General features: G+C 44.2%; 1 protein-coding gene across 12 annotated transcripts; it reads right to left on the reverse strand.

Annotated features, from left to right (window-relative positions):
• Positions 1 to 9,167: 9,167 nt before the first annotated feature.
• LOC135552802 (pleckstrin homology-like domain family B member 1) lies at positions 9,168 to 116,254 on the reverse strand. Of its 12 annotated transcripts, none has more exons than XM_064984655.1 (23): positions 115,961 to 116,254; positions 95,499 to 95,600; positions 92,332 to 92,455; positions 84,302 to 84,472; positions 73,170 to 73,295; positions 62,921 to 64,446; positions 35,985 to 36,296; positions 34,336 to 34,482; positions 33,907 to 34,044; positions 33,370 to 33,429; positions 30,723 to 30,851; positions 28,034 to 28,189; positions 26,161 to 26,271; positions 25,647 to 25,736; positions 18,520 to 18,636; positions 17,643 to 17,745; positions 17,179 to 17,271; positions 16,186 to 16,480; positions 14,565 to 14,655; positions 14,136 to 14,282; positions 13,783 to 14,002; positions 12,750 to 12,835; positions 9,168 to 11,262 (listed from the first exon to the last, which is right to left on the reverse strand). In XM_064984655.1, exons 2-23 carry the CDS (start codon positions 95,577 to 95,579, stop codon positions 11,122 to 11,124), a joined length of 4,464 nt encoding a protein of 1,487 aa, XP_064840727.1. In that variant the 5' UTR covers positions 95,580 to 95,600; positions 115,961 to 116,254; the 3' UTR covers positions 9,168 to 11,121. The 12 variants fall into 12 exon arrangements, with proteins under 12 accessions (XP_064840727.1, XP_064840726.1, XP_064840725.1 ...); XM_064984654.1 differs by lacking the exon at positions 115,961 to 116,254 and adding an exon at positions 115,869 to 115,953; XM_064984653.1 differs by lacking the exon at positions 115,961 to 116,254 and adding an exon at positions 98,375 to 98,528 and having other exon boundaries at positions 36,036 to 36,296.
• Positions 116,255 to 144,179: the final 27,925 nt, after the last annotated feature.

Here is a 144,179-nt window from a genome sequence, read left to right on the forward strand (position 1 = left end):
TCAACTACCTGGCTGGGCTTCCTCTCAGTGCTGGGCTTCCTCTCAGTGTTGGGCTTCCTCTCAGTGCTGGGCTTCCTCTGTCCCGAGCTGCCCCTCTGTCCCGAGCTGCCTCTCTGTCCCGAGCTGCCTCTCTGTCCCGATCTGCCCCTCTGTCCCGAGCTGCCCCTCTGTCCCGAGCTGCCCCTCAGTCCAGTGGGGTTCTGGGCGAGGACTACTAGGCCATGGTCGGTGGCGAGGGTGGAAAATCCTAGGACGCGAGGAGGGGGGACTAAGACATTCATAGAGTGGGTTCCACGTCCCGAGCCGGAGCCGCCACCATGGACAGACGCCCACCCGGACCCTCCCTATTGTTTTTGTTGTGAGTCCGGGAGTCCGCACCTTAGGGGGGGAGGGGGTTCTGTCACGCCCTGGTCTATATTTATTATGTTATCTTCATGTATTGGGTCAGGCCAGGGTGTGACATGGGTTTATTTGTAGTGTGTTTCGTCTTGGGGTTGTGTGGGGTGTATAGATTAGTCTATGGCTGCCTGAGGCGGTTCTCAATCAGAGTCAGGTGATTATCGTTGTCTCTGATTGGGAACCATATTTAGGTAGCCTGGGTTTCACTGTGTGTTTGTGGGTGATTGTTCCTGTTTCTGTGCTTGTTGCACCAGTCAGGGCTGTTTCGGTTTTCGTTGAAAACCGTTACATTCTCCGTATTCTTCAGGCAATGCACCTGCAGATGTAGGCTAGCCCACTGAGCAATATAATGATTTTAGTAAAAAACATTATTTTGCATATAAAAATATAATCGTTTTATATGCTTACTGCACTGCTATAGCTGAATATCTGCTTGCAATTGTCTCCATTTGTGAATAATAATAATACATAAAAGATAAAAGTGGTAAGGCCACAGGACAACACTATTATACATCATGAAAAGTTCCATTCTCTCTCTTTCTCTCTGCGCGTGAGGGGCTTATCATATATTTGAGACATGCTGACAAATAGGCCTGTAGATTTTTGGGTTACAAATCCAATTTCTGATAGTCCTTGATATGTGCACCTGAAAGATGTTGACAGACACAGACCCTAAATTAGTGTGCTTTCCTCCAATGTCCATCTGTACAATCATCCCCAAAAGGGGTGTCATGCACCCCCAAAATCTGAGGGGATGGCTTGGGGGTGGTCCATAAGGGGTTTAGCAATGCCCCCCTGTCCCAAAGTTGAATTTCAAACGCATGTTAGGTATTTTTCCTGCAATCTAGAGCCATAATCATTACACTTAATTCTATGTCAACAATCTTTTTCAACTTTTTAAAATATCTAAGCATACCTTTTGAGCTCTCTTTATCATCCTGACTGGAGTTTTTTTAAATAAACATTTAAGCAGCAATCTGCAGTTGAAACGATAACAAAGCGTTTCCTGCTTAACAAAGCGTTTCTCCTCTCCTTTTTCGGTTAAAAGCTGATGGACGGGGCTGGAGAAATGAACCACTACCAAATGTATAGACAGAGCTATGGATGCAAAGACTGACCATCCATTAAATCAAAGTTATAGTTTTAACTATGTTTTTAGGCTATATAGTGTTCATTTACATTTGACTTTGTTTACAAACAATTGTGTTTTTTTGTTTGTTTGTGTCGTTTGTAACTTATTTTTTTTACTTATTTTGTTCATAATGTTGCTGCTACTGTCTCTTATGACCAAAAATAACTTCTGGACATCAGAACTGCGATTACTCACCACGAACTGGCAGAATCCTTTTTTTCCTTTAACAAGCCCGACGTGAAGGACATACTGCTTTCCCGGGAACAGGCCCAGATCCCCGTCATTTGCGTGAAGAGAAGGTTGGAGAAAAAGGGTCCAGAGAGCAGGTTTCCTTCTGAGAATTTGTAGGCAATCAAATAAATCTCCACTAACTTCCATTTCCTAACCACCGTGCTTCTACACCTGCATTGCTTGCTGTTTGGGGTTTTAGGCTGGGTTTCTGTACAGCACTTTGAGATATCAGCTGATGTACGAAGGGCTATATAAACATTTGATTTGACTTTAATAATGGGAATTGATGTAAAATATATCACTAGCCACTTTAAACAATGCTACTTAATATAATGTTTACATACCCAACATTATTCATCTCATATGTATACATATATACTGTACTCTATATCATCTGCTGCATCTTTATGTAATACATGTATCACTAGCCACTTTAAACTATGCCACTTTGTTTGCATACTCATCTCATATGTATATACTGTACTCGATACCATCTACTGCATCTTGCCTTTGCCACTCTGTACCATCACTCATTCATATATCTTTATGTACATATTCTTTATCCCTTTACGCTTGTGTGTATAAGGTAGTAGTTTTGGAATTGTTAGCTAGATTACTCATTGGTTATTACTGCATTGTCGGAACTAGAAGCACAAGCATTTCGCTACACTCACATTAACATCTGCTAACCATGTGTATGTGACAAATAAAATTTGATTTGATTTGATTTGACATACCCCAACCAGAAGCCATGGATTACAGGCAACATCCGCACTGAGCTAAAGGCTAGAGCTGGATCCTGGACTTCCTGACGGGCTGCCCCCAGGTGGTGAGGGTAGGTAGCAACACCTCTGCCACGCTGATCCGCAACACAGGAGCCCCTCAGGAGTGCATGCTCAGTGTCCTCCTGTACTCCCTGTTCACCCACGACTGCGAGGCCAGGCACGACTCAAACACCATCATTAAGTTTGCATACGACACAACGGTGTCACCGAGAATGACTAGACAGCCTATAGAGGAGGTTAGAGACCTGGCCGGTTGGTGCCGGAATAATAACCTATCCCTCAACGTAACCAAGATTAAGGAGATGATTTGTGGACTATAGGAAAATTAGGATCGAGCACGCCCCCATTCTCATCGATGGGACTGTAGTGGAGCAGGTTGAGAGCTTCACGGTCCTTGGTGTCCACATCACCAACAAACTATAATGGTTCAAACACACCAAGACAGTCATGTAGAAGGCACGACAAAGCCTATTCCCCCTCAGGAAACTGAAAAGATTTGGCATGGGTCCTTACATCCTTACAGGGTTCTTCAGCTGCAACATCGAGAGCAAAAAGGCTTCTCAACAGCTTTTATCCCCAAGCCAGAAGACTCCTGAACAGGTAATCTAATAGCTACCTGGACTATGCATCCATCCAAACAATCCATGTTATTTAATTATTGCACCAACGAGCGTCTGTGTTGCCAAGGGCTAAAATTGAAGTCATTCCTATTTCTGATGCAGATCACGCTGCAAGTCCTGCCTCTCCCATCTCCTCATTGGTTTATAGAAGCAGGTACCCACTTGCCATCTTCTCATTGGTTATACACACGTGGGTGATTGAAATACTAAATGTTTTGCCTGTTGTCGTGGTAATACTATGAAAGTGTAGATGCCAATCACCATATAAGTTCAAAGATGAAATAGCCTGGAAGGAGGAGAGAAGACTAGAAACGATTTGGTTGGCCGTTTTATGTGTGGATTAATTGTTGGACCTTGTGCATTTCAGGTAAAATAACAACTCAATGTTTATATCCCAGGACATATTAGCTAGCAACAGCAAGCTAGATAAATAGGACAAATTAGCTAGCAACAGCAAGCTAGCTAAATAGGACAAATTAGCCAGCAAGTGCAAGCTAACTAAATTGCCATACAGGTTTAATGCTTTCGACCTGTCCCCAAATTAATGTCATTGGTTCAGAGTTTGTTTTGATATTTTAACCTGCGTGTCGGGATCGCGTTTCGTGTCGGGGGACAAGATAAATTTATGTACGATAATACCTTTTTTTTTCTTTAAAAAAAATGTTACCCCGTTTTATCCCCAATTTCATGGTATCCATTTGTTTAGTAGCTACTACCTTGTCTCATCGCTACAACTCCCGTACGGGCTCAGGAGAGACGAAGGTTGAAAGTCATGCGTCCTCCGATACACAACCCAACCGCACTGCTTCTTAACACAGCGCCATCCAACCCGGAAGCCAGCCGCACCAATGTGTCGGAGGAAACACCGTTCCCCTGGCAACCTTGGTTAGGGCACACTGCGCCTGGCCCGCCACAGGAGTCACTGGTGCACGATGAGACAAGGATTTCCCTACCGGCCAAACCCTCCCTAACCTGGACAATGCTAGGCCAATTGTGCGTCGCCCCAAAAATATCTATATTATTTTTACTTAGAAATTGCACTGTTGGTTAGTAAGCATTTCACTGTTGTATTCGGCGCACATGAGAAATAATTTGATTTGATGTAATACATTTGAGATTCTTCAAAGTCGCCAACCTTCGCCTTGACTGCTTTGCACACTCTTGGCATTCTCTCAACCAATATTCAAGAACTTTGTAAGTTTCTTCAAGTGCAGTTGCAAAAACCATCAAGCGCTATGATGAAACTGGCTCTCATGAGGACCACCACAGGAAAGGCAGAACCAGAGTTACCTCTGCTGCAGAGGATATGTTCATTAGAGTTACCAGCCTCAGAAATTGCAGCACAAATAAGGGCTTCAGAGTTAAACAGACACATCTCAATATCAACTTTTCGGAGGAGAATCATGCATTCATGGTGGAATTGTTGCAGTGAAACCACATCTAAAGGACAACATTAAGAAGAAGAGACTTGCTTCAGCCAAGAAACATGAGCAATGTTAGACTGGTGGAAATCTGTCCTTTGGTCTGATTCCAAATTTGAAATTCTTTGTTCCAACCGCTGTGTCTTTGTGAGATGTGGAGTAGGTGAACGGAGGATCTCCGCATGTGTAGTTCCCACCGTGAAGCACGGAGGAGGAGGTGTGGGGGTTCTCTGCTGGTGACACTGTCAGTGATTTATTTAGAATTCAAGGCACACTAAACCAGCATGGCTACCACAGCATTCTGCAGTGATACGCCATCCCATCTGGTTTGCGCTTCGTGGGACGATCATTTGTTTTTCAACAGGACAATGACCCAACACACCTCCAGGCTGTGTACGGGTATTTGACCAAGACGGAGAGTGATGGAGTGCTGCATCAGATGACCTGGCCTCCAGAATCACATCACCTCAACCCAATTGAGATGTTTTGGGATGAGTTGGACCGCAGAGTGAAGGAAAAGCAGCCAACAAGTGCTCAGCATATGTAGGAACTCCTTCAAGTAGTTGGAAAAGCATTCCAGGTGAAGCTGGTTGAGAAAATGCTAATATTGTGCAAAGCTTTTTCAAGGCGAAGAAAGAACCTCAAATATATGAAGAAAATAGTAAAAAATCTAGGAAAAACCTTTGAATGAGTAGGTGTCCAAAGATTTGCCTGGTACTGTGCATGCATACACTTAATTTATTTGTATTGCTAACATTATTCAGTACTCATACTCATATTAAAGACCTGATAAAAGATCTTGGTTCTATTAAATAGGGAACGTAGTGGAAAACCCATAGACATTTTGCAACTGAATTAGAATTTATTATTGGTCCAGGTATTCCCTCATAGTTTCAATCAGTGTTCCTCTGTCTGGTGCCTAATGAACACAACACTGTTGTATTTGTATGTGGGTGTGTCAGGACCCCATGGTGGAGAAGAGTCTGGCGTGTCTGAAGGCAGCAGTGTCTGACAAGCTGGACAACACCCACACCAAAGCCCTGATGTCCTACACATTCGCCCTGGCACAAAACCAGGACATGAGGGCCAAGCTCATCACCCACCTGCACAAGATTGCTGATACCTCAGGTATGTGTCTTGCCTCTTTGTGAAAATGTCGTTGTCTTTACCTGTCTGTCTGACTGCCGTGAAACAGTCACTGTCGACAACTGACAACAAAAATGACCACAGGTGGCAATCGTCACTGGGAGAGAGCAGAGGCTTCTGGGTGGAAGACAGACTCTCTGGAGGTGGAAATGACATCCTACGTGCTGCTGGCGCTGCTCTCAGGCTCCTCCATTCCAGGCTTTGGGCTGGACTACTCCACCGCCATCGTCCGCTGGCTGGCCCAGCAGCAGAACCCCATACGGAGGTTTTGCTTCCACACAGGTACTTTTTTGGTCTGGTAGACATTCATTCACTAGCACCTCATCTGCCTGTCGCTCCTACTGTTAGTACATGGTTAAACATTGATCACACCAAATACTTATTTTATATGAAATGTAGCATATTGTACATTTTATTTAAGCCTTACTTCATAACACATTGTATGAATTTCCTTGAATTGTTGTGATTCATTTTAGATTCTCAATCTTTGTTATATTGATTCTCTCCATCTTTACCCAAGCTACAGTCATCCAGATTTGTTTTTGCAACAGTATCTCCCACTTCTTTCCCTGTCACCAGGACACAGTGGTAGCACTGCAGGCTCTGGCCAAGTACGGTGCTGCCACCTTCAGTCCAGAGGGCGCCAGTACAGTCAGTGTGAGCTCAGCCGGAGGCCTGAATATGGAGTTCACTGTGAAGAACAACAGGCTTCTCTATCAGGAGGAGCAGCTGAAGGAGGTCCCTGGGGACTACAACATCAAGGCACAGGGCAAAAGCTGTGTGTTTGTGCAGGTCAGGCTCCAGTCATTAGCCCTTTGCTGCCTCTACATGCAGTACTGAGTGTCTGCTTTGTGTTCAGTAGGGCACACTGTTGAACAAAAACTAACGTTTCAACCCTAGAGTGTCAGCATTAATGGAAATGCCTGTGTACTGTAAATTGAAATGTGAATGTTGATTTCATGCATCTCAATGATATTGTCTCTGTTTTCTTTTCAGATCGCCATGCACTACAATATTCCCCCTCCTCCTGATTTCTCTGCTTTTAACATCTCAACAGAGACGCTGGGGAAATGCAACGGCACCAAGAAATCTCTGATTGTGTCTGTGGATGTAAGGTACAGTGGTATTCCTTTTAACCTTGAAATAGCACCTGACTGATTGTGGTAGGACAAGTGAACGAAGTGACTGAACCACCAGTGTGTAGATGTTAATATCGTTAAATCTGCTATATGTAACTTTTTGGGCAACCCAACCAAATTCACATAGAAATGTGAGTTATAGATCTGTCATTCTCATTGACAGCAAGTCTAAGAAGCGGTAGATCTGTTTTTATGTGTGCTATTTTTATGATTCCCATTCTTACGTTTAGTTTTTACATCTTTTACTTTCAGTTTTGTACACCAGCTTCAAACAGCAGAAAATACAATATTTGTTTTTATTGAAGATATATTTCAGAGGTTTAGATGGTACAATGATTCTCGACACCATAGAGCCCCACAATGGAGGTGTCATAATACCCAGAAAACCTTGCGGTCAAGCAGGGAAATGGTTCAGGTCGTTTTTTAAATTTATGTTAGAAACACAAACACTTTTTGGGGGGATAAATACAGGCGAATATATATTGACAAGTCAACTTGTCCTAGAGATATTTACGTTTGACCTCTAGGTTTTATGGGTATTATGACTCCTACTGTGGAACTCCTTGTTTTGTCACATAAACATAAATTAGGCAAACTAGTAGAATTGTAGCAACCATGAAATGGCGAGATTTCTGCATATTTGCAACTTTTTAAGGTAACACAGTATGTTACCTTCATCTGACCTGGTGTGACTGACAGGTACAACGGTCGACGAGAGGAGACCAACATGGTGATCATCAATGTCAAACTTCTCTCAGGCTTCGTCCTGGACAAGTCCTCCCTCAGGCCTGTGAGTCAATAAGAGAGCCTTAGTTGAGGGGAACGCATATACAGTTTAATCAGGGCCAGGGGTTTTACCAGGTTGGTGAACACTCCTGGCCCTAAGTATAATCCCCTCCTGGATTAGTTAATGTATATTAATGATAATGGCATCTGTTCTAATTGTAAGTATTGTAAATTCCAGTGGTTGTCCTTTGGACTAATCAGTTCTACTGTCTATGACAATGTTAACCTGTGTTCGGTTCTTCCAGTTGAAAAATGACCCCACTGTCAAACGAGTTGACCTGGAGGAAGGACATGTCATCATCTACCTAGATGGGGTAGGAACATGAATAATGAATGTTGCTTCTAAACAGGCTGCTGTCTTTATCGGTAACAGAAAACCTGGTTGGATACAGGAACACTATATGAATCTATAATATTGAACTGCAGTGTCAAATGTATTATTTCCTTTTCTTCCAGCTTATTCAGAAGGAAACTAAGACGTACAGCCTGGCCATAGAGGAGGTTGTGCCTGTGAGGAATCTGAAACCAGCTGTGGTGAAAGTGTATGACTACGACCAGACAAGTAGGAATTCCATTTAACACTGACAGTAAAAATGTGTTCTCATGCACCGAAAACATTGTTCCCCATAGTCTATATTAGTCCTTTGAAATAGCGCACCATGAATTGAAAATAACAACATATACAGTAGTTGTTTGGATGTTGCTTTTTTTGTTGTCTATTAATGGAGACTACACGTTTCTATTAACCCATTTCCAAACCACCCATTTCTCTCTGAAATATTTGGTGGCACTGGCATACCTGTCTGGGTTACATACATATCTCTTGTTCCCTAAAGAAGGAAACAAGACCTCACCAGTGGGCCCATTGGTTCACCCCTGAAGTGGGAGTTTAATGATGTTGACTGACAGAAAGGGAAGTAAAGTTAGCATTAGAAAGAAATTGACCTCTGCATTATCTATTCTGTTCTCAGGTGATGAAGCTGTGAGTGAATACAGCTCCCCATGTGCAGAGAGTAAGTACATAACCTTTTTATAACCAAACCTACTCGTCTCATACTTCTGTTTGTGAAATTAGCCTAAATGACAAATGTAGATATTAATGTGTATGTTCACTGTTTTATAGAGTAAAATCCTAGGACAAGCAGGGAATGCTCTATTGATGTTTGAAATTTTCACAGGTGATGAAATCAATGAAGTGTGAAAGACAGAAAGCCAATCACAAGCTGACTGGACCATGGCTCAACCAATTGCTTTCCTATCAAGGAAGTCATGTTTTTAGGTAGAGCTCATAAAACCTCTACAGTTCATGGTACCACATTGACCAACTTGTGATCCGTTTTTAACATAAGTGAATTTTTAAAATGTGTTTAATAGATGGGCATTAGAATGTACCTTCTGGTTTTTTTTTGTAACTTTGATTTGTGCTACCACGTCACAACCTGCTGTTGTAACCCTAAAACGATTATGTGAGATCGTTATTTCAAAAGTAATATCAGTGTTTCTACTGCGACGATGAGAATGAAATGTTTTAATAAAACCATGGCCATGTTGCTATGATTTCAAACCAGACTCACAGTAACATTTCTGTTTTAATAGATCTGACAATATCCATATAATCCATACATGAAAGTGCTGTATAAAACAGTGTACCGTCAACATAATATAGTCTGAAGATGGTGTGAGAGATGTTCTACACAGTGTTGAGGGAGTGTAGACAGTTATATGACCCTGTGAGTGTTCTTTTAAGTATACCGAAGTGTATTCTGACCATTCTTTTGAAATGACAAAAACAAGTAAATAGCTTTTTATACAATACGGGTTGAATGATGAGTAAATTACATTTTCATACAACACTATAATATACCTCTGGCCAATGCTGAATATTTGGTTGCACCCATTTCGGTGTGTGGAAAAAAATAAACAGGAAAATATATTAAGGTCTTTTCTCACTAGTCTCTTTTCCTCTACTTGACAGTGACATAGTTTACAGTACTACTGTATCTCAGGCAGGTTAACCATAAATAGAAAAAGAGAACTACATTTCACAAGGCTTCTCAATAAACCTAAACACCCAGGTTTACATGTTCAAAATCACAGCATAGTCTTCTTTAAAAAGATATTCAGATGGTGATTTATAAATGTTGTTGTGATCGTGTCGCCTGTCTGAGTCCTTTACAATGATTATGTCAAGCTACCAGATCATTTGACGTTCTATTAAAGCTGAAATGCACCCTGAGCCTGAAAACAAGCCCATATACCATGTGCACTTGTGTAGATCTGTGTAAGCAATAGTATATGGCGACAATTCCACATTGCGTATCAGAGAGCGATATGTAGCTGCCACCTCTTTACCAATCATCTCAGATCAACACAAGAGCGTAGGATGTAGTGGGGGCTGGAACTTGGAATTCAGGGGAGGTTACTGTTCACATGTACTTGTGTATTGCTGCATCAAAACAGCAGACTCCCCTCTCTCTTCCCCATGCAAGTCTGTTGAATTCTGATACTGTTAACAAAGATTGTAAACCAGCACGATCAACAGTTACAGACTAGGAGTATTACGACACATCAAGGCACAGAATGATTAGCATTATTATAATGACATGTACTGTTGTCTCGTTTATGTAGTCCCTAGAGCTCCTGGTGTTGTAGGCTGGCAGTGATGGACTGGCTGCTTCCGCAAGGGGTCAAGTTATCAGGACTTGGCAAACAGACTGTGTGTGTCTTTAGGAGTAGTATAAGACGGACACAGTGGAATCTAGTTCAGTAAAGTAAGATCACAGAGATGGATCAAGATCTAGTTTCATCTGTGGAACTTAAATTAAGTATGGACTCCTGAGTTGGTGTGTTGTGTCATGGTCTTACTGATTTCAATTTGGTTTATTCTCCATTTTCAATAGAATTTCTTTTAAGCATTCCTTAAATGATTACATCTTTCACTTACTGATAAACTTAAGTAGATTTGGGCAAATGCCTTTGTATTCTATTTGAAACATTCCATAAAAACGACCATCTGTTTGAAACCATTGTTATGTCATTTGGCAATATTCCACGTGTGTAAAAAAAAAAAGAAAACTATCAAAGACATTTACTGATACACAAAATAGGTCTCACGTAAGAGACTAACTAAAACAAGATCTCCATTTGGCAATATAGAAAGGCTTTTCAGCAGAAAGTCTGACAGTTATGTTGTTTGGTTAAATACAGTGTGTGTGTGTCTCTTCCAGGGCTCCCTTTTTTAATGAGTGGGCAGAAGCAAGTAGAAAAACCAGTGGAGAAAAAATGTATATTGTAAAGTGAGAGATGTGAGATTTAAAAATAGATATAATGAACTTAACAAAATAAAAAGGCAATTTCCCAATATTGGGAGAGGCGCTAGAAGGAAAGGCCTGAATCTCTTGAAGTGTTCCTGCCGAAACAGTCTCCTTATGACCTTATGTCAACGTACGCAAGTCTCCAGTATTAGTTCATGAACTGCGTGTAGCCCTCGGCTCCAGTTACTATAACGTCCATCCATATCCTCATGGCCTCCGGGGCAGGGGCCACCATGTAGTAGAGTCTGTCATGAGTCTTCACACAGAAGGTCAACGAGGGATTGGGGCTCTGGGATTGGAGGAGAGAAAGGTCAAAGGTCAGTAATATGGAGCTGAAGTATAATTTAATGACTCCGATTTAGCACTCGATGTTAAGGGGTGTGAAAGTGGAGAAGCTACCCATATCCTTTTTGGGGATCATTGGAGGCTAGATCGAATGCAGAATGTGGGTGGATAGGTTTTTTTCTACGTGCTACCCTCGGATATTGTCTCTGATTCAAATAAAATAACCAATATCATGCTCTGTCCCTATATATTTTTCCTAAATTAATTGGTCATGATGGTTAGTACAATGGGTGTGCTACAATAATCAAATATAAACGACAACCCAAAAACCACAGGCAAAGGTTAGTTGCTACACATTTGCCCATATAGATTTTTTTCAACTGATTGTCTTGTTGCCGGACAGTGGGGCTTCTCCTAGGCCAAGTCACACGTCTGTCTTTTGAACAAGTAAAAATAAAAGCCCTACGCTGCGCTACCACGTGTTTATCCACAACACACAGTTAATCAGGGCGTGGCTGGCACACACACCTCTCTTCGAAACTGAGGAGGCAGGAGCTCAGAAAAGTGCTGAAGGAGACAGAGTCAAAACAGGATATAAGAAATACAGCAGGACAGTACACACGCACACAAAACATGACATTCTCCACACAAACTATAAGACGCATATGCCCATCGCACATATTTTACAGTTGCACACATGCACATCTTAGGAGTTCATAAGCTATATACAGTGTATGGAATACAACGCTGATACACAGACACACGCAAACACACACCTAGATAATCCACCCTTATTTAGTCTGTTTCAATTGTATTAATTGAAGTGACAGATTCAAACACAACCAATTCCACAGAGGAGCAGACAAGTGAATTATCACTAAGAAGGCTTGCTTTGGCAAACAAATCCAATGCAGGCACTTCAGACAAATATGAAACTAAGGGGGGAAGGGAAATGTGAGGATCCAGAGATGCACTGTTCTGTAATGGCTGTGTTTTGTTGTATTAATCATGCACGATTACGCCCCTGGTGGGTATTCAACTGAAAGTTGCAGATAGCAATGGAATATGTAGAGCTGACACAAATCCTTATTCTACATGACAGACAATCCTATCTATTCTACATGACACATTTCTATCTGAACATTCTGTGTAAACAAACAACCAAACCAACCAACAAACACATACACTGGGGTAAGGCGGGCAGAACAAGCAATGGGTGGGTCTGTGAGCTCACAGACAAAAAGTGATACATACATTGGCCAAATTGAGGTTGAAAAATCCTTTCTGTGAAACCAGCCAGTCAAAGCAAAAGAGTGAGAAGAGAAATGAAAGCGTAGAAGAAGCAAAACGTGTATAAAACTAAAGATCTTCAAGATAAATATTTAATCAGTACAGTGAAAGCGTAAAAAGAAAAAGTGATTAAAGGAGGATTTCATTGTGTTCTGCCTAAAGATTGTTTTCCGATTGTTGGGTAGATAACACAGAAAGTACCTTCGTGGCGATACGCAAGTGATCGTAGTAGACCTCTTCAATGGCCTGGAAGTAGATGACTCCTTTCAGTTTGGTCTCGTGCTTGTCTGCAGGGGAGATAAACATTATATTATATATTATAAACATTATATTATATATTATATATAATAAATCACATTATTATTTTTGATTCCTACAGTACAGTTTCCTTGATGACAGAGGGAAAGACAGTCATGGAATATATGTAGATACAGACAATCCTTTTCATTGTTTATCACAATTCTATTCTATTCTTGTCCTGGCTAAATTCCCAATCTGGCTATCAAACCATCACAGTCACCTAATAATCCCCAGTTTACAATTGACTCATTCATCCCCCTCCTCTCCCCTGTAACTATTCCCCAGGTTGTTGCTGCAAATGAGAACGGGTTCTCAGTCAACTTACCTGGTAAAATAACGGATAAATAAATAAAATAGTGGAGACTGCATTCACAGTAAACGCTGCATGTTGACTCAATCGGAAATGACTTTTAATCTATATTGTGGAATCTGTAACGCTTGAACAGAGCCCCTGATGTCTACATTCTTACACCCTTATGGTACAATATTGCAGATTATTTCATCAACCACTGCAAAAACACAAGAGGGATCGGGGGTAACTTTATGCCCCTTTTTACCTTCAGGCATAAACTGATCCCTGCTACATAAAAATAATAATAAAAGCATAATTTTCTAGGAAAGTAGTTGCAATTTTATATAAAGTAATTATTTCATAATTAGCAGTTTTATCATTCAAATCGCCAAGCATTTGCATATTACTGTATCTCAAGCCTGCTACCAAACTGCTAACTACAAATGTGCATTACCCTTGTGTATCCTAATGTTTATCTCCACTGACTTCATTTACACCATCTTTCACAAATACGGTCTACATTAAGGTCAAGGGGTATGAATATGCCATGTACTGTATCTCCCATTGGCTCGATCAGAGCAATAAGAGCACACAAATATGTCTGTATATAAACATGGATATAAATGGCAGCATTTTCCTTACCAACGTAATAGGAGAAGGTCCTTTTGAGGCGGTCGAAGACAAACCAGCGTTTCTTCCACGACTTGATCTTGCCGCCCATCTTGACCAGGTAACCCTTACACATCTTCTCTGAGAGGATCACGTGGTGAGAGGTCTCCACGTTGTGGCCGGATGACTCGATGTGGGAGCGCAGGTCAAACTCCTCCTTGCGGATGGGCAGGTAACGAGTCATAGGACGGGCCTGAGGAAAGAAGGAAACAGACGTGTAACCAGTCTTTCTGTACGACTAACAGAGGATCAGAGAGACAGATCTCAAACTGCATATTCTTTTTGATTGGATTTTGTAGGTTGTTGTTGTCGGGCCTGAGGCTCACCTGGGAGAAGTTCTTGCTTCTCATCTTCACCTCCTTGTCCACTAGCTGCTGCCTGTGCACCGTCTCTTCCTGCAGCCTCTTCTCAGCCTCCTCGCGCCGCCTCCTCTCCTCCTCCAGCATCTGCCTACGGGCATGGCTCTCACGCTCCTGGAGAGAAGGACGGAGGTAGAGTGAAGATCATGAACATAAAGCCCTTTTTACATCAGCAGTTGTCACAAAGTTCTTCACAGATATCCAGCCTAAAACCCCAAAGAGAAAGCAATGCAGAGGTAGAAGAGTGGCTAGGAAAAACTCCCTAGAAGGCAGGGACCTGGGAAGAAACCAGGCTCGGAGGGGTGGCCAGTCCTCTTCTGGCTGTAAACACCGAAGTAAGACGTTAGTATGGGATCTGATAGGAAGCTAGACATGGTGTGTGAGGTGGTGTCTTACTCTGGATTCTATGAGCCTGGCCTTCTCTAGGTGGGCTTCTTTCAGCATCTTCTCCATCTCCTCGATCTTCAGCGCGTCCATCCCACTAGCACTGCAAACCGGACAGTCAGACTTACATCTCAACTACCAATGACATCCATCATTCAATATATTTATAGGTAACAGTTTATTAATACTTTTTAAGTCCTAAAACTGTGGCCCGTCATGGAAAACCACGCCCAAAATGGATAAAGATCGGCAAGCTTCTTACATAGGAACAAAGAGGATTACGTAAGTAAGTAAGTCCTAAAAACATCTGTCATCATTGGTCATAAAAACAGTAACTTACTATGTGGACACTAACTAACACAAACAGTTATTAACTATCCCAGACAGTTATAAAATGGGTCATGACATAACTGTTTAGAGGTCCAATACACTGGAAATGTCCCGTACAGCCAGGTGGTACCTAGCGGACAGTGAGTGCAAGGTTGTGTTCATTAAGGCATGTGAAGATCAACATTCTAAAACGCTTTGCAACAGAAGACAAATTACTGTTTCTCATTGGACATGTCCAGATAGTAGCCTTCCCTCTTCGGACAGTTTTTTTCTCTCAATTTCCTACCCACTGAACAAAACCCAAATGAGTGCTTGGGCCTGATAAGTACATGCAATCTTTGATTACCTGTTTAAAGTGGAGAAACAGCTGTGCTTTCACCAGATCCAAAAGGGGATGGTCACATCTGCCTAATCTGTGTGACCACACACACACCATACCTTTCAGACCAACTGGCTCAAGGAAACCCCTCTATCTGTGCAGTGTCTTTCACTAGTCTTAAAAGACTATATTTAACTAGTCTTTTGACTATATTTCAGCAGTCACTCATGTGTTTATGGAAGAGCGTTTCCCTGTTGACATTTGTGTAGGCCTCATTATGGCTGGTGATAACTCATGCATGACAACAAACCAACAAACTTGACGAGTTCTGTACGGACTGGGATTTCCTTTCAGTGTCACAAAGATGACCTGTTCACATTTGAATTCTAAGTTGTAGAATGTTTGAACTGGATTTAGAGAAATATAGATTTTTCACACTATCGTGCCGACTGAAACCCAACTGTGCTGGCTCGGATACTTTACACATCGTCCTTTTTGGCATTGTTCCAGCACACCATCTCAGGACAGACAACCTGGTTAGGTTCCAGCACACCATCTCAGGACAGACAACCTGGTTAGGTTCCAGCACACCATCTCAGGACAGACAACCTGGTTAGGTTCCAGCACACCATCTCAGGACAGACAACCTGGTTAGGTTCCAGCAGACCAGTTCAGGACAGACAACCTGGTTTGTTTCGGCTCAGTAGCGTACATTAATTATCCCCCAGAATACTGACAACAGCTGAACAGACACATAGGCTTCTTTTGTCACTGTTAGACAGACAATAATGAATAATGAGCTGATACAAGACACAGCTTGACACCTGTGGTTACTTATCAGAGATTCCTTGGCATAAATTAGTCAGTATGTGTGTGTACTTTGTGGATCATGTAAGGCTGAGTGTTCCTCGCTCTGACCTGGACATGTCGGTGAAGTGTGTGTGTGTGTTCGAGGATATGCGTGCGGGTGTACGTTTCTCTGACCTGGACATGTTGTCGGGGGAGCAGGCTGAGTTGTTGCCGGTGGAGACGCTGGTGTCCATGCTGTCAGAGCTCTCCAGACTCAGTGTGTCGTATGGCTGCTCGCCCGCCGGTGGTGGCTGGTGGTGCAGGATGGAGTGGTGCACCATGGGAGGGCCTTGGGCATGGGAAGGGGCATACTGGGTGTTGAGGTGGGTCTGAGAGCCGTGGAGCGCATCCCACTGGCACTGGGCCTCCACTGCAGCCCGCTGCTTCAGCTCAGCCAATCGACGCCGCTGGTCCTCGATCACCTGGTGGCCTGGGGGTGGAGGAAGTAGGAAGTCACAGCTGATCTGGGGGGTGGTTTCATCACGTCCAGGGATACCCCATTATGTCCCATGATGACAGTTCCAGGATGCATGGCAACACCCTCAGCATGCAGACACACATACTCACCCACTAACCAACTCAAACACACTCACATCCACTTGCCAGGAAAAAGGTCCTGATGATCAGCGTCACCCGGCTATGAAGAGAGAATACCTAAAGATTGTCTGTGAGTCCATGTAATGTATTCACCACAGGTCAGCGACAGATGAAACCAGGCCTCACACATACATCAAACATACATGTATAGTATGTGCTCTGTATTATCAAAAGCCCAAGCATAATTCAACCGGCAACACGTTTCCTCATCACCAAAGCCTCCTAAATACATTAGCAGCAGAAATACTAATACAAAACTATCCAGTAACCCAAGGAAGTCACCTTCAAGTTCAAACCCATGCTCGCTATCCATCATATAGCTGACAGATACCTCTTTTAAAAACAGGCGCAAAGTTAAAGAGGAACAACGGTGGCCCGACAGATGAAGAGCACTGCTTCTACCAAATGCATGCATTGTTGATTCTCAGCAGGGGGATGGAGACAGACAAGAACATGGAGAAGAAGAAGGATGGAGAGTTTATATGAGACGAACATCAGACTTTTAGGAAATTAACACGAGACCAAACCCACTCCCAGGCTCAGAGGTCTGTCTGTCTATCTGTCGGTCTGTGGGATTGTCCATGGTGGAGCAGGGAGACTCAGGCGTGGAAGGCAAGGAGGACTCTGTGACATGGAGAGTGGAGGACAGTAATGGAGAGAGGGATGGTTGGATGGAGGGATGGAAGGACAGGGTGACAGACAGGAGGACAACATGGTGGTTAAATCCGAGCTAGAGGAGGGAAGCGTGGGAGGGGTCGTAACCGTGGAAGCAGAGACTGGGTGAGAGGGAAGTGGGGTGATGAAGACAGGGACGGGGTGTGGTTTCTCTGAAGCATGACAGGAAATCTTGAAAATGACAGACAAATCTTGGAGAGGACCATCTTAAACACATTCTAACTATATTTATTCCATTTTGATATTTACTGCTGAAACTCTCACGTCAGACCAGAACATGGGACAGAGTAGCCTGGTGAAAACCCCCAAAAGGTGGTTACCTTTCTGCTGTAAGGCTAGCGCTCTCTTGGTCTCTATGTCCTGCATGGTGGCAGCCAAGTTCCGTGGCAAACTGCCGGTACTGTTGGGGACCATCAGTGGGCTCTAGAAGGACACAAAAGGAGGAGTGTGATTGATTGATTAAATTAATTCAATTCAATCAACAATGAAAAACATATACAGCAACATATCAATGCAATGGATGTACACAAGTGACAAGCCATCAAGGTTTACACCAAAATATTGATTTCCAATGTGGTTGTCATTGACTGGCAGGCAAGGCCAAGAGCCAATAAGATATCCAGTGAATGGGACAGTATATAAACCATCATATGCTATGCATTTAAACTCTCGGTCTTGTGAGCAATGTCTTCTAATACTATCAAATGTAATCTGATACTATCATGTAACACACAACACACAACAACCTGCCGTTGTTTAGCAGTATGTAACCATATGCTGGGTCAAATCAATCACCAGGTGACCTGAGCAGGATACATGCACTACATTCAAATTGATTGTGTATAAAAGGGCATTATGTACTTTAGTCTTCCTCATAGAAACTTAACACAAACTATTATGATGACGCTAGCTAGATTGCAAGTGTACAGCAAATGGCTGCCTCAGAAGACATCTACACAAGCTACAAAATCCAGCCACAAACGTGACCTCCCTCCTACACCAGTACCTTCTCTTTAGTATTTTCATTTGGTTGTAGGCTTGTGTAGGCTGCAATTCGGCTTTTAGCTGCAAATGTGTGCTATTCAAATGAACCTTACACAAACCTCACATTATAATAATAGTTGATTGCTACATGATCCGCTGAGGAGCCTACTACTAGCCAACCAATAGAGATGGAGCGGAGGTGGCGAGGTTTACCTTGGAGATTGTGTTGCGTCCCAGTGTGGCAGCTCCACACTGCAGATGGGATCCGGAGCCTGCTTTGGGTTGATGTACCGTCTGTCCAGCATCACTGTCCAGCTTGGAGCGGAACACCTGGGAGGAGTGAAGATGGACCAGGATCAGCTATCAAACACAGTAAACTAATTGTTCGAGGTTACCCCACACATAGTAAAACATGTATTACATTAAATGGAATGAGGAATATAAACTGTGATGCTTACTCAAAACTAGTCTGGTGGGAGATGCTATGAGAAGTAGAGTAGGGTACAAATACAAAAAATGTTGGCTTTTTTAGAGTTTCAAAGGAATTTCAATTCGACCAATATACTGACATTGATTGATATCTTTGAAATGTTAAAGCAGCCTACTTTTGGTGAGTGAACTTTAAATCACTACAGCTACTACTGAGATTTCAGACAGACAGACAGTGATTATTATGGCAGCACCAACAACATGTCACGACTTCCGCCAGAGTCGGTCCCTCTTCTTGTTCGGGCGGCGTTCTAGCCATCGCCGATCCACTTTTCATTTTCCATTTGTTTTGTCTTTGTTTTCTACACACCTGGTTTCAATTCCCCCATTACATGTTCATGATTTAACCCTCGTGGTACCGGTATTGTTCCCGCACCATAGTATTGTGTTTATATTGGTGTTATCTTGTATTAAATACCTTGTCCACGCATCTCAGCTCTCCTGCGCCTGACTCCTTTCATCAGTTACCCACAGCCTTGACAGAAACATGCACCCACTCGGAATGGAGTCAGCAGGAGCAGGTGCCCCTGCAGCAGGGGTTGAGGAGCGAGTCCAGCAGCACGCTGCCATGCTACAGCATCTCGGCAGCACCATAGATCGGGTTCTACAAACCACAGAGCGCTGGGAGAGAAGAGTTCCTCCAGCGTCTCCACCAGCACCACCAGTCTCACCATCACTCACCCCTCCTTCACCCGGGCCCAGTGGGATTCGGTTCTCCCTCCCGACAGAGTATGATGGAACGGCGGCGGGTTGTCAGGGGTTCTTGCTCAAGCTAGAGCTCTACCTGGCAACCGTCCACCCGGCTCCTTTGGGCCGTGAGAGCGTGGCCGCCCTCGTCTCCTGACTCTCAGGGAAAGCCCAGGAGTGGGCCAACGCAGTATGGGGGGAAGAAGCGGTGTTGGACCACTTCGAGGATTTCACCCGCCGCTTCCGGGCAGTCTTTTACCACCCGCCTGAGGGTAGAGCAGCGGGTGAACGTCTAGTCCACCTGAGGCAGGGGACGAGGAGAGCATAGGTGTTTGCGTTGGAAATCCAGACCCTGGCTGCCGGCGTGGGATGGAACGACAGGGCCCTGATCGATCACTACCGGTGCAGTCTGCGTGAGGACGTCCGTCGGGAGTTGGCCTGCAGGGACACAACTCTTACATTCGACCAGCTGGTGGACCTGTCCATCTGGCTGGATAACCTTCTGGCTATCCGCAGACGTCCAGATCGGGGTCTGTTGGTTCCATCCCCAAGCACCACCGCTCCGACGCCCATGGAGCTGGGAGGTGCTGCACTTAGGCGACCGGAGGAGGGGCCGTTCCATGCACTATCTGTGGCCGCAGAAGGCACACTGCCGGTCGGTGCTGGGGAGGTTCCTCTGGGAGTCGAGGCAGCAGGCAGGGCACTCTCGTGTCACCCCAGGTGAGTCGGCACCAGGCTCACCCAGAGCCCCCTGTTTATCACATGGTTTTGTTCATTAATGAATTTTCCCTGCATTCCCAGCATAAGGCGCTTGTAAATTCAGGCACAGCTGGGAATTTTATTGACAGATCATTTGCCCATAGTTTAGGGATCCCCATATTTCCTGTGGATATGCCCTTCCCTGTGCACACCCTAGATAGTCAACCATTAGGGTCAGGGCTAATTAGGGGGGCCACCGCTCCACTGGGCATGGTTACGCAGGAGGGTCACAAGGAGAGAATCAGTATTTTCCTTATTGATTCTCCTGCGTTTCCCGTGGTGCTGGGCCTACCCTGGTTGGCCTGTCATGACCCCACTATTTTGTGGCAACAGAGGGCTCTCACAGGGTGGTCACGAAAGTGCTCAGGGAGGTGTTTAGGGGTTTCCGTCGGTGCTACTACGGTGGAAAGTCCAGACCAGGTCTCCACCGTGCGCATCCCCTCTGAATATGCCGATTTGGCTCTCGCCTTCTGTAAAAAGAAGGCTACTCAATTACCGCAAGAGGGGGTAGTGTGCAGGGTAGTGTGCAGACCTCACTACCCTCTGGATAGCCTTACGGTTGCGCACTATGTCTCCGGTGCGTCTGCACAGCCCAGTGCGTCCTGTGACTGCGCCCCGCATCTGCAGGGTGAAAATAACCATCCTGCCAGGACGGGTTGTGCAGGCTCTACGCTCAAGACCTCCAGTGCGCCTCCACGGCCTAGTGTATCCGGTGCCTCTGCCTAGGACAGGGCCTCCTGTATGTCTCTCCAGCCTGGTGAGCCCTGTGGCAGCTCAATGTACCAGGCTGCCCATACGTCTCCTCCCTCCAGTGATGATCCATGCACAAAACCTCCAGTGATGATCCAAGGCACGAAGCCTCCAGTGATGATCCATGGCGTGACTTCCTCCAGTCCGGAGCCTCCAGAAACTGTCTCCAGTCCGGAGCCTCCAGAGATGGCCTCCAGTCTGTGGCCCGCAACGCGGGTGCCCAGTCCGGGACCCGCAACGAGGGTGCCCAGTCCGGGGCCCGCAGCGAGGGTGCCCAGTCCGGGGCCCGCAGCGAGGGTGCACAGTCCGGGGCCCACTACGAGGGTGCCCAGTCCGGGGCCCGCTATGAGGGTCCCCAGTCCTGGGCCCCCAACGAGGGACCCCAGTCCAGGGTCGGCGATGAGGGTCCCCGCACCAGAGGTGCCACCAAAGTGGGGTGAGCCAGTGGTGGAGCGGGGTCTGCGTTCTGCACCTGAGCCGCCACCGTGGATAGATGCCCACCCAGACACTCACCTATAGGTTTAGGAGTCCGCACCTTTGGGGGTACTGTCACGCCCTGACCTTAGATATCCTATTTATGTCTCTATTTTTGGTTTGGTCAGGGTGTGAGTTGGGGTGGGTATTCTATACTCTATTAATTGTATTTCTATGTTTTGGCCGGGTAGGGTTCTCAATCAGGGACAGCTGTCTATCGTTGTCTCTGATTGAGAACAATACTTAGGTAGCCCTTTTTCCTCCTGTCTTTGTGGGAAGTTGACTTTGTTTAGGGCACATAGCCTTTGAGCTTCACGGTTTGTTTTTGTAGTGTTTATTGTTTTGTTCGGCGTCTTTTTTCAAATAAAGAGAAAATGTACGCTCACCACGCTGCACCTTGGTCCTCTCCTTTCAACAGCCGTGACAGGTAAACTAAATGCATGAGTGGCAGCAAGCCCAGGCAGACCATCGATGAACAATTAGCTCAATCAACAAAGCACACTGCACTTGAAAAGGCATTTTCATCGGAAGTGAGAACATGAAGACAGAACAGAAACAATGGAAGAGTAAAACATGGGGAGGAATAGAAAAGAGGAGGAGAAGGCAGCACCTCTGAGAATTACCTGCATAGGCCTGCGAGGGGAGAGAGATTTAGCTGGGAGAGGGGGGCAGAGATGGCTGCTCACCCCAGCAGCCATCACCTCCTGGTACCACTGCTCTAAATCGAGAGTGGGGATTTGAGGCCTACTGCGCTCAGGCTGGTACTGGAGGGCCGCAGTGAAGAGTCCACAGTAAGAGAGGCAAATGACAGGATGGACAGCAGAGAGGCAAAGGACAGGATGGACAGAGCAAGGGAGTGGAGGAGGAAGAGAAATAAGAAAACAAAGCATTAATGAGCAAATAAGAGGATCTGGTAGTTTTCAAAATGTTATGTTTTTTTATGTTAATTCTCATCTTCTTGAAACATCAGCAAATGCTGACAAAAAGGTCTCTCAACGGAAAAAACCCGTTGAAATGAATGATGTCATTTCAACTAGCTTTGTCCACTGGGGTAAAGGAGTCATTTGGGCATCTTCACAGAAACGAGAGATGAAGGAGAGATGGGTGAGAAGGAATAGAGAGAGAGAGACCAGGCACACACCTCAACAGAGAGAGAGAGGGAGGAACCGTGAGGAACGGAGAGGCAGGAGAAGGCAGGGTCTCCCGCTCCTGACTGGAGGGGCCGGAGAGGAGAGGTAGGGGAGGACTCGACCTTCGGCATCCCAAAGATCTGAGTTAACTGGCCCACAGTCAAATACTCCTTTCATTCAGGGAGCCACATATAAACAGGCAGACAGGATGTCAAAGGGCAAACAGGGAAAGATAAAGAAACACAGGCAGAGAAGGACACACGTCAACAGGGAGGAAAACAGAAGCTACAAGGACAGCATGTGAAATACATGTCAGTAAACCTGACTCTCATATGGATAGTCTTTCAATAATATCAACCCATTGTACCGTCCAGACCTGGGTCAAATACATACAGTATGTCAAATACTTGAGCTGTGTTTGATTCAGTTTGCCTGGTACAATGGAACCAATGAAACAGTTCCAAAAGTGCAAGCTCCAAGCTAAATCAAGCTCACCTAAAATACACTGGCAAGTATTTCAATGTATATGACATATGTAGAGCATTTCATCCAGGTCTGGTACCATTATCCTCAAAATTCTCATTCTCAAATCAGTAATGCAGAGGTTAGTTGAGCTGATTATAACAAGGACAGGGCCATCTAGCAGAAAGCCAATACACCAGTATGTAAGTACAGTAAGCTACCTACAGGAGGACAGCTAGAGAGAAGAGCAACAGGTAAAGAATGAAAAGATGGAGTGATAAGGAGAGAATAGAGTGAGACAGAGACAGGGAGAGAGAGAGAGAGAGAGAGAGAGGTAGGAAGTGACGGAGAGAGGGATAGAAAGAGAGAGCAGTGGTACCTCGCAGGGGACAGCTGTGTCTAGGATGAGCGAGAGGCCGTGCTGAGCAGTGGTGGTGAGTTGGGTGTCATGGCAATCTCTCCCATACATCCTATAGACATCCGAGAGCTTCATGTACTCCTGAGAGCCAACGCAACGCAAACCAAACAGGACAAGAGGCCATGAGCTCACTCCATGACACGTCCATTTCATAATATGCATACTCATAGACACATGGATGTGAACCCATTTCACACACAGGCATATAATATACGCACACTTTACAACCACCTAAGACAAGCTGCTGCTTTATCTTGTGTTTTTAAAACATAAAACACATATGTTTGTGTGAAAAACATGAACAACTACATGAACGGAATACATAAGGAGCACAGCATCTCTCTACCCTGTAATTTCCCACAATTCCCCAAGCCTCACATCGGGCTGGAGAACTGCAAACACGCTGCGAAAGAATAGAATAACAGTGACGTCAACAAGCTCTCGCCAGCTTCAAAGGATAGCAAAACGCTAATTGAGAGAAGTGTACTACACAAACCAAACAGAATAGTACACTTCAATGAGAGACAAAGCACCATGCATGTGAGCCTCTGGCTAAACCATCACACAAACACAGCATCCTCACACCCCAGTTGTAGCATGAGTTGTTTGTGCTTTTGCCCATTCTAAAAGTTGAAGAGACACATCAATTAAAATGGCAACAGGTAATCCAGCAGACCAAGTACTTCATAAAGACAAACAATGACGACATTCAAATCAGTACTGTACTTCAAGGGCCTCACAGGATGACCAAATGTGTTTTAAGCTACATATGGGGGGCAGGGTGCAATTTGCTGGGAGTCATTGGGGGTAACAAGACATAACTCACGCAGACCTCTTAAAGGCCCACGCCTTAATTAAAAAACAACAACAAAATGGCAACCTCGCACCTTGGTTTCCTATAAAGCTGTAAATATCACAGAGTGGGCCTTTAAGTGTTGGACGAAGACACACTGTGCATAGGGTGGTTACAGTGAGTGAGCTCAGGTGTCATGCGGAACAGTTACACTGACAGTTAGTCTGGTTACCTCTGTCGGGCTGCCCCCTGGGTATAACTGAAAGGAGGAGCTTAAAGAGAAAGCAGCGGGTCGGCAGAGAGGATGCTGGGAGTGGGAGTCCTCTAACAGGTCAATCTCGCTGATATGGAGCACTTCCTGTTTCAACAGGGACAGTCAGGGACACTGGTCTCAACTCCAGTTGCTGTAGTGTACAGTTACTGTTTATGTCCCTCTAAACTACACAAGTGTCAATACAGTATTGGGGTAAAAACTGTCAATCACAAAAGGGTCAAACATAGGTGTTACTGCACATCGAGTGCCCTTGTATGGGTTATATTCAGTTTAATAGGTCTAGTTTACAGTGGTATAAATGAATATCATTGTTGAATATCCAATTGAATGAATGAATGAAACTGATAGCCATCTCATGTAATGAACGTGGTCTAAATGCATAAGAATGCTGGTTGATAGGATATGTTAGAATTGGACGAGAGCTTAGCACCAGACTAATCGGTTCATGTTTTCAGACTAAACCACACAGCCCACGGATTCAGTATCTCGCTGGCCTGAGTTGAGATATGTACAATCCATCATCAAATTGCAGATGTTTCCAATCCTCAAAAATATGTCAGTCGGATCTGAATTATCAGATCAAACCGGTCTTACTGATGTGATCAGCTGCATCTAACTATCCGAACGCAATGTAAATAAGGCCATACTTCACAAGCGGACACCACATTGTGTTAAATACAGTAAATAAATGGTTAATCTGGCACGCCGGTGGTAGAACAAGCACACACTAGACCTACACCGCATGTAAAAACAGAGAGATACCAAGTTCTATTCACCAGTCAAACATTCTACCATCTCAACTATGAAAACCATCAAATTCCCCTTAAAGCCACAGTCTAATTGTGTAACTTGAAATAATTCATTGAGAACAACAGATGTATCATAGAAATCCAGTATCCTAAGCCTACTATTTGCATGTGAAAATGTAATGGAGGCCATTTTCTCCATTGTTAACATCTTTAGTGGTGGTCTTTGTTAGTCTTTGCCAGTATACACAAATTAAGGAGTGTGGCTTTAGACAAGTGATCAGAGCGGAGGTCCGTTCATATATCTGCGTCATGGTAGATAACTGTCCTTGGCGGTGTGACCCCTGACCCCCCTCACCTCTTTCATGGTGCTGGAACTCTTAGGGAAAGTCTTTCCTCCAGTAAGGCTGAGGTACCTCTTCTCCAGGGCCGATAGTCTCTCTTTCTCCTAGAACACAGAGACACCAGAACACATAAGTATCGGACTCTGTCCTGATTATGGATTGCCATAGTTTCTTCACCAAATTAAAAAATGTGCCACTTGCAGAAAAGCTGGGGACAAGGCAGCACATGCGCCGAGATTGAAAGTGAAATGTCGACAAATGGGAAAAACGCCAACAAGCTCTTAGTTAATAGACTTAATCTGAGGCGGCTGGCATGGCACAATGCCCTTCATTTGGTGATGACTTTGTGTGCAATTCTCACATTGTCAGGCAAGACCAGAGAGTGATAATGATTAGATTCTAATTATATTAATTTTCAAAGGGGTTCCATGGGAATCACCAGTCCATTTACAAAAAACAGAGTAATAACCAACAATGTGTAGATTGTAGTGGCTGCTGGGCCAGATATAGACTGTATAGTAATGTTACCTTATGGAGCATCTGCAGGGTAAGGTTCCTGTCCTTAGCCAGCTTGTCACACTCCTGAGACGCCTGCTGTCCCAGCTGACTGGCCTGGACTTCCAGAGCTGCCACCTTGTCCTGGAAGAAAACATGTTTAAAGAGTTATTGATGAATTAAAGGGGTACTCAACAAGATAACTTTAAATTGAGAAAATATACACAACCATTCAAAAGTTTGGGTTCACTTAGAAATGTCCTTGTTTTTGTCCATTAAAATAACATCAAATTGATCAGAAATACAGTGTAGACATTGTTAATGTTGTAAATGTCTATTGTAGCTGGAAACTGCACATTTTTTATGGAATATCTACATAGGCGTACAGAGGCCCATTATCAGCAACCATCACTCCTGTGTTCCAATGGCACATTGTGCTAGCTAATCCAAGTTGATCATTTCAAAAGGCCAATTGATCATTAGAAAACCCTTTTGCAATTATGTTAGCACAGCTGAAAACTGTTGTTCTGATTAAAGAAGCAAAACAACTGGCCTTCTTTAGACTAGTTGAGTATCTGGAGCGTCAGCATTTGTGGGTTCGATTACAGGCTCAAAATGGCCAGAAACAAAGAACTTTCTTCTGAAACTCGTCAGTCTATTCTTGTTCTGAGAAATGAAGGCTATTCCATGCGAGAAATTGCCAAGAAACGGAAGATCTCGTACAACCAGAATAGAAAAAGGAGTGGGAGGCCCCGGTGCACAACTGAGCAAGAGGACAAGTACATTAGATTGTCTAGTTTGAGAAACGCCTCACAAGTCCTCAACTGGCAGCTTAATTAAATAGTACACGCAAAACATCAGTTTCAATGTCAACAGTGAAGAGGCGACTCCGAGTTGCAAAGAAAAAGCCATATCTCAGACTGGCCAATAAAAATAAAATTTTAAGATGTGCAAAAGAATGAAGACACTGAACAGAGGAAGATTGGAAAAAAGACAAATCCAAGTTTGAGGTGTTCGGATCACAAAGAAGAACATTCGTGAGACGCAGAAAAAAATGAAAAGATGCTGGAGGAGTGCTTGACGCCATCTGTCAAGCATGGTGGTGGCAATGTGATGGTCTGGGGGTGCTTTGGTGGTGGTGAAGTGGGAGATTTGTACAGGGTAAAAGGGATTTTGAAGAAGGAAGGCTATCACTCCATTTTGCAATTCCATGCCATACCCTGTGGACGGCGTTTAATTGGAGCCAATTTCCTCCTACAACAAGACAATGACCCAAAGCACAGCTCCAAACTATACAATAACTTTTTAGGGAAGAAGCAGTCAGCTGGTATTCTGTCTATAATGGAGTGGCCAGCACAGTCACCGGATCTCAACCCTATTGAGCTGTTGTGGGAGCAGCTTGACCGTATGGTACGTAAGAAGTGCCCATCAAGCCAATCCAACTTGTGGGAGGTGCTTCAGGAAGCATGGGGTGAAATCTCTTCAGATTACCTCAACAAATTGACAACTAGAATGCCAAAGATCTGCAAATGGAGGATTCTTTGACAACAACAAAAACTTTATAAGTTGTCAATGTCTTGGCTATATTTCCTATTCATTTTGCAACTCATTTCATGTATGTTTTCTTGGAAAACAAGGATATTTCTAAGTGAGCCCAAACGTTTGAATGGGAGTGTACACTACACTCAAAACAACAGAGTGATCATGTATCATGTCTTTGTCAGGTATCCCCACCAACACCATTCTTGATGTGAATGATCATACTATTTACACTCAACCTGTAAAGGCATTTGGCCATCATCAGAAATGAGCTAGTTTCTCTGACGGACATTCATATTCACAGCTCCAGATATGATGAAGGGTTGCCAGAATTGATAGGAGCAGCCATTGTGGACCAGTCCATTACCTTCCTCTTGGCCATGCTGGTGTGGTACTCGGCCCTCTCCTGCAACAGCTGCTGGCTGATGGTCTCCCTCTCCTCCTCCAGGCTGCTTTCCCTCTCCAGCTGCTGGAACTCCAGGTCCTCAAACTGTTTTGTCTCCGACTCCAGTGTCTCGCCCTCCTGTTGAACCCCACACAGAGCCCATCACAATGGGTCACAACCACACCAGGCCTCAGCCTCCTATAATATACAGTTTTCACACTGCTGAGCCGAGCCGAGCTGTATTTGGCCTGCCTGTTCACGCATTCATCATAGAAAGCACAATGTGTTTAGAAAATACCTGAGCCAGCAGAGTCTGGTGTGGGTTGGCACAATAGTGTGAAAAGGTTTCTAAAGTACCAACAACTACCAACCCCAAGAGACAGACAGCCCCACCACATCCCACAAGGTCACCACAGGGTCAGGCCAACCCCCTCCGCCCCCTTGACACTCTCCAATGACCATGCTTCTCAGCCACGGCGGTCAAGGCCCAAGCCAAGCCAGCACAACCAGGGGTGATAGGCCACGGAATTAATGTGCTTCAAGTCCAGAGTAAACTGCATGGAGGTTCTATCTAACGATTGGTGGAGTTCTGTTTAACACGATGACTACGTTGATCATGCTTTGATAGATTTGAATATTATGTTATTTGGGTTAACTTTGCCATTAGACTCTCTCTTCATTGTATCCTAGGTTCCTAACTATGCCAACAATGGAGAAGCACCATAACATTATGAAAATGTTGTGGTATACAGCAGCAACAACAATCAATATTACATGCATATCTGGAGAAAACTGCCTCATTGCAAATCTAATTGGTTGAAAGATTTTATAGCCCAGTAGGTTGATTGAATGGTGACAAGCAGTCTTCTCTTCTGAACTATCTTTCTATATGTTACAAAAGGTAATACTGTGCTTTTACTGTAGTAATACTAAAGTACTTATACAGTACTATCTTCTATACTGAATTTTATAGCTGATTTGCATGTGAAAACCCAACTGAATGCCTTGATCATTTACCATAAACCGAAGAAACCCACACAGAGATGTGAGGACTTTGCAGGGGGAAAGACAAGGGCCTGCCCTTGCTGTCAGTTCATCGGAGCGTTACTGACATTGACGAGTGAAGGCTCATGTCAACCCTGACATCTTCAGGCCCTCTGTGTTTGGAGAGTAGGCCACTCAAGAGCCTCTGTCACACTTCTGAAGAATGTCTACAGCAAATCAGGGTCGTGTTCATCAGTGTACGCAACGGAAAGTGTTTTGTTTATTTTTGTCCAGGTGGACCCCCTCCCATTTCAGTTAATTTTCCTCCATTCGGTGCCTAATGAACATGACCCAATGAGACGTACAAGGCGGCATTTGCAAATGTAGAAGTATACAAAATGTATTATATCTGCTTTTTGTCCTGTAACGAAGGGAAATTGTATAGCAATTGTTCTTATGTCAAGTCAATTAGCCAATATGTCATGCTACTTTACGTGGATAGGACAGCAAAGTGAATAGCGCTAACATGCAAAATGTAATTGGCTGATAAACAGTTGCACTGCCTGACAAAATGTAAAATACATTTTCTATGGACTGACTTTTTAGAGAGCTGACGATATAAAACATTATTCAGACACAAAACAAACCCATTTCCATTTAGAGGAAAGACATGAAAAGAGAGTAGGACAGGGAGTGGAAAGTGTCTACATTAATAGATTAGTAAGCAGTTATTAAGGGGTAATAAGCCATCACTAATCAAGAAGAGAGGGAGGGATGCTTCCAGATGCAGAGACTGTATCAACCAGACAGACAACACACACACCTCTGTGTGAAACGCCAGCAACGCACATACGGCCCAGAAATCACCACAATGCAGCACCTCGCCCCAAAGTCATCGGGAGCCATATTGACACTCCTTCTGATTGCTCAGAGGCATAGCACATCGTTGTGGCGGAGAGAGGAGAGGGGAAATTCCAGCAGCTTGTGGCATTAGCACATAGGCGAAGGGCATAAGACAGGGTTTTCATACGTGCAGAGTGCAACAGGTCCCGGCTAAAGGGGTAAAGGTCCCAGTAACAGTATCTGAAGAGGTATGCACCAGGTCTTAAGATACCAAGATAGTGTTTTGCATACTATGCAGAAATCACCGACCGGCATCTGGCATAAACATTACAGGCAGGTTTCCCAGACACAGATTAAGCCTATTCTAGTCCATGTAGAATCTACATTGAGCATACTTTCTAGTCCAGGTCTAGGATTAATCTGTGTCCAGGAAACCTACCCTAGATCTGTATGCCATCTTCTTGGATGTTACGAACATTTTCAGTGTTTATCATAGAATTTGAATTCCAATTCCGTTTCTTTGGCCGTCAAGTGCAGCCTTCTACTTTATCCAGGAGATCAGTAGACATTACACTTGTAAATTCGTCAGTACACCACTTCAGCTTTTCCTGAAAATGCTATTCTCTTACTGGGTACTTCAATAATCTGTAGTTAAGTATACGCTAACTGTGATGTGGCTCTGCTGGAATTTCCCTTCAAAATGTTGGATTGGTGTAGCTCAGAGACGAGGGTGGAGGAAATGGGTGGGTGTGTGGAGGGGTACAAGGGCTGGGGGGACACTGCCTGTCTCTGGGTCTCAGGGGTGGTTGGGGGTGATGGTCTTGGTGGTAGATTGACGACTGACCCTTTTGAGCTGTTCGTGTAACTGCTCCCTCAGTGACTCGGGGCAGTTATGAAGCTGGTTCTTCAGCTCACTGTAGCCCTCCTGGAGGCTCGCCAGGGCTCGGCGCTCTGCGTCAACATTTGCTCTCTCCTAGAAAGAGAACACACCGTCCGGGTGGGAGGGAGGAGAGGAAGGGGGGGGGGGTGGACGGACAACAGAGAGAGAAAGCAAAAAAAAAAAAAAACACTTGCTCAAATCCACGCCATGCAAAAAGCTTCCGATGTTAGAGGTCACAACAGTGGATAAGCCAGAGGACGAGGGACATGGGGCATCTGTGGAGTTTATAATACTGTGAATTCACTCCCCAGTGACTAACTTTAAAAGTGCTGGACTGCAGGGCACAACACTGAAAACATAAAAAAAAATTGCAATGGAAAGCAAAAATGTCCGTTTCTTATTGGACAAGTCCAGGTACATTCTCCTTGTTTAAGTCAGTTTTTTCCCCTTTTGGTGCCTAATGAACACGACCCAGGCCTCAAACAGGTCTGAACAGACTTCTTGTTCCCAGACATTTCCAAGCTGCAGGGTTCGATGCTCATGATAACACTGGTCTGCGATGGAACGGGAGATTTTGCTATTTGATCAAACATGAAATAGTTTCTGTTTTGGCTAAGCTGTGGTTGTTTTTTCACGTCACAGTGCTCTACTTTGAGTGGTGCCTCTCTTTATCATGTGGCTTGAATTTTAATAATAATAATAAAAATAATAATTGGCCTATCCAGATTTTCATGTGACTTTGTTATTAATACTTTAGGTCAGTCCAGTTAGTTTTAAACCGGATGAGTAGGCATGCTAGAATGATCAGAAGTCACATTCATGCTTCTTCGGGCTTCCCAAAATGAACCATGAGCAGCATATCGTTACTAATTAGTGTGTTGCTTTAGTTATCATGGTTGACTACCATTGTGTTTGAAATGTTTTTAAAACAGTTGTATTATAAAACAGCAGAAAATATCAATCCGTTATTTTCCAGGCACTTTGTGGGTTTCGCTCATACCAAATTAGACAAAACAGTAGATCATAGTAAGGCCCACTGCTAAAGCATGAATTACAGAAGGTCAAGGGTAGCAGGGTTGGGTATCCTCTGGGCATCTGGTTAAAAGCTTATGGAACGATCAATAACAACAGATCTTTGTTGTTATTGCAGCATGTGAGTGCAGGCGGTGTAAGCATGGGTAACGTGCTCTGCACTACTGCCCTACTGGCACCCAGGCTGTGATATCAAAACCCCCGGAGGGAATAAAAGCTTTCCCTGGTACAGTATGGAGCTCTTTCGCAATAGGCCCTCCTCAATTCCCCGCGTCGGCTCGTCTCCTTCGAAACGCAATGAAAGGTCAAAGGGGAAAACCCTGGATATTTTCCTCCAATATGTTTTGAAGAAGAGGAGAGGATGTGTGGAATAAGGAGAGAGAGAGTTAGAGCCTGGGTCTGATTGTAGTGAAAGCGCCTGGTAAACTACCTCTAGAGGGCCACCACTGTACAACCAGTAGAGTAGAGTAAACCATGCACGAGAGAGAGGGAAACGTTCTGTAGACCAATAACCTTTTTAGCATTACTGCATTATCTAAAGTCACATGGTGGGAGAGGGGTGTGGGCGGTGCTTTGGAGTTTGAGTGGCACTCCTTTTCTCCAATCTGCCTAACTGTCACCCTGCTCTGGCTCCACCTCTGTCTGTGACCAATGGCAATAACAGTAGAGAAGAGGACAATACAATACAGGTAGTTTTTCTAGTTTAAGCTTTTGTTTTGATTTGTAGTTTTAGCTGAGACAGACCGACAGGTTCTCAAGGTTCTAACTTGAACACAGGAAGTGAGAGCGAGAGAGAGACTCTCCGAAATTGTCAGGAATATACAAATAACAAGATTTTTTTTAAAGCCTTAAGAAGGAAAGACAAGAAAATGACCCCTTTCAGATTCTCAGTTTAAGTGTGTCTACATAAAGCCTACATCAGTGGAGTGACATGACTAGGTGAAAACAACATACAGTTGTGTAAAGCCTTCAGATAGAGGCCCTCTGTAATGTTATGAACTACTGTATTTGGTGGGCAATGTAGCCTACACAATAGTCCTAAAAGGACTCCCACAGATATACTTTTAGTGGCCAGCCACTCATACCCACTAGCATCCTGTCCCGAAAGCTTCAGCGAAGTAGAAACCTAAAAGATCAATTCACACCTACGTCCCAAATGGCACCCTATTCCCTTCATAGCCCATAGCCTGGTCAAAAATAGTACACTGTATAGGGAATAGGGAGCCATTTGGGACACGTTAAAGACAAGTGATAATGACATACATGGATTTCAGGCTGACAGTGGAGGAAAGGAGGAGAGGAAATTGCTGAGTGAAGCAGTGAGAGGATTAGAGGTTAATGGAGGATGGTTAGTGGAGCCGAGCTGCAGAAGAAGAAAAATCCCTGAGGAGAGAGACAGAGAAACCACCAAGGAAAATGAAGAACCAAAATAAAGAAAAAAAACACCCATACTTAAGTCTAAGAGCCATCGTTCAAAGCTCTTCTAAGGTAAAACACCAATGCATACAACAGATGGAAGGATGGAGCATTCCTCGCTGGGGGAGGTTGAAGAGCGACTGCTACGGCTGGGTGAATTTACCTTGGGATGGCAAAACCAACTAGATACGGTCTTGGGAAGCCATCCAGGATTTGGCAATGCCTTTAAGGAATGTCAAGATACCAGAAAAGGCTGTTCAGTCCCTTTGAGGCTTAGAAGATGTACAGTCAGTGATGTGAAACGTTCGGAACGCTGCAGAAACATCACGAATAGAACTGCCATGAATCCTCTTTTCTATCCGTCAGAAAATGGTATATATTGTTCTACAGGATACATTTCTACGTGAACGTTCTGTAACGTTACATCCACCTGAACAGGAACTATAACAGACAGTCCAATGGAGGGAAAGGTGGGATGGGTTGTGTCTGTGGTGTTTAAACACAATGTTCAGATCTCACAAATCTCACCTCCCTGTCTGCATACCCACCGTCTTTCTGTTGGTTTTCTCCATTAAAATACAACACAGTAATGTTGGAATGACAGGTTCATAAATGGAGCTAAAAGTCATCTGCAGGTGGTAAGACTGGTTACTGTGTACAGGAGATTAGACTGCGTGTGTGTTTTCCCCCAGGGTCCGACCTTGTCTTTCTCCCTCTGGATGGTGTTCTCCAGCTCCTTGCGCTTGTGTTGCAGCTGTCTGATGATCTCCGTCTCTGCCTCCATCTGGTCCAGTTCCGCCTGCCTCTCCCCCTGTAGCAGGGCCCGCTCCATCTCCGCCTGGGAACGGGACACACCCGTCACACATGAGCCCCCCTGGCCCCCTGCTCCAATCACAGAGCTCCCTAACAGACAGCAGACCTAGCGGTGCATGTGACTTGACACCACCCAGTGCTCATTCAATCACTTTCTGCTTGTTTATGTTACTAAATGTATGTGAATGCACACACACTCACAGACACACAAACAAACACACACACACAGTATATAGAATCCTTCAGCTTCCACACATATCTTTCTAGTATTGGAAGTAGCTTACTATCTGGAAATTGAACTTATGGACTTTCTTACCTCCTGCTTGGACTCCTGTAGCTGTTGCTCCAGCTCTGTAATCCGTGATTTGAGCTCGTCGACTCGGGCCAGCACTCTGACCCTCTCGTCCTCCAGGTAACCCAGCTCTGCCCGCTCCACGCCGCCAGAAACAGACTGCTCTTCATGCTGAAGGGGGAGAGAGACAGAAGAGGCAGGCACATTGTCACATAAGTGTGAAGAGCATGGCCCATTGGCAGTAGTTAACGGTTTCAGTCGGTTGCACGCACACACAGACACACACATTAGGTTAGGGAGGGACTATTTACATCACATGCCTCCTTGTTAAAAACTGTCGCTTGGCAAACAAATGTTGTGATCTTACTCCTGTGTCCGTTTAACCATCAATCATGTCAAAATTCAAGGTCAGGCTATGTCTAGCAATTTTCCACATTAAATGCATGCAGTAAGCGCTTGCATGCTGTTGTTATTTCAACGGCATGCCTGTAGTTCTCATAGTAATACTAGTATGTCATGCCTGTTGTTCCCATAGTAAGTACTAGTATGTCATGCCTGTAGTTCTCATAGTAATACTAGTATGTCATGCCTGTAGTTCCCATAGTAAGTACTAGTATGTCATGCCTGTAGTTCTCATAGTAAGTACTAGTATGTCATGCCTGTACTTCCCATAGTAAGTACTAGTATGTCATGCCTGTAGTTCCCATAGTAAGTGCTAGTATGTCATGCCTGTAGTTCCCATAGTAAGTACTAGTATGTCATGCCTGTAGTTCCCATAGTAAGTACTAGTATGTCATGCCTGTAGTTCTCATAGTAATACTAGTATGTCATGCCTGTAGTTCTCATAGTAAGTACTAGTATGTCATGCCTGTAGTTCCCATAGTAATACTAGTATGTCATGCCTGTAGTTCCCATAGTAAGTACTAGTATGTCATGCCTGTAGTTCCCATAGTAAGTACTAGTATGTCATGCCTGTAGTTCTCATAGTAAGTACATTTACATTTACATTTAAGTCATTTGGCAGACGCTCTTATCCAGAGCGACTTACAAATTGGTGAATTCACCTTATGACATCCAGTGGAACAGCCACTTTACAATAGTGCATCTAAATCATTTAAGGGGGGGGGTGAGAAGGACTACTTTATCCTATCCTAGGTATTCCTTAAAGAGGTGGGGTACTAGTATGTCATGCCTGTAGTTCTCATAGTAAGTACTAGTATGTCATGCCTGTAGTTCTTATAGTAAGTACTAGTATGTCATGCCTGTACTTCCCATAGTAAGTACTAGTATGTCATGCCTGTAGTTCCCATAGTAAGTACTAGTATGTCATGCCTGTAGTTCCCATAGTAAGTACTAGTATGTCATGCCTGTAGTTCTCATAGTAAGTACTAGTATGTCATGCCTGTAGTTCTCATAGTAATACTAGTATGTCATGCCTGTAGTTCTCATAGTAAGTACTAGTATGTCATGCCTGTAGTTCTCATAGTAATACTAGTATGTCATGACTGTAGTTCTCATAGTAAGTACTGGTATGTCATGCCTGTAGTTCTCATAGTAAGTACTAGTATGTCATGCCTGTAGTTCCCATAGTAAGTACTAGTATGTCATGCCTGTAGTTCTCATAGTAAGTAGTAGAAATGATGAAAGTGATAATAGACGGCCCTACGTCTGACCTGGTATCGGTCTCCATTGTGGAGGGCCTGTGGAGGAAGTGGTGTCCTCACCTCCTGATGGGTGCTCTCTGTACTGCTGCACTCCTCCTTGAGGTTCTCCTCGTCGCTCTCCCTCTGCTGTCTCTGGGCCATGCTACGACGCAGCGAGCTGGACCCTGCCAAGCTGTCCATAGAGGTTCTCCTGGCCGCCCCCTCCCCCGGTCCCAGACCCCCAGGGAAGCCCATCCTCCCCTCTGCCTCACCCCCCAAGGGCACGTCGCCTTTGTTGTACTCAGCACACAGGTTCAGGATGGTCTCCAGCCTCTGCCTCTCCTGTGGACAGACAGAAACATAGAAGATCTGATTACATCCAGCCTCAGCTGCAAATATGTCCTCCTCCTCGCCCCAAATCTCATTTCCTGTGTGTGGCTGCCACTGATGCCAATCTGGAAATGAGCAATTTGGAGGTGGGTGGAGATAAACAAAACCCTCCCCAGACCCTCCCCCCAGTGATGGCATCTTTCCTCAGGAACCAGGTCTTATCATGGACAGATCTAGCTCCAGCAATGGCTAGGCCAGACCAAGCTGGTCTTATACGCAGTACAGACCACACTCCTACCAAACAACACTAAAAAACTCCCTTAACCGACATGTTTGTGGATGTTGGTGTGTTCATAGTTATTGTGTCATTGCCTATAACTGGGTCACAGGAAGTTAGTAGGTTAACTAAAGGTACTATACTGACGACCGTGTCTTGATCCCAATGAGCAGACATATAGACTGCCTGTGCACCCCTGAAACACCAAGATGTATCACAGCTGGCAGTGCATTGCCAGTGTCTAGAGGTCCTACTCACGGGTCTCAACAAACACAGGTGTCATTCTAAGAGGTGTGCTGGCCCACCTCTGCAGCAGTCCATTGCTGCTCATCACCAGGTGACCCCTGAGGTGACCTTTAACGTCTAAAATTCAACTGGCCCCTGCTGTGAATCCTTTGCTGCAGACGCTGCGACTCTGGTTTTACAGAGACACGAGTTCCTTTTCACTCTATTGTGCCGAACCAACTGTACCGTGTTGACTTGGACTTGGCTTTTCTTTTTACATTGTTCTTTCCAGCACGGTTCCGGTAACCGGGCCAGCGCAGTACAGCTCGACTAAGTATTGTGAAAAGTTTATTAGGCAGTCAGTAGAATACAGTGCTCAGACAGATAAACACAGACAAAGAATATTAGAAAACACATTTTATTCCAGATGAGTTATGTTTGGTAATTTCAGACGAAGGAGATGTTTTGAGCACATGGAAATAGCACCCGTACCACATTACTCAGTCAGATTTGACACCAGGTCTAAAACCAGCTAGGTTTTAAACCTAACTAGGGAAACTTGGGGTGGCAGGTAGACTAGTGGTTAGAGTGTTGGGCCAGTAACCAAAAGGTTGCTAGATCAAATCCCAGAGCTGACAAGGTAAAAATCTGTCATTCTGCCCCTCTTCCTAGGCCGTTGTAAATAAGAATTTGTTCTTAACTGACTTGCCTAGTTAAATAAACATATAAAGTTTTCAGGTGGAAGGCTCTAGAATTTTTGATGCACACTCAGACAGTGATTCCCTGTGATTTAGGTAAGTGAGGTTCTCTGATTGGGGTTCCACACACCAAACCCTACATTACCTTAACCTGTAATGTGAGTCAGCCAACTTCACTTAACAGAGGGTTAGAAGAACAAGCCCTGGGCTACAATATGTTCACTACAGATATGAGGGGAAAGCACAACAACAGTGGAGCCTCCATTTGCAATGCACAACACCCACATCTTACTAGCTTTCATCTGAAAATGGCACCATGCCTTCCCTTTCTGGATTCACTGATTAGTGAATTAGGTCTAGAAAATGCAGTCCTGACTACACCGACAGCTGAGAAAAACAGAAAATGTTCTCGTTCCCTGCATTATTGTTTGCTAAGAATGTAGTTTACTAAGAAACAGAGCATACCAACAGCAGGCATTCATGGGGCTTTAAAGTTTGCATAGCATAAATCCAGCAGCTTTTCTCTCATATCGTGTAACAAGACCTGGCTGGCAGTGCATGGCCCTGGGCTATAGAGAATCAGACTTGGGTTCAATTTTATTTTTATTTTTTCAAATACCTACCATACGGGGCAGGTTTGCACTTTTGGTACCATCCCATTGGTTCCATTGTGCCAGACAGAGCTGCTTAAATATTTGGAAGAAAACACTATTTGAACAGAGGTCTGAATAACATGGATAACATACTATATGCTCTCTCGAATCCCACCACCTCTCTGTGAGCATGTTTAGTTTTTGATGCTGTTAGAAAGTTAACAGAGAGTCAACATAATCGCTGTGTCCAAACAGACTGTCTGAACACAGTAGGCATGTCTGTCTGTCTAGGTTCAAAGAGCCTAGGCTGATTTCTGTTTCTGCAATGCCCATGTGTTTCTCTGTACATGAATCAGCATGACAGCGTCAAATTAGCGTAGACACAACCTTCGCATTATGTGATTTTCTGATCTTATGTTCAGTGACTGGTTGCCGGGTTTTTGCTAACTTCATCAAATTGCTAGTACGTTTTTTTTCCTCGCACAAGCAGAGCTAGTGTCTAAAGACCTTCAAGAGTGGAGCACCTCGCCATCTGACGCACCGTTTGAGCACCTCGCCTTCTGACGCACCGTTTGAGCACCTCGCCTTCTGACGCACCGTTTGAGCACCTCGCCTTCTGACGCACCGTTTGAGCACCTCGCCTTCTGACGCACCGTTTGAGCACCTCGTATTCTGACGCACCGTTTGAGCACCTCGCCATCTGACACACCGTTTGAGCACCTCGCATTCTGACACACCGTTTGAGCACCTCGCATTCTGACGCACCGTTTGAGCACCTCGCCTTCTGACGCACCGTTTGAGCACCTCGCCATCTGACGCACCGTTTGAGCACCTCGCCTTCTGACGCACCGTTTGAGCACCTCGCCTTCTGACGCACCGTTTGAGCACCTCGCCTTCTGACGCACCGTTTGAGCACCTCGCCTTCTGACGCACCGTTTGAGCACCTCGCATTCTGACGCACCGTTTGAGCACCTCGCCATCTGACACACCGTTTGAGCACCTCGCCATCTGACGCACCGTTTGAGCACCTCGCATTCTGACGCACCGTTTGAGCACCTCGCCTTCTGACGCACCGTTTGAGCACCTCGCCTTCTGACGCACCGTTTGAGCACCTCGCCTTCTGACGCACCGTTTGAGCACCTCGTATTCTGACGCACCGTTTGAGCACCTCGCCATCTGACACACCGTTTGAGCACCTCGCATTCTGACACACCGTTTGAGCACCTCGCATTCTGACGCACCGTTTGAGCACCTCGCCTTCTGACGCACCGTTTGAGCACCTCGCCTTCTGACGCACCGTTTGAGCACCTCGCATTCTGACGCACCGTTTGAGCACCTCGCCATCTGACACACCGTTTGAGCACCTCGCCATCTGACGCACCGTTTGAGCACCTCGCATTCTGACGCACCGTTTGAGCACCTCGCCTTCTGACGCACCGTTTGAGCACCTCGCCTTCTGACGCACCGTTTGAGCACCTCGCCTTCTGACGCACCGTTTGAGCACCTCGTATTCTGACGCACCGTTTGAGCACCTCGCCATCTGACACACCGTTTGAGCACCTCGCATTCTGACACACCGTTTGAGCACCTCGCATTCTGACGCACCGTTTGAGCACCTCGCCTTCTGACGCACCGTTTGAGCACCTCGCCATCTGACGCACCGTTTGAGCACCTCGCCTTCTGACGCACCGTTTGAGCACCTCGCCTTCTGACGCACCGTTTGAGCACCTCGCCTTCTGACGCACCGTTTGAGCACCTCGCCTTCTGACGCACCGTTTGAGCACCTCGCATTCTGACGCACCGTTTGAGCACCTCGCCATCTGACACACCGTTTGAGCACCTCGCCATCTGACACACCGTTTGAGCACCTCGCATTCTGACGCACCGTTTGAGCACCTCGCCATCTGACGCACCGTTTGAGCACCTCGCCTTCTGACGCACCGTTTGAGCACCTCGCCTTCTGACGCACCGTTTGAGTACCTCGCATTCTGACGCACCGTTTGAGCACCTCTACTCCTCTTGTATAAGCACAAAGTACCCTCTTTTGTTTTACAAGCAGAGCTCCCAGTGCCTATGGTGTTTTTATGTTCAAGTCCCAGGCCACAACAGACTTAAGTGTCAATATGTAACTTTTTGGACGACCTGACCAAATCCACATAGAAATGTGAGTTATAGATCTATTCTTCTACTTGAAAGCAACTCTAAGAAGCGTTAGATCTGTTCAATGTGCGCTATTTCTATGCTTCCCGTCCGTACGTTTTTTTGGGGGCTCCCGAGTGACACAGCGGTCTAAGGCACTGCATCTCAGTGCTAGAGGTGTCACAACAGACCCTGGTTTGATTCCAGGCTGTATCACAACTGACCGTGATTGGGAGTCCCATAGGGCGGCGCACAATTTGCCCAGCGTTGTCCGAGTTTGGCTGGGGTAGGCCGTCATTGTAGATAAGAATTTGTTCTTAACTAGCTTGCCTAGATAAATAAATATTATATTATGCGTCTTTCACTTTCGGTTTTGTACACCTGCTTCAAACAGCTGAAACAACATTTTTGGTTATGGGAAAATATATTTCACAGCGGGTAAGATGGTACAATGATTCTCTACATTATATTATCTTATTTTGTCATATAAACTGAAATTAGGCAAACTATTAGAGTTTTAACTTCTTGGTGACAGGGGGGCAGTATTGAGTAGCTTGGATGAATAAGGTGCCCAGAGTAAACTGCCTGCTACTCTGTCCCAGATGCTAATATATGCATATTATTAGTAGGATTGAGTAGAAAGCATTCTGAAGTTTCTAAAATTGGTTGAATGATGTCTGTGAGTATAACAGAACTCATACGGCAGGGGAAAACCTGAGAAAAATCCAACCAGGAAGTGGGAAATCTAAGGTTTGTAGTTTTTCAACTGTTTGCCATTCCAATATACAGTGTAAATTTTGCACTTCCTAAGGCTTCCACTAGATATCAACAGTCTTTAGAAAGTTGTTTCTGGCTTCTACTGTGAAGGAGGGGGGAATGAGAGGGGAATGAGAGAGGGTGTCTGGCAGAGTGCCACAGGCTCTGAGGCGTGGTCACGATAGAGTTAGCTCTCGTTCCATTGCTTTTCTACAGACATAGGAATTCTCCGGTTGGAACATTATTGAACATTTATGATAAAAACATCCTAAAGATTGATTCTATACTTAGTTTGACAAGTTTCTACGGGCTGTAATATAACTTTTTGAACTTTTTGTCCGACGTTCGGCTGGACCTGAACGCGCGATTGGATTTGTTTACCAAACAAAAGAAGCTATTTGGACATAAATTATGAACTTTATCGAACAAATCAAACATTTATCGTGGAACTGGGATTCCTGGGAGTGCATTCTGATGAAGATCATCAAAGGTAAGTGAATATTTATAATGCTATTTCTGACTAATGTTGACTACACAATATGGCAGATCTTTTTGGCTACTTTGACGTCTGATCGCTGTACTCAGATTGCATGGTTTTCTTTTTCCGTAAAGGTTTTTTGAAATCTGACACAGCGGTTGCATTAAGAAGAAGTAGATCTCTAATTCCATGTATAACACTTGTTTTTTCATCAACATTTATGATGAGTATTTCTGTGAATTGATGTGGCTCTCTGCACAATCACCGCATGTTTTAGAAATACTGAACGTAACGCGCCAATGTAAAATGAGATTTTTTTATATAAATATGCACTTTATCGAACAAAACATACATGTATTGTGTAACATGAAGCCCTATGAGTGTCATCTGATGAAGATCATCAAAGGTTAGTGATTCATTTTATCTCTATTTGTGCTTTTTGTGGCTCCTGTTTTTGGCTGGATAAATGGCTGTGTTTTTCTGTGACGAGGTAATGACCTAACAATCGTTTGTGGTGTTTTCGCTGTAAAGCATTTTTGAAATCAAACACTGTGGCTGTATTAACAAGAATTTAATCTTTAAAATGGTGTAAAATATTTCTATGCTTGAGGAATTTTAATTATGAGATTTTTGTTGTTTTGAATTTGGCGCCCTGCACTTTCACTGGCTGTTGGTCGAGAAGGGACGCTACCGTCCCACATATCTCAGAGAGGTTAACAACCAGGAAATGGCGGAGGGATTTTAAAAAGGTCAAATCCCTCAATTTATGAGCCTTAAACAGTCTCTGTAGATGTCATTAGCTGGCTCCCCCAGGGTAGAGGCACGGCAGAGGCAAGGTGGGACTAAAGTTTTCCAAGCACCTTTAAAGCACACGATACCAAAACCTGGTGGCACAGTCAGAACCCAAGGAGTCGAGAGGAAAGAAGAAGAGGGTGACTCATTGGATCTCCAAGTTGGCCCACACGTCTCACTCTGAACCTGCAGCTTCCGCTCCGTGTAGGTCTAAGTTACTGACTGGTTCCAATCACAACATAACATATTACTTCACATCCACTACCTATTAAACACATGGCTGTTAATGGTCTAGCACCCGCTAGTCTTGTGCTTTGATACCGATTATATGACACAGAGAATTCCAAGAGTTTCCTCGAGTTCCACAACCAGCATGGCAGCGTCCACACAACACTATGTAGGCCTAATACTACACTGAACAAAAATGTAAACCAAACATGTAAAGTGCTGGTCCCATGTTTGATGAGCTGAAATAAAAAAAATCCAAGAAATGTTCCATATGCACAAAAAGCTTATTCCACTCAAACTTTGTGCACAAATTCATTTACATCTCTGTTAGTGAGCATGTTTATCCTTTGTCAAGATAATCCATCTACCTGACAGGTGTGGCATATCAAGAAGCAGATTAAACAGTATGATCATTACACAGGTGCGACTTGTGCTGGGGACAATAAAAAGCCACCCTAAAATGTGCAGGAATGTCCACCAGAGCTGTTGTCAGAGAATGTAATGTTCATTTCCCCACCATAAGCCGCCTCCAACATTGTTTTTGAGAATTTGGCAGTGTGTCCAATCGGCCTCACAACAGCGGACCACATACAAGCACGCCTGGTTAGGACCTCTACATCCGGCTTCTTTTCCTGCGGGATTGTCAGATGGGAGAAGTGCCCTCAATAAACAACAGGCCACTGACTCACAGTCCTACCTAGTGTACAGTCGTGGCCAAAAGTTTTGAGAATGACGCAAATATTAATTTTCACAAAGTCTGCTGCCACAGTTTGTATGATGGAAATTTGCATATACTCCAGAATGTTATGAAGAGCGATCAGTTGAAATTGATCAGTTGCAATTAAAGTCCCTTATTTGCCATGCAAATGAACTGAATCCCAAAAAACATCTCCACTGCATTTCAGCCCTGCCACAAAATGACCAGCTGACATCATGTCAGTGATTCTCTCGTTAACACAGGTGTGAGTGTTGACGAGGACATGGCTGGGGATCACGCTGCGATGCTTATTTGAGTTTTAATAACAGACTGGAAGCTTCAAAAGGAGGGTGGTGTTTGGAATCATTGTTCTTCCTCTGTCAACCATGGTTACCTGCAAGGAAACACGTGTCGTCATCATTGCTTTGCACAAAAAGGGCTTCACAGGCAAAGATATTGCTGCCAGTAAGATAGCACCTAATTCATCCGAAATCTAAATGTATCGGATAATCAAGAACTTCAAGGAGAGCGGTTCAATTGTTGTGAAGAAGGCTTCAGGGCACCCAAGAAAGTCCAGCAAGCGCCAGGACCATCTCCTAAAGTTGATTCAGCTGCGGCATTGGGGCACCACCAGTACAGAGCTTGCTCGGGAATGGCAGCAGGCAGGTGTGAGTGCATATGCATGCACTGTGAGGCAAAGACTTTTGGAGGATGGCCTGGTGTCAAGAAGGGCAGCAAAGAAGCCACTTCTCTCCAGGAAAAACATCAGGGACAGACTGATATTCTGCAAAAGGTACAGGGATTGGACTGCTGAGGACTGGGGTAAAGTCATTTTCTCTGATGAATCCTCTTTCCGATTGTTTGGGGCATCCGGAAAAAAAGCTTGTCTGGAGAAGATAAGGTGAGCGCTACCATCAGTCCTGTGTCATGCCAACAGTAAAGCATCCTGAGACCATTCATGTGTAGGGTTGCTTCTCAGCCAAGGGAGTGGGATCACTCAAAATTTTGCCTAAGAACACAGTCATGAATAAAGAATGGTACCAACACATCCTCCGAGAGCAACTTCTCCCAACCATCCAGGAACAGTTTGGTGATGAATAATGCCTTTTCCAGCATGATGGAACACCTTGCCATAAGGCAAAAGTGATAACTAAGTGGCTCGGGGAACAAAACATAGATATTTTAGGTCCATGGCCAGGAAACTCCCCAGACCTTAATCCCCTTGAGAACCTGTGGCCAATCCTCAAGAGGCGGGTGGACAAACAAAACCCCACAAATTCTGACAAACTCCAAGCATTGATTATGCAAGAATGGGCTGCCATCAGTGTCAGGATTTGGCCAGGGTTGTTCCGGGTTTTGGTCACTAGATGCCCCCATTGTGCTTTTTGACCTTATGTTTTTTCCCTTGATTCCCATTATTATTTGCACCTGTGCCTCGTTTCCCCTGATTGTATTTAAACCCTTAGTTTCCCTCAGTTCTGTGCTCTGTGTTTGTATGTTAGCACCCAGCCCTAGTGTTCTGTGTATTCTTGTCGATTCCGGTGGACGCTCTTGTGGAATTCTGTTTTTGTTTTTTGAGTATCTCTTGAGGCTTTTTTGTGCTATACCTACCACCTTTTGGATTTGCCATTTTGTATTGAAGGACTTCTCCTTTTTACTTTATTAAATACACCGTCTTAAGTATTGCTGTGTCTGCCTCATCTTCTGGGTTCTGCTGACTATTCGTGGCTCAGTTGGTTAAGTGACTGTTTCTCACTCTGGAGACCCAGGTTCGTAACCGGGTCCCGACAATCAGTCAGGATGTGGCCCATAAGTTAATTGACAGCATACCAGGGCGGATTGCAGAGGTCTTGAAAAAGAAGGGTCAACACTGCAAATATTGACTCTTTGCATCAACTTCATGTAATTGTCAATAAAAGCCTTTGACACTTTTGAAATGCTTGTATTTATACTTCAGTATTCCATAGTAACATCTGACAAAAATATCTAAAGACACTGAGGCAGCAGACTTTGTGAAAATTAATATTTGTGTCATTCTCAAAACTTTTGGCCACGTCTGTCCATACTGCATGTTCTCATGTCTGAAGTAGTAGCAGATCCAGCTTGCTGACAGGAGGAACACTGACTGGATTTCCTAGCCAAGCTAAAGACTTATTCCTTATCTGCTAAAGCGAGACTCAAGGGATCAGCTCAGTCACAAGTCTAAACCACAACCAGCCTTACAGTTACACTACAGTCTGCTCCACAGGAAACTACTTCATGAGAAGTAAAATACTCTACAACAAGGTCCATCCCTGCTATGGCCAACCTGGGATTTGAACCCACAGACCCAGAAAAGCCAAGGTCCGGGTTAACAGTACTACTCAATAGTCAAACTGGTTGCAATTCAAAGATGGCAGTACTCCCACCAACTAACCCACCCACGTTCCATTTATCCATGACTCATTCCTGGTTATTTCATGTTGTTCTGCACTGTTTACTGAGTCATTCTTCCTCCCACCTCCATTTAAATTCATCGACAGACAAAATGTGACAGCACAACACAAACTCGCAGCGAGCTCTCTAAGCATCATTAGCTTTCCTTCTCATATTAGCAAAATGTACTTAGCTTGTTTAGCTAACTGACTGGCAGCGATCCAATGAGTAAATGAAGTGTACAGTTAAGAAAGTCAAAGGAGATTACAACCCAGGAAAATGTTAGGGTAATTGCTTGACATGAGACTGATTTGATAAAGAGTCTGGAGTGAGGATAAATGGAGTCTTGCAGAAAGTGATTGATGCTCCTCGTTGGGACATTCAGGCACACTCATTTCTAGCCAGCGATTTTAAGGCATTCTCCAAACACCAGGACTCTATCTATCCCTCACTCTCTCAACATCCTCTTTCTTTAAGTCAGTAGCTTTCCCACAAACCCACTCTCCCTAACGTTTAACGACTAGGCCTATTCTTTAATGACTAGGCCTATTCTTTGAATCAACGCATCTCTTCCTCATTCTTGCCTTCTTTCCAATGTGAATCTGTGGTTGTACCAGTCTCTCTCCCTTCCTCCCCCTTTTTCTGTTCCTCTCTCTCCTGTCCTTGTTCTGCACTTCTGCATCCTTTTCCCAGTGAGCAAAGCTGTTTACAATGACATATTTTCTGATGGCATGGTCAAATTACACTGAGTTTACAAAACATTAAGAACACCTTCCTAATGTTGAGTTGCACTCCCCCTTTTGCCCTCAGAACAGCGTCAATTACTCAGGGCAGGGACTCTATAAGGTGTCAAAAGCGTTCCACAGGGATGTTGGCCCATGTTGACTGCAGTGCCTCCCACAGTTTTGTCAAGTTGGCTGGATGTTCTTTGGGTGGTGGACCATTTTTGATAAACACAGGAAACTGTTGAGCGTGAAAAAAACAGCATCGTTGCAGTTCTTGAAACAAACCGGTGCACCTGGCACCTACTCCATACCAAGTTCAAAGGCACTTAAATATTTTGTCTTACCCATTCACCCTCTGAATGGCACACATACACAATCCATGTCTCAAGGTTTAAAAATCCTTCTTTAACCTGTCTCCTCCCATTCATCTACACTTTTTGAAGTGGATTTAGCATAAATAAGTGATCATAGCTTTCAATTGGTCAGTCTATGTCCTGGAAAGAGCAAGTGTTCTTAATGTTTTGTGCACTCAGTGTATATACACTGACCAGAAGACAACCTACACCCCTGTGGGGAATGCCCATATTGTAGGCATCTTGTCAGCCGTTGGATTGGAACATGTTTTGGTATTGCTTAAAATGTTGCACTGTAGACATGCAACAAGGACAGCCACGAGTTACCAAGAACAAATTCAGAGTCTCACTGATGCAAAGGCATTCTTCACAACTCATAACCCAAGGAAAAAAAGAACGTCACACTCTCCTTAGTGCAGCGAACACTGGGAAAACAACCACATTGAAGATCTCTCTCCTCTCTCTCTGATGAAAAATCACGGCGGTTTCCGCTAGTCACTAGCTCGCGCTAATTAAAACGGCAGCTTCAAACAGCCACATGGAAGACTAGCCCTCCAGCAGCATCCAGTACTGGTGTCCATGTCCCAAATGATACCCTATTCCCTATACAGTGCACTATTTATGATCAGGTCCCATAGGGTAAAATAGGATACCATTTGGGATGCAGCCTGTATCCCTGACTATGTTTGAAAACTTGTTGTCCCTGGTCGAACTGGTTTGCATTCAAAACTAATGATGCCTCTATTAATGAGACAACAGCCCCCTTCCCCTGGATGTCTCTCTGAGTGACAGTAAGGCCGCTCTTACAGCCACATGTCAAATAAAAAACAGAGACAAGTTTTGAGGAAAGATGCAAGTGAAGTATGATCCCGTTTTAGAAGCTGACTAGATGACAAAGGTTTCCAAACCTATACAGTATGTTGTGCCCATCATCCATACCACAATATTTAAATGCAAAACAATGTACTACAGGAGAACATGGAAGCACCAAGTCTACACCACCATACAACCTAGTAGCTTTTATGATACTGCAGCATGCTTTCTATGATATCCATAAGACCAGGTTTGTCCAGGTGAGGTTAAATGAACATACGGTCTCTCACTCTCTCTCTCTGTCTCCTCCCTTGTGGCTGTGCCCCTGTCTGAGAAGACAGAACACACTGGCACGGCAGGATGTTGACTAGGCTAAACTCAGACTTCACAGCCACACAGTAGAAGATGAATGACCCCTGACCTCCAAACATTTACACCCTCAGGTTGGAGTTTTCACTGTGGCTGAGTTGTGCTCATTAAATAGGATAGTTCACTCAAATAACAAAATTACATACTGGTTTCCATACAATGGAAAATGAAAATGAGCCCTGAGTCTAGGTTATCCCTCCCTGTTTCAGTCTATTTGGTTCCTAACTAACACGACTCTAGAATCTCTTAGCGACAGACGCAGAGGTCTTGAAGCTGAGTGTGTTTGACGTTGTGTGGATAGTATGCACTTTGAAAGGAAGCGTAAGAGTTTCATGGTATGTTTCTCTGTGAGAATTTAATCATTCAATTCAAGGTCATCTTAGCATAACATTGTTAATTTCTCTAGGGTAGGGGGCAGCATTCGGAATTTTGGATGAAAGGCATGCCCAAATTAAACAGCCTGCTACTCGGGCCCAGAAAATATGATATGCATATAACTGGTAGGTTTGCATAGAAAACTCTAAAGTTTCCAAAACTGTTCAAATAGTGTTTGTGAGTATAACAGAACTGATATAGCAGGCGAAAACCTGAGAAAAAATCCATTCAGGAAGTTTTTGGGGGGATTTTGTAGTTTTCTATTCAATGCCATTACAGTATCCATTGACTTAGGTCTCCATTTGCAGTTCCTATGCCTTCCACTAGATGTCGACAGTCTTTAGAAATCGTTTCAGGCTTGTATTCTTATAAATGAGGGAGTAAGACCAGTCTGAACGAGTGGACCCTAATATGTCACAGAGTTTTTTCAGGCACATGTGTATTTCTTGTTTACCTTTTATATTGACGACGTTATTGTCCGGTTTAAATATTATAGATCATTTAGGCAAAAAAACAACAACCTGAGGATTGAATATAAACATTGTTTGACATGTTTCTATGAACTTTACGGATACAATTTTGATTTTTTTTGTCGGATTGTTTTGACTGAGTTTGAGCCTGTGGATTACTGAAGAAAACGCGCTAACAAAACAGAGGTTTTTGGATATAAAGAGACTTCTTCGAACAAAAGGAACATTTATTGAGTAAATTAATGTCTTCTGATTGCCACCATATGAAGATCATCAAAGGTAAGGGATTAATTTGATCTCTATTAAAGCGTTTTGTAATGCTTCTGCTTGGCTGGTTACTGTTTGTAATAATTTGTCAACTGGGCTATGTTCTGGGCTAGGTATGCTTTCGCCGAAAAGCATTTTATAAATATGACACTGTGGTTGGTTTAACAAGAAGTTAATCTTTAAACCTATGTAAAATATGTTTTGTTTTCTGAATTTATATAATGAGCATTTCTGTAATTGAATTTGGCGCTCTGCAACTCACTGGATGTTGGCCAGATGGGATGGTAACGTCCCACATACCCTAGAGGTTAATTCAACAGTACAGACTTGGAGAACAGGCCTAATGTAAAACCTTTATTCTGGCCTAGCGAGTGGCGCAGAGGTCTAAGGCACTGCAGCGCAGTGCTAGAGGCATCACTACAGATCCGGGTTTGATTGCGCTTTAGCGACTCCTTGAGGCGGCCGGTTGCATGTACGCTGACTTCAGGTCACAAGCTGTACGGTGTTTCCTCTGACACATTGGTGCGGCTGGCTTCCTGGTTAAGCCAGCAGTGTGTCAAGAAGCAGTGCGGCTTGGCAGGGTTGTGCTTCGGAGGACGCATGGCTCTCGACCTTCGCCTTTCCCGAGTCCGCACGGCAGTTGCAGCGATGGCACAAGACTAACTGCCAATTGGATTTCAAGCACATTAAGCATATTTCACATGCTCTAACCAGCCAAATCTCAAAAGTCTAAAAACAGGTTGAAACCGTAAAAATACACTGTTAATCTGAAAGCCACCATTGTGAATTGCTCTGCAAATGAACAGCCTATGACCTCAACATAACACACCAACTTCAGCACATGCAGGAACGCACAGGCCCACGCACACATACACACCATCTCAAGCAGATATAGGCAGACATGCACGTACACACACAACCCATTGTTTCCTCCCAATTCCACATCTATTCTGGAACAACAAACGATAATTGCATTAACTTCTCTAAGGTAGGGGGTAGCATTTGGAATTTTGGATGAAAAGCATGTCCAAATTAAAACTGCCTTCTACTCAGGCCCAGAAGATAGGATATGCGTATAATTAGTAGATGTGGATAGAAAATAGAGGTCGACCGATTATGATTTTTCAACGCCAATACCGATACCGATTATTGGGGGCGCCAAAAAAAAGCAGCAGATACCGATTAATCGGCCATTTTTTTTTTACATTTACAGTGCCTTGCGAAAGTATTCGGCCCCCTTGAACTTTGCCACATTTTGCCACATTTCAGGCTTCAAACATAAAGATATAAAACTGTATTTTTTTGTGAAGAATCAACAACAAGTGGGACACAATCATGAAGTGGAACGACATTTATTGGATATTTCAAACTTTTTTAACAAATCAAAAACTGAAAAATTGGGCGTGCAAAATTATTCAGCCCCCTTAAGTTAATACTTTGTAGCGCCACCTTTTGCTGCGATTACAGCAAAAGGATTTTTTTCCCATTCCTCCTTGCAAAACAGCTCGAGCTCAGTGAGGTTGGATGGAGAGCATTTGTGAACAGCAGTTTTCAGTTCTTTCCACAGATTCTCGATTGGATTCAGGTCTGGACTTTGACTTGGCCATTCTAACACCTGGATATGTTTATTTTTGAACCATTCCATTGTAGATTTTGCTTTATGTTTTGGATCATTGTCTTGTTGGAAGACAAATCTCCATCCCAGTCTCAGGTCTTTTACAGACTCCATCAGGTTTTCTTCCAGAATGGTCCTGTATTTGGCTCCATCCATCTTCCCATCAATTTTAACCATCTTCCCTGTCCCTGCTGAAGAAAAGCAGGCCCAAACCATGATGCTGCCACCACCATGTTTGACAGTGGGGATGGTGTGTGTTCAGGGTGATGAGCTGTGTTGCTTTTACGCCAAACATAACGTTTTGCATTGTTGCCAAAAAGTTCAATTTTGGTTTCATCTGACCAGAGCACCTTCTTCCACATGTTTGGTGTGTCTCCCAGGTGGCTTGTGGCAATCTTTAAACAACACTTTTTATGGATATCTTTAAGAAATGGCTTTCTTCTTGCCACTCTTCCATAAAAGCCAGATTTGTGCAATATATGACTGATTGTTGTCCTATGGACAGAGTCTCCCACCTCCGCTGTAGATCTCTGCAGTTCATCCAGAGTGATCATGTGCCTCTTGGCTGCATCTCTGATCAGTCTTCTCCTTGTATGAGCTGAACGTTTAGAGGGACGGCCAGGTCTTGGTAGATTTGCAGTGGTCTGATACTCCTTCCATTTCAATATTATCACTTGCACAGTGCTCCTTGGGATGTTTAAAGCTTGGGAAATCTTTTTGTATCCAAATCCGGCTTTAAACGTCTTCACAATAGTATCTCGGACCTGCCTGGTGTGTTCCTTGTTCTTCATGATGCTCTCTGTGCTTTTAACGGACCTCTGAGACTATCACAGTGCAGGTGCATTTATACGGAGACTTACACACAGGTGGATTGTATTTATCATCATTAGTCATTTAGGTCAACATTGGATCATTCAGAGATCCTCACTGAACTTCTGGAGAGAGTTTGCTGCACTGAAAGTAAAGAGGCTGAATAATTTTGCACGCCCAATTTTTCAGTTTTTGATTTGTTAAAAAAGTTTGAAATATCCAATAAATGTCGTTCCACTTCATGATTGTGTCCCACTTGTTGTTGATCCTTCACAAAAAAATACAGTTTTATATCTTTATGTTTGAAGCCTGAAATGTGGCATAAGGTCGCAAAGTTCAAGGGGGCCGAATACTTTTGCAAGGCACTGTATTTGTAATAATGACAATTACAACAATACTGAATGAACACTTATTTTAACTTCATATAATACATCAATAAACTCAATTTAGCCTCAAATAAATAATGAAACATGTTCCATTTGGTTTAAATAATGCAAAAACAAAGTGTTGGACAAGAAAGTAAAAGTGCAATATGTGCCATGTAAGAAAGCTAACGTTTAAGTTCCTTGCTCAGAACATGAGAACATATTTTTAGCTGGTGGTTCCTTTCTTCAATAATCCCAGGTAAAACGTTTTAGGTTGTTTTTATTATAGGAATTATAGGACTATTTCTCTCTATACCATTTATATTTCATTAACCTTTGACTATTGGATGTTCTTATAGGCACTTTAGTATTGCCAGTGTAACAGTATAGCTTCCGTCGCTCTCCTCGCTCCTACCTGGGCTCGAACCAGGAACACAACGACAACAGCTTACGAGCCAGCTGGTGCCTACCACCGCTCAGTCAGACTGCTCTATCAAATCATAGACTTAATTATAATATAATAACACACAGAAATACGAGCCTTAGGTCATTAATATGGTCGAATCCGGAAACTATCATCTCGAAAACAAGACGTTTATTCTTTCAGTGAAATACGGAACCGTTCCGTATTTTATCTAAGGGGTGGCATCCATTAGCCCAAATATTCCTATTACATTGCACAACCTTCAATGTTATGTCATAATTACGCAAAATTCTGGCAAATTAGGCGGCCCAAACTGTTGCATATACACTGACTCTGCGTGCAATGAACGCAAGAGAAGTGACACAATTTCACCTGGTTAATATTGCCTGCTAACCTGAATTTCTTTTAGCTAAATATGCAGGTTTAAAAATATATACTTCTGTGTATTGATTTTAAGAAAGGCATTGATGTTCATGGTTAGGTACACATTGGAGCAACGGTACGCACTGCATCGATTATATGCAACGCAGGACACGCTAGATAAACTAGTAATATCATCAACCATGTGTAGTGAACAAGTGATTATGATTGATTGATTGATTGTTTTTTATAAGATAAGTTTGCTAGCTAGCTACTTACCATGGCATACTACATTCGCATAACAGGCAGTCTCTTCATGGAGTGCAATGAGAGGCAGGTGGTTAGAGCGTTGAACTAGTTAACTGTAAGGTTGCAAGATTGAATCCCCCGAGCTGAAAAATTGTGAAAATCTGTCGTTCTGGCCCTGAACGAGGCAGTTAACCCACCGTTCCTAGGCAGTCATTGAAAATAAGAATGTGTTCTTAACCTCTTGAAACTCCCCATCCCGGATCCGGGATTGTGACTAAGCCTCAGGCTCATTAGCATAACGCAACGTTAACGATTTCTGAAAATCGCAAATAAAAATAAATAATGCGTTTGCTCTCAAGCTTAGCCTTTTCTTAACAACACTGTCATCTCAGATTTTCAAAATATGCTTTTGAACCATAGAAATTGACTAATTTGTGTAAGAGTATGCAAAGCTAGCATAGCATTTTGTGTAGCATGTAGCACGCAACATTTTCACAAAAGCCAGATAACCAAATAAATAAAATCATTTACCTTTGAAGAGCTTCTGATGTTTTCAATGAGGAGACTCCCAGCCACATACCAAATGCGCAGTGTTTCCTGAAAGTGTCTGTGTGTAGGAGAAATCGTTCCGTTTTCTACATTGCGCCTGGCTACCGAAACGAACCGAAAATGCAGTCACCTACAACGTGAAACTTTTTCCGGATTAACTACATAATATCGACCGAAACATGGCAAACGTTGTTTGGAATCAATCCTCAAGGTGTTTTTTCACATATCTCTTCATTGACATGCAGTTCGTGGAAGCTTGCTTCTCTCTCTGTGCCCCATGGAAAAATACTGGCAGGTGACTTTTGCGCACCAATTTCGGCGCAGGACACCGGGCGGACACGTGGTAAATGTGGTCTCTTATGGTCAATCTTCCAACGATCTGCCTACAAATACGTCACAATGCTGCAGACACCTTGGGGAAACGACAGAAAGGGCAGACTCATTCCTCTTGCGTTCACAGCCATATAAGGAGATCATGAAAGACAGAGCCTCAAAAATCCTTGTCATTTCCTGGATGCCAAGTCATCTTGGTTTTGCCTGAAGCTCACGTTAAAGGGCACGCACAGAGAAGATATTTGTATTTCTGGACACGTCAGAGTGTTTTCTTTCGAACAGTAGCAATTATATGCATAGTCGAGCATCTTTTTGTGACAAAATATCTTGTTTAAAACGGGAACGTTTTTCTTCCAAAAATGAAATAGCGCCACCATAAGTGTAAGAGGTTAACTGACTTGCCTAGTTAAATAAAGATTAAATAAAGGTGTAAAAAATATATATATAATCATTGGGACATTGGCCAAATCGGTGTCCAAAAATACACATTTCCGATTATTATGAAAACGTGAAATCGGCCCTAATTAATCGGCAAAGTAACACCTTGCGCCTCTTCTCGATGGTGGCAAAAGATCGATCACAAGGAAGAAAAGAATGACCAAAGACCATGAACTTCTGCTCAGCTTGGGTAAAGTAACCCATAGAGACGAGCATCGACATCAGGTTGAGCATCCGCCAGTTGTTATTCTGCCCACAGCATCTGTCACTGAAGATAATCAACTTGCACACCTCTGGTTTGGTGAGTGGCGTGAATTTTGTCTTCACCCACTTCAATATGCAGCTTGCCACCTCAATGAACCCTCGGTGTGCAATCCCTGCAGGATACAGTGGAACGTTACATATAAATAGCTAGCTACTGTAGCCATGTTGAATCATCTGGTGGATGGAGAAAAAGTAGCTAGCCATGTTTCTTCTATAATCTAGCAATAATATTTGTAACGATAATGTGTAAGTTAGTAGCCAACGAACTTTAGCTAATATGTTTTCTCTATAGTCACAAATTAGACAACCCAGAACATACATGTTACTTACTTACTTATAGCCCAGAACATACATGTTATGTACTGTACTCTATAGCTAGCTAGCTTGATTGTTTGATATACGGTTCTTCCACATACCTCTTTTCGACAGCTTTTCTTGACCCTTGCTATTTGTATAGGGTTTTCCCGCATCCCGTAAGATCTTCATTTGCCTTTCCATTCTTTTAGTATTGTTTTACGTTTCTTTCTCACATTTCGGCAATTTTCATCAGCAACAGAAAGGTTGTGTGCTTGTCCGTCCATGCTATGTTGTGCACATAAACGGTTATTCCACGAGAGCCTATCTTTAAATTTAAAATTATTGTTAATTAGCGTGTGGAAAGCTTGTGAAACCGGTTCACCATAGAAAAAGGGTGTCCAGTAATGATGTTTCATGTATATCTCTTTTTTATGTCACATATATGACTCTTTGTCTGTAGGATTCATTTAATGAATAAATGAATGTCCTCTGAATGCAAACATGAAGATCATCAAAGGTAAGTGATTAATTTGATCTCTATTTCTGACTTGTGTAACTCTTCTACTTGGCTGGTTACTGTTTGTAATGATTTGTCTGCTGGGCTATGTTCTCAAATAATTGTAAGGTATGCTTTCGCCGTAAAGCATTTTTGAAATCCTACACCGTTGTTGGATTCACAAGAAGTTAATCTTTAAACCTATGTAAAATAGTTGTATCTTTTCTGAGTTTTTATAATGAGTATTTCTGTATTTGAATTTGGCGCTCTGCAATCTCAATGGATGATGGCCAGGTGGGATGCTAGCGTCCCACATACCCTAGAGAGGTTATCAGTTTAAAAACTTGTCTGTGTAGCTCTCTCTTGCTAATGCAGTTATAACCAACGAAACAATGAATACCCGACACAAGTCTTTAACAATATCCAAACACATAGACACATAACAAATCACATTTAAATATAGACAGAGACAGCAGCAACAGTTCCACGATTGCTAATATTAGAGTTGTCCCCTGTTACCCTCATGAGTGCAGTCACATTGGAGAGGAAAGCTGGGTACTCCTGAGCCAGAGAGAGTAAGTACAGCATGGCTTGGTCCCTACTCTGTTCCGCTGTGTGTGCTTCCGATCCGATTCCATTGAGGACATTACGTTGCTCCATTACTGGTCCGAGATCAGTGTAGTATGTACAGTCAAGCTTTGGCTGCACTGTGGCTCTATTGCTAGGTTCTTTTCCCAGTGCTGGCTTGTTCAGTTGTGATTCACCTCCTCACGTTTCAACAGAGCTCGGATGGAGATCATTCCTCTGTCCTCAGGGCCATTGGGAGAGGCTTAGACACTGGGAGGAGGGGTCAGAGCTCACTACATGGGGCTGACTTCCTCAAATGGGATGTGGCTTACATAACCACGCCTATGTTACTGATTCATATTTATATCCTAATAGAATTTATAAAATATTAAGAATCCTACAGCCAAATCAACAGATCAGAAAAACAAGTTATTGGGGGCCTATTTGTTTACAATGCTCTAGTCTTAAGACATGTTTCTGCACACCCTTGGGAGACCATAAAGTAGGAGCTCTCCTAAAATACAGTAAGGTAAGAATAGTCCCTCTTGTGGAAATATTTTTTTAATAATTTTTGTTGTTGTTGTCAAGATAACATTTTTTGTCCTCTTTTCAGACAGAGGGTTTTTGACCACTTGCAACTTCTGGAAATGAAGCTTCTCCTCCCGGTCGTTCCAATTTGCTCGTAAAATGATTTACCTAATTCATGTAAAAATGAACAACTGCTATTGGGTAAACTTTATCTACTTGAATATAAAGTTTAATCCCCCTTCATCTAAAATGAATACATTAAGATGGTAATGACGAAAACAAATTTCAGATCACGGTTATTGTCCATAATAGTCTACACGATTACACAATAATTGTGACAGCCCTATGACCTCTATCTCACAGAATGTTCTCTGAATGCAGATAGCCTAACATATTTTTGATCACCTCACATGTCATCTTAAGCACCCAACCAACGATTGCTTTGAAACAGCATGGTAGCGTGCCGTATTTGGCAAATCGTGACAATGGGGTGGTAGAACTGACACAGAGAACCTAAAATAGACACAGAGCATATGTATTGTTATTCACACAGAAAAGACTACAATAGCTTCCCTTCAAATGGAGTATGAATGAGAGATTTACTACTTACTGTCTACTCACAGATAATCTGGGTCTCTCTTTTCTCAATCAAGCTGTGGCGAGTAAACTCCATACTCACCGTGCTTTAAACCCACACACACAGGCCTCCATGGATGCTTCTAACTCTAGGCCTAATGATGGAATGTAGTTAAAATAATAAAGTTGTATACTGCTGTAAGAACTACAAAATATACAAATGTTTAAAATCAACCACAGCTGCCTGACGGTCACCAAATTTCGTCAGCCGGTGATTGTCAAGCAAATAACTAGTCGGGCTCACGGTAATTGACCGTAAGTTAACAAATACATTTATAATTTTCTGGCTTCCACACACAGCCTACAAGCCACTGATGCAGACCTTTGGAACATCTACATTTTAAAAAGTCTAATAAATCCTTGTAATATAGCCTACACCTGTCAGGATTTGGCCAGGGTTGTTCCGGGTTTTGGTCACTAGATGCCCCCATTGTGCTTTTTGACCTTATGTTTTTTCCCTTGTTCCCCATTATTATTTGCACCTGTACCTCGTTTCCCCTGATTGTATTTAAACCCTTAGTTTCCCTCAGTTCTGTGCTCTGTGTTTGTATGTTAGCACCCAGCCCTAGTGTTCTGTGTTTTCCTGTCGATTCCGGTGGATGCGCTTGTGGAATTCTGTTTTTGTTTTTGAGTGTCTCTTGAGGCTTTTTTGTGCTATTCCTACCACCTTTTGGATTTGCCCTTTTTGTATTTAAGGACTTCTCCTTTTTACTTTATTAAATACACCGTCTTAAGTACTGCTGTGTCTGCCTCATCTTCTGGGTTCTGCTGACTATTCGTGGCTCAGTTGGTTAAGTGACTGTTTCTCACTCCGGAGACCCAGGTTCATAACCGGGTCCTGACAACACCTTCACAATAAATCCATGATTTATTTTAGACAGGTCTAAAGAAACATGATATGAAGAAAATGTAGTCTATTTCAGAAGAACAAAATAGCATACTTTGACTTGTCCTGATCTGGCTATGCCATGGCTGTGGGCTACACTAGGTTAATTTAGCAGACAAGATTTGCTTAGATGTCCGTGGAATTATTTTATATGATTTTATAGTATGAATAATACAATTGAACAAAGCTGAATAAAATAGAAAGGATGTTTTCTCCAAACGATTTGAGGAAGTGCGTACGTGCGACTATTCTGTTTTTACTTCTTTGGGGTAGGGGGCAATATTTTCACGTCCGGATGAAAAGCTACTCAGGCCCAGATGCTAGGATATGAATTTAATTAGTAGATTTGGATAGAAAACACTCTGAAGTTTCTAAAACTGTTTGAATGATGTCTGTGAGTATAACACAACTCATATGGCATACAAAAACCTCAGAAAAAATCCAACCAGGAAGTGGGAAATCTGGGGTTTGTAGGTTTTCAAGCCTTAGCCTATCCAATATACAGTGTCTATGGGGTCATATTGCACTTCGTAAGGCTTCCACTAGATGTCAACAGTCTTTAGAACCTTGTTTCAGGCTTCTATTGTGAAGTGGGAGAGAATGAGAGATTATTGAGTCATGGGTCTGCCAGAAGGCCATGTGCTCAGTCAGGCGCACGCCCGTGGGAGTTAGCTCTGTTCCCTTTAATTTCTAAAGACAAAGGAATTCTCCGGTTGAAACATTACTGAAGATTTATGATAAAAACATCCTAAAGATTTATTATATTTGGGATGTTTCTACGAACTGTAATATAACTTTTTTGACTTTGTCTGGACCTAGTGCCTGCGCATTTGGATTACTGTACTAAATGCGCTAACAAAAAGGAGGTATTTGGACATAAATTATGGACTTTATCGAACAAAACTAACATTTATTGTGGAACTGGGATTCCTGGGAGTGCATTCTGATGAAGATCATCAAATGTAAGTGAATATTTATAATGCTATTTCTGACTTTTGTTGACTCCATAACATGGCGGGTATCTGTATTGCTTGTTTTGGTCTCTGAGCGCTGTACTCAGATTATTCCGTGGTGTGCTTTTTCCGTAAAGCTTTTTTGAAATCTGACACAGCGGTTGTATTAAGGAGAAGAATATCTTTAATACATTTGCTAACATTTATAAACACTTGTTTTTGCTTTTTCATTATGGGGTATTGTGTTTAAATTGATGAAGACATAAATTTAAAAAATCAAGGGTCCTGAATACTTTTCAAATGCACTGCATGTCCCTCGAGCTAGAGAGAACAATAATAAGCTAAATCGTATCCATGCTAATTCTGAGACGCTCAGCTGACAAATAAGGGTATTTTTGTTTAGCTAAGTTTAGAAATGTTGCTGTGAGCATGACGAGACTTGTCAGCATTATAATGGTAACGGAATATGTGATATCATCATCCTTGGACCTCTCATTACAACAATGAGATCCTCTTCAGTAGACTGGCGTTTTCACAACACTGTCTGACAGTCAGAGCAGCCAGCCAGTGACTAACTCCATATGCCAAGTGTCTTGGCCAAGGCAACACTTCACTAATCAACCATGTATAGCACTACAACTCAAAGGCAGCTCAGACGTGACAAATAATATCCTTAACTGTCTGGACTCCTATATGATATAGAGCTCAATGATATAGAGCTCACCTCTGAAAATAACATCTTACGGTACCGTTTCACTGGTTTATGTTGCACGTTATACTTGGATGAAAGAGAATGAAGGCACTGTGTAAACATTGCAAACAGACGGTACGAATGATGTCGTCCCTGGTGAACACTTACATTTTCTCGGTCCACAGATCACACAAATGTCTTTCCAGAACACTCAAATAATTGAGTATGCTTGGTACAGTAAACAAGTCTTATGTATAAACCCTGCTGATAGTTTCAGGATGCCAGAGAGAGCCTGTGCTGCCTCCCTCTGTAGGGATAGATAGCTGTACCCAGCATACCTCCTTGCTTCGGGCATGACACTGATCCCCAGGGTCTGACTGACTGCATCCGAAAATAACTTGGCGACAAAGTGTAGTTAGTTACCCCTGGCTTGGACAGACCAGACCAGACAGACAGACACGGTCCATGGGTACAGAAAGTGTGGCTCTTTTGGGGTAAATATAGCCTCAATGATTGGACTGTACACCTCCCCCCACCTCCCCTTCCGCCATATCCCTCCCACTTCCCCTGGCAGCTCCTGTGTGAGACACCGAGGACCTGTGTCACGCTAGGCTCGCTGCGCTGCTTCTCCTCATCTTGCGCCACGGCAGGATTCTATGGCCTTCCACTAACAAGGACCTTATGCCGTGCTTAGCTCTGCACAGTTCTTTCTGTGTCGAGTTGCTGGATCATAAAGACCCTTTCAGAACAGAATCTTTGGGTCGATTAAAATGGATGTAGAAAGAGCTCATGGTTACGGGACCCAAATCCTTCATTCAGTGCTGCATGAGCTGAGCACACCTGGGTTCACAGTGAACACATACAATACCCCTCTCGTTCCCTCCTAACAAAGAAAATACTATCATACCAGTGGCAAAGCTCATATGCCAGGGGCTTAATCTGGTTATACTTGGGATAGCTAGCTCACTAAGCTAAAGCCTAGGCATTTGCTCAGGGAGCAAATGCAAGCCTTCTGGCTTCAGACAAGGTTACTAATCACGCAGGCGTTACGTAATTCGCCAAACCACCCGTCTTACATTTTGAAAGTAAGAACGACAGTTGACAAAGAAAACGTAAATCCCTACAATCTGTCCCCCTTCTTAGCACCTTTCTCCATAAACCACATGCCTTATCCGCATGGCTTATGTACATTCCCAGAGATTCCTTCTGCTATTTACATTCTGTCCTGTGTCAATATTTCCCAGTCTAACGGCACAAGGTTAAGACCAAAGGTTCGCTGTAATAACCATCCTTTCAATTTAAACCCCATCCATACAGAGAGAATCACAAATACAATTTAACTGATAAGGTTGGGGGACCTTTTTGTCCTTAACAATCCTGGCAATTGCTTTTCTCGTAGAATCTGAACAGAGATATTTCTCCTACACTTAGGGCAGCAGCCTACTCCAATACACGGGGGTGACGGAGGAGACAGCGACAGATTGTGTCCATTCTGAGATTGCCAGCCATGGGTTTACTGCTGTGTAATGGAAGTAATGCTCCTGCTGGGAACCAGAGCATAGCCCAGTGTACACAGAGTTGCAAGTCATTCTTCCTCTGCTCAAAAGAACTGCCCTTATTTTGGCAGCAGCACCCTACTCATAGAAATAGAATGTACCCAATGACTGTAACTTCATATTGCCAAGGTCTGAGGGGGGTTTCCCAATCTAGTCATTCTATTGCTATGGTGTACCTACAAGGAGGCAGATGAGTATTCATCACACAGATATAAAAGGACGTTGTCTCAGGCACTTCATCGGGGACACAGACGGATCCAAGATGTCTACCGCTCCCGGCCCCTCTTCAGTTTAAAAAAGGACAACAAACAATGGGGTTGCCATGGAAAACCTGGACGTTTAGTCACCGCACGTTGGCAGATTAGAAGGTTTCAGTCGGGATTCAGAGTTCTTTACAATCCCTACTCCTCACAAATATGGACTTCACTGTGCTCTCCTCTCCCATCCTCTTAGGTTAAACAAATGGTTAACTGGTCGTGTGGAGGAACACTTGAGTGGAGACAGACTAAACACGGTGGTTAAAAAAAGGCTATAAGACAAAATACAGCTCAGCACATCCAGTAGCTTCATCATAAACATGTTGTGTATGACGTTATAACTCTGATTTAATTATTATGTGAAAACTACGAGGGGGCCAATCTAACAACATTCTGATTTCATTGTTGTTTTTATTGGATAAATAGTGGAGAGAGAGAGACAAGCAGGGAGAGAGATTTTTCTGTCAGCATAGTGTCAGGGGTTGGATTTGGGAATATTCCCAGGCGGCTGAGTTATCCTCTAGGCCACTGGTCACCAACCTTTTCTGAGTCCAGATCACTTTCTGAGTCAAAATGCAAGCCGAGATCCACCGCTCAGATTTTGCTAAACATTGCTTCAAAAACGTAAGCTTATGCAACATGAACCTATTAAAAACACAGTACTGCAGCAATGAGACAGAGCAGCCATTTGAGGGCTCGCCTCAACGTACCTCCGCTCCACCTTTCCTCCGCTGACACTGACCAAAAAGATACACTGCCTTTCAGCTGAGGGCGAAACTTGAGTCGCACCGCATTATTTCATGCACAAATTCATGTTGTTACTCCTATGAACAGAGAAAGTGAAATGTTCCTCAATATTAAAAAGACACAAGATGCCAATAATAACGATACACTTTCCTACCCATTCACTACAGCTGCAGTGCTGGTTGTAGCACGAGTGGAAGTAGGAAGAACGTGCATTTTATGGCTTTATAAAAGCGTTGAATACAAAGTGTTGACAGTGCTGAGTAAGAACTTACCCTCACTCATAAAAACAGCAGCTCTTTGCTGTATTCGTTGACAGTCTCTCTCTAGTCATGGTTTTAGAAGTTTTCAAATCTCACAGTATCAACTTTGCTGTAACATTTTTTTACATGTGCTACGTTACTGCAGGCATGGTAATCTGAGCCATCCGATTGGCCAGTGGCAGGCCTATGGTGCACTTGATTTGCTCTCCGGGCCCACAGGGAAGGCAGAGTTTGTACCTTCAGACACATGAAATGGTTAAAAATGGGAACTCTTTGCCTACCCGGCACGAAGGGTAGCTAAAAAATAGGAATAAAAAAATATAAATAGGAACGCAAGGCTTTATAGTTGTTGTTTTTTTATAGAAATGTTTGGTGATCGACTGGCCGATCTCCAAAGCATTCCTAGTCAATCACCAAACATTTCTGTGAAAGAAACAACAATAAAGGCTTGCGTTCCTATTTTTGGTGACCACTGACCTTGACCATCTTGCTGACCAGTAGAAAAATTAATGGTAATTTAATTGATAGTATTACTTGGATAAATATTGTTCAAGCAATCCAATAACTTCTAGGTTGCTATTACCCTGCATCTCTGTATCACGTAGGTCAATGATGATTGGTGTGAACGACTAGCCTAGCTCACAGCTAACAGTTGATCCAGCTAAGGGCAGGCCGCTCTACTTACCAGTCTCTCCATCTCCTGCTCCCTGAGCCTCTCCTCTCTCTGGCGCCGGTGGTACTCCAACAGCTCGTCCTCGTTGTCGCTGATCTCAGAGATGCTATTTTTGCGCTCCCGCATGCCCGGGTGGGGGCCCCTTAGATCCCGGGGGCCCCCAGACATCTTCCTATGGCCCCTGGGGCTGGCAAGAGGAGAGGAGCCAGGCAGAGAGCCCAGGCTGTAAGCTGGGGAGAGGGCATTCCCAAAGCTGGCCTTCCTCCCCCCTCCCCCGCTCTCCATCATCATCAACCCTGAGGTGGGGGAGGGGCTGCGGGCTCGGACCACACTGCCGCCAAACTGGTCCTCCGCGGGGGACTCGGCCTTGCGTTGGAACCTGGGGCTCTCCGGGACTCCCAACTTCCCCAATGATGATGGGCTCTCAGGTGTTCTCAATGTGGGGATACTTCCAGGGAGAGCCCCCGGGAGAACAGGCACCCCTCTGCGAGCCATGGAGGGGCTGAGAGGAGGGAGCTCCTTCATGCTGCTGCCCCCGCTGCTGAGCTCAAGGTTCCTGCGAGACAGTCGAGGGCTCTCTGGGGGCTGCAGCGTGCGGGGGTGGGGGAAGGGGTGGTGCTGCTGGAGTGGAGAACCCCCCTGGATGATGTGGACGATTGGGTCCAGGGGAGGCTGAAAGGCCCTGCTGTGCTGAGATAGCAGCTGTCTGGAAGGGCTGGAGGTGAGGGAGTGGTCCACTTGCTCTCTGAAGGGGCTGGCCGGGCGCTCCTGGAGGATGGTGCCCGCTTTCGTCCTGGGACTGGATGGGGAGGAGGAGGTGTAGGGGAACTTGGCCGTGAATCTGGGGCTACTTGGCACTGCGTTCCTGCCCATGTACCCTGCATCGGCTGAGGCAACAGATAGGTGGGTCAGTCTAGGGCTCTCTGAACCCACCCCCCCTGGGCTGTCCAGGCTCTGGCCTCTGCGGGCTGGCTTTGGGCTCTGGGGGGCCTCCAGGAGACCTTTCCTCTGGTGCTTAGGGCTCTCAGGAACCCTCTGCACCCCGCCGCCAGGGCTGTAGTTGGTCAGTGTGGTCCTTGGCTGGGGGATGGGTGGTGTAGTTGTATAGTTGTAGCTGGATGAGCGGACCGGCACGGGGGGCAGGGATGGGTCCTGGGGGTCGAGGCAGCCGCTGGGAGAAGGGCTGGTGTAGCTGCCTGCGCTGCTGGCCGCCGAGGGAGAGGACAGGGGGGAGAAGGGTGGGGAAGTGTTCTCATAACTGGAGCCCACCGACATGGCTCCTGGGCTGGTGGGAGGGGAGAGGAGGTATCGGCCTCCTCCATTGACCATAGGGGACAGCGGGGAGTGGGGGATGGGGTGGTCTGAAGAGGGAGGCTGGGGATCATCCATGACTAGGGAGTCCATGATGTCCTGCAGGTCCTTTTCGATGGAGCTGACGATGGCACTATGCTCGGAACGGGAGTCTCTCTCCCCGGGGGCTGGGTGGCGCGACTGGGACGCTCCTGACTGATGGTTCCCATTGACCAGGCCCTCTGTATCTGTAGAGAATACACAACTAATATCAGTCTCAGGTATACAGTACATAGGCCTTCTATACAGTATACATACATGTAAAGAGTGGTCAGAGTAAATATTATGATCACTCACTAGGCTATACTATGAGTAAAGACTATGATCACTGCTATATATATATATATATATATATATATTATATATATATAATACAGTATAGATACCAAAATGTGCAATATTTACAGTATGGTATATCCCGGAAAACAAATAGAAACAGACATAGACTCTAAGAGCTGAATAGATAATGAGATGTTGAGAGAAATTAATGGACCATAAAGTTCATAAATGGACTGTATCTTATGGTTGCATCACCTCTCATTAATATAAAGTGCCTTGTTACGTTTATGATTTAACCAGAGCCCTTAGCACAAGTACCTACAATTGGCACTTAAGTTTTATAGGTTGGCTACACTTCAATCCATCAATTATCTTAAAGTGCTTCTAAATTTAAACCCACCTGCTGCCCAACTTAATTTACCCAATCCACAATTTGCATGAAGAAATGCTACTGAGAAAAAGGAGGGATAAAAGAGGCAGAGAAAGAGTGAGAGAAACAGACAGAGAGACAGAGGTAGACAGACAGACAGACAGACAGACAGACAGACAGACAGACAGAGATTTGTACATTATTACAACACTGTATATATACATAATATGATATTTGTAATGTCTTTATTGTTTTGAAACTTCTGTATGTGTAATGTTTACTGTTCATTTTTATTATTTCACTTTTGTATATTATCTACCTCACTTGCTTTGGCAATGTTAACACGTTTCCCATGCCAATAAAGCCCCTTGAATTGAATTGAAATTGAGAGAGAGAGACAGAGAGAGAGAGACAGACAGACACCGCAAAAGACAGGCTTTGGAAAGATAAAGATTGAGGAGAAAATGTGCCAGTATAACCCACTTAGTGTGTGGCTGAAGAGCAGCGCAGGCCAGGGCACAGTGGTAATTCAATCGAAATCTCAGGCAACTCGCTGCCTCGCCATAATGTCAATGTGGTAGATTAGGGAGCACAAGGGGACATCCAGGTGTAACCTATGGTATTAATATGATATGCTAATTGTCTCTAATAGAATAAGCAACGTCATCATCGGTATGACGGCAGGCAGCCTAGCGGTGAGAGTGTTGGGCCAGTAACCGAAAGGTTGCTGGTTCGAATCCCCGAGCCACAAGACACTTAACCTTAATCTTCTCCAGGGGTGTTGTACTACTATGTCTGACCCTGGAAATCAACACATTCCACTGCACCTATCTGATGCATGTGAAAATAACGCTGCTGGGTTTTTCATGTTCAACAGTTTTCCATGTGTATCAAGAATGGTCCGACATCCAGCCAACTTGACACAACTGTGGGAAGCATTGGCCTTGCCTTACCTCCCTAATCTTGCTACATTTGCACACAATGTATATAGATTTTTCTATTGTGTTATTGACTGTACGTTTGTTTATTCCATGTGTAACTCTGTGTTGTTGTTTGTGTCGCACTGCTTTGCTTTATCTTGGCCAGGTCGCAGTTGTAAACGAGAACTTGTTCTCAACTGGCCTACCTGGTTAAATAAAGGTGAAATTAAAAAATAAATTTTAAAAAATTGGAGTCAACATGGGCCAGCATCCCTATGGAATGCTTTCAACACCAACACCATTTTCAAGTCCATGCCCTGACAAATTGAGGCTATTCAGAGGGCAAAAGGATCGGGGGGTGCAGCTCAATATTAAGGTGTTCTTAAATGTTTGGTATACTCAGTATATATATATACACACTGAGTATACCAAACATATATAAATTCATCTAGTTGGGTTTACATTCAGACATGACAAGGGTATGGTGAGAACATGTGAGCGAGTACGATGTCATTAATGTTTGTTGGAATTTATGTAGGACTGAGTTTTGTGTTTTTGTCTTCATGTTGAAGGTTGACCATTAAGTCACAGACAATGTTATGTCTAGGTTAGTGGATCCATGTCTGTGGACTGTTCAGTTGTCTATTGACTTTTGTCTATGGCTATTTTCTATTGTCTAAAAATGTAAATATTGTAAAGGAAAGACATCACAATCAAAAATACCTTGCCATAAGATGTCATAGTGCTACAATGTCACTGTACAGTACATTACAAATTAGTGAGATCATGCATCTTTGGCAACTATTGTATTTGGAAATATGTACTGTGTGTATGGGAATATGTATGTGAACACATTTCTGTGACATGTCTATATCATGCACATGCCAAACGTGAAAGCCATTCTAAATCCAGCTCGGTTTTAATCCCCTTCAAATAGGCTACTTTCAGTCCAGGATAAACAAGCTACTGTGTATCACTGCATTAAATAACCATCTTAATTAAATAGCCCATGTGATTTTGCGTTCTATTCATAAAGATGATCTCATCGCCCTGGATGATGAAGTGGCTTCACAAATAATGCATCACCACTATTTGTTCAGTAAAGAGCTGGGAGTAGCCTATCTGCCTGGTCTTTCTACAATGACTCAACCAGAGCTCTTCTTCTACTAAGCAGAAAACTATCCAAGCATCATGACGTTTTGAGTGACAGCACGACCACCATATGGCCCCAATACATTTTGGTGTATATTACAATTATATGGATATTTTTTGGTTATTTGGTTATTCATTTTCCCCGTTATTTTCTCAGCAGGCCACATGGTCGTCGCCAGCATTTCGTTTGTCAAACGTCTCAGAATATGAATAGGCCCATGTCTAAAACGTGAAACCGAAAATACATTATTCTCTGTCCCTGAACGGACCCCATCATGTCCAACACCAAAGCGCCAATAATAATAATTATCAGTACTGACATGAATGGGTAAGCTTGCGACTAAGTCGTTTATAATGACTTATAGCCCAGCTAAAATCCAAACGCTGGAGCCCGGCATTCCTACCTCAATAAAGCTGCCTTTATCGAAGCCTGTTGTAGCCTACCCGGGTCTCCGCACCCGGGAAGGTTGAGAGAGCCTCTGCCGACGTGATATTCCAGCCGGGTTTCGTGTGCCAGGCGCCGCTATCCTGCTTGCTCGCTCCCCCTCCCTTCCCTGTCCACGGTGCTGATGTGACCGCCTGCTAGATTTACCGGGGCGGCAACTATGTCGTCTGTTTTTCTTCTTAAAGGGGCAGGGCAGTCAAAAATGTGATTTGCCTATGCTTTATAAAAATATATTTCCACACTATGAGGTTGGAATATTACTGTGAAATAGTGTAAATTATGATAATACAGTTTGAGAGTAAGTGCCGTTTGTTTAGCATGGGTGGAGTTTTGGCCTGCCTGGCAGAATCACCAGGAGGTAAAAGTAAATAGACCAATAACAAAGAGAATTTCAAACCTCTTCCAATAACAGCTAGTTTCTATGTTACATATCCCTCCTATTAGACTCCTCCAATTAGGTCCCTGACTCAAACCACTCCCAGACTGGTTGAATATGTGCTTGAGAAATTTATTTTTGCCATTTTAATTAAAGACCATCACAGTAGCTAGGTTTCCATCCAATTAGTGACAGATTTTCATGCAAATATCCTAGAATCTTCATAAACAAAATATGCATATTTTCACACCAGTGCTGTTTCCACCAAACAGACTTCTTGCACACAACGTTTATTTTTTTGCTTAAGTTTTCATGTACCAAATGTACCAAATAAACATAATGTGTTTCCATTTCAACTCTACCTATAGTTTTGTCACAAAAACTGTTACATTAAATAGCAAATGTGCCTACCTGGGTCTGGGCACCTGCGCTCTAGCCGACAGCTCGCAGATACAGTGCAGGTAAGCTGTGTGAATACAGTAGGCTAGTCTACATGATGAGATTATTATGGATAAGAAGGAAAATATTTGTATTTGTCAAATGGCAGTCAAGCATCGATCATTTCACCAGAATAAGACCCTCGATATTTATTGGAAAGCAGCATCAAGCTCATCACCGTGTACTTTCACAAAACCCTGTGAAGTTCCTCGTAACTTATTTAATCTGTAGCCTAATAAACTGCATGGCTTCCCGAGTTATAGTGGGAGGCCCACACACCATATCATCGCACGACTCCAACATCAAGTCCAACATCAAGTCTGCTGACGACATGACAGTGGTAGGCCTGATCACCAGCGACGATGAGACAGCCTACAGGTAGGTCAGACAGGTAGGAGGTCAGTGACCTGGTAGTGTGAGGCCCCAACAATAACCTCTCCCTCAACATCAGTAAGACCAAGGAGTTGATCATGGATGACAGCAAATGGGGAAGGGAGTATGTCCCCATCCACATCGACGGGGCTGCACTAGAGGAGGTCCAAATCACACGTGCACCGTTGTCAAGAAGGTGCGACAGCACCTCTACCCCCTCAGGAGGTAGAGGGTGGGCATGGGCCCTCATAAAGTTCTACATTGAGAGCATCTTCACTGGCTGCATCACTGCTTGGTATGGCAATAGCAGACAGCCCAGTAGATCACAGGGGCCAAGATCCCTGTCATCCAGGACCTGTATATCAGGAGGTGTGAAAGGAGGACTCCAGCCACCCAAGCCATAGACTGTTCTCTCTGCTTCCACACAGCAAGCTGTACCAAGTCTGACACCAACAGGCTCCTGAACAGCTTCAATTCCACATGTCATAAGACTGCTAAATAGCAAACTAAATAGCTAACAAAATGGCTACACAAACTATATGAGTTGAACTTTGTATTTGATTCATTCTTTTGCACTGTCTCTATGCATATTCACAGAGCCCTACACAGTACGCTCACTGATACTCCAACACACATATAAACACTCACTCCATCATTTGCTCTAACACACACACACACACACACACACACACACACACACACACACACACACAGCTGCTACTCTGTTTATCATATACAGTGCCTAGCAAAGTATTCACCCTCTTGGCGTTTTTCCTATTTTGTTGCATTTTGTGTGTGTCCATGTAAAAAATACAAATGTAAAAGTTGTGTGCATATGTGTTCACCTCGTTTGCTATGAAGCTCCTAAATAAGACCTGGTGAAACCAATTACCTTCAGAAGTCACATAATTAGTTAAATAAAGTCCACCTGTGTGCAATCTAAGTGTCACATGATCTGTCACATGATCTCAGTATATATACACCTGTTCTGAAAGGCCCCAGAGTCTGCAACACCACCAAGCAAGCGGTACTATGAAGCCCAAGGAGCTCTCCAAACAGGTCAGGGACAAAGTTGTGGAGAAGTACAGATCAAGGTTGGGTTATAAAAAAATATCAGAAACTTTGAACATCCCACAGAACACCATTAAATCCATTATTAAAAAATGAAAAGAATATTGGACCACAACAGAGAGGGCCAACCCACCAAAACTCTGTCTACAAATTATTTGTAATTGTATTCTGACCATCCGCTCAAGAACAAATCGGCCAGCGTCTGAATCTAGTTCATGATCCCTGCTGTATATAGTATGCTTACTTTATCGTGTTGTTCTTATTTTTATATCTAGTGTGTTTTTGTTCTACCTTGTTATTTTTAGTATTACAATGTTATCAATTACTGCATGGTTGGCGTTAGAGCTAGCAAGAAAGGCATTTCACGGTACTTGTGCATGTGACATTAACACTAGTGTGAAATCATACTGTCATTCATATTTAATTTCATAATATGCCTAGGCTATATAGTATTGGGTCTTCTACGTTATCTACAATGTGATATACAGTATTTCCTTGCCTATTGTAATTTGTACTGCATAGACAATGACCTGAGGGATTTTGACTACATCAAAAAACAGTTGTAGAATGTGTAAGCTAAATCAGACGTTCTCGGCAGAGCCCAACCGTTTGGAGTTATGGAATATTAAGATTGAAGCCAGGAGATCATTAAGATAAAGAGGGCATTTAAATCCCCTCTGTTAACCTAAAATACACAGGGAAAAGGGTGCGGTGCAGGAAAGATTGAGGAAACACACAGGAAGTGGAAGATGGAAGAATAGGGTGGAGGTTTAAAAATAGAAACAGTAAAAGATACCCCTCAACTTAAAATAAGCAGTGCTTAGCCAACAAAGCTTGCCTGGCTGGCATACGAATGAGCCTGGTAGGAAATGTGTCAGAGCTGCTCACTGAGCGTGGCTGAACTACTGTATAGGCCTACTGCAATGTACTGTTGGTGACTGGGTTGTGTTACCAAGCAAGCGCTAGAAATGTCTTAGAAATCATACTCATAAATCAAATCTATCAACCTTAATGTGACACACAATAAATCCACAGTTTAAGTACTTCAAGGGTAAGAACAGAGACTCTCTACCGACCTCACCAAGGAATACACATCTAAGGAGAAATTAAGCCCTTTAAACAACAGTGAAAAGCATTCATTACCAAACCAGGAAGATCTCAACACCCAATATGTATACGCGCTATACTTATCACCGGTGGCACGTCGGCAACAAGCAACAAAATAAGGAAATAACAAGATGCTGGGACAGATCCCCCGAAGGTGGCCAAGGGGAAACACTCCACTGTGCCTGCGAGGAGAGGACAGGGCAGGGCTAGACAGCTGAACACTTCTGCCTAGAGAGGAATGAGATGCTCATAAAACATGCATGGTGTGAAACCAGGGCCAGCAGGCCAGGCAGCCAGGGTTCTGTTGCACCCTGTCTCCACCCAGGCCAGAAATGGAAAGGCAATAGGGGCATTCTGTGGCATGTGGAACTCAGCACCTGTAAGGGAGCTGCTTCCTTTGCCACTAACAATCTGAGTCATTCATCTGTGGCGACACAGAAACAAGGACCTTGGGTGCAGGAAGTGTAGCCCTGTTTATTCAGTGTCTTTTCATTTGACGGGGTATTCAAAATGTCTTTATAATACCTGGCTTTTAACCCTTTGCTTACTTTTAGATATACCCCAGTAGTTTATATTCAGTGTGTGTCATTGTACTCCAACGTAGGTTGCCATAAACGGACGTCGGCCATGTATTCTGAATATTATGCATTGTATTTGAGAGGGTTCAAGGGAAGTGATCACAAAATGTATCTTGTAACATCTACATTTGATTTTCATACAGCAGTAGGCCTATACCTTGAGTGTGTCATGACAGTACTGTATTACCTGTGACAGGACTGTATTACCTGTGACAGTACTGTATTACCTGTGACAGTACTGTATCACCTGTGACAGGACTGTATTACCTGTGGCAGTACTGTATTACCTGTGACAGTACTGTATTACCTGTCACAGTACTATATTACCTGTGACAGTACTATAATACCTGACAGTACTGTATTACTTGTGACAGTACTGTATTACCTGTCACAGTACTATATTACCTGACAGTACTGTATTACCTGTCACAGTACTATATTACCTGACAGTACTGTATTACCTGTGACAGGACTGTATTACCTGTGGCAGTACTGTATTACCTGTGACAGTACTGTATTACCTGTCACAGTACTATATTACCTGTGACAGTACTATACTACCTGACAGTACTGTATTACTTGTGACAGTACTGTATTACCTGTCACAGTACTATATTACCTGACAGTACTGTATTACCTGTCACAGTACTATATTACCTGACAGTACTGTATTACCTGTGACAGTATTGTATTACCTGTGACAGTATTGTATTACCTGTGGCAGTACTGTATTACCTGTCACAGTACTATATTACCTGACAGTACTGTATTACCTGTCACAGTACTATATTACCTGACAGTACTGTATTACCTGTGACAGTATTGTATTACCTGTGGCAGTACTGTATTACCTGTGACAGTACTGTATTACCTGTCACAGTACTATATTACCTGTGACAGTACTATAATACCTGACAGTACTGTATTACTTGTGACAGTACTGTATTACCTGTCACAGTACTATATTACCTGACAGTACTGTATTACCTGTCACAGTACTATATTACCTGACAGTACTGTATTACCTGTGACAGTATTGTATTACCTGTGACAGTACTGTATTACCTGTGACAGTACCTTATTACCTGACAGTACTGTATTACCTGTGACAGTACTGTATTACCTGTGACAGTATTGTATTACCTGTGACAGTACTATAATACCTGACAGTACTGTATTACTTGTGACAGTACTGTATTACCTGTCACAGTACTATATTACCTGACAGTACTGTATTACCTGTGACAGTACTATATTACCTGTGACAGTACCATATTACCTGACAGTACTGTATTACCTGTGGCAGTATTGTATTACCTGTGACAGTACTATATTACCCGACAGTACTATATTACCTGACTACTGTATTACCTGTGACAGTACTGTATTACCTTTGGCAGTACTGTATTACCTGTGACAGTACTATATTACCTGACAGTACTGTATTACTTGTGACAGTACTATATTACCTGTGACAGTACTGTATTACCTGTGGCAGTACTGTATTACCTGTGACAGTACTATATTACCTGACAGTACTGTATTACTTGTGACAGTACTGTATTACCTGTGACAGTACTGTATTACCTGTGGCAGTACTGTATTACCTGTGACAGTACTATATTACCTGACAGTACTGTATTACTTGTGACAGTACTGTATTACCTGTGACAGTACTGTATTACCTGTGGCAGTACTGTATTACCTGTGGCAGTACTGTATTACCTGACAGTACTGTATTACTTGTGACAGTACTGTATTACCTGTGACAGTACTGTATTACCTGTGACAGTACTGTATTACCTGAGTGGATTCTGTAGTTCCCACCGGAGCCCCTGCTTCCCTCTGGCATCATGCTCTTCATCCTGAACGCCTCCTCTGGGTGGTTGAAGCGGAAAAAAGCCGACTGGCCAAAACACAGCATACAGCCTGTAAAAGAAAACATGGGAGGTTGAGAAAGCAGCAGTTGTAAGGGAGGTTGTTCAGTGAACCATGCTCGTGTGATGAGTAACGTTGCCTAAGACCTAAACACTTGCATTAACTCCCCAAGGCCATGCTTGAAACATTGATATCTGTCATCTGCATCTTCAGTTCATCAGCTTTAGCTTCAACTGATGCTGTCTCTGTAAAATGAGTGAAACACATCTAATAAGTCTGGACAGTGTTAATGGAAACATAACTGATGATGAAAAGATAAAGTATTACAAGTCACTGGGGTTTGGCAGCTTGATCAGGTGGCGAGGGGTTATGAAAAGGCAGGCATAGCCTGTAACTCACTTCTATGTAAGCAGTGATGATTGCCTTGTGAGTGAACAGACCACAGATTTAGTTTTTATCTCCATGGAAAAGACTCCCTATGCTTGTAGTGCCTATTCTGATCGACTTACAGCCTTACTTGAAAAATCAAAAACATATCAAACGTTCTTATTCAGTCCTGTATGCTACTAACTAAAAGCAATCAGGAGAAAGCAATGATTGCTACTGTACTGTCCAAACATTGTCCCATTATACAGTGAATAGCTGAAAATAGATTTTAGATTGAGGTAAATATGGGGTGGTGGTCTGCTAACTGATATCTGTCATCAGCAACCAGAGAACCTGGGGGTAAAAAGGCTTTCATGGAAACTTTTCAATCAGAGCACCATCACCGTACAGTGGGTGCGTTCCAGATTCACCCTGTTCCCTTTCTAGTGCACTACTTTTGACCAAGGTCCATAGGGCATTGTTCAGAAGTAGTGCACTATATAGGGAATAGGATTTCATTTCGGACACATGCAGTGTGTACAATGCCGCCAGATGCTTTTTTATTCCATGGAAGTGGGGAAGAATAGTTGATTACTTCACAGGCTCTGACAGGACAGCAAGTGATTAGGACGCAAACACAGGCACAGCTGAATTACCGTGGTAACTATCACATCAGTGTAGGGAGACCAGATGACGTCAATGCAGAGGAGCAGAAGATAACATTTTGTTGTGTTGACAGTGAAGACTTGGTGAAAACATTAGCTTTAATTGTTCGACTAAAGGGAAATTCTAAAAGTTACAGACAAAATTCATTTATATATAATGTTTATTTCCACATTTGATAATAAAGTATGAAACAAACATCTCTGGGGTGGCAAGAAGGGAAGCTAACGTAAAAACAAGTGTCATAAAACAAGACGATGGTAGTACTGAGACGGATTACATTTGATAACAGTATTATTTAAGATTTTAGTGGAGAACGCCACATCAGCTGAATATCTGTCTGTACACGCTCTCTGTTCTTCTTCAGCAAATAGAGATTGTGCATTTTGGCAGGCAGATTTGTGGCAAAACTCAATCATGCCCAATGTCAGACCCACCCTTCAAATGACATAGCCCTGGGGCTACAGCCATCACACACCGTAAGCCAACTCAACCTCACAACTCATTGGCTATTCAGAGAGCACACACGCGCTGTACAGGCCTGATCCAATGTATTAATAGCATGCATAAAACTATGTTGCACACCATTCCATCATGGTCATATAATAGCAGGAAAACATGTCAAAATGCAAAGTGAGAATGGAAAATGCACTGTTATGTGTGATTGTAATGACTTGTACGTGGTTGTATCTGACACCACAAATTAGAGGTCGACCAATTATGATTTTTCAACGCTGATACCAATACCGATTATTGGAGGACCAAAAAAGCCGATACTGTAACGGGCGTCGTTGGTGGAAGAAGGTGAGGACCAAAGCGCAGCATGGTAAGTGTTCATTTTTTAAATAAAATAAACTGAACACTATACAAATACAAAATAACAAAGTGAAAGACAAACAAACAGTCCCGTAAGGTGAATGAAAAAACACTAAACAGGAAATAAACACCCACAAAACACAGGTGGAAAAAGGCTATCTAAGTATGATTCTCAATCAGAGACAACTAACGACACCTGCCTCTGATTGAGAACCATACCAGGCCAAACTCAAAAACCAACATAGAAAAACAAACAGACTGCCCACCCCAACTCACACCCTGACCATACTAAAACAAAGACAAAACAAAGGAACTAAGGTCAGATCGTAACAGATACCGATTAATCGGCCAATTTATTTATTTGCAATAATGATAATTACAACAATACTGAATGAACACTTACTTTAACTTAATATAATACATCAATAACATGAATTTAGCCTCAAGTAAATAATGAAACATGTTCAATTTGGTTTAAATAATGCAAAAACAAAGCATAGCTTTCGTCCCTCTCCTCGCTCCTCCCTGGGCTCGAACCAGCAACACAACGACAACAGCGCGCTCTATTAGAGGTTACACAAGCCTAATCTCGGGAGTTGATAGGCTTGAAGTCATAAACAGTGCAATGCTTGACGCACAACAAAGAGCTGCTGGCAAAACGCACTAAAGTGCTGTTTGAATGAATGTTTATGCTTCTGCCTACCACCGCTCAGTCAGATACTTAGATACTTGTATGCTTGTAAACTCAGTCAGATTATATGCAACACAGGACATGCTAGTTAGTATCTAGTAATATCATCAACCATGTGTAGTTAACTAGTGATTATGATTGATTGTTTTTTATAATATAAGTTTAATGCTAGCTAGCAACTTATCTTGGCTTACTAAATTCGCGTAACAGGCAGTCTCCTTGTGGAGTGCAACTAGAAAGAGGCAGGTCGTTATTGCGTTGGACTAGTTAACTGTAAGGTTGCAAGATTGGATACCCCGAGCTGACAAGGTGAAAATCTGTCATTCTGCCCCTGAACGAGGCAGTTAACCCACCGTTCCTAGGCCGTCGTTGAAAATAAGAATGTGTTCTTAACTGACTTGCCTGGTTAAATAAAGGTATCAAAAAATAATAATAATTAAAGATCGGCGCCTAAAAATACAGATTTCCGATTGTTATGAAAACTTGAAAATCGGTCCTAATTAATCAGCCATTCCGATTAAATGTTCCCTAGGGAAAAGTAAAGTATTTAAAAGCATGTAGTCTGTGCAGAATGCAGATATGAACTGTGAATGCAGAACCCTAACCCACAACAGTAAAATACTGTCAGGCTAACATGGCCTTGTTTACTGTACCCATTACAGCTGTACAACTCAGCTCTATTGGAACACAGGCAGTGGACGAATAAGCAGTATGCATGGTGGGCTGATGTATGCAGAAGAAGACTGAAGCTCTTTCTGAAGCTCTTTCTCTTTTCCCCTCAGGGAGTCTGATCCAAAGATCTCGGCAGCCGTAGGACCCTGTGTGCCCCTCTGTCTGGAGCTTCCGGTGAGAGTTAACTAAAAGTGCCTGCTGCACCAGACGCTCCCCACACACAGACATACATTCAAATCAAATCAAATTGTGTTGGTAAACAACAGGTGAAATGCTTGTTTACAACAGGCCCTTCCCAACAACGCAGAGATAAAAAAAGAGAGAAATTATCAAAAAATAATAACACAAGGAATAAATGCAGAATGAGTAATGATGCACACACACACAGCCCCAGGGCAGAGGGGCAGCGGAGCCCCATCCTGCTGCCTGCTACATCTACAGCTGAGCGGTGACACGACAGACCATCAAGGATCAGACAGGCAGGTTGAGTCAGCAAACCACACAAAGAGCTGCTCGCTCACACCATTTCCAAACTACAGCAGCCTGTGTGTGTGTGTGTGTGTGTGTGTGTGTGTGTGTGTGTGTGTGTGTGTGTGTGTGTGTGTGTGTGTGTGTGTGTGTGTGTGTGTGTGTGTGTGTGTGTGTGCGTGTGCGTGTGGTGTGTGTGTGTGTGTGTGTGTGTGTGTGCGTGCGTGTTCATAAGCCCATAACCAGGAGTGGACAACAGAGTAAGACAACACACTGGACAAGCACAGGCATCATACTGGGTCTGAGTCAATGACATGACAAGTTTAAGAATTTTCAATCTCTCTCAACTAACTTTTGACTGGCTAGCTAGTACGGACCGTGAAGTATGGCTCATAAGATTAATGCAGAGGCAGAGGCGGGAGAGCAAAACCAAACATCCAGCCTTGGACTGGTGGTTGATCAATATGAACGCAAGGAAAATATTGTGAAATTAACATATGATTAGTTGTGTGAGTTACTGCACGGACAATATTAAAAATTGATGACAGCTGCATAAATGGCTAGTCAGTAGCCACTCATAGTGACAGGACAGAGTCATTATCTGTGAACCACATCATTGCCAATGAGGACTCATCAATTCAGCCATTAGAGACCTACTTATATTGATGAATCACTTGGCATAGGGAAACACTAAACAACAGTATGTGACTATAGATTTACAGAGTGCTGAGATGTGAGGCATTTATTTATGTCCTGAAATGGTCGTATAGCTCAGCTATGCATTGTGTAAACTGTACCTGGTGACAGTGGCATAGCCAGAAATGTATTTTTGGAAAGTAGCTAATTTCCTGCAATTTTACACATTTTGCCATAAGGCAAAGATTCAGATGTACCGTTTTATAGCTAATCTCATGTTATTCTACACATTTTGCCATGAGGCTGAGAGAAAATGTTGCTGTTTTAAAGCTAATTTCTTACAATTCTATACATTTTGCCATGAACAGAGAGGAAAATGTGCAGTTTTATAGCTTCTTGTGCTATTCTACACATTTTGCCAAATGTAGCATTTCTAAAGCATATTAAAGATAAAATATGGGTGTGTTGACTTTTTTTGCTCAATCTGATTGGTTGATCCTGGCTCGCCAATGGGTTGGCCCGGGCCCACTTAAGCCCACCCGTTCCTTCACCCGGGGATATTCCCTGACTGGAATCATAAATTAGGTCTAATTTGGTCTAATCAGAATACGGGACACGTAGAATAGCAATCTGCGATTATAGTGTCTCGTTTTCATTTTTAACTATCTTTCACAATAACAAATAGTAATTGAGCGAGTCAATACCTTTAGCAAGGTCCCCAGGCAATCACTGTTCTGGAATTCAATAAATCTAGCAGTCGTTTGTTGCAGCTATAGCTAATGTACAGAGGAATAGATAAATGGAGAATTTGCATACAGAAATAAAAATGGATTGATGGTGGTAACACATTGAGAATGAATATCATGAATAATTTGATGTTGGTTTGGCGGTACAACAGATCAACATACTAAGAATCGTCCACGTTTACTGTTTGCCTCTTGTCATCAGACTTACCTGGAAGTGAACATTTGTCTGGAGACTGAAGGCTTTCATACTTACTCTCTTCCTTCACAATTTGTCTGTATTAAGAGTAGGGCCCGGCATATTTCCAGACCATGTGACCTGACCAGGGAAAACTAATGGCACTAAGTGTGTGTGTGTGTGTGTATAAGCAGTCTACTAAAAGTAGAGTATACATTGAGTATTCATTGTTGATATGATAAGCAACTGTGTGGATGTTGCTAATACTTTGGCATCACGACACTGAAGTGTGAGAGGCCTCAAATTTTTGGGTGAACTAAAAATTCTCCCTTACGTAAAAAAAAAAACTCAGGGTGTGAGCTCCTCATTGCAGCACCTTCCGTCACCACAATGCCCTCGTCATGCTGTCCCACTGTGCCTCTGTCTCGGGGTTCCTCCTTTGCTTATCTCTACTGAGACAGCGTTGTTGGGCAAATGACAGTCTGCTGTCTTTTAACCAGACCACAATTATGCCAAATCAGACTACAGAGATACCTAACCCAACTCCCTAGGTGGTCCATGGAGACCTCCACTAGAGCACTTGTAGGGGTCACATTCCCATTGGACCTTCCCTAGTCAATCACCTTAATCATAGGAGATGACAGAGTATAGGCAGCGACGGCACTAAACCAGTGACAGGGTTGTAGAATAGATCCTTGGGTTCTCCACTCCAGGGGTGGACTGGCCATCTGGTATTTCTGGCAAATGCCAGATGGGCTGGTCAATTTTTAGACCAGTCGCCCTGTCTAACATTGTTTTTTTTTGTGCAAAATTATCCTTATCTGGTTCGAGGAAAATAATGGGCCAGTGTGGGGTCCTCAAGGAAAATAATGGGCCAGTGTGGGGTCCTCAAGGAAAATAATGGGCCAGTGTGGGGTCCTCAAGGAAAATAATGGGCCAGTGTGGGGTCCTCAAGGAAAATAATGGGCCGGTGTGTTAGAAATTCCAGGGACAATTTTTGGTCCCAGTACGCCACTGCTCCACTCATCACTCCACATGCTCTCAGCTCTCCCCAGATTTGAAGTGAAGAACCTTTTTATCAGAGACAAACATCTCAGAGATTCCAATAATGTTTAATCAAGTGTTTGGTAAAAACAACTTGACAGTAAAATATGACACGTTGCCATTTTTTTAAATAATAATTCATTACATCATTTGGGAGAGGACATGCTTCAATGGTAAATGAAAAAGCCTTCACAGAAGGTAATTCATTGGGGCTGTTGGAAGAGAACGGGGGTGGCGGCTGCGCAGCCAAGATCTTCACAGTTAATCAGCGAGATTGATTCTCTCAACGCTGCGAGGCAGAGTTATCCTTTAACACTCACTCCAATATTGGCAGAACTCATGGGTTCTCATCACAGCGAGTGCACTTCGGGAATGGCTCCAAAGTACATCTTCCATATCTCGTATGGGGTTTTCTCTGCAAGTTACCATATTCATGTTATTCAATAACAACAAAAAAGGGTACCATGTAGCCTACTCAAGTAGAAGACTTGATTGCGAGAAGTCAACGGGTTAATTGACATTACTATATTTTCAATACTCTAAACAGAAAATCACAGATGAGGCTGTCTGAGATGGGTGTGGATTTGTCGTTACTTCAAGGTAACTTTGACACAACTAGAAGTGACACCAAAAAGAAGAGACCATTATTCCCTGAAAACACTTGGACACTGGCAGGGATTCAAATCTCCTCAAGAGATATTCTTTCATGAAAATGTGGTAGATGAAAGCACCATAGGAGAAGGGTGGGTTGGTGTACCTGAGGGGTACTACATTGGTTTATAACACTGTAGTGTCAAATCAATTCAGACCATATTCCCTGGAGTTAAACCCTTGCCAAGCAACGGTATGAAAGCATTTTCATTTCATCATTTACATTTAGTGTAGTTAGCCAAAAACAATCTTCATTGTTAAGCCTTGGAAAGTAAGCTATTGGGACCACTGAAATAAGATCTAGGAAACTGGGTTAAGAGCAAATACTTGGAATTGTGATTGCGTGAGGGCATGTGTGGAGAATAGAGATCGACTGAGTTTCAGTTGGCTTCAGCAAAGAAAGAGACCCTCTGACCCTCCATCTGTGACTAATCTGAACTACTATCTCAAGTTCAGATAAACTTTTCATTACTTTAAAATCAATCAATAAATCAACTTCTAGTAGTAAGACCAAATGTATTTCAATTCCTTTACTACTAGTTAGCTATCATTTAAGCTCACAGTGTTTGACAATTTCACATTTAACTGTGTCATCATAAAACACAGAAGACCAGACACTAAACCCAGAGTGTCAGATATCTCTAAAGCAGAGGACACACTGGACAAAGGGATGCCAAAAAGTAAGCAAGACAGTTGCCATGGCATTGTTGTGTTTTACTGCTTAAGGAAAGGCCAGACACTTTCAATCTCACCAGTTAATCACTCAAAGCTTTAGCCAATGCAGAGGCCATAAAGTGCAGCCACACATACCAAGAGATAGAGAGGAGATACACAGGAAAGCAGTGGAAGTTCTCATGTGACCATTCTATTTTCACCAACATAACGGAGTTGGCATATCCAACATAACTGAGTTGGTATATCAATACATGTCATAACTCTGACGTCTGCCCACTTTCTGAAGTGGGTAGAGGTATCCTATACAGCAATACCCGATGAGACATTTTAAGCTTGTGATGAATAAAATAAATGATGGTGACAGTCAAGTATTTTGGTAAGATAAAATCCACTTAATTTGAGACAGTCAACCCCTTACAGTATAGAATGTGGCATTTGACACCATTGATACTGATTTCAGGTTCCCTCTTCATATACTTTGATAATTGAGAAATCTATTCCATAACATTTATCCCAGATACAATATCCTGAAACTATCTGCCATCTCCTGTGAGTGGCATAATGAAGTGTCAGGGGGTCTAGTAACATATGTGCACTGTTCGCACTCCCTCCCTCACCTCCTTTTGCCAGAACAACATAAGACAATAAATACTCCTGCTGGTCAAGTCGGTGAAACAGATGGCTATGGGTTATTTCTCTATCAACGCTCTGTGGATGTGGCCTCACAAACAGAAGAGTCCAGGTTCAACCAAGCATGAGCAGCAGGATATGTGGCTCACCGAGCTGTAAACAAGGAGTGAATTTTAGGGCAGCCTGATGCTTGTTTGCAGAGGTGGTACACCTCCTGTCTCTTTATGCACGCAATGGGGGTCAATGCAATGTGTCAGAAATGACAGATTTTGGAGGGGGGGTTTTGAGTGGGTTTGCTAATATGAGAATAGACTGCGTCTAGATTCTAGACAGGGTTAACAGCATGCTTAGGTCTCATGGACCAGGAATAGAAATGTAACAGTATACAGGCACCTGGTGACCATGCCAAAATGAAAAGAGATCACTGCCCTGTCATAGTGGAGGATTTGGCTCGAGATTTTATCCTTGTATACGTTTTGCTGTCAATATTAATACAACAGGTCAATGTTACTTTACTGGTGCAGGTGAATTATCTTTTTTTACGATATCAATAAAGGAGACAATGTCTACTTTCGAGATTAGGGCACAATGTATCATTTGAATGTTACAACGTTATACTTACTGTACGTCACGTCACCCATCTACTGTAACGAATCTCGCAACTCGCTTTATTTTTTACAACTGATGATTAACCAATTGCAAAACGTTGGTAGATACAATAAATTCACACAGCTGCAATACTCTACAACATAGACATTACCTTTCATTCTGACTATAACACTTACTTTAAATCCAAATGAAAGTCCTCTTGCCCTCTGCTGTTAACATCGCAGCTGCTCCTTTAAAAACAGCCACGTGTTTTTCCTGAATGGAAAATGATTGTTGAAGAAGAAGAGAGCGGCAATGCGGGCTTGTCCTGACTACTCCTTTGTTATGGTAATACGTGTCAGTATTCTTCCACAGGCTACTCACATAAGCTACGTTATGTTTTCACAAAATACGCTGTCCACCTGCCTTGTAGTGCAGTCTGTAGAACAGTTGGTTCATCCAACGCGTACTGTAAGCATACAATCCATTTCAGTGAAATATGTTCCGTTACAATTCGTTGTATATTGCTCCTTCCAACGCAGCCTCGCGCAATGTCCTATGTATCAGTCAGTCACTATGGCAGTGGCCTACACCCGCATGTTTGTTTTGCCGGGGCTCCTTGCAGCAGGAGAGATGGTCGAAGTTGAACAGCTGTTTCCGACACAGGCTCAACCTAATATCCACCCCAGAGAGAAAGAGAAAAAGGTTTGGTGTGGTGGGAGGGGGGGGGGGGCTCAGTGGGGTGGGGTGAGAGGAGCACTAACCCTGAGTCAGAGCTTCTATGTGCAATCCCAAATCTCTGTCATCTGAATCAACCTCACCCATTTCCTCCAGTATTAGTTTAGTATCTTCTGAGTCTGTTTGACTGACTGACTACCAAGTTATTATGGGGAAGGGGTTAATGGATTTGTTGTTCACATGTTAACATCATACACTCATCTTTAAACGAAGCCCTCAATATGTCTCATACTCTCTTCACAGGACCACTGCTCTGTGCTATAAATCAGAGAAAAATGTATATACTGTACCTTCTGAGATGAAAATGTAATATCAACCCAATTTTCAAGTCTGGATTCAGTCTATTCTTTTCAATAGCTTACCACTCACCCAGAAAAAAACAAGGAATTTCTGCATCTTGAATGACAGTAGCAATTCCAGCTTTTCACTGATGCCTGTTACATAATATGACCGCCACAGTGTCAAAGGTATCTAGTATCAACTAACTCATCTCTACATATTATTACACAGATCCTGAGTCAGCATAATCAATCACTCTACCTTGGTCTTGAAGTTATTCTTCACCAGTACAATTCATTTTTTTGTACCACAAAATATACATTTATCCCTGATTCCCTCAAAAATCATTATTTGACCTTTTACCCCCAGGAGTAAAAGGGGATATGTTGGGGTAAGAGGGGTGGAATAAAAATAGCAATGTCCCTGCTCGGATTTACAAGAAAATCCAGGTTGGGGGATGCCAGGAGACAGGCAGTGTCATCATTAGCCTCCAACTCCAGCTCTCTCGTTACTGTTTTTTACTTTATGACTATCAAGTTCCTGTGATTCTATTTAGCCAAGAAGCCGTTGAGATACTGTAAGTACTATGACTAATGTCATAGATACTCTCCCAGCGGGAGGGCCTGTTGCTTTATTTTCTGTTGGTCTTGTAGCATAAATTCAGACATCCTGGTGAAAGAATGTGATGTATTGGAAATCAATAGGCTTCCTTCCAGCCATGTTGTAATATTCCAGTGTTCTTGAGAGCACAGTCAAGTTCACTGTGGTAACAAATAATTCACTACAGTCCCACAGGATCATGTGGTTGTTTCTCAATCGATGTGTTTCGAAAAGGCACACATTTGCATTTACTGAATGGATTTCTTGACTCTAATACTCCCATCTTAATTGATTTGGGGTTTGTAAGTGCTGGTTACACAGTTAGCAAATAGGCATCGATCTTTGGCATTAATTGTATACATGTGCATTGGTTAGTCCAGGAATGTAATTGAGTTCCTCTCAATGACCAAAGCAATATCACATAAAAACGTTTAATTGCATGTTTGTTTTTTGTCAAATCATCTTGTAACAGTATGTGCGTCTGTTGCTGTACTTCATTATTCTATGTTGAACGTGTTACTATAATAGATGACAATAAGAGTTATAGGTATGCAGAAACAGAAACTCCTTACAAATGAGGTTTATTTCCACAAGTCAGTTTGTTTGTAAGGAGCCATACCTTGTGACAGGCGGACCGGTTTGGTGACAGGAAGCCCGTCTATCGCACACTGGTTCCCAGAGGGGTGGAGAGTGATGATCCCTGCCCGGTTCTCTATGTAGCAGTGCTGGGCGGCAACTCCTGGGCCCTGGATGCTGATGTCCATCGCCCCATGGCCCAACGTGGTCCTACCTGTAGGAGCAACACCCAGAAGAGTATGAGCAAAAGATGAACACTGGAACTGAAGGATTCTAGCCTGGTGGTAGCCTGATATGTCTGTTCAAATAAAAGAGACAGCTAAAGAAGCACTAAAATATTTGACTACCAGGCTAGAATGATCCCTCAATGTTCATAGAAACTGTCTCTCACCAAACTGTGTTGCCAAGAGAAGAATGTGGCTGTATGTTGACTGTGGCTGTTAGTGGCTGTAAATTGACTTTCAACCACAGTGTTTTACTTGTTGTGTTCAACGTCCATGTTGTTACTGTATAATGACAAAGTTACCTATTTATTAAGTGACAGAATAACTTGCAAGAGAAGTGAAACCTTCAAAATAAGTGAATCTTGTTTTATTCTGATATAGTCCATTGGACAAGTCTTTGTAACTCATGGCGGAGTCAATGTCATATCCAGCAGTCGTGCATTAAATTAGGCAGACACGCTAAAAAACAGAAATGCTTTGTAACTAAATCCCATTCCACCCTTCACAACCCCCCCCCCCCCTCCCTCCTCTGCCCAACAGTGACCCTGTCCAGCCTCATCTCTACTGGGGCTCCAGATAAAAGGAGAAAACCCAGTGGAATGTCACATCACAGTGCAACACACATTCTCATCCTCGCTCCCCTCTGGACCAAGGCTGCCTCCCAAATAGCACCTTATTTCCTATAAAGTGCACTACTTTTGACCAAGGCCCATAGGGAAGAAGCTGCCATTATATAGGGCATAGGGTGTCATTTGGGATGGAGCCTTTTCGGTGCATTCCATACCCAACTCCCTGCAGAACTCCAGACAGAGAGAGGCATGGAGAAAGGAATTCCCAGGATGAATGGTAGCAGTGGTGGACAGTGCAGGAGGTAGGGAGAGGGTAGTAAAGCGGTGTTAGGGAGGGGTGGTGGACAGTGCAGGAGGTAGGGAGAGGGTAGTAAAGCGATGTTAGGGAGGGGTGGTGGACAGTGCAGGAGGTGGGGAGAGGATAGTAAAGCTGTGTTAGGGAGGGGTGGTGGACAGTGCAGGAGGAAGGGAGAGGGTAGTAAAGCGGTGTTAGGGAGGGGTGGTGGACAGTGCAGGAGGTGGGGAGAGGATAGTAAAGTGGTTTTTGGGTGGGATGGTGGACAGTGCAGGAGGTGGGGAGAGGGTAGTAAAGTGGTGATAGGGAGGGGTGGTGGACAGTGCAGGAGGTGGGGAGAGGGTAGTAAAGTGGTGATAGGGAGGGGTGGTGGACAGTGCAGGAGGTGGGGAGAGGGAAGTAAGCGGTGGTAGGGAGGGGTGGTGGACAGTGCAGAAGGTGGGGAGAGGATAGTAAAGCGGGTTTAGGGAGGGGTGGTGGACAGTGCAGGAGGTGGGGAGAGGGTAATAAGGAGTGTTAGGGAGGGGTGGTGGACAGTGCAGGAGGTGGGGAGAGGATAGTAAAGCGGTGTTAGGGAAGGGTGGTGGACAGTGCAGGAGGTGGGGAAAGGATAGTAAAGCGGTGTTAGGGAGGGGTGGTGGACAGTGCAGGAGGTGGGGAGAGGATAGTAAAGCGGTGATAGGGAGGGGTGGTGGACAGTGCAGGAGGTGGGGAGAGGGTAGTAAAGCAGTGTTAGGGAAGGGTGGTGGACAGTGCAGGAGGTGGGGAGAGGATAGTAAAGCGATGTTAGGGAGGGGTGGTGGACAGTGCAGGAGGTGGGGAGAGGGTAGTAAAGCAGTGTTAGGGAAGGGTGGTGGACAGTGCAGGAGGTGGGGAGAGGATAGTAAATGGTGTTAGGGAGGGGTGGTGGACAGTGCAGGAGGTGGGGAGAGGGTTGTAAAGCAGTGATATGGAGGGGTGGTGGACAGTGCAGGAGGTGGGGAGAGGGTAGTAAAGTGGTGATAGAGAGGGGTGGTGGACAGTGCAGGAGGTGGGGAGAGGGAAGTAAGCGGTGATAGGGAGGGGTGGTGGACAGTGCAGGAGGTGGGGAGAGGATAGTAAAGCGGTTTTTGGGAGGGGTTGTGGACAGTGCAGGAGGTGGGGAGAGGATAGTAAAGCGGTGTTAGGGAGGGGTGGTGGACAGTGCAGGAGGTGGAGAGAGGATAGTAAAGCAGTGTTAGGGTGGGATGGTGGACAGTGCAGGAGGTGGGGAGAGGGTAGTAAAGTGGTGATAGGGAGGGGTGGTGGACAGTGCAGGAGGTGGGGAGAGGGAAGTAAGCGGTGTTAGGGAGGGGTGGTGGACAGTGCAGAAGGTGGGGAGAGGATAGTAAAGCGGTGTTAGGGAGGGGTGGTGGACAGTGCAGGATGTGGGGAGAGGGTAGTAAAGCGGTGTTAGGGAGGGGTGGTGGACAGTGCAGGAGGTGGGTAGAGGGTAGTAAAGCGGTGATAGGGAGGGGTGGTGGACAGTGCAGGAGGTGGGGAGAGGGTAGTAAAGCGGTGTTAGGGAGGGGTGGTGGACAGTGCAGGAGGTGGGGAGAGGATAGTAAAGCGGTGATAGGGAGGGGTGGTGGACAGTGCAGGAGGTGGGGAGAGGGTAGTAAAGCAGTGTTAGGGAGGGGTGGTGGACAGTGCAGGAGGTGGGGAGAGGATAGTAAAGCGATGTTAGGGAGGGGTGGTGGACAGTGCAGGAGGTGGGGAGAGGGTAGTAAAGCAGTGATAGGGAGGGGTGGTGGACAGTGCAGGAGGTGGGGAGAGGGTAGTAAAGCAGTGTTAGGGAGGGGTGGTGGACAGTGCAGGAGGTGGGGAGAGGATAGTAAAGCGATGTTAGGGAGGGGTGGTGGACAGTGCAGGAGGTGGGGAGAGGGTTGCAAAGCAGTGACAGGGAGGGGTGGTGGACAGTGCAGGAGGTGGGGAGAGGATAGTAAAGCGGTGTTAGGGAGGGGTGGTGGACAGTGCAGGAGGTGGGGAGAGGGTAGTAAAGCAGTGATAGGGAGGGGTGGTGGAAAGTGCAGGAGGTGGGGAGAGGACAGTAATGCGGTGTTAGGGAGGGGTGGTGGACAGTGCAGGAGGTGGGGAGAGGGTAGTAAAGCAGTGATAGGGAGGGGTGGTGGACAGTGCAGGAGGTGGGTAGAGGGTAGTAAAGCGGTGTTAGGGAGGGGTGGTGGACAGTGCAGCAGGTGGGGAGAGGGAAGTAAGCGGTGTTAGGGAGGGGTGGTGGACAGTGCAGGAGGTGGGGAGAGGATAGTAAAGCGTTGTTAGGGAGGGGTGGTGGACAGTGCAGGAGGTGGGGAGAGGGTAGTAAAGCGGTGTTAGGGAGGGGTGGTGGACAGTGCAGGAGGTGGGGAGAGGATAGTAAAGCGGTGTTATGGAGGGGTGGTGGACAGTGCAGGAGGTCGGGAGAGGGTAGTAAAGCGGTTATAGGGAGGGGTGGTGGACAGTGCAGGAGGTGGGGAGAGGGTTGTAAAGCGGTGTTAGGGAGGGGTGGTGGACAGTGCAGGAGGTGGGTAGAGGGTAGTAAAGCGGTGTTAGGTAGGGGTGGTGGACAGTGCAGGAGGTGGGGAGAGGGTAGTAAAGTGGTGATAGAGAAGGGTGGTGGACAGTGCAGGAGGTGGGGAGAGGATAGTAAAGCGGTTTTTGGGAGGGGTTGTGGACAGTGCAGGAGGTGGGGAGAGGATAGTAAAGCGGTGTTAGGGAGGGGGGGTGGACAGTGCAGGAGGTGGGGAGAGGATAGTAAAGCAGTGTTAGGGTGGGATGGTGGACAGTGCAGGAGGTGGGGAGAGGGTAGTAAAGTGGTGATAGGGAGGGGTGGTGGACAGTGCAGGAGGTGGGGAGAGGGAAGTAAGCGGTGTTAGGGAGGGGTGGTGGACAGTGCAGAAGGTGGGGAGAGGATAGTAAATGGTGTTAGGGAGGGGTGGTGGACAGTGCAGGATGTGGGGAGAGGGTAGTAAAGCGGTGTTAGGGAGGGGTGGTGGACAGTGCAGGAGGTGGGTAGAGGGTAGTAAAGCGGTGATAGGGAGGGGTGGTGGACAGTGCAGGAGGTGGGGAGAGGGTAGTAAAGCGGTGTTAGGGAGGGGTGGTGGACAGTGCAGGAGGTGGGGAGAGGATAGTAAAGCGGTGATAGGGAGGGGTGGTGGACAGTGCAGGAGGTGGGGAGAGGGTAGTAAAGCAGTGTTAGGGAGGGGTGGTGGACAGTGCAGGAGGTGGGGAGAGGATAGTAAAGCGATGTTAGGGAGGGGTGGTGGACAGTGCAGGAGGTGCGGAGAGGGTAGTAAAGCAGTGATAGGGAGGGGTGGTGGACAGTGCAGGAGGTGGGGAGATGGAAGTAAGCGGTGTTAGGGAGGGGTGGTGGACAGTGCAGGAGGTGGGGAGAGGATAGTAAAGCGTTGTTAGGGAGGGGTGGTGGACAGTGCAGGAGGTGGGGAGAGGGTAGTAAAGCGGTTATAGGGAGGGGTGGTGGACAGTGCAGGAGGTGGGGAGAGGGTAGTAAAGCGGTGTTAGGGAGGGGTGGTGGACAGTGCAGGAGGTGGGTAGAGGGTAGTAAAGCATTGTTAGGGAGGGATGGTGGACAGTGCAGGAGGTGGGGAGAGGGTAGTAAAGTGGTGATAGATAGGGGTGGTGGACAGTGCAGGAGGTGGGGAGAGGGAAGTAAGCGGTGTTAGGGAGGGGTGGTGGACAGTGCAGGAGGTGGGGAGAGGATAGTAAAGCGGTGTTAGGGAGGGATGGTGGACAGTGCAGGAGGTAAGGAGAGGGTAGTAAAGCGGTGTTAGGGAGGGATGGTGGACAGTGCAGGAGGTAGGGAGATGGAAGTAAGCGGTGTTTGGGAGGGGTGGTGGACAGTGCAGGAGGTGGGGAGAGGATAGTAAAGCGTTGTTAGGGAGGGGTGGTGGACAGTGCAGGAGGTGGGGAGAGGGTAGTAAAGCGGTGTTAGGGAGGGGTGGTGGACAGTGCAGGAGGTGGGGAGAGGATAGTAAAGCGGTGATAGGGAGGGGTGGTGGACAGTGCAGGAGGTGGGGAGAGGGTAGTAAAGCAGTGTTAGGGAGGGGTGGTGGACAGTGCAGGAGGTGGGGAGAGGATAGTAAAGCGATGTTAGGGAGGGGTGGTGGACAGTGCAGGAGGTGGGGAGAGGGTAGTAAAGCAGTGATAGGGAGGGGTGGTGGACAGTGCAGGAGGTGGGGAGATGGAAGTAAGCGGTGTTAGGGAGGGGTGGTGGACAGTGCAGGAGGTGGGGAGAGGATAGTAAAGCGTTGTTAGGGAGGGGTGGTGGACAGTGCAGGAGGTGGGGAGAGGGTAGTAAAGCGGTTATAGGGAGGGGTGGTGGACAGTGCAGGAGGTGGGGAGAGGGTAGTAAAGCGGTGTTAGGGAGGGGTGGTGGACAGTGCAGGAGGTGGGTAGAGGGTAGTAAAGCAGTGTTAGGGAGGGATGGTGGACAGTGCAGGAGGTGGGGAGAGGGTAGTAAAGTGGTGATAGATAGGGGTGGTGGACAGTGCAGGAGGTGGGGAGAGGGAAGTAAGCGGTGTTAGGGAGGGGTGGTGGACAGTGCAGGAGGTGGGGAGAGGATAGTAAAGCGGTGTTAGGGAGGGATGGTGGACAGTGCAGGAGGTAAGGAGAGGGTAGTAAAGCGGTGTTAGGGAGGGATGGTTGGACAGTGCAGGAGGTAGGGAGATGGAAGTAAGCGGTGTTAGGGAGGGGTGGTGGACAGTGCAGGAGGTGGGGAGAGGATAGTAAAGCGTTGTTAGGGAGGGGTGGTGGACAGTGCAGGAGGTGGGGAGAGGGTAGTAAAGCGGTGATAGGGAGGGGTGGTGGACAGTGCAGGAGGTGGGGAGAGGGTAGTAAAGCGGTGTTAGGGAGGTGTGGTGGACAGTGCAGGAGGTGGGGAGAGGATAGTAAAGCGGTGATAGGGAGGGGTGGTGGACAGTGCAGGAGGTGGGGAGAGGGTAGTAAAGCAGTGTTAGGGAGGGGTGGTGGACAGTGCAGGAGGTGGGGAGAGGATAGTAAAGCGATGTTAGGGAGGGGTGGTGGACAGTGCAGGAGGTGGGGAGAGGGTAGTAAAGCAGTGATAGGGAGGGGTGGTGGACAGTGCAGGAGGTGGGGAGATGGAAGTAAGCGGTGTTAGGGAGGGGTGGTGGACAGTGCAGGAGGTGGGGAGAGGATAGTAAAGCATTGTTAGGGAGGGGTGGTGGACAGTGCAGGAGGTGGGGAGAGGGTAGTAAAGCGGTTATAGGGAGGGGTGGTGGACAGTGCAGGAGGTGGGGAGAGGGTAGTAAAGCGGTGTTAGGTAGGGGTGGTGGACAGTGCAGGAGGTGGGTAGAGGGTAGTAAAGCAGTGTTAGGGAGGGATGGTGGACAGTGCAGGAGGTGGGGAGAGGGTAGTAAAGTGGTGATAGATAGGGGTGGTGGACAGTGCAGGAGGTGGGGAGAGGGAAGTAAGCGGTGTTAGGGAGGGGTGGTGGACAGTGCAGGAGGTGGGGAGAGGATAGTAAAGCGGTGTTAGGGAGGGATGGTGGACAGTGCAGGAGGTAAGGAGAGGGTAGTAAAGCGGTGTTAGGGAGGGATGGTGGACAGTGCAGGAGGTAGGGAGAGGGTAGTAAAGCGGTGATAGGGAGGGATGGTGGACAGTGCAGGAGGTAGGGAGAGGGTAGTAAAGCGGTGATAGGGAGGGATGGTGGACAGTGCAGGAGGTAGGGAGAGGGTAGTAAAGCGGTGTTAGGGAGGGGTTGTGGTGGGTGTTGAGGTCAGGGCCAAATTATGGTGTAGAAATTGGGGTGGTACTAATAGTAGACAGAGAGTCCATGGGGTCAATTAAATAAATAAAAATTCAAACATTTCCTGCAATTCTAGACAGTTTGACATTACTTATTATGCCTCTCTTTGGTATTTTTAGGTGTTTATGGAAGGGTATTTTGAGTACACAGTATAAGTGGAAATATAATTGGAAGGCCCCCCAGGAAAAATGACTAACCTGCATTTCAACCCATTTTGCCAAAAATGTGCAGTTTTGTAAATGCTATTCTGCACATGTTGCCATGAGGCTGAGAGAAAATGTTACAGTTTTAAACTAACTGTGTGGATACCCAATGAGCACGAGTGACCCAATATGCACTGGGTCCATTCTTAGCAAGGTTGCGTCGGCCACATAGTAACGAATGACTTTGTTTTGAAAACTATGGGTAGCTATCGCTAGAGTTTGGACTTCTGTTAACGTTACGATATGATGTCCTTGCTAACAATGGACCCTGTGCGAATTGGGTAGCCCGTGATCATGCCACCCAATTCGCACGGGTTCCATAGTGACAAATTACTTCTTTAAAGCTAAGCAAGCTGCTATAGAAAACTGTTTGTCAACAACCAGACAATAACTAGCTGCTTCCGGGATGGGGGCGAAGGACACTGTGTACTTCCCTCTTTTTAACGTTAACAGAAGTCCAAACTCTTGTGGTAGCTACCCATAGTTGATGCAAACGTAGCCATGTAGTCATTCGTCGCTATGGGGCCAACGGAACCTTGCGACAATGGACCCCTGTGCATATTAGTTAGCCCGTCCTCATTGGGTAGCCACAACTGGCCAGTGAAAATCTTACTTTTAAAATTCCCTATTCTGTTAACTCATCCTCTAGTCATATTTGTGGCCAAAGCATAAATTTGAGAAAAACACTGTGAGTGTGTGTGTGTGTTTCTGGCTGGGGTATAGCCAATAGAGGTTCTAGTGGTATTGAAGTGAACACTGCAGGGTGAAGGACATGCCACTGTCAGTTTTATGCTCCTGTGGCTGATGTGTGAGCATGTGCATGTTCTTGTATTCTGTGCTCCATTGTGTGTGTGTGCATGCAAATCCTCACTGTTCAAAAACACACATATGAAAGAGCAAAAGCGGTGTAAGGACCAACCAAATTCTTACATCTCACCTATCTACATTCCTTGACATTTGGATAGAAGCAATATTAGCTCACCTTCGGGAAGGGGCAGCAGTGTGATGGCCGTACTGAGACGGCCACTGCCCAGACTGACCAGATGGGGGCGCTCTGCCTGGACCTTCAGCGCCTTGCCACTCTCAAACAGATCCAGTGGTGTGCTCTACGAACAGAAAGGTCACAGACTCAATTATCATTGTATTAGCTCCATTTGGCCTCATATGGCAGTATAAGTTAATGATTGGAAGCAGACTTAATATCATCAAATGTTTTGGAAAAGCTAAATGGGGTAGAGAATAGAGACAACTACCCTCAAGCTACAGTTGGCCTTTTGACGAACCATTAATGTATCCCAAATGGATGGATGCTCCCTATCACTGCAAAAGATAGTCACACAAAAATGTTCACTATCCAGACAAACAGCCAGTACATAACATGATATTATATGACTGTGTTGGCTATTCAGAATGATCCCTTTCATTCCTTCTCAATTCATGAGAACAATATGTTTTAGTGCTGTTTTAGCAGCTACACTGGATCACAGGCCTACATTACGGTTCATTTCATAGCCCAGGGACATCCAGGCTGTATGAATGTCTTCTCTGTGTGGTGGCATTGCTCTAGCTGACTGCTGGTGCTGTTTACATATTGCTTTATACAGAGAGAGTGTGAGCTGTGAGGGAGCCTAGTTATGCCCGCAGAGCAAAAACACCAGCATGCGGCTTTGGGAGAAGGAAACGTTGTCATGGTAACAGCACTCGCTGGAAACCACTGAAGCACTGCAATTAAGAGACATTACCTCCTGGAAGACATACATGAGCTAAACTATGAAGAACCTCTTTGTCATCATCAGCATAGCATCTCTCTGAATGTATTGCACATGTGGGGTTTGCATTACATTTTTAGTCAAAATTAATTCATTTGATGCCAAGGCTACTCTAACATTGTACTGTGGAAGACTAGAGGGATTAAAATGGTTGAACCCAATGATCATTAGCCCAATGTATGGCATGCTACTTTGAGTCTGTTGCATAGCCTTGATGATAATCTTTCTCGTTCACCTGTTACAATCAACCCACCTGCACACCAAGCAGCGTTACGACAGACCATGAAGTCAGCCTCTCCTTTGGGTGGCAACCCATGGCTGTCCAAATGGGATGATCTACTTTCAATTAGATCGATCTGTTAAAGCTGGGCCCAGGAGAAGAGAATTGGGGTGATAGATGATAATAGCTTTAAGGCAAAAGCCAGCTAGCAGTAGTGACTAGATGTAGTAGATGAGGGCCCATGAGTGCTTTGAGGGATAGTGCAATTACATTTTGGACTAGTAATAGGCCTAATCACATGCCACCATTTTGTAGCAGGTAGTGGTGATGAAATGTTGAAATGCCACAGGGTCTCGTTGTCATCAGGATGGTGTTCAGTAGGGACAAAACGTTTTACCGTTGCCAATTTGTTTTGCTACAGTGTGCCCTACTGAACACAACCCCAATAAACCATACTAAGACCTCTCTGAAGAGCATCCAAGTGTTTCCTGCTTGATAGGGCAAAGGCCTACTGTAACAAGTTCAGTCTCTTCTATCAGCCTCTCTTTTGATCTTATGCTGGTTTAATCATTGTCTCTCTCCTGCATGTCAGAATAGGCTACTGTGTTAGTGGTACCCAGCTGCAGTTTCCTGTGTGCTACTGCTCCCCTGTGGCACCCCAGAGTCTGTCTGTCTGTCTGTCTGTCTGTCTGTCTGTCTGTCTGTCACTCTGTCAGTCTGTCTGTGTGTCTCTGTCTCTCCCTCTCTCCCTCTCAAATATAATATAGATTAGCTAACCATTATTTAAGAGTGCCTGAATATAAATGGTTCTGACACCCACAATGAGTACTGGCACCTACATGTATTTCTGTCCAAGTCAAGCACTGCCTGGAGTGCCAGATGGATATTTAACTAGTATTTGGACCCAGGACTCAGCAACACAGAGCCAGACTAACAACAGGTGGGTACAGAGGTAGCTTGTTGTTACAGACCCATTTCTCTCTTATCTAGTTCGTCTTCAGGGAGCCTTGACATGCCACATCAGTGGACACAGTTATCCAGAGGAGAAAATGCAGCGGGTATGTTTTGACATTGGAAAAATAAAACCAAATTACATAGTACGATGACAGCCAGGATTTCGTTTTGTTTCCAACGTCACTTGCCAAGTTTTTGGTATCGCTCACACAATGGCCTCACAGACCAAGTGCCCCTCCCCATTATGAGAACACTCATCACAGAGTGGTAGTGAAGGGCAGGTTCACTAAGAGCGCATCAGCAGTAAGGAAGGAGGAAATAAAGACAGCTCGTTCAGCTCTTTGGGGAGGAGCTCTTGGTTGGCTCGACAGTTTGATTGTGTGTGCTCTGCTGCAGAAGTTTGGTTTATTTTCAGCGTGTGTAGTTTATGAAGTATTTTTTCAAATGCATTTCCCATTGAAGTTCATTAGAGCTGTACTATTATTGCCCTGCCAGAAGTATTTGAGTGGACATTTGAGTTAAAAGTGAGGTCGCTTGTAAGTTGTGTATTGCTATTTGAACTGTATTGAGGTGGGGTGTACTAATGTCATATGGCCGAGAAGCTTGTGGATATTTTTAAGGCCTTTGTCGTGTCTATGAACACCCCCCACATTCAAACCCCTGCACTCCTCCACTGGACGATAATACATATTATTGCAAATCCTCTGTTGATGACTGGGTTCGTTCTTGTATGAAGTTGCTGTTCAATTGCTCTGCCATTATTATTATTGTATGAGGCATTCTTGTTGGGGTTTCCCCTGTGCTGTGATGGCACACATACACAATCCACTTCTCAATTGTCTCAATGCTTAATCCTTACTTAACCGGTCTCCTCACCTCCCCTGATTGAAGGGGATTTAACAAGTGATATCAATTAGATACCATAGCTTTCACCTGGTCAGTCTATGTCTTGGAAAGGGCAGGTGTTCTTAATGTTTTGTGTACTCAGTATATATATATCTATATATATATATATATATATATATATATATCTATATATATATATATATATATATATATCTATATATATATATATATATATATATATATATATATATATATATATATATATATATATATATATATATATATATATATATATATATATATATATATATATATATATATATATATATATATATATATACATACACACACACACCTCACCTGTAACACCTTATGGGTCTGCCATCCGCGTTCAGGCAAGTTCCTGTTCAGACTGTCCATATCCACTGCGTTGTCGATCATGCCCTCTGACACATGAAGATCCTATGGAACAAAACATGACACACCTGTGAGAGGATCATCTAAGAAAGGAGACTAACAGCGATGAAAGGATTCAAAGGGCTTCTGCCGTTACTGACTCCTGCTGTTTACAAAAGGCAACATGAACACTCAATCTACTCTTTGTGTCTCTGTCTTCAGTCAAGTCTCGTCTTATGTAGCGTTTATACTGTACATGCACGGTTCTATACATTGCAAGTGAAAGACAATGGTCCAGAATGTTTAACTAGGCATGGCCAATGGGACTGAAAAGTCAGACCTTACAAGTTATCAATGAATACGCTTAGAGAAAGACAGACACTGCTGATTGGGGTTCCCCCTTCAGCCCCTCTCAGCCAGGATGAGTCAGTAATGTGATACATTAGATGAGAACACACACCACACACAGGGAGACAGACAACGTTTACGCACAAAATAATGCTGATGTCCCCTGTTATAGAACTCAGCCAACACACACATACAGTACCAGTCAAAGGTTTGGACACACCTACTTATTCCAGGGTGTTTCTTTATTGTTACTATTTTCTACATTGTAGAATAATAGTGAAGAGATCAAAACTATGAAATAATACATATGGAATCACGTAGTAACCCAAAAAGTTTTGAACAAATTGATTCTTCAAAGTAGCCACCCTTTGCTTTGACGACAACTTTACACACTCTTGGCATTATCTCAACCAGCTTCATGAGGTAGTCACCTGGAGTGCATTTCAATTAACAGATGTGCCTTTGTGGATTGTCTTACTGCGTTTGAGCCAATCAGTTGTCTTGTGACAAGGGTAGGGGTAGCACACAGAAGATAGTCATATTTGGTCAAATACCAAGCCATATTTGGTAAAATACCAAGTCCATTTTATGGCAAGAACAGCTAAAATAAGCAAAGATAAAGACAGGCCATCATTACTAAAAGACATGAAGGTCAGTCAATCCGGAAAATTTCAAGAACTTTTAAAGTTTCTTCAAGTGCAGTCGCAAATACCATCAAGTGTTATGATGAAACTGGCTCTCATGAGGACCGCCACAGGAACGCAAGACCCAGAGTTACCTCTGCTGCAGAGGATAAGTTCATAAGAGTTAACTGCAGCTCAGATTGCAGCCCAAATAAATGCTTCACCGAGTTCAAGTAAGACACATCTCAACATCAACTGTTCAGAGGAGATTGCGTGAATCAGGCCTTCATGGTCAAATTGCTGCAACAAAACCGCTACTAAGGTCACCAATAATAAAAAGAGACTTGCTTGTGCCAAAAAACATGAGCAATGGACATTAGAACGGTGGAAATTTGTCCTTTGGTCTGAGTCCAAATTTGAGATTATTGGTTCCAACTGCCGTGTCTTTGTGAGACACAGAGTAGGTGAACAGATCTCCGCATGTGTGGTTCACACCGTGAAGCATGGCGGTGTGGGGGTGCTTTGCTGGTGACACTATCTGTGATTTATTTAGAATTCAAGGCAAACTTAACCAGCATGGCTACCACAGAATTCTGCAGCGAAACGCCAACCCATCTGGTTTGTACTTATTGGGACTATTATTTGTTTTTCAACAGGACAATGACCCAACACACCTCCAGGCTGTGTAAGGGCTATTTGACCAAGAAGGAGAGTGATGGAGTGCTGCATCAGATGACCTGGTCTCCACAATCATCCAATCTCAACCCAACTGAGATGGTTTGGGATGAGTTGGAACACAGTATGAAGGAAAATTAGCCAACTCGTGCTCAGGATATGTGGGAACTCCTTCAAGACAGATGGAAAAGCATTCTAGGTGAAGCTGGTTGAGAGAATATCAAGAGTGTGCAAAGGATGGCTTCTTTGAGGAATCAAAAATATATTTCAAATTTTTTCAAACAATGTTTTGGTTACTACATGATTCCATATGTGTTATTTCATAGTTTTGATCTATTCACTATTATCATACAATGTAGAAAATAGTAAAAATAAAGAAAAACCCTTGAATGACTGGTACTGTACGTACGAACACACAAACACCCACACAAACATACGTGGGCACACGTTCACACACAGAGTCGGCCCACAACAGATTGCTATACATACTTTTTGTCTATATACATGTCTATATTTGTACACGTGTTATAATTGACCAGATTTGAGAGTGAGTGTATGTGAGACTAAGAAAACACGTATGCATCCATTATCTATGAAATTAGAGGCTTGTGGGCAAATTTAGTTGAGAAAACCACAAGCAATGTTAACCAACCCATATTTATAGTCATCTTTGTACATTTAAGTGTCTTGGGTGGAAGTCTTCTCAGAGTAATTAGCATCCCTAAATTGTTGTGCAGGGTTGGAAAATGTGTTTCTGATGCATCCCAATATACAACATAGATTCAAATGTTCTTTATCATTAAGTTTATCCTGTTGTCATGATAGAACTCAGCCAAAAAATTAGCTAAAATATCTGATCTATCTATAGAAATGACAACAGTGAAAGGGAAAGTGGGATACCTAGTCAGTTATCCAGCTGAATGTTCAACTGAAATGTGTCTTCCACATTTAACCCAACCCATCTGAATCAGAGAGGTGTGGGGGGCTGCCTTAATCGACCTCCATGTCTTCGCCCAGGGTCAAACATTAAAAATACACTATGATCAGAACACAACACTTCAATCTAAGTTATATTTCACATGACCATAAATACTAAGAAACTACTATATGTGAGAGACCCAGTAACCTCACGATATAGCCATCACGTCCCTTGTCATATCTCACAGTGTAGTTGTAGGGTGATCCAATAATTACCTTTCGCCAGTTGTCCAGCAAATACACGTCCTCCATTTGCAAAATGATTCTCGCTCTCAACTACCGAGTGAGCGAATTAGAGCTTCCTTCAAAGCTGCTACAGTATCTACTACCTGCCAGCAGCTCTACCTACTGGTGTATTGTCTACCTCAACAATCACCGCTGATTCGCTACCTGCTCCCATTTACAACACGAACCTGTCTGTGCTTGCTACACTGAACTAAGCCCGCATTCCTGCCTGGCAGCCACAAGCCCTGATAACAGATGGAGTTAGGAATGTATAAAGGACAGAGAAAAATAGGGAAGGAAAAAGTGAGAGAGGAAGAGAGGTGAGGGGTAGAAGTAGCCTGCAGAGTGAGTTGACCTTGAAGCAGAAACAGTGTATATTAACACTATTAGAGAAACTCAGAGAGAATAACTCCATGTAGGCAATGTAGGTCAACTGGAGAGCTGGATAGAACATACAATAGGCCGCCATCGAACGCTGTCTAATCCAATATATCTCTGTGATCTAGTCTGGTTTGATCTGATTCCAGCCCCTATTCTCAGCCAGTTCCCACCACATGCCATCACATTCATCAAAGCCTCATCTCTCTCTCGCTCTCTGTTCAAATACTGTTGACAGCCTTTTCTCTATCGATGCGCTCTAAAGAACCAGCCCACTGCTAACTGCACGCACACAGATTAAAGGAGCAACAATGCAAAGAATGGCAGCCTGGAGTCACTGCTATAAAGGCAGGCATTGTTTTCAAATGAGCATGCATGGATCTTTCCCTCACATATTAAGGAATATTTGTTGATGGGGATATGAGTTGGAGAGCAGAAATGTTGGAGGGAAGGACAGAGCTTGTGGCTTGCTGAAGGCATGCGGGTATGGGCAATAGCGGGGCAATAGTCCCACGACTGTCCCATGAGTCAAACAAATCAGTCACTCAGACACGTTGATGACAATCTGGGAGAAGTGTGGAAAATTGGTGAATTTGGGAATTTCTTCCCTATTTTCATCCCCTAGTCAAGACAGGGAAACTCCTAAACAGCAGTGGTAGTGTAGAACTGAACATCCTCGAATTAACAACAAGATATGACCTCCTTAGACATCCTACGGTAGCTCAGGTCAAAAATCCTTTTCAGGTCTTTATACTGCATGGAGGAGGAGATTCCTGTGTCAGGGGTGGGTGTCAGAAAGAGCTACATGAAATGATTCCTTCATTTAACCACAGGGTTAACAGTTGGATATATAGTAACGCCTCCGCTCAAACTACGCTCTGGAATATCCTCTCCCTACCATCCAAACACAGCATTTGCAGGTTTTATCATGCATATGAATGCACGTGGGACAACATTCTCCACAGATTCTCTACCCATGGGCATGAATTTCAAATGAAGAGACGCTTTGTGAGCTTCCAAAATGCTGATGCATCTGAAATAAATAGCTATTAGAATATAAATGAATAGTCTCGTATGGTGTCCTGTAGTTCCAGGGTAATGATTGGCTTCCTGTTCCTTCCTACCCAGAGGATTACTCAACACTGGCATTAGAACTGAGGTGGGAGAGAGAGAGAGAGAGGGAGAGGATGGTATTTTCAATGGCTGGTTTATCTTCCTCTGCCAGCTCTGAGCCCTGCCTCCTCCACCTGGTGATGAACCACCTTGTTCTAATCGTCTCTCTCGTGACACCAAATAAACTCCCTCACTCCTTTTCTTTCCCCACCCCACGCACACACACGCGCACACACGCACACACGCACACACGCAAACACACACACACACACACACACACACACACACACACACGGGTGTTACTCTAACTGTAAGAGAGACATGAGAAGAGCCTGATTGCAAAGGGGAGGAAATCAAATAAGCCAATGGGGACATTTGACTGTTACTCATGAGGTAATGTTACATTTACTGGTGAATAAACAATTGATAATTTCAGTTACAAATGCCATATCTACTCACATGACTGTTTTATCCTCATCCTTTTAGTTTTTGTTCTCGTAATAAAATATTCACTGTCTCTATAAACTGTAAGCAATCTCTCCCTGAGGCCTGATGTGTTTCTCACCCGGAGATGTTTCACATAGTTCTAGTAGTAGGCACCATGTACAGCCTACTATAGGAAACCAAGTGGCTGCACATAAATACTTGGCATTTCAAAGAACATATGATTATGGCAACAATTTTACTCTGCAATGTTCCTTAGCTATTTACAACTGGATGTGGCTGGAGCCAAATAGCACCTTCTGTTTTTAGGGCCACAGAAATATAGCAAACAACTGTGGGAAGAGGTCCAGCATGCATCTTTTAGGCAGTCTTTACCAGATACCGTAAATCAGATGATAGAAAGATTCATGCAATATGCACAATACGGGGATATTGCTACAAGAATACAAAGCAACAAAGCAACAGTAAACATGTCGTCCCCCACACATGATGTTGCACCCCCCTTGGGCCAATCAGTGTAATTTTGTAAATGACGGATCTCTATGGCAACGAATATCCTTGACAGATTTATATGCATTTATGTACCAGACCACGAACATGTGAATTTATATTGGTCAGTAACGGACATTTTGTTTCAGGTACTAGTCTGGAAAGTATTGCGTTGAGAAACCTTTGTCCATAGATGCCACATATCAAGTTTTGTGCAGATTGATCATTCGGTGCCAAAGGAGTGTTTTTCACAAAATCAAAATGGCGGAAAATCCATCATGACCTTATGGGTCCCTGAATCAAATTATTTCCTTGTGAGGAGAGAAATCTACGTGCCAAATTTCATGACTTTAGGTCAAACGGAGGGAGGGGCATGACCTTTCGCATTTTCTATCACGTGTTATAGCGCCACCATCTGGCCAATCAGTACAATTTTGTAAACGCCAGCTCTCTATGGCAAGACACATCATTCACCCAAGTTTAGTCCAAATCAGGCCAGTGCTGTCTGAGATATCGTGTGTGACCAACAATGTACGTACTAACGGACGGAGACAGAGCCACAGGCCCCTCCCCGATTTCATTGTGGGGGACAATCATACTACTTTATGTGATCGAACCAAGTGATATATTGAGGGTTACTACAGCCATTGCATCACAAGAAAGCACACAACCTACTGAAACAAAGTGGTATTAGAAGTATAGGATTTGGGACCAAGCCTGTTGCCACTGAAAACAAATACAACACAAATAACTTCCATGGTTACTACATGAACGTGATGAAAAGTCCTGCTGCACGTTGTTGTTTATAACTTGGTCTGGTTTTCACTCGGTGGACCAGTAAACTACTGGTAAATTCCTAATAACACACAACATAAAGCATTTTCAAACAACATTAGAACCACATTGAGGGGTTAATTTAAAATCTGTCTGAAGAAAGAGTAATAAATTAAGAGCTTATTTTGCTTACTGCCGTTTGCTTGAGCAAAATGTCACACTTTGTTGCATGGAATGCAAAACAGTTCAAAAAGTAGGTTTAGCTCAAAACAAGAACTCAATTTATGAGATGTAAGGAGAGGCAATTTAAAATGTGGTATTGCGAAAGTGCCCTTCTGTGGCAACACCCTTCCATGGTCTATCACCCAAACAAAGTTTATATTTTCTCCAGCTAAGAATACAGTACACCATACAGTCGTGGCCAAAAGTATTGAGAATTACACAAATATACATTTTCAAAGTCTGCTGCCTCAGTTTGTATGATGGCAATTTGCATATACACCAGAATGTTATGAAGAGTGATCAGATGAATTGCAATTAATTGCAAAGTTCCTCTTTGCCATACACATTAAATTAACCCCCCAAAACATTTCCACTGCATTTCAGCCCTGCCACAAAAGGACCAGCTGACATCATGTCAGTGATTCTCTCGTTAACACAGGTGTGAGTGTTGACGAGGACAGGGCTGGAGATCACTCTGACAGGCTGATTGAGTTCGAATAACAGACTGGAAGCTTCAAAAGGAGGGTGGTGCTTGGGATCATTGTTCTTCCTCTGTCAGCCATGGTTACCTGCAAGGAAATACGTGCTGTCATCATTGCTTTGCAAAAAAAGGGCTTCACTGGCAAGGATATCGCTGCCAGAAAGATTGCACCTAAATCAACCATTTATCGGATCATCAAGAACTTGAAGGAGAGCGGTTCAATTGTTATGAAGAAGGCTTCAGGGCGCCCAAGAAAGTCCAGCAAGCGCAAGGACTGTCTCCTACAGTTGATTCAGCTGTGGGGTCGGGGCACCACTAGTACAGAGCTTGCTCAGGAATGGCAGCATGCAGGTGTGAGTGTATCTGCAGGTGTGAGTGCATCTGCACGCACAGTGAGGCGACGACTTTTGGAGGATGGCCTGGTGTCAAGAAGGGCAGCAAAGCCACTTCTCTCCAGAAAAAACATCAGGGACAGACTGATATTCTGCAAAAGGTACAGGGATTGGACTGCTGAGGACTGGGGTAAAGTCATTTTCTCTGATGAATCCCCTTTCCGATTGTTTGGGGCATCAGGAAAAAAAGCTTGTCCGGAAAAGACAAGGTGAGCGGTACCATCAGTCCTGTGTCATGCCAACAGTAAAGCATACTGAGACCATTCATGTGTGGGGTTGCTTCTCAGCCTAGGGAGTGGGCTCACTCACAATTTTGCCTAAGAACACAGCCATGAATAAAGAATGGTACCAACACATCCTCCGAGAGCAACTTCTCCCAACCTTCCAGGAACAGTTTGGTGATGAACAATGCCTATTCCAGCATGATGGAACACCTTGCCATAAGGCAAAAGTGATAGCTTGGCCAGGAAACTCCCCAGACCTTAATCCCATTGAGAACTTGTGGTCAATACTCAAGAGGCGGATGGACAAACAAAACCCACAAATTCTGACAAACTCCAAGCATTGATTATGCAAGAATGGGCTGCCATCAGTCAGGATGTGGATGTTAATTGACAGCATGCCAGGGCGGATTGCAGAGAGCTTGAAAAAGAAGGGTCAACACTGCAAATATTGAATCTTTGCATCAACTTCATGTAATTGTCAATAAAAGCCTTTGACACTTAAGAAATGCTTGTAATTATACTTCATTATTCCATAGTAACATCGAACAAAAATATCTAAAGACATTGAAGCAGCAAATTTTGTGAAAATGTATATTTGTGTCATTCTCAAAACATTTGGCCACGACTGTACACAAATCACTATACAGGTAACTGCCAAAATAAAGGAAACACCAACAAAAAGTGTCTTATTAGTGCATTAGGCCACCACGAGCCGCCAGAACAGCTTCAAGGCGCCTTGGCATTGATTCTACAAGTGTCTGGAACCCTATTGGAGGGATGCAACACCATTTTTCCTTGAGAAATTCCATCATTTGGAGTTTTGCACCACTCCACCGCTCTATAATCCCCCATAAGACTTCAATTTGGTTGAGCTCTAGTGACTGATACACACACACACACCTTAAACCCCCTATGCTCATTTGAGTCACCTCTTTCAAAGTCACTGAGATGTCTTGTTCTAGCCATGGTAGACAAAATAATGGGAAACATTATTTTCATACATGACCTTAAGAATGATAGGATGTTAATTGCTGAATTAACTCAAGAACCATACATTTACTCAAGTGTTTCCTTTATTTTGGCAGTTACCTGTACATTAACTGCTCTGTATAGCTCTACAACTCACAAAACCAACTTTAATTTCGAAGGTTATTTATTTATCAATGATTTCTTAGGTATTTCTAAGAAGACCAAATGCAGGATGGAAGATTCCACCCAAAAACTCTATTTTGATATTTGTTTCATTAGTCCATTGTTGATATGGTCCTAAAATGTTTTGTCGGTCAGCAATCAAGTTTTCAAGATATATACGGTGCAGTCGGAAAGTATTCAGACACCTTGACTTTTTCCACATTTTGTTACGTTACAGCCTTATTCTAAAATGGATTAAATTGTTTTATTCCCTCATCAATCTAGCTCTGTCAGACCATCAGGTTCTTGGTCACCTCCTTGACCAAGGCCCTTCTCCCCCATTGCCAGCTCTAGGAAGAGTATTAGTGGTTCCAAACTCCTTCCTTTTAAGAATGATGGAGGCCACTGTGTTCTTGGGGACCTTCAATGCTGCAGACATTTTTTGGTACCCTTCCCCAGATCTGTGCCTCGACACAAATCTGTCTCGGAGCTCTACGGACAATTACTTCGACCTCATGGCTTGGTTTTTGCTCTGACATGCACTGTCAACTGTTGGACCTTATATAGACAGGTGTGTGTCTTTCCAAATCATGTCCAATCAATTGAATTTACCACAGGTGGGCTCCATTCAAGTTGTAGAAACATCTCAAGGATGATCAATGGAAACAGGATGCACCTGAGCTAAATTTAGTCGCATAGGAAAGGTGAATACTTATGTAAATAAGGTATTTCTGTCTTTTATTTTTAATACATCTTCAAAAATGTCTAAAAACCTGTTTTCGCTTTGTCATTATGGGGCATTGTCTGTAGATTGATGAGCAACATTTTTTATTTAATCCATTTTACAATAAGGCTGTAACTTAACATAATGTGGGAAAAGTCAAGTGGTCTGAATACTTTCCGAATTTCGAAATACAGAAATACAGCCGGTAGGATTTTTTCCTTTAATGCTTTTTTCCTGCAAATATTACCATTGATAATCACAAAATGTTGATGGGAGTGATTCCCTCATCCCTCCCTTCCTTTCACCTCCAGTGACCTCGGACCTTAGTAGCTGCTTCTCCGAGTGTTAAAAGGGCCTGACGCCAAACCACTCCTCTACCTAACCACTCCTCTACCTAACCACTCCTCTGGCTTAGATCATGCTGTTTAACATGGGCTGATTGCATCATTACGATCATTAGGACAGAGGCTGGAGATGACTCACCTACCCAGTGGGCACCTGGGACAGGCAGGAGGGGTGTATGTCCTAATATGTACACCGTACAGGGTGCTAAACAGTGAACAGCATCAAAGACTTCCCTCCCTACTCTCCTTCTCTTTAGCACCAGCGAGAGATATGACTGTTTATTATAGGCCACAGAGAACAAAGAGAATCTGGAATAGGCAGTGTAAAATGCCAATCAGGGTCAGTGGTTGGGGTTGGTCAGTCTAACATATTAAAAAAGAGAATCTCAGTTTAGACAATCTTCTTAACTGGATTACTGGCCTCACACGTTTGGATTTATTTAGTGTTTCACGATTCATTGTAACAACATCCAAAGCTTTCAAAGCATAACAGAAATCTAAGAATGGATTAATGAATAGCATTGGTATACGGGATACAGCCAATGGATGTGGCCTCCCAGACAGAATAAATGGTTTCCACTTTTGCACATGGCTAAAAGTGTTGTTTATGGCTATATGTTTAGTGAGCAATGCACAGTAATTAACTCAAGTTATGGTCGCCATGTATAGCTAAAACTGGCCAGTATGATGGTACTTTCTCATAAAATTCTCCATTTAACAATCTTATGAAAGCACCTATGAAAAACCTTATTGTAAAATCAGGCAATAATTTAAGAAAATAGACCTTGAGAAAGTCAATAGATGGACTTGTTGTGTGAACTGTGAACCATATAAGAGATTGTATCTCTTCACGGAAGGATCAAGGAAAAACAGAGTGACAGCAAGAGGAAGATGATGACAAACAAAGGACAGCCAGAAGACTCAACGGTCCTGTGTCACTATATGTGGACATCCTGTATGGCCGACAGAGGCAGCTTTTCCTGTTGGGCTGAGGCCAAGGCCAGGTCCGATAGTGGCCCCCAGGGCCGATAGTGGCCCCCAGGTCCGATAGGTCCTCTGTCACTTTCTTATAAGGAACAGGGGGATAGAAGGGATACAAGGATCTCTGTGTGTAGTTCAGGGAACACGTCCAAGAGATCAGGGTGCAACAGACAAAAATGCAAACAGGACATTTAACATTTGCTAACAACAGATGCAGATGTTTTAAACATTAAATTGGAGATTTGATATGCACAATGATCTCTCAACTAAATGGTCACTTGCGCATCTGATGCCGAGTTACATATTATAAAGTACAACTATTTCTGATTTACAATGAATCGTTCTGTAGGAATAATAGGAGTGTCGAACCAACCGACCACATGTTCCATAAGCAGCTAAAAAAATAAAATATAGCAATGATATCAATATTGACATACTCTGCATTGCCTGGAAGAGTTTTTGGCATTCTTTCCTCAGCTGATGGTGTGCTCTAAACACACAGGCTCAGTGCCCTGGCCCAGAGCTATCCGTTTTGGACCACAGCCACTCTCTGCTGCAGGCTAAACACACCACCTGCTCCACCGTGGGGAACAGCAGAGCTACAGAACACAGACTCACAAGATCATCATACCCTTTGTGAAAGCCGTTGAAGGTATGACACTTTCATTAGTTAAAGCATACATGTGTGATAATGCTTTATAACTTATTTGTGGCCGTTATTCAGTCAATTGTGATCATTATCAGATAAAAATTGTATTTGCCACATGCGCCAAAGACAACAGTGAAATGCTTACTTAAAAGCCCTTAACCAACAATGCAGTTTTAAGAAAAATAAGTGTAAAAAATCTAAAATACAAATAATTAAAGAACAGCAGTAAAATAACAATAACGAGGCCATATACAGGGGGTACCGGTACAGAGTCAATGTGGAGGCTATATACAGGGGGTACCGGTACAGAGTCAATGTGGAGGCTATATACAGGGGGTACCGGTACAGAGTTGATGTGGAAGCTATGTACAGGGGGTACCGGTACAGAGTCGATGTGGAGGCTATATACAGGGGGTACCGGTACAGAGTTGATGTGGAGGCTATATACAGGGGGTACCGGTACAGAGTCGATGTGGAGGCTATATACAGGGGGTACCGGTACAGAGTCGATGTGGAGGCTATATACAAGGGGTACCAGTACAAAGTCGATGTGGAGGCTATATACAGGGGGTACCGGTACAGAGTCGATGTGGAGGCTATATACAGGGGGTACCGGTACAGAGTCGATGTGGAGGCTATATACAGGGGGTACCGGTACAGAGTCGATGTGGAGGCTATATACAGGGGGGTACCTGTACAGAGTCGATGTGGAGGCTATATACAGGGGGTACCGGTACAGAGTCAATGTGCGGGGGCACAGGTTAGTCGAGGTAATTGAGGTAATACAGTGCCTTGCGAAAGTATTCGGCCCCCTTGAACTTTGCGACCTTTTGCCACATTTCAGGCTTCAAACATAAAGATATAAAACTGTATTTTTTTGTGAAGAATCAACAACAAGTGGGACACAATCATGAAGTGGAATATTTCAAACTTTTTTAACAAATCAAAAACTGAAAAATTGGGCGTGCAAAATTATTCAGCCCCCTTAAGTTAATACTTTGTAGCGCCACCTTTTGCTGCGATTACAGCTGTAATTCGCTTGGGTCCGATAGGTGGCGCTACAAAGTATTAACTTAAGGGGGCTGAATAATTTTGCACGCCCAATTTTTCAGTTTTTGATTTGTTAAAAAAGTTTGAAATATTCCACTTCATGATTGTGTCCCACTTGTTGTTGATTCTTCACAAAAAAATACAGTTTTATATCTTTATGTTTGAAGCCTGAAATGTGGCAAAAGGTCGCAAAGTTCAAGGGGGCCGAATACTTTCGCAAGGCACTGTATGTACATGTAGGTAGAGTTAAAGTGACTATGCATAGATAAACAACAAAGTAGCGGCAGCGTAAAAGAGGGGGTGTGGGGAGCAATGCAAATAGCATGGGTAGCCATTTGATTAGCTGTTCAGGAGTCTTATGGCTTGGGGGTAGAAGCTGTTAAGAAGCCTTTTGGACATAGACTTGGCGCTCCGGTACCGCTTGCCGTGTGGTAGCAGAGAGAACAGTCTAGGACTAAGGTGGCTGGAATCTTTAACAGTTTTTAGGGCCTTCCTATGACACCGCCTGCCATAGAGGTCCTATACCTCTGTGCCTTGCGGTCGGAGGCCGAGCAGTTGCCATGCCAGGCAGTGATGCAACAAGACAGGATGCTCTCGATGGTGCAACTGTAGAACTTTTTGAGGATCTGAGTACCCATGCCAAATATTTTCCTGAGGAGGAATAGGCTTTGTCGTGCCCTCTTCACGACTGTCTTGGTGTGTTTGGACTATGATAGTTAGTTGGTGATATGGACACCAAGGAACTTGAAGCTCTAAACCTGCTTCACTACAGCCCCATTGATGAGAATAGGGGAGTGCTCGGTCCTCCTTTTTCTATAGTCCACAATCATCTCCTTTGTCTTAATCACGTTGAAGGAGAGGTTGTTATCCTGGCACCACAAGACCAGGTCTCTGATCTCCTCCCTATAGGCTGTATCATCATTGTCGGTGATCAGGCCTACCACTGTTGTGTCATTGGTAAACTTAACGATGGTGTTGGAGTTATGCCTGGCCATGCAGTCATGAGTCTACAGGGAGTACAGGAGGGGACTGTGCACGCATCCCTGAGGGACCCCCGTGTTGAGGATCAGCTTGGCAGATGTGTTGTTACCTATCCATACCACCTGGGGGCGGTCTGTCAGGAAGTACAGGATTCAGTTACAGAGGGAGGTGTTTAGTCCCAGGGTCCTTAGCTTAGTGATGAGCTTTGAGGGCACTTTGGTGTTGAACGTTGAGCTATAGTCAATGAATAGCATTCTCACATTGGTGTTAATTTTGTCCAGGTGGGAAAGGGCAGTGTGGAGTGCAATAGAGATTGCATTATCTGGGATATGTTGGGGCGGTATGCAAATTGGAGTGGGTCTAGGGTTTCTGGGATAATGGCATTTGATGTGAGCTATGGCCAGCCTTTCAAAGCACTTCATGGCTACAGACGTGAGTGCTACGGGTCTGTAGTCATTTAAGCAGGTTCCTTAGTGTTCTTGGGTACAGGGACTATGGTGGTCCACTTGAAACACGTTGGCATTACAGACTCAGTCAGGGATAGGTTGAAAATGCCAGTGAAAACACTTGCCAGTAGGTCAGCGCATTCTTGGAGAATACATCCTGGTAATCCATCTGGCCCTGCGGGCTTGTGAATGTTGACCTGTTTAAAGGTCTTACTCACATCAGCTACAGAAAGCGTGATCACACAGTCGTCTGGAACAGCTGATGCTCTTATCAGTGTTGCTTGCCTCGAAGTGAGCATAGAAGTAATTTAGCTTGCTGGTAGGCTCATGTCACTGGGCAGCTCGTGGATGTGCTTCCCTTTGTAATCTGTAATAGTTTGCAAGCCCTGCCACATCCGAAAAGCGTTAGAGCCAGTGTAGTACGATTCAATCTTACTCCTGTATTGACGCTTGCCTGTTTGATGGTTCGTCGGAGGGAATAGTGGGATTTCTTATAAGCTTCCAGGTTAGACTCCCACTCCTTACATTCTGTGATTATATAGTCATTATTATTAAACAGTCTTAAGTCTTAAAATGCATTATTGCCTCTTCATAAGACATATTACAAGGCCAATATGAGTGACTGTATGCTATGTGACTGATTTCCCACCCAAGTACTGACCTCACTGAACAACTCACACCAACAAATACTGAAACTACAGTGAGCAGCTCAGTGGATAGAAGAGGGACACTATAATTATCAGATTAACATTTCCATACAAAAATACAGTGCCTTGCAAAAGTATTCGGCCCCCTTGAACTTTGCGACCTTTTGCCACATTTCAGGCTTCAAACATAAAGATATAAAACTGTATTTTTTTGTGAAGAATCAACAACAAGTGGGACACAATTATGAAGTGGAACGACATTAATTGGATATTTCAAACTTTTTTAACAAATCAAAAACTGAAAAATTGGGCGTGCAAAATTATTCAGCCCCTTTACTTTCAGTGCAGCAAACTCTCTCCAGAAGTTCAGTGAGGATCTCTGAATGATCCAATGTTGACCTAAATGACTAATGATGATAAATACAATCCACCTGTGTGTAATCAAGTCTCCGTATAAATGCACCTCCACTGTGATAGTCTCAGAGGTCCGTTAAAAGCGCAGAGAGCATCATGAAGAACAAGGAACCCACCAGGCAGGTCCGAGATACATGAAGGACAGAGGATTTGGATACAAAAAGATTTCCCAAGCTTTAAACATCCCAAGGAGCACTGTGCAAGCGATAATATTGAAATGGAAGGAGTATTAGACCACTGCAAATCTACCAAGACCTGGCCGTCCCTCTAAACTTTCAGCTCATACAAGGAGAAGACTGATCAGAGATGCAGCCAAGAGGCCCATGATCACTCTGGATGAACTGCAGAGGTCTACAGCTGAGGTGTATATATTGCACAAATCTGGCCTTTATGGAAGTGGCAAGAAGAAAGCCATTTCTTAAAGATATCCATAAAAAGTGTTGTTTAAAGTTTGCCACAAGCCACCTGGGAGACACACCAAACATGTGGAAGAAGGTGCTCTGGTCAGATGAAAACAAAATTGAACTTTTTGGCAACAATGCAAAACGTTATGTTTGGCGTAAAAGCAACACAGCTCATCACAATGAACACACCATCCCCACTGTCAAACATGGTGGTGGCAGCATCATGGTTTGGGCCTGCTTTTCTTCAACAGGGACAGTGAAGATGGTTAAAATTGATGGGAATCTGGAAGAAAACATGATGGAGTCTGCAAAAGACCTGAGACTGGGACGGAGATTTGTCTTCCAACAAGACAATGATCCAAAACATAAAGCAAAATCTACAGTGGAGTGGTTTAAAAATAAACATATCCAGGTGTTAGAATGGCCAAGTCAAAGTCCAGACCTGAATCCAATCGAGAATCTGTGGAAAGAACTGAAAACTGCTGTTCACAAATGCTCTCCATCCAACCTCACTGAGCTCGAGCTGTTTTGCAAGGAGGAATGTGAAAAAATTTCAGTCTCTCGATGTGCAAAACTGATAGAGACATACCCCAAGCGAATTACAGCTGTAATCGCAGCAAAAGGTGGCGCTACAAAGTATTAACTTAAGGGGGCTGAATAATTTTGCACACCCAATTTTTCAGTTTTTGATTTGTTAAAAAAGTTTGAAATATCCAATAAATGTCGTTCCACTTCATGATTGTGTCTCACTTGTTGTTGATTCTTCACAAAAAAATACAGTTTTATATCTTTATGTTTGAAGCCTGAAATGTGGCAAAAGGTCGCAAAGTTCAAGGGGGGCGAATACTTTCGCAAGGCACTGTATATCCTTCACATTCAAAAACACTTGTTGTCCGCAATCTACTGCTATCTAATAAATGCATGACCAGCATGGCAAGCTTGACTAAAACTAAACCCCTGGCTTAAATGCAAGTGCAACCGTTCGGGAGTGAGTCATTCTTTCTCAGGCTCCGATATTTCCCTACTTCCATTAGGGGTTAGGGCAGAGGGACTTTGAGAGTTAGAGTGGTATTCCCTGGTATTCCAAAAGCAGGTCATTGCTCAAAAGTTCTGTTGACTTTGGCTGTTTGTTTCCCAAAGACACGGAACTCTACAGAAATTCCTGTGCTGGTTGGTACAAAGAGCTCTTTTCAATGTCCATAATCCCCCAGAGGAGAGAGGGAATTGACTAGGTGACTGGACCCTCCTCCACTCCACTGGGTTACAGGGCCCAGCCACCCCATACAGTTGCCCTACCACACATGCTGATACGGACAGCACATGGCCAGGGAAATCCCCAGGGAATTATTGGACAATGTATGTGAGAACAGAGCTGACCGATAGCCTTTGGGAAGTCGCAACTGATATCGTAACCACATGATGTAAAGAGGGAACGAGCGAGAGAGAGTGAGCGGGAACCATGTTGATTAGTATACACATCTGGTCTCCAAATTCACCATTTCTACTTTGCATTTCCACAGACCAACTGTTTTTGTTATACAATGAGACATTAAATGACAATCAGTTACACTACGTTAATCTAAGCTCAGCCAATACATGCCCTTCTGAGCATGTTTCACAACATGTTTCACAACATGCCAACTATGAGGCTCACTAAAGTATCAAATGTTTTCCTTATTCATTTATCCATTGCCACAATTTAATCTCTATACTCCCACTTACCTTCGGTACAACCTGGATTTTAGATTGGGGATTTGACGGCAGAAATATTTTGACCCCAATGTTAGCTGAACAGAGATAATGCTCCATCGCTCAGGTCAGTGGGCAGAAACGCTGGTGCCATGGCTTACTGGATCCTCAAAACAGACTATCCCAGGACTTGCTCCTATGGTACACACAGTTACTTCTTCTCCAACTGAAAATTCTCCAAATGTAAACGACAGCAGGCAAATGCAATACTTCTCTTTCTCCAAGCGAATCTAAAAGTCTGTAACTCTATACCAGCCAGGTGACGTTTGGCTGAAGTGTCAACTGGTGCCACCTGCTTTGGTGCCAGGCTGTGCCTCGCCAACAGTCCTTTGATAGACTCCTTGGTCTATTCATTAATCTTGCAGTCCCCCTTTTTAGAAAGAGAAAAACAGACAAAGAGGAACAGCGAGCCAGGAATTTAAACGGGGTGTTGCCAGAATAAGCTGAGTAACAAGTACACAAGGCCCTGTGTGTCAGTGCAACAAAACAGCAGCCACCCTCCCTCCTTTTCGGAGTTAAAAGGCAACCCTTTCACACAGTATGTTGCTTGTAGAGAGTGTCACAGACTCGCCCTCCCCTTTTTCCTTTTGACTCTAGATTGGTCCTCCTCTTCCTCAAGTGGTAAATGTCAGTCAGTTACAAGAGAGAGGTCTTCACAAATGAGTTCAGAAATCCATAGAAATGTCCACCTCAAACCCAGTCCGGTGTGTAGAGGAAAAAGTATTGCTTGTTGTTGTTGCTAAGGACAACACTATGGGAAGACGGAGTAACAGGGAAGAGGTGGAGGCAGGGTTGGGGTGGGGAGGAAACGACAGTGTGGGATATATCCCTTTAATTAATGGAAACCGATCCTCTGGATGGATGGACGGACAACAATCCTCTTCTCCCCCTCTGCTACATTCAGGAATCTCCTTCCCAAAACAAGTATATTTCTAATTGCTCATATTCAGATATTCAGAATCACAGATTCCAACCTGATGAATATGAATCGAATGCCTGCAATATATCATAGTAATGTGGTTCTTGTTTTGGACAAGCATCATGTGTTCATGTGTATTCAACTGATGTGGCCTATAATGAGACATTTTCCAGACAAGTAGCCAGAGAGAGAGCGGTTTCCTTGGAGAAAATGACAACAGGTGCACTATTCAACTGCTGTAAATGTCACCAGTGCCTCACATGATGACATCATCTCATTTGGACTGCCAACCATGTGTTACCATGACAACACATTTGGAAAACACCCCAACCATCAGTCTGGCGTGTTCTCATATATATAGGACCAGTAATGATGATGATCAGCTAATTTTGGGTTTCATTCATTGTAAACTAACTACCGCCAAACAAATCTGTGAATGCTAATATGGTCAGTTAGCAGATGCTTTTATCTAAGCAACTGTGTGTATATCTGGACCAAGCAGCAATGGAACCCACAACCCTGGCACCATGCTCTACCTCACTGAGCCATTGGAACCACCAATTTGAAGAGAACAATGTGAAGACTGATGCTGAGCTCACTTTCCAAGGCCTTGCAAACAGGCAATAACCGACTATGGAATAGAAAAAAGATTGCAAAGGACGATTCGGGCAGAAACTGATTATCTCTTTGTTTTGGATGAAGCGCTTGCCTCGAGGCGAGACATAAAAGAAGAAGAAGAGTGAAGAAAGGAAATCACATGAGGAAAGAGCTTTTAGTAGAGGTCACCCAGTCTGCAGCATCTACAAAGACAGGCACCGCCTGGTAGTGTGTGAAGCCCAGATATTGCAGCTGTTGGAAAGGCCTGAAGTCCCAGCCTCACACAGCCGTATATAACAATAACAATCTCTCACAGACAGGCATCCTCACAGCTTGGGAAACTACTCATTAGATAAAAGAAAGATAAATATGCTATATGACAGGTAGTCTCTATTGTATACAATATATAAAATATATATCCCTCAAAAATAACCTATTTGATCTGACCGTGAAGAAGGACAGGGAAGTAAGGAGAAAGTGTGTTACTGGGTTCAAAGGGCATTGGCCAGATTTGACCTCACACCAACACCAGCATACATGTGCACTGAAAGAAGCATCCGTAACCGAGCACAACAGAGTAGACCACTTATTTCTGTTCTGTCAGTACTGTACATTTCTCTAACGGGGTAAAGGGATCATGCATCTTCTTAATACAGTTATAATGTATCAAAAAGGCTCTCACATTCAGGGTAGCCAACAGCAATAAGCAATGGGGCTACCGAGTGGCGCAGCGGTCTAAGGCATTACATCTCAGTGCTCGAGGCGTCACTACAGACACCCTAGTTCGTATCCAGGCTGTATCACAACCGGCCGTGATTGGAAGTCCCATAGGGCGGTGCACAATTGGCCCAACGTCTTCCGGCTTTGGCCGGTGTAGGCCGTCATTGTAAATAAGAATTTGTTCTTAAACTGACATGCCTATTTTAAATAAAGGTTAAATAAAATAATGAAATTAGGAACAGGTCAGTCAAAGTACACACATTAGAAGTCGGACTGGTGGAATGACATGTCACATTTGATGACATGGCCCTGATTGCTGTGTGAACATAACAAAACAATCTTCCATAATAAAGGAGTTATTATTGCAGTTTAAGTCAATGTCTAGAGAGCATTTCCCTGTCTGCTAGGCCCCCAAGACGTGTCTGACCCACTGCAAAACCACTCTCTCACTCCCTCTATTTCTCTCAATAGCATCCACTGTTTGAGGGGTGGGAAGAAGAAGGGACTAAACGTGGCAATGACTGTTGCCTTTGTAACGGGTCTGTGCCCTCTCTCTCTCTTCCTCTGTCTCCCCCCTGTCTCCCTCTCTCTGTCTCTCTCCCTCTATCCTTCTGTCCCTCTCCCCACCCTGATAAGAGAATCTGCAAAGAGACTATGAGAGAACAGTTAGAAGAGGCAGAGGTACACAGACATGATCATTGTCTGTTGGTCTCCATCGTAGCCAACTAGCCAAACCATACCTAGTTAATCTGCCCTGTAGATCTCAGCTTCCAGTGTGCAGACTCAGGGGAGGAAAACCTAGGCTTGTGTTGTGTCTGTCTGAGGCTCTGATAAGCCATGGCCAGTCACAGGACCCACTCCTGTAGGTTGGCATTAACACAAACAACCAGATGCTATCCAACCAATGATATCCAACCAAGAGTGGCTATACAATTCCTCCACAATCTCAACCAATTATAACATTTTGTTATATATTTAGTTCAGTTTGTTTAAACCCCTTATAATTCAATAATAACGTATCACAAGAATAACAAGCGCATGATCCACTCATTAGTTCATTCATTCATGATTCTCCCTCCTTTTAAACCAGCAACAGAAAATACAGAATAAACTATATTGAATAACATGGAAATAGACAAACTCATCAATGAACCTTTTGACTACTGACAGATCTACACATGCAGCCAGCACAAAGTGAGTAATGTGTCTCACCTGGAGTCTTTCATACACCACTTCTCTCCCAGCTGATTGTCAGTCTGAAAAAGTCAATCCTTCTAACAAAGCATGATGGAAGTTTACTTTACCTAAGGGCAAGTTTCCAGTAACAACAAAAGAAAAACAGCAGGACTTAGCAAACACACAGCTTGTCACGTAGAGTGCACCACTGTCAGTCTTCTTCATGTACAGCAAAACCCAAACAAAAAAATCCTGGATGGAATCCAAATAGAGGGAGAGGTGCAGCAGGAGTTTGTTTTTCTTCGTCTCTCCCCTGTCCCGAACACACCCTCTCACATCACACTGTCATGACAAGAAGAGGGAGAAAGCAATGTGTCCTGTACCCTGCTCTACTGACACTGTCTCTCTCTCTCTCTCTCTCTCTCTCTCTCTCTCTCTCTCTCTCTCCTCTTCCCTCTTCCCTCTTCCCTCTTCTCTTGTGCTGTGCTGTCAACCACTCCTAGCAGGACACAAGGCAGTCATTCTTCTGGCTAAAGAAATCCTGACTTGTTCTCACAGCGCCTACAGAAACAACTTCACCTTGAGTCACTAGCATATTTTGGAGGAGATTAAAATGACTGTAAGGTGCTGGGACTTTTCATTGGATGAGAGCAATTTACTCCCTACTCTCTTAGAAAAAAGGATTCCAAAGGAGTTCTTCGGCTGTCCACATAGGATAACTATTTTTGGTTCCAGATAGAACCTGGAACCAAAAGGGTTCTACCTGAAACCAAAACGGGTTATTCAAAAGGTTCTCCTATGGGGACAGGCAAATAACCCTTTTAAGTTCTAGATAGCACCTTTTTTTCTAAGAGTGTAGAGGGGCAGCAGCTCATATAACAGGGCAGTGACTGCATAGTGTGGAGTGGACCTGCACCTTTTCCCAAATAGTCATAACATGAGAGCTAGATATAATTGTGTTCTTTGTGTTCTTAGATATGTCCTGAACGGCTCAGTCTCTCTGTCTCTACACCGAAACAGAACCCACGGATGCATTCAATTAGTTATTTTGACCTACTGCGTTCCTGCATTTTAATAGCAGATGCTTCACTTCTTCAACATAAAATAAACAAGTCTATTTCTTCCTTAAACTCTCTATATTTTCTGCAGCTCATTTGGTTGACTGAGTCAAACATGACTGAAACATAATAAGTGGGGAAATGAGCATATAATACAACAACTAGCTGGGGCAGTTACTAATCACATAATGGCAATGTCTATTATTTTCAAAGTGAACGTAAACTGCAGATGTCTGCTGTTTGTAGATGCTCAGAGCCTCAGACTCAGTTGTCATAATTGGTTCAAGCTGTCATGGCTGACCTAACCAGAGATGCTGCTGCTTGTCAGCCTGGCTCTAACACAGACAGAATACAAACAAGCCAACAACATAGCCACAGATAAAGCTCATATAGCCTCTGAAAAAGCACATTATTTTCCTGATTTAAAAATACTGTATATATATATATCAAAGTGAAATTCAATGAAATATGGAAAAGCATTAGCAGGTAGGCAGAAGTGGGTCAGATATTTGGAAAGCCCGTATAACATGTAGAAGTCATTTAGGATGGAGAGAACTATTTGCCTAAAAAGATAGCTGTGGATTGGAGAGTAGCGGCACTCTTTCATCAACCTTGCGTGGTCTGTGCTTCCCTAAGCCTAAACCGTCTATTTAAATGTAATTAACCTCCCACAGAGATAGACTAGCAGAGAGCCAAATTCCACCCCAAACCGTGTGTGTGTGTGTGTGCAAATGATGAGGAATTATTTTAAGCTAGGGAGAATGATCATCTGTGAATGTATTGTAGGTATGGTATACATTACTTGTATCAAAAAGATTCATAATAAATGGTACTCTGCCCATGTCCATTACACAGACATTAGACGAGAAAATATAGTGTACCTTATTATCTCTTTAACCTCAATGAATGGTTGTTTCTCTACTCATCCGGTGGTTTCAACAGAGTGCCTCTCTACATCCACGACTATTCCATTGATCACATTAAGGTTTTACATGTTTTATTTAACCTTTATTGAACAAGGCAAGTCAGTTTTGAACAAATTCTTATTCACAATGACGGCCTACCCCGGCCAAGCCCTAAGCCGGACAACGTTGAGCCAATTGTCCGCCGCCCTATGGGACTCCCAATCACGGCCGGTTGTGATACAGCCTGGAATTGAACCAGGGTCTGTAGTGACACCTCGAGCACTGAGATGCAGGGCCTTGGACTGCTGCGCCACTCGGGATCCCCCTCAAGGTTCTTCAGAGCTTCACTCACTCACAACCATGTCCAGTGGACTATAAATACCCTAAAAATACACACAATGTTCTCAGGAGCCACTATTAAATATGCACTTTATCTACTGCCCACTATTGATCTGCATACTGTAAACACATAGGCTGCATGATAAATTGCACCCTATTCAAGTGCACTATGTAGGGATTAGGGTGCCATTTGGTATGCAACTCTACAGTACACTGTTAAACTAAATGAAGACACGACAGGCTGTGTCAGTAGAAAGCTTGCCTCTGCTTTCCTTTCATCTTTAATGAATAGCATATTTCTCCTACCCCCCTCCCACTCAATTCCTATTGGCTTTGTGGGAGCATGTATGAAGGGCTCAGGGCCTAATTTGAAGGAAATGTTCATTACAGACATCAAAAGAATTGATAGGCACTGACTTGATCCTTTGAGCTGATTTCAGCATCTCAATCGGTGAACAAAACAACCTATTCCAGGTCTGGAACAGTACTGCAGTCTGGGCTGGAAATTCATTGAGTGATTTCAGACTACAATATAGTGGGAATTCAGAGATTCCAAGGAAATGGGTCACCATTTCTCCAGAAGCACAAGTGGATTATTCAATATTTCTACTAGCTGCAGGCTAAATGTGTAAAATGTTACTATTCTGCAGCCACATATCCTTTTATGTTTGTTGCTTAGTATTTTCTACATTAACATCCGCATAAAGTGAGAACTCAAGATGACCATATGAATGATCGTAGTTGCTCTCTGGTAAATAGGTTAATCACTGTCCATAGGAGATTACTCTCCATTCTAATATTGTTATGCTGGCAATTTGACAACAGACCACTTTGAGTAGTATTGCCATGAGGAATTAAAACAACTAGCAAAACTCACTATCCCTTCATGTATTCTCCCATTCTAGTTCACTCTTAGCAACAGACTGCTCTACAGCTAGAAATGACCAAGTATCAGTTGGATATTCTATCCTTTCAACATGAGGGTTGTATGTGTGAAGCATCTTAGAGTAGGATTACTGATCTAAGATCAGGTTCCCCCTGTTAATGTAATCTTATTCATTATGATTTAAAAGGTCAAACGGATCCTAAATGAAATTCGTGATACATGTGGACCCAGAGCCATGCAGAGATATACAGCAGGGATCTGAATTTTATGTAACAAGAGTGCCGCCCAGTGGGAGTTTAGTGTAAAACAGTGATAGTTTGAAATTGGAGGTGGAAACCCCAAACCGGTATAAAGCATGGGCTATAACATGATGAACTAGGTCAAGAAACTTAAATACGTTCGGCTAATGGTGGTACAATACATAATTCATTCCACTTGTCTCTGTGAAATTATTGAATATCGAAACATGTTTTTTTCTGACAGAGGAATAACAAATACTTGAAAGAAAACAGCGGTTTTGTTTTAAGATTCAAACAGCAGTCTCGCTATATACCTTTGTATACCATGCACTGCTTTAGGAAATGGAAACAAATAGGATTGCTAGGCCTCCGTAAAATAACATGTAAGTGATGTTACTGGCTTCCAGTTGAAGCTCGCATCCGCTACAAGACCATGGTGCTTGCCTACGGAGCTGTGAGGGGAACGGCACAGCAGTACCTCCAGGCTCTGATCAGGCCCTACACCCAAGCAAGGGCACTGTGTTCATCCACCTCTGGCCTGCTCGCCTCCCTACCATTGAGGAAGTACAGTTCCCGCTCAGCCCAGTCAAAACTGTTCGCTGCTCTGGCCCCCCAATGGTGGAACAAACTCCCTCACGACGCCAGGACAGCGGAGTCAATCACCACCTTCCGGAGACACCTGAAACCCCACCTCTTCAAGGAATACCTAGGATAGGATAAGTAATCCTTCTCACCACCCCCCTTAATGATTTAGATGCACTATTGTAAAGTGGCTGTTCCACTGGATGTCAGAAGGTGAATTCACCAATTTGTAAGTCGCTCTGGATAAGAGCGTCTGCTAAATGACTTAAATGTAAATGTACTTAAATGGATTAGGATAGACCCGAACAAAAGCATGCTGATGGTCTGTTTGGGAGGGAGTGGGTCTCTCACACATAACAGCAAAACTACTGTTTCAAATCAAATCAAAGTTTATTTGTTACGTGCGCCGAATACAACAGGTGAAACAGTGAAATGCTTACTTACAGGCTCTAACCAATAGTGCAAAAAAGGTTTTAAGTGAACAATAGGCAAGTAAAGAAATAATACAACAGTAAAAAGACAGGCTTTATAAAGTAGCGAGGCTATATACAGTAGCGAGGCTACATACAGTAGCGAGGCTATATACAGTATCGAGGCTATATACAGTAGTGAGGCTATAAAAGTAGCGAGGCTATATACAGTAGCGAGGCTACATACAGTAGCGAGGCTATATACAGTAGCGAGGCTATATACAGTAGCGAGGCTATATGAAGTAGCGAGGCCACATACAGTAGCGAGGCTATATACAGTAGCGAGGCTATATACAGTAGCGAGGCTATATACAGTAGCGAGGCTATATACAGACACCAGCTAGTCATGCTGATTGAGGTAGTATGTATATGTAGGTATGGTTAAAGTGACAATGCATATATGATGAACAGAGAGTAGCAGTAGAGTAAAAGAGGGGTTGGCGGGTGGTGGGTTGGACGCAATGCAGATAGCCGGTTAGCCAATGTGCGGGGGCACTGGTTGGTCGGCCCAAATGAGGTAGTATGTACATGAATGTATAGTTAAAGTGACTATGCATATATGATCAACAGAGAGTAGCAGCAGCGTAAAAAGAGGGTTTGGGGGGGACACACACAATGCAAATAGTCCAGGTAGCCATTTGATTACCTGTTCAGGAGTCTTATGGCTTGGGGGTAAAAACTGTTGAGAAGTCTTTTTGTCCTAGACTTGGCACTCCGGTACCGCTTGCCATGCGGTAGTAGAGAGAACAGTCTATGACTGGGGTGGCTGGGGTCTTGGACAATTTTTATGGCCTTCCTCTGACATCGCCTGGTGTAGAGGTCCTGGATGGCAGGCAGCTTTGCCTCAGTGATGTACTGGGCCGTACTCACTACCCTCTGAAGTGCCTTGCGGTCAGAGGCCGAGCAATTTCCGTACCAGGCAGTGATGCAACCAGTCAGGATGCTCTCGATGTTGCAGCTGTAGAACCTTTTGAGGATCTCAGGACCCATGCCAAATCTTTTTAGTTTTCTGAGGGGGAATAGGCTTTGTTGTGCCCTCTTTATGACTGTCTTGGTGTGTTTGGACCATTCTAGTTTGTTGATGATGTGGACACCGAGGAACTTGAAGCCCTCAACCTGCTCCACTACAGCCCCGTCGATGAGAATGGGGGCGTGCTCGGTCCTCCTTTCCTGTAGTCCAAAATCATCTCCTTAGTCTTGGCTACGTTGAGGGATAGGTTGTTATTCTGGCACCACACTGCCAGGTCTCTGACCTCCTCCCTATAGGCTGTCTCGTAGTTGTCTGTGATCAGGCATACCACTTTTGTGTCGTCTGCAAACTTAATGATGGTGTTGGAGTCGTGCCTCGCCATGCAGTCGTGGGTGAACAGGGAGTACAGGGGGGACTGAGCACTCACCCCTGTGGAGCTCCAGTGTTGAGGATCAGCGTGGCAGATGTGTTGCTACCTACCCACACAACCTGGGGGCGGCTCATCAGGAAGTCCAGGATCCAGTTGCAGAGGGAGGTGCTTAGTCCCAGGATCCTTAGCTTCGTGATGAGCTTTGGAGGTACTATGGTGTTGAACGCTGAGCTTTTGTCAATGAATAGTATTCTCACATAGGTGTTCCTTTTGTCCAGGTGTGAAAGCTAGCTGAATATCATGTCATGTCGTCTGTTTGTAGCATCATGAGAAGGAAATTCCACATACTCTTACAGAATGCATCCAATTTCCTTTTCCTTCTGACCCGCTATCTGGCACTGTCTCTCTCACTCTCTCTTTCTCTCTCTCTCTCTCTCTCTCACACACACACACACACTCTCTCTCATGGCCCATGGACAGGAAAAGTGGCAGTCTTGAAGGGACGGGTGACAGGTGAGAGTGACCAAAAATAGGAAGCTCCTTCTCAGGGACAAAGAGCACAATACCGTTTGAAAGTATTCAGACCCCGTGACTTTTTCCACATTTTGTTACATTACAGCCTTATTCTAAAATGAATTAAAAAAAAATTTTCCCTCATCAATCTACACACAATACCCCATAATGACAAAGCAAAAACACGTTTTAAATGTGACATTTACATAAGTATTCAGACACTTTACTCAGTACTTGGTTGAAACACCTTCAGCAGCAATTACAGTCTTGAGTCTTCTTGGGTATGACACTACAAGTTTGGCACACTGGGGAGTTTTTCCCATTCTTCTCTGCAGATCCTATTAAGCTCTGTCCGATTGGATGGGGAGCGTCGCTGCACAGCTATTTTCAGGTCTCTCCAGAGATGTTTAATCGGGTTCAAGTCCAGGCTCTGGCTGGGCCACTCAAGGGCATTCAGAGACAAGTCCCGAAGCCACTCCTGCATTGTCTTGGTTGTGTGTTTAGGGTCGTTGTCCTGTTGGAAGGTGAACATGTGCCCCAGTCTGAGGTCCTGGGTGCTCTGGAGCAGGTTTTCATCAAGGATCTCCCTGTACTTTTCTCCGTTCATCTTTTCCTCAATACTGACTAGTCAACCTGTTCCTGCCACTGAAAAACATCCCCACAGCATGATGCTGCCACCACCATGCTTCACCGTAGGGATGGTGCCAGGTTTCCTCCAGACGTGACGCTTGGCATTCAGGCCAAAGAGTTCAATCGTGGTTTCATCAGACCAGAGAATCTGATTTCTCTGGTCAGAGTCCTTTAGGTGCCTTTTGGCAAACTTCAAGAGGACTGTCATGGGCCTTTTACTGAGGAGTGGCTTCTGGCCACTCTACCATAAAGGCGGGGAATGGTGATCTGTGCCTCGACACAATCCTGTCTCGGAGCTCTACGGACAATTCATTCGACCCCATAGCTTGGTTTTTGCTCTGACATGCACTGTCAACTGTGGGACCTTATTTGGACAGGTGTGTGCCTTTCCAAATCATGTTCAATCAATTGAATTTACAACAGGTGGACTCCGATCAACTTGTAGGAACATCTCAAGGACGACCAATGGAAACAGGATGCATCTGAGCTCAATTTAGAGTCTCATAAGCAAAGGGTCTGAATACTTATGTAAATAAGTTATTTCTGTTTTTTATTTTTAATAAACATGAACATTTCTAAGAACCTGTTTTCTCTTTGTCATTATGGGGTATTGTATGTAGATTGATGAAAGGAAATAATGATTGTATCCATTTTAGAATAAGGCCGTAACGTAACAAAATGTGGAAAAAGTCAAGGGGTCTGAATGCACTGTATATCATGGTGTCAAAAAAAAGTCCACATATTCAGAGTAGTCTTATGATGATATTATACCACACCCTTAAACCCCTACTCAAAGTTAACTAGATCATCTGTTGTTGACGCTCAACCCCAAGCCCTAACCCAGGCAACCTCCAACCAAGTGGTTGTGTTATCTTTCCCAGGAAGAGAAGCCCATAATAATTATCACCTGGGTGTCACCACATGGGCCACAACAGCAGGCCTCATTTGAACTGCAGCGCTAAGGTCAATGTCCACCGCCTGTGAATAAGTGGGGATAACCAACTCTAATCTACTGAGTAAATACAACATTCTATCTCCTCTGTGACTCCACTCTGTGGAATGTGAAAGGGATGAATCTCATCATATTAGATAGGATTCATCAAGCGGGTGTATAGCTGTATAATGGGCAGTCAGTGTAAGCTGGCCAAACGTGACACAGAGGTGACATGGACAGTACACAGCTGTTGAATGTTGAATTTCAAATACAGTATTTATAAATAAAATGAACATTTTCTATCCCTGGTTAAATCGGTGTGATCTTTAACACTACACATATTTTGGGAAGTTTTTACAGTGCTTATAAAGAGGTTCTAAAACAAAATACTACAACAACACATATCTATTTTCAGGTCATTGGTATTAAGTTCCTAAGCTTGATGTAAAAAGAAAATAGAGATTCAGCAATTGTCTAATAAAGCAATACCATCGCTAGAATCACGTGTCATAATATGGCCATGTATTTTGGTTAATCATGTCACATGACCTGGATTTTAACCTTTTTTTTAACCAAATGAGAATTAGACCAAAAATGAAAGCAATTGTTTGAGGATGATGCTGAACCATCTGACACAAAAATAAAAGGGACAGTTTAACACAAAAGCTTTAAATAAATGATGAAATCCAGGTCATGTGACATGATTAACCCAACCACAGGGCCCTACACATGCCCTGACTAAAAAAACAACATAAGAGAATAATAGCTTACCTTGAAGCGGACCTTCTTGAGCATCATCCTCGAGTCCAGGTGAACAGGCTGCTTCTTACAACAGATTCCCAGCAGGTCTAGAAGCACTTCCAGTTCTACTTCCACTGTACTGAGTTTGGACTGCACTCACCAAACCATACAGGAATCACACCACAAACACCAGTGTCCAAAACAGCCAGAACAAAGTAAAAAAATCCTATGTAGTTCACAGGTTTTCTGACAGACTGAATCCTGAAGTCAGACTCTCTAACAGCATACCAATGATAATGGTGTTCTGTTGAGTCTATTGTCTGTGCCCAGCTCTCCCCTCAGCCTCTCTCTCCTTTGAGACCCTTTACAAAGCCCGGCTCAGTGCTTATCTGCCTGTTCATTCATTCGTTTAAAAAAAATGACGAAGAGCTGCTATTAGCACCCCCTCCTCACCACCTCCCCCCCAAACCCCATATAAGGATTTTGTTAACCCCCCTGGCCCATTTGACCCCCCCCCCCAACCCCAAATAAGGATGTTGTTAACCCCCCTGGCCCATTTGACCTCACCCCCCTTCCCCTTCCCTTTCCCCGGTTGCCCATCTGTTTGAAGGACCACAAAGGATTTGTCTGTCCCCGTGTCACCAACAATTGCCATCTAGATTTGTTGTATTTAATATCTCCCTCTTTGTGGTTTCTAATGTCATCCCCCAGTCTGTTTCCATCCATGTTTTCCATGTCCCAATCCCCTACAAACTTCCCCAGTCGACTCTCATCCTTTCAGCTGCTCCTCACTCCTAGCAATCAATGCGCAAATCAGGTCAGCCCTGAACTAATCCAATGCATGCTTATTCCTCCATGCCTGCTTATTTATGACACTATCCAGCTCCCTAAATCAACTGTTAAATATGTTTTACTGACCCCCCCCCCCCCTCTTGAAAAATCGCTTTAGGAAAATAAATAGATTTCTGTTATCCAGATTTGATCAGAAACAATCCCACAACAAATCACCCCTGCTGGCCCCTGGAGATGGCCCTTGGTTGTGTGACTCACTAGGTTCAAACCCGGGTCTCTGTCACCACACAAGACTGTGTTAGCCCACTGCGCTCAGGTCTCAGGTAAGGGTACTCAGCATGTGATTGTGGTTCACACCTCCATTACAGCTGCATGGTCCAGTGAATGCAGAAGCAACATATTTTTGAAGAGTGTGGTTTATCAGGCCTATTGTATGTCTGAATCCTCATCGTTTGGTCATAACTTATCATCTGAATTTCATTGTTTTCATAGTTGGGGAGGAGTGTGTTTCAGAGGACAAATTAGAGTATGGTGTTTGAAAGGGGCATTCTGGGATTGGGACATCCTTTTATTACTTTTCAATGAATTGTATATAGCCATTGATTTTTACATTTGCATTTAGGTAATTTAGCAGACTCTCTTATCCAGCCAGTACATTCTATGAAAGTAGATAGAACAACTACATATTACAGTCATTGCAAAAAAAAAAAGATATCTATAAAGCAGCTGCCAGCAAAATCAGTGCTGGTGAGAAAAGCCAAACATTTACAAGTTATATTTTGAAGAATATAACTTGTAAATGTATCATGAGTTCAGCTGAGTTACCTGAACAGAACTACGAACCTACGAAGCTTGGTTTACAACATTGTTCGTCATAAAAAATGACATAGCAAACAAACACATGGTTAAACTATCATTTTGATCTCATGTATGGTCAGTCCTTGTAATGCATTCAAAGCCCTGTCTATGAATTAGAGGTTACATTTCTCCAGATCCATCCCTCTGCTGTTTGCAAAAGAAGGTGTTGGGGAGTCCGTTTTGTTGTTGTTCGAATCCTACATTCTCCCTTTACAGTAGTCAGGGGGCTACAGTTTATAGTGGCGGATTATTGTGTCCACTACCATTAACTCCACCTGTCAGGTGTCATGTCACACGTGTGGTACTGCTCACAGACCTTCCACTGAATTACAGAAATATGGCATTGTAGAAACTTGACGAAATGTAGGTCAGTTGTGCCGTGTCAGAGGTAGTATTAGTGCTCTACTGTGCCACTCTATTTTTTTAAAACTTGTGATTCACTTTGGTTATCATTATCACCATAGGTTTTAGGGAAACTGAAACAAATTACATACATTCCTAGATTAAAAACACACACAAAAGATAATATTTTGAATATGCCGTTTTGTATTAGGCCGAGGCTGTAGATCTGTAGGTATTCACCATGTCCAGCACCCTGGATCCCTTTTCGCCAGAGCTGAAGATCCGGATCATGTTCTGCCTGTGTTTCTTTACCTTCACTTTATGTGAACCTTCTTGTCCTCACCGTCCCTTCACATTTCTCACTGTCAATCTTTAATGATAATTCTTCAGGTTTTACCTGTGAAACTCCCATGAAGCATCTGCATAACAAACCATTTGATCTCAATCAGTTTTGTGGGGATATGTAATTAGATCTTCTTCAGTTATACAGTATTGTTTCAAAGAAGCCTACAGTGTTGTACAGTGAGCACATTTTTACAGCAGACGGTGTTAAACTGTATAGCACACCTGTGTTTAGTTTCAATCAAAGGACATATTTTGTCTAGTGGCGACATGAGTTTTGGCCACATGAGAGAAAAATGTGACCATTGGCGCAATCAACCTAAAATCTCATGACTGACAGTAAGTCATAATATTATATTTGGTTATTTTATGTAGAATACTATCATTATGTGATCTTGCAGACATTGATTTAAGTGTGATCTAACTTTAATTAGACGAGCACCCCCTCCTGAGTAGTCTGTTCTCTGGGCAGTTGAACTAGTAGAGCAGAGACTGCATGAAGTAGAAACCTTTCACCGTTGTCACGCCCTGGTCGAAGTATATTGTGTTTGTCTTAATTTATTTGGTCAGGCCAGGGTGTGACATGGGTTTATTGTGGTGTGTTTTGTCTTGGGGTTTTGTTAGGTATTGGGTTTGTGGCTTAGTGGGGGTATCTAGCATAGTCTATGGCTGTCTGGAGTGGTTCTCAATCAGAGGCAGGTGTTTATCGTTGTCTCTGATTGGGAACCATATTTAGGCAGCCATATTCTTTGAGTGTTTCGTGGGTGATTGTTCCTGTCTCTGTGTCTTCACCAGATAGGACTGTTTAGGTTTTCACGTTACGTTTGTTGTTTTGTATTGTTCGTGTTTATTCGTTCATTAAACATGTATGAAATTTACCACACCGCATTTTGGTCCGATCCTTGCTACACCTCTTCGTCAGAGGAGGAGTTAGAAGAAAACCGTAACAGAATCACCCACCATAACAGGACCAAGCGGCGTGGTAACGGGCAACAGCAAAAGCAGCAGCAGGAGAAGGAACAGAGGCAACAGCAACAGCAAGGTCAGGATTTTGGGACATGGGAGCAGAATCTGGACTACACAACTTGGGAGGAGATAGACAGGTGGGTGGTCGACCCAGGGAGAGTGCCGGAGCCCGCCTGGGATTCGATGGAGCAGTGTGCGGAAGGTTACAAGAGAATGAGGTTGGTGAAGCAAGCACGGCGGCGTGGAAGGAAGCCCGGGAGTCAGCCCCAAAAATGTATTGGGGGGGCTCACAGGGAGTATGGCGACGTCAGGTAGGAGACCTGTGTCAACTTCTTGTGGTTACCGGGGGGCTAGAGAGACCGGGCAGGCACCGTGTTATGCTGTGGTGGACACGGTGTCCCCAGTGCGGGTGCATAGCCCGGTGCGGTATATTCCAGCTCTGCGTATCGGCCGAGCTAGATTGAGCATTGAGCCAAATGCCATGAAGCCGGCTCTACGCATCTGGTCCCCAGTGCGTCTCCTTGGGCCGGCTTACATGGCACCAGCCTTGCGTACGGTGTCCCCGGTTCGCCTGCATAGCCCAGTGCGGGCTATTCCACCTTGCCGCACTGGCAGAGCGACCGGGAGTATTCAACCAGGTAAGGTTGGGCAGGCTCGGTGCTCAAGAGCTCCAGTGCGCCTGCACAGTCCGGTCTACCCAGTACCACCTCCACGCACCAGCCCTCCGGTGGCAGCTCCCCGCACCAGGCTTCCTGTGCGTGTCCTCGACCCAGTACCACCAGTGCCAGCACCACGCATCAGGCCTACAGTGCGCCTCGCCTCTCCAGCGCTGCCAGAGCCTTCCTCCTCTCCTGTGCTGCCGGAGTCTCCCGTCTGTATAGCGCTGCTAGAGCCTTCCTCCTCTACAGCGCTGCTGGAGTCTCCTGCCTGTTCAGCGCAGCCAGAGCTGCCAGTCTGCATGGAGCAGCCAGAGCTGCCAGTCTGCATGGAGCAGCCAGAGCTGCCAGTCTGCATGGAGCAGCCAGAGCTGTCAGTCTGCATGGAGCAGCCAGAGCTGCCAGTCTGCATGGAGCAGCCAGAGCCGCCAGTCAGCATGGAGCAGCCAGAGCTGCCAGTCAGCATGGAGCAGCCAGAGCCGTCAGTCTGCCAGGATCCGCCAGTCAGCCAGGATCCGCCAGTCAGCCAGACTCTTCCAGATCCGCCAGTCAGCCAGACTCTTCCAGATCTGCCAGTCAGTCAGACTCTTCCAGATCCGCCAGTCAGCCAGACTTTTCCAGATCCGGCAGTCAGCCAGACTCTTCCAGATCTGCCAGTCGGCCAGACTCTTCCAGATCCGCCAGCGGCGAGGGGGTGGACTATCCAAGGATGCGAGGAGGAGGGACTAAACTTTGATAGAGTGGGGTCCACGTCCTGCGCCGGAGCCGCCACCATGGACAGACGCCCACCCGGACCCTCCCCTATGGTTTTTGGTGTGCGTCCGGGAGTCCGCACCTTAGGGGGGGTTCTGTCACGCCCTGGTCGAAGTATATTGTGTTTGTCTTCATTTATTTGGTCAGGCCAGGGTGTGACATGGGTTTATTGTGGTGTGTTTTGTCTTTGGGTTTTGTTAGGTATTGGGTTTGTGGCTTAGTGGGGGTATCTAGCATAGTCTATGGCTGTCTGGAGTGGTTCTCAATCAGAGACAGGTGTTTATTGTTGTCTCTGATTGGGAACCATATTTAGGCAGCCATATTCTTTGAGTGTTTTGTGGGTGATTGTTCCTGTCTCTGTCTCTTCACCAGATAGGACTGTTTAGGTTTTCACGTTACGTTTGTTGTTTTGTATTGTTCGTGTTTATTCGTTCATTAAACATGTATGAAAATTACCACGCCGGATTTTGGTCCGATCCTTGCTACACCTCTTCGTCAGAGGAGGAGTTAGAAGAAAACCGTAACAACCGTAGGGAAGGGGGCTCCAGAGAAGTCGGATCCACAGCCACTCCATTAATGTCCCTGCAGGTCTATGTATTTACAGGAAGTGAGCTATAATCATCAGTCATACACAAGTATAGTGAAAGAGCCATGAGTTATAATATGTGAGAATTGTAATGTTTAGAAAACATAATCCAATTGGTAGCATATTACATGGGAAATCCATGCTTAGTGTATAATTTACAATGTTATAATGCATGTTACTGATGATTTCTATTATTTGATGGGCAAATTTCACCATTTAATTTACTAGGGACTTTGATCACAGTTTTGAGGTGTAGGTTATTTGATGTTCATAGCTAGCAGGCAGCACAAACAAACTCTTCACCTACCATAAAACACCAACAATCTCTGCAATCCTCTTTCATGCCATTGACCTTATGATTTTGTCTGTATTCTAGCAAAGCAAATCAAATAGAATTGGAAAACCAGACACAGCGATGATTGGTTTTCCTCCATCTCTTTTGGTTGTGCTTGTCTGGAACTAATGACCGGTGGAACTATGATTCATGAATGGAAGCTTTTCAAGCAAACATCTGCTTGATTGGTTAATGGCAGTGGTGGACACATGCAATTTGCATAAAGTAGAGAAGAGCTGAACTTTTTCTATAGCTCCGCTAGTTCGCACTGCTCATCTTCCCACAATCCACTGCGCATTGCTCCTCATGCTTCCGTTAAAGAAGAATTGGGGTGGAACTTCGTCTGGCAAGTGCTGGAAACCCTACGTTATTCTGCCCATCTGCATCCACTGCACCTACTGTATACACAGAGAACAGGATATGACATCAGTTATTGTCATCACAATCTTGTTACATTACACTAGTGGCGACCCTCCTTCAATCAGTGAAAACCCCCACATAAGTTTCAACTCAATAACCCCCCTGTGCTGTTATTCTCTTCAACTATTTTGCCTCTGGATCCTAATTGATGCTATGGCGTTCTCAACTCCAGGGCATTTAAAAACTATGTCCCAAATTTCTCATGATTTGATAGGACTACCCATGAACCAGGATGTTACCCACAACCCAAACACACTCATGTAGGCCTAGGTCAAATCATAAGGCTAAATGTCATGGCCCTTATTTGCAAAGAGTCGTAATATTTTCTATTTGGGTCACAGGGAGCAACAATTATTTTTATTTTGACCACCAGGGAGGGTCCTGCATTTTTCCTGTCAGGCCAGCATGTAGGCTAGAACATTCTATGCTCATCCAAAGATGGTGGATAAGTTCATTGACTTCCACTGAACCAGAAAAAAAACAGTGAGTGGTGTCTCTTCCTCTTCTGTCTCTGGCTCATCTACAGTGCAATAGCTCCATCTAGTGGAATTGCAATGCATTGACTCAGAAAAACCCTACTAGTGTAAATTATGTGCCTTACAACTAGATTTATGTACATTTACGATGGGTTGAAATTTACATAATGGAGACCTGGAGGAAAATGGGAGAGGCTCATGCATTTTCAAATTCAGTCAGGGGGAGGGTTTAGTGTTTTTTTAAATCTAGTCCGGGGAGGGTCATGTAATTTGTAAATTATGAATTTCACTATTGCTTAATGTTTTAGAATATGAGTTGCTTATTAGGCTGTATATCGATGTGTGCCCGATGCTGCCCCTCATTTCTGATTTTCTGCTGGGCGCACAATATCAAGCACTATTTAGTGTGGTCTCAATCAAATGATCCATAGCCTATAAGCTATAGGCTACAAAGTGAATGCTCGGAGAAGAACAGATCAACGTTATTTTTCAAGATAGCTGCTGGGATGGTGTAATTAAACTAGGCTGCATTACAAACTTCAATGGATATTACAACCCTGAGTCCAGCCTGCTTTCAGGGAAACACTTTTGGTTAAGCCATGGAAGAAGGGTAGCCAGTAGTTAAAGCTTACATTTTTCTGCGTCAGTAAGTCTACTCTGTCTGGGGTTGAAAGGTAGGCCTAACTTTTGAAAGTACCATGCTCAGATTCCTAATGACGTCTAAGATTTAATTATTTGCCAACAGGGACAGTTTCATTGCAAACAAAACACACGGATTCGAAAGAATGCCAATGGGGAGGGGGGTGGCTGTGTGTTTTTTCACATTGTTTGTATCTTATTTTGAACATAATGTTGTTGCCACCGTCTCATATGACTGAAAAGAGCTTCTGGATATCAGAACAGCGATTACCCACCTCTAACTGGACAAAGATGTTTTCTTTAATGAGTCTGACGTGAAGGATATAATGCTGCTCCCAGACAAGGCCTAAATCCCCGTCATTCACATGAAGAAAATATGGAAAATACGGAAATACAGGGGTGCGGAGTCGGGGCTGAACCACAACATGGATAATATACAGTTGGCTGGGTTTTCCGTGTATCGGCAGGACAGAACAACTATGTCCAGTAAGATGAGGGGTAGTCTCGCGGAATTGCTCGCCCGAGGTAGAGTACCTCATGATAAGCTGTAGACCACACTATCAACCAAGAGAGTTTTCATCTATATTTTTCATAACCGTCTATTTACCACTACAAACTGAAGCTGGCACTAAGACCGCACTCAATGTGCTGAATAAGGTCATAAGCGAACAAGAAAATGCTCATCCCGAGCGGTGCTCCTAGTGGCCGGGGACTTTAATGCAGGCAAACTTAAATCCATTTCACCTCATTTTTACCAGCATGTCAGCTGTGCAACCAGAGGGAAAAAAACTCTAGATCACCTTTACTCCACACACAGAGACGTGTACTAAGCTCACCCTCCATTTGGAAATTCTGACCAAAATTTGTGGATGCTACGCTACAGGACTGTTTTTATAGCACAGTCTGGAATATGTTCCGGGATTCATCCAATGGCATTCAGGAGTATACCTTCTCAGTCACCGGCTCCATCATTAAGTGCATCGACAACGTAGACACGACAGTGACCGTATGTGCATATCCCAAACAGAAGCCATGGATTACATGAAACATCCGTACCGAGCTAAAGGCTAGAGTTGAAACTTTAAGGAGTAGGACACTAATCCGGACTCTTGTAAGATATCCGCTATGTTCTCCGACGAACCATCAAACAGGCAAAGCATCAATACAGGACTAAGATTGAATCCTTCTACACCTGCTCTGATGCTCATCGGTTGTGGCAGGGCTTGCAAACTATTACGGACTACAAAGGGAAACCCAGCCGTGAGCTGCCCAGTGACGCAAGTCTTCCAGACGGGCTAAAGGCCATTTATGTTTGCTCTGTAGCAAGCAACACTGAAGCATGCATGAGTGCACCAGCTGTTCCGGACGACTGTGTGATCACGCTCTCCATAGCCAATGTGAGCTTGACCTTTAAACAGGTCAACATTCACAATGCCAAGGCGCCAGACAGATTACCAGGACGTGTACTCAGAGTATGCGTGGACCAAGTCTGGTAAGTGACATTTTCAACTCACATTTTCAACCTCTCCCTGACCGAGTCTGTAATACCTACATGTTTCAAGCAGACTAAGAAAGTGAAGGTAACCTGCCTAAATGACTATCGCCATGTAGCACTCACGTCGGTAGCTTTGAAAGGCTGGTCATGGCTCACATCAACACCATCATCCCGGAAAACCTAGACCCACTCCAATTCTCATACCGCCCCAACAGATCCACAGATGGCGCAATAACAGATGACGCACTCCACACGGCCCTTTCCCACCAGGACAAAAGAAACTATGTGAGAATGCTGTTCATTGACTACAGCTCAGTGTTCAACACCATAATGCCTAGCTTAGCCAAGGACCCTGGGACTAAACACCTCCCTCTGCAACTGGATCCTGGACTTCCTGACAGGCCGGCCCCAGGTGGTAAGGTGAGGCATCAACACATCTGCCACGCTGATCCTCAACACGGGGGCCCCTCAGGGGTGTGTGCTTAGTCCCCTCCTGTACTCCTTGTTCACCCACGACTGCGTGGCCAAGCACGACTCCAACCCCATCATTAAGTTTGCTGACAACACAACGGTGGTAGGCCTGATCACTGACAAAGATAAAACAGCCTACAGGGAGGAGGTCAGAAACCTGGTAGTGTGGTGCCAGGATAACAACCTATCACTCAATGTCAGCAAGACAAAGGAGATGATCGTGACCTACATGAAAAGGAGGGCCAAACACGCCCCCATTCACATCGATGGGGCTGTAGTGGAGTGGGATTCGAGTTTCAAGTTCCCTGGTGTCCACATCACCAACAAACTATCATGGTCCAAACACACTAAGACAGTCATGAAGTGGGCACAACATCGCCTTTTACCCCTCAGGAGACTGAAAATATTTGGCATGGGTCTCCAGATCCTCAAAAGTTCTACAGCTGCACCATCGAGAGCATCCTGACCGGTTGCATTACCGCCTGATATGGCAACTGCTCGACATCCGGCACCAAGTCTAGGTCCAACAGGCTCTGTAACAGCTTCTACCCCCAATCTATAAGACTGCTGAACAAATACTAAAATGGCCACCTGGACTATTTGCATTGACCCCCCCTCCCCCCTTTGTTTTTACACTGCTGCTACTCGCTAGTTATTATCTATGCATAGTCACTTTACCACTACCTATATGTACAAATTGCCTAGACTAACCTGTACCCCCGCACATTGACTAACCTGTACCCCCAGTGTGTAGCCTCATTCTTGTTATTTTATTAGGTTAATTTTGTGATTTTTTTATTTGATTTATCTACCTCTTTTTTAAATATCTTTCTTTTACTTTAGTTTATTTAGTAAACATTTTCTTAACTCTTTTTTTCTTAAAACGGCATTGTTGGTTAAGGGCTTGTAAGTAAAAATGTCATGGTAAGGTTCTGTTGTATTCAACACGTGACAAATAAACATTTATTTGATTTGGCATTGGAGGAATATGATAAGATGAACATTCTGTCCATTCTTAGCCGGTAATTTCGGTAATTTCTGTGGTATTAAAACATATCTGCTAATATGTAAAATTATGTAGAATTGCATGACATTTTTATGAAAGGCAATTTTTTCTCGGACCTGCAAATAGGATGATAGATTCATGCAATGTTTTTACTGTAAAGGAGATTCATGCAATGTTTTTACTGTAAAGGAGATCCATGTAATGTTTTTACTGTAAAGGAGATCCATGCAATGTTTTTACTGTAAAGGAGATTCATGCAATGTTTTTACTGTAAAGGAGATCCATGCAATGTTTTTACTGTAAAGGAGATTCATGCAATGTTTTTACTGTAAAGGAGATCCATGCAATGTTTTTTGTTATGTACTTGAGTGAAGACCCAAAAGCGGTTTTAACAGAAAACAGAGTTCTTTAATGAAAAACAGGAATGGCATAAATCCTCTTCCAACGTAGTCAATGGAACAAAAAGAACGTTAGTATAATGCAGGATGCACCTGCCAGGCAGACTCCGACAGGATAGGACAAGGTGGAAGCAAACGGGACGACAGCTTGCTTCTGGCATCAAAAACACAAACAAGAATCAGACACTGAAAGTAGCAGGAACAGAGAGAGAAATAGAGACCTAATCAGAGGGGGAAGAGAGAACAGGTGGGAAGGAGTGAATGAGCTAGTTAGGGGAGATGTAGAACAGCTGAAGAATGAGAGTCAGAGAAGGTAACCTAAAAAGACCAGCAGAGAGAGACAGAGTGAAGAGAAAGGACAGGAACAGACATAACAAGACATGACAGTACCCCCCACTCACCGAGCGCCTCCTGGCGCACTCGAGGAGGAAACCTGGCGGCAACGGAGGAAATCATCGATCAGCGAACGGTCCAGCACGTCCCGAGAGGGAACCCAACTCCTCTCCTCAGGACCGTACCCCTCCCAATCCACTAGGTACTGATGACCACGGCCCCGAGGGCGCATGTCCAAAATCTTACGAACCCTGTAGATGGGTGCGCCCTCGACAAGGATGGGGGGAGGGACGAGCGGGGGCGCGAAGAACGGGCTTAACACAGGAGACATGGAAGACCGGGTGAACGCGACGAAGATAGCGCGGGAGAAGAAGTCGCACTGCGACAGGATTAATGACCTGAGAAATACGGAACGGACCAATGAACCGCGGGGCCAACTTGCGAGAAGCTGTCTTAAGGGGAAGGTTCTGAGTGGAGAGCCATACTCTCTGACCGCAACAATATCTAGGACTCTTGGTCCTATGCTTATTAGCGGCCCTCACAGTCTGCGCCCTATTACGGCAAAGTGCCGACCTGACCCCCCTCCAGGTGCGCTCGCAACGCTGGACAAAAGCCTGAGCGGAGGGGACGCAGGACTCGGCAAGCTGAGATGAGAACAGCGGAGGCTGGTACCCGAGGCTACTCTGAAAAGGAGATAGACCGGTAGCAGACGAGGGAAGCGAGTTGTGGGCGTACTCTGCCCAGGGGAGCTGTTCTGACCAAGACGCAGGGTTACGAAAAGAAAGACTGCGTAAAAATGCGACCAACAGTCTGATTGGCCCGTTCGGCTTGACCGTTAGACTGGGGATGAAAGCCGGACGAGAGACTGACGGAAGCCCCAATCAAACGGCAAAACTCCCTCCAAAATTGAGACGTGAACTGCGGGCCTCTGTCGGAAACGACGTCAGACGGAAGGCCATGAATTCGGAAAACATTCTCGATAATGATCTGAGCCGTCTCCTTAGCAGAAGGGAGCTTAGCGAGAGGAATGAAATGAGCCGCCTTAGAGAATCTATCGACAACCGTAAGAATAACTGTCTTCCCCGCTGATGAAGGCAGTCCGGTGATAAAATCTAAAGCGATGTGAGACCACGGTCGAGAGGGAATGGGAAGCGGTCTGAGACGGCCGGCAGGAGGAGAGTTCCCAGATTTAGTCTGCGCGCAGACCGAACAAGCGGCGACAAATCGACGCGCGTCACGTTCCCGAGTGGGCCACCAGAAACGCTGGCGAATGGAAGCGAGCGTACCCGAACGCCGGGGTGGCCGGCTAACTTGGCAGAGTGGGCCCACTGAAGAACGGCCGGACGAGTAGGAACGGGAACGAACAGAAGGTTCCTAGGACAAGCTCGCGGCGACGGAGTGTGAGCGAGTGCTTGCTTTACCTGCCTCTCAATTCCCCAGACAGTCAACCCGACAACACGCCCGTCAGGGAGAATCCCCTCGGGGTCGGTGGAGACCTCAGAAGAACTGAAGAGACGAGATAAAGCATCAGGCTTGGTGTTTTTTGAGCCCGGACGATAAGAAATAACAAACTCGAAACGAGCGAAAAACAGAGCCCAACGAGCCTGACGCGCATTAAGTCGTTTGGCTGAACGGATGTACTCAAGGTTCCTATGGTCAGTCCAAACGACAAAAGGAACGGTCGCCCCCTCCAACCACTGTCGCCATTCGCCTAGGGATAAGCGGATGGCGAGCAGTTCGCAATTACCAACATCATAGTTACGTTCTGACGGCGATAAGCGATGAGAGAAAAACGCGCAAGGATGGACCTTGCCGTCAGAGAGAGAGCGCTGAGAAAGAATGGCTCCCACGCCCACCTCTGACGCGTCAACCTCAACAACAAACTGACTAGAGATGTCAGGTGTAACAAGAATAGGTGCGGATGTAAAACGATTCTTAAGAAGATCAAAAGCTCCCTGGGCGGAAACGGACCACTTAAAGCACGTCTTAACAGAAGTAAGGGCTGTGAGGGGAGCTGCCACCTGACCGAAATTACGGATGAAACGACGATAGAAATTAGCGAAGCCCAGAAAGCGCTGCAGCTCGACGCGTGACTTAGGAACGGGCCAATCAATGACAGCCTGGACCTTAGCGGGATCCATCTTAATGCCCTCAGCGGAAATAACGGAACCGAGAAAAGGGACAGAGGCGGCATGAAAAGTGCACTTCTCAGCCTTCACATAAAGACAGTTCTCCAAAAGGCGCTGGAGGACGCGTCGCACGTGCTGAACATGAATCGAGAGAGACGGAGAAAAAATCAGGATATCGTCCATGTAAACGAAAACAAAAATGTTCAGCATGTCTCTCAGGACGTCGTTAACTAGTGCCTGAAAGACAGCTGGAGCGTTAACGAGGCCGAAAGGAAGAACCCGGTATTCAAAGTGCCCTAACGGAGTGTTAAACGCCGTCTTCCACTCGTCCCCCTCCCTGATGCGCACGAGATGGTAGGCGTTACGAAGGTCCAATTTGGTGAAAAACCTGGCTCCCTGCAGGATCTCGAAGGCTGAAGACATAAGAGGAAGCGGATAACGATTCTTAACTGTTATGTCATTCAGCCCTCGATAATCCACGCATGGGCGCAGGGACCCGTCCTTCTTCTGAACAAAAAAACCCCGCTCCGGCGGGAGAGGAGGAGGAGACTATGGTACCGGCGTCGAGCGAAACCGACAAATAATCCTCGAGAGCCTTACGTTCGGGAGCCGACAGAGAGTATAATCTACCCCGGGGGAGTAGTTCCCGGAAGGAGATCAATACTACAGTCATACGACCGGTGTGGAGGGAGAGAAGTGGCCTTGGAACGACTGAACACCGTGCGCAGATCGTGATACTCCTCCGGCACCCCTGTCAAATCGCCAGGCTCCTCCTGTGAAGAAGAGACAGAGGAAACAGGAGGGATAGCAGACATTAAACAGGTCACATGACAAGAAACATTCCAGGATAGGATAGTATTACTAGACCAATTAATAGAAGGGTTATGGCGCACTAGCCAGGGATGACCCAAAACAACAGGTGTAAAAGGTGAACGAAAAATTAGAAAAGAAATGGTTTCGCTATGATTACCAGAGACAGTGAGGGTTAAAGGCAGCGTCTCACGCTGAATCTTGGGGAGAGAACTACCATCTAAAGCGAACAAGGCCGTGGGCTCCCCTAACTGTCTGAGAGGAATGTCATGTTCCCGAGCCCAGGTCTCGTCCATAAAACAGCCCTCCGCCCCAGAGTCTATCAAGGCACTGCAGGAAGCAGATGAACCGGGCCAGCGGAGATGGACCGGAAAGGTAGTGCGTGATCCAGAAGGAGAGGCCTGAGTAGTTGCGCTCACCAGTAGCCCTCCTCTTACTGATGAGCTCTGGCTTTTACTGGACATGAGGTGACAAAATGACCAGCGGAGCCGCAGTAGAGACAGAGGCGATTGGTGATTCTCCGTTCCTTCTCCTTGGCCGAGATGCGGATACCCCCCAGCTGCATAGGCTCAGCATCCAAGCCGGCGGAGGAGGGTGGCAGTGATGCGGCAGGTGGCAGTGATGTGGAGAGGGGAGCAACGGAGAACGCGAGCTCCTTTCCACGAGCTCGGCGACGAAGATCAAACCGTCGCTCTATGCGAATAGCGAGAGCTATTAAGGAGTCCAGACTGGAAGGAACCTCCCGGGAGAGGATCTCATCCTTAACCTCGACGAGGAGACCCTCCAGAAAACGAGCGAGCAAAGCCGGCTCGTTCCAGTCACTAGAGGCAGCGAGAGTGCGAAACTCAATAGAATAATCCGTTATGGATCGATACCCCTGACATAGGGAAGACAGGGCCCTGGAAGCCTCCTCCCCAAAAACAGAACGGTCAAAAACCCGTATCATCTCCTCCTTAAAGTCCTGATACTGGTTAATACACTCAGCCCTCGCCTCCCAGATTGCCGTGCCCCACTCACGCGCCCGTCCGGTAAGGAGAGAAATGACGTAGGCGATGCGGGCTGCGCTCCTGGAGTAAGTGTTGGGCTGGAGAGAGAACACCACATCACACTGAGTGAGGAATGAGCGGCACTCAGTGGGCTCCCCAGAGTAACACGGCGGGTTGTTGATCCTGGGCTCCGGAGACTCGGAAACCCTGGAAGTGGGCGGTGGATTGAGGTGGAGTTGGTGAACCTGTCTTGTGAGGTCGGAGACTTGGACGGCCAGGGTCTCAACGGCATGTCGAGCAGCAGACAATTCCTCCTCGTGTCTGCCTAGCATCGCTCCCTGGATCTCGACGGCGGAGTGAAAAGGGTCCGGAGCCGCTGGGTCCATTCTTGGTCTGATTCTTCTGTTATGTACTTGAGTGAAGACCCAAAAGCGGTTTTAACAGAAAACAGAGTTCTTTAATGAAAAACAGGAATGGCATAAATCCTCTTCCAACGTAGTCAATGGAACAAAAAGAACGTTAGTATAATGCAGGATGCACCTGCCAGGCAGACTCCGACAGGATAGGACAAGGTGGAAGCAAACGGGACGACAGCTTGCTTCTGGCATCAAAAACACAAACAAGAATCAGACACTGAAAGTAGCAGGAACAGAGAGAGAAATAGAGACCTAATCAGAGGGGGAAGAGAGAACAGGTGGGAAGGAGTGAATGAGCTAGTTAGGGGAGATGTAGAACAGCTGAAGAATGAGAGACAGAGAAGGTAACCTAAAAAGACCAGCAGAGAGAGACAGAGTGAAGAGAAAGGACAGGAACAGACATAACAAGACATGACAGTTTTTACTGTAAAGGAGATCCATGCAATGTTTTTACTGTAAAGGAGATCCATGTAATGCTCACAGGATGAAGAACAGTTTCTAAAATGCCCTATCTAAGGCTCTGGTCTGTCCCAAAAAGTTTTGGTAAATGGTAGACATGCTCTCTGCTATCCACTTAATGTTTGAATTATTATTTTGGGTATAGGGGAGGGTCAATTGTTTAATTTTCAAGCGCCGGGGAGGGTTTAGGTAAAACTCGCAGACACTCAGCCCTCCGTGGAATGAGTTTGACACGTGAGATACTACATCATTAAACCTAATGTGGATTTGTTTGGTTTGTTCGGCCCCTGCTCTGTGCTATGCTGGATCTAGAGACGTGGCGTGTCATGTATGCACTGGGAACAGAAAGCAGAAAGCCCTCATGTCTTGTATAGTGTGTCTGTTGTCTTACTGTGAGACTCACCTCTAACCTCACTATGAATCTACTGGTTTCAGGGTGCACACTTTTTTCATAGCCACCGCACAACTACTGGAGAAGATCTGCTCTCATCACCACAAAGTGCTGGATCTTTATTGCTGTACCGATCAACAGTGTTCAGTGTGTTGAACATAAAGGCCATGATACAGTGTCAGCTGCAGCAGAGAGGACTCAGAAGCAGGTAAGACCAGAACAACTCAATGGTAACTGAAAAATAAACAGTGCCTTCAGAAGGTATTCACAACCCTTGACATTTTCCACATTTTGTTGTGTTACAAACTGGGATTAAAATGGATTTAATTATCATTTTGGTCAACGATCTACACAATATACTCTGTGATGTCAAAGTTGAAGACAAATTCTAACAATTTTTTAAATAATGAAAAATAAGTATTCACTCCCTGAGACAATGCATGGTAGAAACACCTTTGGCAGCGATTACAACTGTGATTATTATGGGGTAAGCCTCTAAGAGCTTTGCACACCTAGATTGGACTAGATTTTCCAATTATTCTTTTAAAATTCAATGTCGTCTTGGTAAGCAACTTCAGTGTAGCCTTGTGTTTTAGGTTATTGTCCTGCTGAAAAGTGAATTTGTCTCCCAATGTCTGTTGAAAAGCAGACTGAACCAGGTTTTCCTCTAGGATTTTGCCTGCGCTTAGCTGTATTCCTTTTCTTTTAATCCTAGAAACACTCCCTAGTCCTTGCCGATGACAAGCATACTCATAACATGATGCAGACACCACCATGCTTTAAAATATGAAGAGTGGTGTGTTGTGTTGAATTTTCACCAAACATAACGCTTTGCATCCAGGACAAAAAGTTCATTTCTTTGCCAAACTTTTTTTTTGGTACTTAAGTGCCTTGTTACAAACACGATTCATGTTTTGGAATATTTTATTATTTTCACTATGTCATTTAGGTTCGTATTGTGGAGTAACTACAATGTTGTTGATCCATCTTCAGTTATCTCCTATCACAGCCATTAAACCATGTATTTTTTTATATCACCATTGGCCTCATGGTAAAATCCCTGACCAGTTTCCTTCTTCTACGGCAACTGAGTTAGGAAGGACGGCTGTATCTTTGTACTGAATGGGTGTATTGATACACCATCCAAAGCCTAATTAATAACTTCACCATGCTCAAAGTGATATTCAGCATCTGTTTTTTATAAAGGGGTTGAATACTTATTGACTCAAAACATTTCAGCTTTGAATTTCTGTATTAATTTCTAAAATGTTCTACAAAGAAAATTCTCTCTCTCTGTCACGTTCTGACCTTAGTTCCTTTGTTATGTCTTTGTTTTAGTATGGTCAGGGCGTGAGTTTGGTGGGTTGTCCATGTTCCTTTTTCTATGTGGTGTTTTTGTGTTTGGCCTGGTATGATTCTCAATCAGAGGCAGGTGTCGTTAGTTGTCTCCGATTGAGAATCATACTTAGGTAGCCTTTTCCCACTTGTGTGGTGTGGGTGATTTATTTTTTGTGTCTGTGTGGTCCACACGGAACTGTTTCGGTTTTTGCTATTTCATGTTGTTATTTCACGTTGTTATTTAGTATTTAGTTTTTCAGTGTTCTATTAAAAGAATCATGAACACGTACCACGCTGCACATTGGTCCTCCGATCCTTCCTACTACTCCTCATCAGAGGAGGAAGAAGACCGTTACTCTGAAGAGCGCTGTTAGAAGACAGACAAAGGCAGCAGTGGAGGACAGTGAGAGGATCTTTGCTGATCTTCTCCACCAAGAGAAGGCACTCTGAGATGAAGGAGCTGATCAGAGCCCAGGAGAAGAATGAATTGAGGTGAGCTGAATGACTCCTGGAGCAGGAGATAGCTGAGGAGAGGTGCTGAACTGGAGGATCTCTCACAGAGGATCCCACCCATGTCCTTCAGGTAACTATACTGCCTTGTTAAATGTTGCAATAACATATTACATTTAACACTGACTTAGAGTGCCCCTTAATTGACCCTGCCAAATATCCCCCTGAATATGATATGAAAATTAACTTAAAATAATGTGAAACTATGATGTTTATTTCTCTCTGGCCCTCTGTCTTATCAGTTATCAGTCTCTCTCCTGTCCTAGTGAATCTTCAGACGTACACATCATCGTTGTCCGTCCTCTTCAATACTTTGGAGATGTGAGCCAGTCTGTCTGAGCTGAGACAAACTAGAGGACTTTCTTAAAGGACAATGGACCAAGATCACCACTCCAGGTGGGTTGTAAAAACTAAAACTATTTACTTTAAACTCTTAACGCTCTCAAGTTTTATATGGACAATTTGTATCATGTAACCACTGCTGACCAACCAAATTTCACTTTAGTGACAAAGTTTGATTGGTTGGTTGGCTAGTCTACTTTAGACCAATGAAAGGTCCCACAGCCATCACTTTATACATGTGTAATATATGTAGGGCCCCGTGTTTTGCACAATCATGTGACATAGCAAGATGTATTGTGTATTTTAAGCCTTATCCAGAAATGAGAATTACATCAAAAAATAAAAGCAATTGTCTGAGGATGATGCTGGACCATCTGACATAAAAAGAAATGGGGACAGTTTGATGAAAAATCTTTAAATAGATATTTTGAATCCAGATCATGTGACATGATTGTGCAAAATGCAGGGCCCTAGAATATGGTACGATGATAATATTCCCTCTCTGTGTGAATGTGTGTCTGCAGTGAACACGGATATTTTACAGCCTCTTCCAGAGCCCCAAGACCAGAGAATTGTTCTTACAACGTGAGTCTTTACCCTGAAGTAAACAGTCTTACACAATCCTAAAATAATACCAGCAATAGCAGACAGTATCCACAGTCACTGAATACAGGCAGCTTATTTTGATACAATGACAAGTCCTGGAGTTTAGAGTGCTCTAGGAATGGTTATTGTTTCACACACAATAATGTTACAACTGAAGTATCAGGCCCTCAGTCCTCCAGAGTTGGAGTGTTCCTGGATCCCAAGGCAGGTACTTCTACGGCATCGCTCACACAATGCCCCCCTCCAGAGTCCAGCCCACATTCACTCAGCCCCTGTATCCTGGGTTTTGGGTTAACTAAAATACTTCAGCAAAGCTGTGGTAAAGTTACACTGATGCTTTATTCTGCTTTATTTGCATAGAGAATGATAGAGGCCTCTTGTGGCCAAAAGACATTTTGAGCATGGGCAGCACCATTATTGTCAGTGTTTCGATCTTGTGTATTGATATCTTAATGTAAAACAAAATATTGTTTATGAATTACAATAGGTAATTCATAGTGTTTTGTGATTTAACCCTCTAGTGATGACCAACAATGTAACCAATGAAATGGAATGTCTTCACTTTAAAGCATTCCACCCAATGATGTCGCCTCTATAGGCCTTGAAAAGCAGATGCGTGCTTCCCGCGCGCCATAGCCTTTACTACAGACCTATGCAATCACCTTGAATGGCAGATGCGCGCTTCCCCACACCTTAGCCTAGGCTACTTTTGTCCGAACCGTGCTAAAACTTTCCATATTGAAATACTGTTATGTGGCTATCCCCAACAGTCACATCAGCAGGCCTACTGCTTTTTTCTCGCGACTGCATTTTGAAATGTTGCGCAATCAGAATGTATTTCATTTCCTCTCTGTGA

The sequence above is a fragment of the Oncorhynchus masou genome, chromosome 13 (genome assembly GCF_036934945.1).
Source record: "Oncorhynchus masou masou isolate Uvic2021 chromosome 13, UVic_Omas_1.1, whole genome shotgun sequence".
In the NCBI taxonomy this organism is placed as follows: domain Eukaryota; kingdom Metazoa; phylum Chordata; class Actinopteri; order Salmoniformes; family Salmonidae; genus Oncorhynchus; species Oncorhynchus masou.

Coding starts and splice junctions, on each gene's coding strand:
- LOC135552802 (XM_064984652.1), bottom strand. CDS start 98,410: ATGGAGGACGTGTATTTGCTGGACAACTGGCGAAAG. Junction 92,456..95,498: donor AGACCCATAAGGTGTTACAG/GTGAGGTGTGTG, acceptor TTCTGTTCGTAG/AGCACACCACTGGATCTGTT. Junction 14,656..16,185: donor TCCCCCGACAACATGTCCAG/GTCAGAGAAACG, acceptor TCCGGTTTGCAG/TGCTAGTGGGATGGACGCGC.